Source organism: Dendronephthya gigantea, unplaced genomic scaffold (assembly GCF_004324835.1).
Source record: "Dendronephthya gigantea isolate DGI-Jeju-01 unplaced genomic scaffold, DenGig_1.0 000108F, whole genome shotgun sequence".
Lineage (NCBI taxonomy): Eukaryota > Metazoa > Cnidaria > Anthozoa > Malacalcyonacea > Nephtheidae > Dendronephthya > Dendronephthya gigantea.
Genome location: NW_021163118.1, coordinates 620,886 through 765,064, shown reverse-complemented (window position 1 = coordinate 765,064; position 144,179 = coordinate 620,886). Strand labels below are relative to the sequence as shown.

General features: G+C 36.4%; 8 protein-coding genes and 1 pseudogene across 10 annotated transcripts; 3 read left to right on the top strand and 6 right to left on the bottom strand.

Annotated features, from left to right (window-relative positions):
* Positions 1 to 23,442: 23,442 nt before the first annotated feature.
* LOC114534876 (lactadherin-like) lies at positions 23,443 to 24,363 on the bottom strand. The gene is made up of 2 exons (XM_028556351.1): positions 24,067 to 24,363; positions 23,443 to 23,583 (listed from the first exon to the last, which is right to left on the bottom strand). The coding sequence occupies exons 1-2, from the start codon at positions 24,361 to 24,363 to the stop codon at positions 23,443 to 23,445; spliced, it is 438 nt and encodes a 145-aa protein (XP_028412152.1).
* Positions 24,364 to 27,059: 2,696 nt separating this feature from the next.
* LOC114534874 (uncharacterized protein K02A2.6-like) lies at positions 27,060 to 29,099 on the top strand. Its single transcript, XM_028556350.1, has one exon. The coding sequence runs from the start codon at positions 27,060 to 27,062 to the stop codon at positions 29,097 to 29,099; it is 2,040 nt and encodes a 679-aa protein (XP_028412151.1).
* Positions 29,100 to 52,204: 23,105 nt separating this feature from the next.
* Positions 52,205 to 55,924, bottom strand: LOC114534848 (lactadherin-like). Its single transcript, XM_028556320.1, has 3 exons — positions 55,667 to 55,924; positions 54,387 to 54,712; positions 52,205 to 52,552 (listed from the first exon to the last, which is right to left on the bottom strand). Exons 1-3 carry the CDS (start codon positions 55,890 to 55,892, stop codon positions 52,412 to 52,414), a joined length of 693 nt encoding a protein of 230 aa, XP_028412121.1. The 5' UTR covers positions 55,893 to 55,924; the 3' UTR covers positions 52,205 to 52,411.
* A 3,213-nt stretch (positions 55,925 to 59,137) lies between these two features.
* LOC114534852 lies at positions 59,138 to 60,939 on the bottom strand. The gene is made up of 4 exons (XM_028556325.1): positions 60,150 to 60,939; positions 59,863 to 59,972; positions 59,541 to 59,710; positions 59,138 to 59,390 (listed from the first exon to the last, which is right to left on the bottom strand). Exons 1-4 carry the CDS (start codon positions 60,900 to 60,902, stop codon positions 59,200 to 59,202), a joined length of 1,224 nt encoding a protein of 407 aa, XP_028412126.1. The 5' UTR covers positions 60,903 to 60,939; the 3' UTR covers positions 59,138 to 59,199.
* Positions 60,940 to 70,781: 9,842 nt separating this feature from the next.
* LOC114534873 lies at positions 70,782 to 71,363 on the top strand (annotated as a pseudogene).
* Positions 71,364 to 77,964: 6,601 nt separating this feature from the next.
* Positions 77,965 to 83,674, bottom strand: LOC114534872 (serine/threonine-protein phosphatase 6 regulatory ankyrin repeat subunit B-like). The gene is made up of 3 exons (XM_028556349.1): positions 83,528 to 83,674; positions 80,183 to 83,422; positions 77,965 to 78,822 (listed from the first exon to the last, which is right to left on the bottom strand). The coding sequence occupies exons 1-3, from the start codon at positions 83,672 to 83,674 to the stop codon at positions 77,983 to 77,985; spliced, it is 4,227 nt and encodes a 1,408-aa protein (XP_028412150.1). The 3' UTR covers positions 77,965 to 77,982.
* Positions 83,675 to 104,647: 20,973 nt separating this feature from the next.
* LOC114534891 (serine/threonine-protein kinase/endoribonuclease IRE1-like) lies at positions 104,648 to 105,521 on the bottom strand. Its single transcript, XM_028556367.1, has one exon. It carries the CDS (start codon positions 105,480 to 105,482, stop codon positions 104,739 to 104,741), a length of 744 nt encoding a protein of 247 aa, XP_028412168.1. The 5' UTR covers positions 105,483 to 105,521; the 3' UTR covers positions 104,648 to 104,738.
* Positions 105,522 to 105,534: 13 nt separating this feature from the next.
* Positions 105,535 to 108,381, bottom strand: LOC114534871 (putative ankyrin repeat protein RF_0381). The gene is made up of 2 exons (XM_028556348.1): positions 106,407 to 108,381; positions 105,535 to 105,569 (listed from the first exon to the last, which is right to left on the bottom strand). The coding sequence occupies exons 1-2, from the start codon at positions 108,379 to 108,381 to the stop codon at positions 105,535 to 105,537; spliced, it is 2,010 nt and encodes a 669-aa protein (XP_028412149.1).
* Positions 108,382 to 113,308: 4,927 nt separating this feature from the next.
* Positions 113,309 to 124,746, top strand: LOC114534882 (probable ethanolamine kinase). 3 transcript variants are annotated; one of them, XM_028556359.1, is made up of 8 exons: positions 113,309 to 113,437; positions 113,566 to 114,113; positions 115,769 to 115,911; positions 121,806 to 121,889; positions 122,448 to 122,543; positions 123,608 to 123,675; positions 124,021 to 124,094; positions 124,479 to 124,746. In XM_028556359.1, exons 2-8 carry the CDS (start codon positions 113,590 to 113,592, stop codon positions 124,537 to 124,539), a joined length of 1,050 nt encoding a protein of 349 aa, XP_028412160.1. In that variant the 5' UTR covers positions 113,309 to 113,437; positions 113,566 to 113,589; the 3' UTR covers positions 124,540 to 124,746. The 3 variants fall into 3 exon arrangements, with proteins under 3 accessions (XP_028412160.1, XP_028412159.1, XP_028412161.1); XM_028556358.1 differs by having other exon boundaries at positions 113,309 to 114,113; positions 124,479 to 124,745; XM_028556360.1 differs by lacking the exons at positions 121,806 to 121,889; positions 122,448 to 122,543; positions 123,608 to 123,675; positions 124,021 to 124,094; positions 124,479 to 124,746 and adding an exon at positions 117,929 to 121,571 and having other exon boundaries at positions 113,309 to 114,113.
* Positions 124,747 to 144,179: the final 19,433 nt, after the last annotated feature.

Here is a 144,179-nt window from a genome sequence, read left to right as displayed (position 1 = left end):
AAAAGCAAAAACATGAATATTCAAATAAATAAAAAAATAAATTTAATGAAAAATATATAGTTTTATTTTAAAAAAAATTAAACTAAAACGATATTGGAGCCGCCATATCGCTTATGTAAATTAGTGTTAACAAATGCGAAGAAAATATTCGACGTCTAAACCGAGCACGTCCAACGTCGCATTTACGTCGCACAAAAGTGCTTTAAATGTGAGAGTTAAATTCGACTAAAATGCGACGTCTAATTTAGGACCTAAAATAGTAAGACAAATGAAACTAGCCGAGCGGAGCGTGATAAAATTATCTAATGTATAGCTATTTCATCTTTAGGAAATAGCGCTTTTAGAAAAATGGATAGGGAAGAGCTAAATACAAACTATATATAATTACGTTTACCTGACAATATATAATCGCGCCTGCCTTGTGCACGGCCTTTACAGCTGACTTTTGATCATGATAACGGTTAGCACAGAAATCAAGTGTCCCCATGCTATGTCACAGGAATGATTTCGATCAATACACGAGGTGTTTAACAACAAATACGAAATCAATATTCTACATGACAAGGTACAAACTTATGATGCAAGTGCGAGGAAACTATAGTAGCCTATTTTCAATGAAAAAAAATGATTTTTTAATAACATGAATGGTTAACAGGGTAGGCGTTAGAACTCTAAATCAGCAACCCATAACCCATTTAAATATAAGTATAAATAAATATATATATATATATATATATATATATATATATATATATATATATATATATATATTAATATATATATATATATATATATATATGAATATATATCCTATATATCTAGTCCCAATATCTCTCCGTCAAACTCGAAATAATTATTTTCCAAAATCATTTTAGCCATTTTACCCCATCCACATACCACTCACTAACATTAACCTTCTCCTTAAACTCCCTCAAGACTTTTCTCATACTATCCAAACCATCCTTGTGAGGTATATGTGGATAAAGTCCAACTACATCTATTGTACCAAAAATAGCTATCTCAGGTATAAACCCCAACCCATCCACCCTCCTTAGAAAATCCGAAGTATCACTTAAAACGGTTGGTAAAACTTTTACAATTGAATTAATATGATAATCCACAAATTCAGAAATTCTCTCCGTAGGTGTCCCACAGTTAGACACCACCGGCCTACCCGGTACTTCAACTAGACTTTTATGAATTTTGGGAAGCAAATAAAACCTTCCTAAATTTAAACTCTCCCCTTTTAGATACTTCAAATTTGCCTGGGTGATTTTGCCCTCCCTTTCATAATTCTGCAATTTCCCACCAATGAGAGCAATAACTTCCTTTATTGGATTACCCATAACTTTTTCATAAGCCTCCTCATCTTTTAATTGACGATACGCTTCCTTGCGATATTCTTCTAAACCCCAAACTACAACTGCTGAACCTTTATCGGCCTTTTTAATGACAATACCAGAACACTCCTTTAAATTTCTAAGCGCTTTCCGCTCCGTATAGCTTAAATTTGGGTATACAAATTAGATTCGTTTGTACCTCGGGGATTAAATGTAAGAGACTTTGAATAATATGTAGGGTAATTACTATAGGTATATAAAGGACATTAGGCCATTGACTTCTATATATTCATCCTTGAAGAAGGGGCATGCCCCGAAACGTTGGAGGTGAATAAATATTGATTTAGATACCAAAGTTTATTTTGTGATTTACTTACTTAGGTAGATTTACTTAGGTAGTTCAGCTTCTAATGCCTGCCAGTCCTGATAAAACAATTATTCTTTGCTCAATTATTGGAATAGGCTTGCTTTTCAAAACGAAGCTTTTTTGCAGGCCTTATATACACCCAAATAAACTAAATTGGAAAAAAACAGGGCCTGCATGTAGACTAATCACTCAATATTATCTACTAAGCGAACATGCAGGACAGTATGCCGTTTGCCCGTAGATTTCAAAACTTAAAGGGCCACTGTTATAATTGTGCTTGAAGTCGTCCAAAGTCAATCCTATGCTTGCATCCCGGCCGTCATCGGAATATATTTTAGAAATTTGTCGCAATTAGAGGGGTTATTTATTTCACTTCTCAGTTACTTCTTTAATTCTCAGGAACGAAAAAGATGCTAAAGAGTGCATTGCCTGAAATTGACAGATTTGGTACGGTACGTCATACGTGACTCAGCAATTTGAAGCGTAGCCTCGATAAGAGGCAATGAGGCCTTTCTTACCCTACTCTTTTAAGGGCTATCTTTAAAAAGGGGAACGGGGAATCAGGGAATGATGAATGGGGGGACGGGGAATGGAGGAATATCGGGGAATATTTGCATGTAATAGTGGAATACTTATGACTTTGCAGTCGAAGAGTGAATTACATTGGTCAACAAGATTATAATGTTACTCTACTGTAAAATGTAGTTGAAATTAAATGATAAAAATAGCGTCTCTATTATGGTTTATTCCAACTGATCAACTGTATTCGCAATTCACTAAGTGGTTTACTGCCTGATTTGTACGCATGCCCATGTTTAATTCCGGATGAGGCCGTTCGATGATCAATGGAGATTTGTTGTGTTATGTATGCATGATGATATGAATTATCGCATCACCGACAATGATATTTCGCAATAAGTAGAAACACATGCATGGAGCAACCCCCGCTATTTCAAACCAAGTACAAAATTCCCTGAGCTAACCTGTCCTGAATGACCTAAACTTATATTATGAAAAGACTCAAAAGTGTTTTATTATATCTTATCCAGTATATTATAGCTGATGTTTCTATTATTCGGCACGAAAATGATCGTAAAGCTAAAGTAAACATTGTCATTGGCCGTTCGTTTTTGCTGCATTATCCAATGGCAGCAGTTACAATTGTAAGTAATGGTATAAAATTAAAGCTTCAAACCTTTAAACAGAACAAAATTTTCAGATGCAAAGAAAAAGCCCGAAAAGTTATTTTGCTCTGTGACTGCAGTCAACCATAAAAGTTTAATAATGTGTAGTGATACTTGTCACATCAAAATTCAAATTACACTTTTAAAAACACTTTTTGAAGTTCGATAAAGAGAAAAGGTGTATTCGCCTTTCACAGTTGGTTTATACTAACCTGAAAATTATGGGACTGATAAACTGCATCCTTACCTCGAAACAAATACAGAATAACAAAAGTAACTCACACGTTCCTTTTAAAACACTTATAAGCTTGTTTTAAACACTTATAGATTATGAATAATTTTTCTTACACCGCTTTGTCTTGAACTGTATCCATGATCCTCTTAGATTTCTGTCATCCTCTATTTTGTTTCTTCCTGTTTTATTTTTCACCCAGTTTATAAAACGCTTTTAATTTACAAAAGAGTTTACCGAAATCAGGATTATTGCTGACGTTCTCATTGAAATACAAACTTTCAGCGTTAGCCAATCAGAACGCCGTTGATTACCAGTCGCTAGTCGGACATGCGCAAAACTGACAAAACGGTCGGATGCCATCCGTTCACAGTCAAAGACAGAACAACTTTGGATTCTTTACAGAATGGAATATGTATACACACATATATATATATATATATATATATATATATATATATATATATATATATATATATATATATATATATATATATATATATATATATATATATATATAAATATATATATATATAACATATATATACACATATATATATATATATATATATATATATATATATATATATATAATATATATATATAATATATATATATATATAATATATATATATATATATAATATATATATATATATATATATATATATATATATATATATATATGTATATACACCCATTTGCAAAAACGTTGGCCGCAGATAGATAGATAGATAGATAGATACTCGAAGTCTAATTAGAATTGCAAATGATTACATTTGCATGGCATTTCAATCATATAACACAACATATGCAATTCTAATTAGATTTCGGGTATCTATCTATCTATCTATCTGCGGTATGTATATGTAAGTATAATGTTTTAATGACTTATCTAGACTACGTTATTAGCATTAGCAAAAAAAAATGTTTTTTTAATTTTGTAGGGTAACCTGTGCCAAAACGTTATCAATATTTTCATTAGGAAGTGAGATCTTTGTTTGTTTATGTGCTTGGGATATAGTACATAAAAATATTTATTTGTTGAATAATTAGATAAGACAAATATGAGAATATTATAAGGTGTAAAAAAGGGCTTTCTATTTCTAATTATCGATATTCTCATATATATATGATTACCTGCAAACGATAATTCTTAATGCGCATTTATTTTTGCTTACCTTCAGTTACCTATATAATAAGAAAGAAAAAAAATCATGTAAATTCACAAATTGCTTCAACCTTTGTCTCTATAGAGCTATCGCATGTTTTAACCATTGTTATAGACAGCAAAAATGTCATTATGCGACAATGACAAAACAGTTTTATTTGGCAATGAGTGAGTTTTCCACGAACATTCTGTCTTAGGATAATGGACGCAAAATTCAATTCTAAGATAATAATTGAGGAGAAGTAAAAGTAGTTCTCGAAAAGAATTAGTAAAGAAGTGGGTTTTAATGATATGCTCATAATAAAATATTTTGCTCATAATAAAATGTTTCGCACATTTATGCTCATAATAGAATATTTTGTATATAAATATATAGGCTAAGATATATTAAATGCAATTTATAGAATGATCGAATTTTCTTGGTATTTCGGTTGCGTAATATATTTTCGGCATTTTGCGCTCCAAGCGAATGTGTTTTTGCCCACTGCAAGTCCTCCACATGCAATGTGAAAATTCTATGTACCCTTTTTTTGTTTGTACAATAAAAACTCTAACACGATGCAGTTGCATAATTGGGTTCTTACCAAAACATCTTCGTAAAAAATCCATGACCCATTCTTCATTTTTCTTTTGTTCATCTTCACCGTGCTGTTGCTCAACTGACAGTTTGCTGTATAAAGTTTGCTTGGTCTCACTCTGTAGTTGTAACCATAGCAATCGTCTTGACTAATACAGAGAATGTGGCACTCTCCCAAACAATGAATGGTATGATTTGATATAAGATCGGATGGACGGAGTGCTGGGTTTCCTGCGAGGAAAATGTACGGCATTGAAGTTAATAAATTCCCATTTTATATTAATTATTGATGTTTACTATAGGAGTCAACGACGTCGAAGGCGGTTTGAGTTATTGCAGCATTGATGGTTAGTATATAAACAAAAAATACAAAAATATATTTATGAAAATGTTTGAAAGCAAATATACTAAAATTGAAACTACCATGAATGTCTTACTCCATTTCTGGTCATTTATTTACGAGTTTAATTTTTCAAATGCATGCTGATATTGTAGCTTGCCTTGAAATACGTATGCAAAACAGAACTACGTATTACTAATTTACATTGAAGAAAATTTTACAGGAAACTCTAAAGATTAAACCAAATTAAAAGGACATTTTACTGCAACGAACGAATTTGGTAGTCTCAGACAATTGAGGCTATAAGTCCTTTTGCATGTGTAAGAAAAACTAATGAGCGTTGAAACAATCCGCATCAAAGTAATTCATCCATGGTCATATTGAGCGAGATGCCGTTAAATAAAGCTGATGAGCGGTTCCTTATCAATATCTAGGATTTCTTAGCTATAAAACCCACGAACAGCTGAACAGCTCACGAACAAATGTTTCAGGAACAAGATATAATATTTAAGAAAAAATATTTAACAAAAGACAAATGTTTAGGCCCCTACCTTCACTGATGCGCTTAAAACCTCATTTGCACATGGTTTGCCATCTTTTGCCGGTTGTGATTTCAGCGTTGGCAAGATTACCACAATCAATAAGACTAAATTTAACATTTTGTAGAAGAAATGTTAATCTGCGTGTTCCTTCTGTTCCAATGAGTCAACTGTACTGCAGACGTTAATTGCACCCGGCAGCTATATATATATAGACTGCATAACAGGTGCTTTTTGTCACTGCATTTATTACTAAAGTTAATTTCCAATGCTCGAATAGACGAATACCAGAAAAACGAGCAAAGCATAAATTTAGTCATCAGTATTAATATTTAAACAACCGTAAACATTAGACGATAATTTTTCCTTCACGCAACATTAGTAAAGGTCCAAAAAATCAGATGACCGAGACTTCTGTCAATTTCATCGTCTACTTTTTATCATTCTTGGTGTAATAATTTCAAACTGTTAACTCTTTGCAATGAAAATAGAAATATGACGTATTGTGTGTGATCGAGATATTTTTGACAAGCTTTACATTAATTTTAATTGTATTTACAACAATAGAGGAAACAATGTCTTTCTAATCATTCGTTTTTACTCTTATTTTTGCTGAAAGTTTATGATATATGTAGTGTTTTCTAAAAACACAGTCAAGAATTGCTTGTAACTTGCTTCCATAGTCAAAAGTGAAAAATGAAAACACTTCAATTTAATCATCCACCGTAGTTGCATGTAAATTCTTTATTCAAATGCATGTAACAGCTGCAGCGTTGGACGCATGGACATATGTTTGTGAATCATTTCAATAATTTTTCTATCAATTTCCATTTGATCGAAGTCTAAAAATCCGGGAAAAACTGTATTATCATTTCATAAAATGACTTGAGCCGCACGATAAATAAGTTTTATTGGGGCTCTTCATAGTGTCATCATGACAAATCTATAGAAAATTTGGGTCTCTCATGATAAGTTTGCAATTGAAACTCGGATAATGTTTGCTGAAACATTCGCCTACTCTTCTACTGCCGGTTTAATTTTTGAATTGCTGCATAGCTACTCGTGAAAGTGGCTCTTTCGTGACTTGACGAATACAAACAAAACGAGCAAAGCATAAATTTAGTCCTAATATTTAAAGAACAGTAAACATTTAACGATAATTTGCGTCACGCAACATCAGTAAAGGTCGAAAAATTTAGATAAAACCCGGCAAATATTGAAAGAAAACTAAACATCTCTGCAAGTATTTGGGCTAAATAACCGGCAATACCACCAAACGATAGAGCTTGAAAAGACGATAGCAACCATATACTTTAGAAATGCCGTATTTTCTCGTTTTTTTTTGACCGAATTTGACATTTTATTATTCTGTTATAATTTTGAGTAATTTTTTCGGTAAGATGTGCAAACGAGTCGGAGCAATAGCGTTTTATAAGGTCTAAGCGATAATAGTTGCTAAGCGCGTGCTTCCTGCGTGCTCGGAATGTCGTCATACATGTAGTTGGAAAATGTGACAAAACTTCATGGTGCACCCCACCTAGGATAAATTTGACCATTTCGATTCCTGAAGTAAAATTAGACAAAGGAGTCATTTTTTTGGCTTTTTGCCCGAATTTTTGTTTTGATATTTTATTATTGTGAAATAGTATTGCCGGTGATGCGATAATTCAAAAAATCATCTAAAGGCTTGATTTTGACGGTAAAGATATCAAAGTAGTCCTGAAAATGTAAAGTAAATTACTGTAACCAGTTTTAGTTTGCATTTGGGCAATATTTTATGGATTAGGCTGCTTTGACCGAAGTTTTATTTGACAAAGTGAACCCTAGTCAGGCATGGCGATAAGGATTAAAAACAGTTGAAAAACGTGTTTGATAAATTTAAATGAGCGGACATTTTAAGGTAAATTTGCACGCAGGCAAATTTGTGGCAAAAGTGTTGTCAATTTATAGTGTGATTAAAGATTAATACGTAATTGTTGCAAATTTTAAATACGTGAAATTTGCATCAAATTTGCATCTGGTACAAACTTTGTGCAAATCTTACTTTTCGTCCTATGTGTGGACATTGGAGAGTTTGCATTTTTATACAACAACAATCATTGACAATCACAATATCCATACTTTAAATTTGAGAGGTTTGACCTTGAGAATTTATATAACACCAAGGGTTATTTGAAATTAGTACGTTTCAGAGAGAGCGGTCTATTAAACTGCCTGCAACATTTTTTTTAAGGTTCTTTAATTTTAGCATCTTTCTTGAGTCAGGGCCCCATTCGGATGGGGGGGGGGAGGGGCAACCCCCCCCCCTTCGGCTGACCTGTGTACACAACTCAGAATCACTATCTTGAGAGTTGGGAACAGGCTTTCTTCTCTCCCGACGACCATCCAACTGTGCTAATGTCATCAACAATCATGTGTCTCCTTTGCCAAACTGTTTTGGTTTTATCGATGGGGGAGCTCCCAGAATTGCAAGGCCAAAGAGCAAGCAAAGGGACATATATAATGGGGACAAGCATGCTCATCCAATAAAGTTAATCAGTCATTATACCAAATCGGCTAATTGCAAATCTTTCTGTCCCTTCGAAGGAAAATGGCATGAGAGTATAGTAAAATGTTGCACCAGTCCGGGTTGCTGCAACAATTAAGGCAGCATGCAAATATCAATCTCAATCCACTATGCCTTTGCCTTGATCAAGCCTACCGTTCAGGCGTCCATATTGAAGGCCATTCAAGAACACCAGTTTACACCTGAAATGCAGCAATTCATAAAGGTCATAAGTGCAGTTCGTGTCTCAGTGGAAATGATGTTTTTGTGCAATTTGGTGATTTTAAGAAACAACGGAAAATGAGTTTCAGTTTTGTTGGAAAAATGTATATATGCTGCACTTGCATTATTAAAAAATGCACATAACTTGTTCGGTTAAAAACAATTCCTTTATTGTTGTTTGTTCTTTTATTAAAAGTTTTCCATTGAACAAAAAGTTCTTACTTATTAATCATTGTAAAATTACAAAATTACATATAGAAGTGTTATTTTTATTACATTTAGAATAATTATATTAAAGGTATATCAGTGTTTCAAAATTACTATCGAAGATTTTAAATAGTCCAAAAAACATTTTTGACCGTTTTTGCGGCTGTCCCATCATCTGTTCATTTTTTCTTTATAATAAATTGTTGGTTTTGCTGTTGTTGATACATTTGCTGCATCATTAAGGTATTTTGCCTTTTAGCTATATCTTATGCTCGTCTTTCATACTCCTTTTCTGCCATGTCCTTCTCTGCATTTATCGCCTTTACTCATGGATAGGCTGGTGATCTGGTTGACTTTCTTCTTTTATTCTCTCTGATTCCTTCCTCAGCCGCTCTCTTGGGTCTGTCATTGTCTGCATTGATCTTCTTCTGATTTCCATCGCTCTTGCCCTGTCATCATATTAATGCTGTTGATTTGCTGCATGTGTTCTCTTTTTCCAGTCGCATTTCGTTTTCATCACCGACATAAATTATTGATTCCATTATTCTTTCCGTTTCAGTTAAGTCCTCACCTCCCCCACCTGTTGCTCGCTCTTCCTTTGTCATTTTAACCTGTTTTTTATAAGTTATGAATCTATCCCGAACTGACCGAGAATTTCCAAAAAAGTTCTGGCATTGTGTTAAGATGACGCACCACTTTTTTCCACCCTGACCTCGAACCTCTGCTTTTCGGTTTCTGGTGCATAACACCCTCGCAGCAATCTGTTTTAGCGTGATGATGTATTAATGTCCCCCATTTATAAATATACGTGAAAAGCTTATTGTACGGCATATCAAATGTTATAATTTTGCTAAAATTCGTTCACCAGAATGGGAAAAAAGTTCGCAGAAATCGTTAGAGACAATTATATTAGTAATACTCATACAGTAATTATTTTAAAAACACAAAACATGATAGCGGATGATTATCACACTGTGAGTGAGATAGTTGAACAGCATGAGAGAAAAAGCAAACATGGTGGAGAAGCTTAGATTTGTTCTGAAACTGCTGACCAGGGGGATTCTGAACAGCCAAGCTGCAGGGTCAAAGAAAATCATAAGCAAACAATAGTGGAAGGGAAAAATTGAGCAATTTTGAAATTGGGATTTTGGGATTGCATTAAGGCAATGAGTTAAACAGAAAAAATATCCAGCAGCAGCCTGGGTCGGATTATTTTCTGATTATTTAATTGTAATACTTGACAATTTTAATCTCTGACATTGGAATCGTCATTTTCCGTAAATTTCGCAAATAGCTAAAAATGGGGCTTTTCATAGGTAAAATATAGAGATCTAATCTCTCCATTCCCTTCTTAGATGTTTAATTTAATGTGTTGCACATTAACAACATTAGGGGTTATTTCAAACCTTTCTATCTCCACATTTCCATACAGTTTGTTAAAAACCCCCACATTATCAAATAATTGTAATTTGGATTTTATATGTATACGTATATACCAGATAATTTTTACGGTTTCTCACATAATTCATCTTATATCAACCAACTAAACCCAACTCCTTTGAATGCATCTGATACATCATCGGACACTGGTTTATCATCAAATGTTGAGGACGTTTATTCCTGTTATACTCTGTGATTATTGATGATACTTAAAGGAATATCAAGTGGTTTCCACGCAGGTTTGCATGATCCATGCACAAGGGATATTTTTTTAGATTCTCTGAGCCACAGGCAAGTGTATCTTTTTTCTTTCTGAACGTCAAGCAACATCGCAAGTGCAGGATGTGCAATCGAATTGCATGTTTCACTGAAGTCATAATATAAAATGCATTGTTTAATGTTTATATTAATGTCTATTGTATGAAAGTGTACAGACAATGGTGGTACATCGCTGTTTTTCGACAGGTTACTTTTAGGAATAACATTTTACTTTAAGATTCTTACAAACTTATATGCAGCAACCTTACCTATTATTTACACGCATTGTTTCAATCGTCTTTAGAGACTGTCTTTTGTTTACATTGAGCCTCTTTATATAAATGCAGTTCCGCATTACCAATACTATATCTATAATTGCTGAGTTGTTGGGGTTTTATTTATTTTATGTTTGTGTTGTTGATCAAAATCGAGCTGGACAATATATAATAGCATTGCAACTTGTTCAATTTCCAAAGGGTTATTTCACTCTGTCTAACACCATCTATAGAGACATTTAACATATACAAAAGGGTAATATAATTTGGGCAATGAATATTGAGTTACTCTTTGTTTTTTAAATTTCAATGATACATAAATTGTATCCTGGCCCAAAAATGATCTCAACACCCAAATTAGTTGGCAATTGTACGATACTCTGCTGTTAAATATAAAGATTACAAAGTTATGGCGACCCTTCTCTGCATGTACAGATATAGGCGTGCGTAGGACTATTGTTTTTCACTTGATATCATTCTCTATTACATTCACAACAAAATCAAACGTCTGTTTTGTAACTCTAAAGTTTTCTTACCATTGTACATCGTTATAAAACTCGTCTCCTAAAAGAAAACAAGTATCTGTACGAGGATGCATGCATAATATTCCTTCTCTTGGTACGTTCAGAGCAAGACACAAAAGGGCAATTAATCGTACTTTCCTTTTCATACATTAGTTTTCAATCTTTGTAACTATATTTTTGCATTTTTTTAATTCTTAGCATTTTACTTATCTGTTCAAATTCTCTCTTCTTGCTGAATTTTCGAGTAAAACATAGAATTACATTCCTGTCAATTCGCGCTTCCATATATATTGCTTCTGACTGGCCATGCGGAGTCCAAGATTTGACGGTGCTTGGCACGGACAGAGATTTTTAACACGGCACAGAGAGATAAACGTGCCTTGCCATGCCAAAATTCAACACTCCTCTGCCCAAAAATTTGCAGTGCCGTGCCAAAAAAGTTGTAGTGTGAACGGAGCTCAACTCAAAGTCGCGTTGTGTTTGCTAAAGTCTATTACAGTTCACTCGACAGGCCTATATAGCTACTAGTAATAAGTATCATAATCGTATCAACATTGCCTTTCCCAACAGACAATTTCGCGAAATAATAATATGAATCATACTCCGAAAACAAAAGTTGCTAAGCAAAATGACACAAATTTCAGGTGAAATTAAATTTCATCTGATATCTCATAATTATATAGATTTGTGTCTTGTTTTTAACAAAGAAAGAAAGTACTTTGGCGAAACGATAAAGCTAATTATTTATTATTACACTTTATTTATTGTAATGAGAAGGTTGAACATGCAAGTCTACAAGTTAAACACAATGCTCATCACAATGCACATAATAATCTATTATGGTAAGGTATAGTCAGGGGCGGATTCAGCCTAACGAACAACCCCCATCAAAAAAATTTTGAAAGAACACCGAATTGTATTTAATTATTCGTTTATTAGACCGAAAATTTTATTCGCTGTTTCGCCCTATATCAGGGCTCATCAGCATGCCTAGGCTAAACAAATACAAGCACAGTGTGCATGCGTGTAGTCGTGTTTAGCCGACATGGACAGCCTCTAAAAGAAGCCTTTAAGGTGAATGTCTGGTTTTAAGGCGCCAGGTATACCCGCCATCACACCTGGACAATATGTCGGGAGTTTGGTTAGAATGGGAGACTATATGGAACATTTCATGGACATGAGATTGTTCAGTTCCTCATATCATTCCAGTCAGTTCTAACCCTTTACTCCCCTCCCCCGGGGCCCAAAAAACTTTATGATAAGAAATATGGTAAAATCGTAACTTAAATTTTAGTAATATCATTGTTTATCTTGGACGTGGCCTATAAAAATTTCAATCTCCGGTTATCTTCTGCAAATTTATTAATAATATCTGAAGTACTTGGAACAATTTCCTGATGAATTCTCATCATTGCCAAACCGTTTAAACGGTCAGAAACCATTGTACTCCTCTTGTAGTTTTTCAGTTCTCGCAAAACTGATATAGAGCGTTCGCACTCGCAAGATGTTATTGGGAGTGTGGCAAGAATACGAAGGATTACTTTGATGTTTTCGAACTTTAGGGCTTTCAAAGTTGAAGAAAGCGAGTCCGGTAGAGATCCCTCATAATCCTCCCAGTATGTTTGCCATAAAAGAATCTCAGAATCCAACGCTAAAGAATTAGGAAGGTCATCACGATAGAAGGTAGCCGCTATTTTAAACTTCTCTTTCCAATCAACACCATTATTAAGTAGTGAAATCATTTTAGATGGTACAATGCAAAGCCCATTATAACCATTCACACTCTGGGTATCGAAACGAGCTTGCAGTGCAGAGTTCAGGATGTCTATAAGTGGTATGGTATAAGTTCTCTTATAATACTTGGAAACAGTCTTGTAAGGAGTATTTGCACGAGTCGTTTGTTTACCAACTGTCCTAGGTTTCCGTTCATCTATATTTAACTGCTTTGCAAGAGACAAAGCTTCATCGTACCATTTATCGTGACCGTCACAGAATTTCTCATAGTAAGGACAAAATTTTTCAAAGAAGTTATAAGGTGGATACCGTTCATGATATCTATACTCTTTCCTTGAAGAAGCTGAGTAACATCAAGCGTCGAATCTAGAACATTTCTACAAATAACTAAGGCAACAACGAACTCGAACTTTTCCAAAAGATCGAGCATTTCTGAAGCATCAGAAGAAAGGCTAGTACTATACTTCCCATTTGAATTTTGCTTCAATTCTCTTAAGGTGTAAAACAGAGGGACAATAAGGAGTTGAAAAGTATCCAAGCCATCAATGCGCTGTACCCACCTCGTACGACAGACATCTACTAACTTCATATTACGACTACCAGATTCCGAACTATGTTGCTGAATGTTTTTCTCGAGTGGAAATTGACGTGTCCGCGAGGCGTTAAAAAAATCACAAACCTTTTTTACCCGCTTCAACATTGATTTCACGTCAATAATATCTATTGATTCACAAATCGCTAAATTTAAACGATGGCTATAACAATGGGTGAAAAGAGCCTTTGAATTCAACCTAAGTAAATGAGCAGAAAGACCATTGATATGTCCAGCAACAGCACCAGCACCATCGTATCCCTGACCTCTACAATCAGCTATAGGAACATCTAATTTATCCAAAGCATCAAGAATAGTCTTGGCGAGTTGTTTGCCTTTCAGACCCCATGAACAATGAAAAAAGCCAACAAATTCCTCTCTTATGTTCATTTCCTCGTCAACAAAGCGCAACACAAGAGACATCTGCTCCTTGTTAGAAATATCCCTGGCCTCATCAGCAATATAATGGCATAAAATTTACCCACCTTCAAGTCAGCAATAATCTTATTAGTGATTACCTCGCCACAGCAATTTATTAGCTTATTTTGAGATGTCTTTGATATGTAAGTCTCATTTTTTCCACAGGAAGTAAGGTGATCCTGTAAGACCTTGTCACCAGATCGCACTCTAAAATTGATTAACTCTACAAAATTCCCTACCCCACCAGAAGAATAGTTTCCAATTTCAGGATGATACTGTGAATCATCACGATGACCACGGAATGCTAAACCTAAACGACCGCAAGCATTAAAACAATACAATTAACTGCCTTGCACCACAATGAAGTTTAAATTGCAATGCAAGACATCAACAAAATTCTTACTTTTGTTTCTTCATTAGAAAGAGCGCCATTTGATTTTTTTGTATTTTCAAGATGTGACAGATCTGTTTCCTTTTTCTGTAAGTAAAATTTATAATACAATACAATACAATTCAATTCATAACATACATGATATAAATACAATATATATGCACTCAATGTTTCTGATGTTACTCGAAGTGTGTGTGTATCCACACTGATTCATCAGGTGAAGGTATCACATGCACATAAATTGGTTAATATTAATCAAACAACACGTACATCATTAGAAAGAACACCATTTGATTTTATTGTATTTTCAAGTTCTGTTTCCGGTTCCTGTAAGTAAAATTAATAATACAATACACTTCAATACATAGCATAGAGGGTATAATACAATATGCAGTATCTCAATCTTTCTGATGTTACCCTAGTGTCTATCCACGCCGCGCAAGCTTAATGGTGGGAATCATACTGTGGGAATCATACAGACCACGTGACTGTGAGAACATGTTCATTTGATATGCAAGACTTGATTCTAAATAATACTCTACATAGCTCAATCAGTTGATAGAGCATTGTGCTAGAATTGATGTTATATAACATCATACTAACACAGAAAAACATTTAACCCATTTACTGGCAGTACACTACGGCTGACAAATGAAATCGACTGGTGTTACATGGAGAGAATACTAAAGTAGGGCGCATTTGGGTGCATTGCCAGTTAATGGTTAGTACAGCATACCATACATTTTGAGATTTAAGTTACTAAATTCAATTTCAGCATGTAATCTAAGGGCATTTACTACCATGCATTGCACCCTCTTCAGCAGTATTTACAGGTAACTCATTGAGTTTTTTTATTTAAGAAAAATCATCTCCCTTCATAAATAATGACTGCAGTCGCCTACCGTTAGACTGACTATACCTTTCCGAAAATTTTGATTTTAGCAATCTAGTCTTTTATCTCATTTAAGGTTTAGTAGTGTTTCTAGGGAAGTTCTGGCTAAAAAAGTTCCATCAAAAGCATATGACTGCTATATGTTGTTATGTGATGCAGTACAGATGCTTTACAGCAAGCAACTTCAGGTTACTGGTTGGCAACTTGAACATATAGAAAGATTGGAGAAGCTACTTTGGGCCCATGCTATTAAAGCTGAGGAGTTTTATGGGCTTGGAATTTGCACCGAAAATTTAGAATATTCAGTGCATGCTGTTGAAGATATTAGGCGCCATCCAGCAATGGATAATTATTCATGTGAACTTTATGAACGAGCTATTTTGACACACAACGGACAATCACACAATGCAAAGGGCCTTGAAAAAACATTTTCCAACCGTGAAAATCTTAGGAATTTTCTTGACAATTATCAAGAAAAGAATGGACCATTGTCTCAATATGGTCTTCACGAGCCTAAGTACAAGTTTGATTTGGAAGGCGCAACACCACCGATTTATTTTCATGAATCTAGCTTTCTTGCAGCTGAAGCGCTGCTACATGACATACAAAATCTGGATAATCCCTCACTTGCCTTGCAGCATGCCGTTTCTTATGGCATACCAGTAGGACTTGTCAAGAAAAAGGTGTTTGAAGATCATGTGATTGCAGACCTCTACAGACACTTCCGTCGCAAAGGTATAGCAGCACGAGATATTCCTGATGTTCAAATGTCTCTAAAAGGTGTTGTCCTTAGAGATAAATGTGCTGTTGCTGAAAGATTTTGTTTAGGAACAACTTGTAAAGTCGCTTCTGCTAATGGTGACAAAGAATGGATTCTGGAGACATTTTCCAAGTTGGACCAGTGGGGAATAACTATTACATTTTTGTAAATGGAAAATACTACATCCCAACCTATGTTAATGGTAACATTGCCTACTACCAGTGGACACAAACGCAGCAAACTATTCCTCGCTATTATGTTCAGGACTGTATCCAACCGATGTGTCAAATAAAGAGAAAAGTTATTAAAGAGAAGAGTCAAATAAGTCTGGTTAAAACCAGAACTGGTGAAATATGTACATGTTCCAATCTATCCCAAACAAGATGAAACTGTTCGAGTGTTAGGTACAAGTAAAGAAGTATGGTTTGCCTTAGTCAGAGATGTTGACTACGCAGCTCAACAAGCAATGGTTCACTGGTATCGAGAAACCAGACGCCAAGGTATTTGGACTTTGACAAACCAGGAAGATTTTATTAAGTTTTGTTCAATTACCAAATTATGTACTGTAGACAAAGTTTTTGGAGGGTTAAATATTGTGTAACGAAGTATTGCAAGGAATGGTTAAATTAAGTATGCTTGTTTGCTTGCTTGCTTCCAGCACTATAACGATTATTATAAGTCACTATAATAGTCATTATAGTGCTGGACAAACTATAGATTCATAATGGGTCTATCAATGCTACACCATGGTGGAGGCATTAGTTGGTATTTTTGTGCGAAGTTTTTTGTCAAATACATTATTTGGCTTATAGTAGAGCAGATATGTGCTTAAAGTGTTAACGTGCTGTTAATACAATGTGATTAAAAAGATTAGATATAGCGCCATTTTAAAAATCAATGCTGACAGCCTAAACTCTAGTTTTTCTATCATTTCTCTATTAGATTCCTGTGTTGTTAAAAAGCTTGAAATTTCAGGATAATTTATACCAAAAATGACTGCCATCATTAGAAAGCTCATAAAAAAATTATATATAAGACATCTAAACGGCTACCTTAATTGTTCAAGTTTTTTCTTGAATTACGAGCTGTTGAAAACGTATTTTCAGACTAGTAAAATAGGTTGTAATTATTACGATTCATATATGCATGCAATGGTGCGCACAAATGTTCTACGAGTGGTCTGTCGGTTTTCCACGTTTTCATCCTTGCAATACTGTAGTGTACGTTTGTAGTGGAATAGTACCTGTAGCTAAAAAAATCTGAATTATATCACCTGTCTTCCTACGAGCTTGGTACACTGTTTACATTATGAAGAATATTTGCAAAAAAATAAAATCCATTTTGCATACTAGTCATTAACATACAGTACGATTTACAAATTATCTTCAGCCTATATATCTGGATACTATGTAAATATTCAAGGTGTGTAAAATGGTGCCTGTTGGATTGTTTTACAAGATTGTCGGCATATTTACATATTACGTACAAACTAGATCGTCTGCATTAATGATATTTAAAAAAAAATTACAGGCAATTTACATACTAGTCATTGACAAACGATTTACAAATTCTTTACATAGTACATAATTACATACTATGTAATTTTTTGCACACTATGTAAATATTTGAGCGTATGCAAACTGTCGGATAATTTGTCAAGCTATTTACAAGGTAAGATAGTTTGTAAATAGTTTACAGTTTATGTAAATTGGATCTTTCACACTATTAATTTACATAGTATGGAAGACACTATCTTTTTCAGAATCACACCCCTGATATATTCAATATAGTACAGGTGACAAAATGCTTAGATGTTTGTGGCTTTTAGGGTGTTTGGCACTGCTACTTTAAACGCAAGTCGAACGGGAATTTCTTTATTATATACCACTTATTAACCCTATTTATACCCAGGGGCGGATCTAGGGTAAGTCCAGTCAGTCGCGCGACTTACGTATTTTTGGCAGTAAAAATGATAATTAAATATTCAAATTTATCTTGAAATATGAATAAATAACCGCTTCAAGATTGTAATAAGAATTAAAATCATAGTCCAGTTAAAGGGTTCAGTTTCAAAAAAGCAATATTCTTTCATCCAGAGCAGCGGTAAAACGCAAAAAACTCGCAGAATCGGGTGGGTCAGCCGGCTCATTTGATTGGTCGATAAGCCATTTGGACTTATCTCGACTGATTTGTGGGGTGGCCGGACTGATTTGCACCTTAACGGGGCCAAATCAGCCCATTTCTTGCATTGCGATTGGTCAGTTTGAATTTACCGGACTTATCTCGACTGATATGCGGGGTGGCCGGACTGACTTGAACTTTAAACGGGGTTCGATCGCTCTGTCTTCAGAATGATAAAATTACAAAATTTATTATTAAACGAAGCCAGGCTCTCCACTTCCAATATTCTGCCATACGAACGATTACAACTTTATTGTTAGAAAATTATTTTAATACGCGGACATTCGAAGCAGGATTTTACTGACAAGATAACTGGCTCTTGATAAGCATTATCGTGGAGCAGCGATTTCATGCGAGCAACTGTGTTGATGTTAGACTTTAATAGACGAGGGAATTAATCACGATATCCCTGCTGAACATGCAAACTAAGACTGTGTTGGTAAGAGAACGTTTAACATGGATATAATATACAAATATAGCATATACCTAAAATATAATGATTTAGGAGTGTTCCATGCATGCGACAAGTTCGTTCACAGTTATTGATTTCATGCCGCTTTGTTGTGTAAACCTGATCAATTATCAATATATTTTATATATCATAATCTTCCTAGTAGTTCCTATGCTCATAATTTATGGTTATAAACGTATCCTGTCGTAAAATGCACTAGAATGGATAAGCCTACTTACTCAATACTCGCTAGAGTGTTTGATAATTTGCATTATACTGAAGTTTGCGATGCATATTATGTTTGTTATGATTAGCACGGTTTTGTAAAGTTCTTGTACGCCTAATGCATCTTACACGAAGCAATGGAATATTTCTCTTTATATTATTTGAGGATATTGTTTAATTTGTGTTAAATCAACTATTGCTATCATAAGGGGATAATATATGGGAAAGTTGTGTGTTTTGAAATATGACCCTCGCCAGCTCTGTTAATAAGCGGAATCTAGTATGTCTTTCCTGGGCATTGTGATGAACCCTAAAATGAGCCGAAATAATCAAAATTCCGATCCGCCGATTTGAAAAATTTTCTCAAAATTTTCCAATTTGGACTTATGTTTGAAAAATCCTAGATCCGCCCCTGTTTGTACCGGGGGTGCGCACCCCTATAAATATTTGTTCGTCATTCCTAAACAAGTGATTCCATTCGCTTGCCCTTTTATGACTTTCAATATTTTTCCTCTAACATCACAACTGTGAAAAATTTTTTTTGAAAGTTCAAAATTATCTGGGCGTTTGACGACATTTTTCAAACAAGGTGTCGAGCCGAAAATGGCGAAAATGGGGGTTGGTGATTTATGACAGTATTTTTTTGGCTGAATCAATTCCAAGGACATAAATAATATATTATCATTAGAGAACATATAAAGAAGGATTCTTACACATGACTTCCAAAGTAAAATATCCATAATATATTCTATAAAATGTAGTATAATATATAATATACTATAAAATACTTATATAATATAAAATGCTTGTTTTATTAGACTTTATATATAAAAATGTACATATTTTTTGTACCTCTAATGCATAAGATCTCTATGGTGACCGAAAAATTTTTCCAAAATGAAATTATCAAAATTAATCAAATTGAAACGAATTTCAAATAAAAGTAATTTAAAACAAAAGAAAATCAAATTAAATAGAATATTTTTTAACATTAAAATAAAGTTAAAATAATTTGAAAGTAAATTCAAATTTCCACACGGCCTAGAGCTGCCACAGTATACCACAATACCTTGCGGGCATTTTTTTGAACATGGCGTACTTTCGAAATATCAACTGGGTTGAAGACGAACAGCTAAAAGAACAAATGGCAAGGCACGTGAGGGAAGGTTATCAACGCAATGAGATGCTAGATTTCTTAAGAAGAGACTTTCCACAGTACGCGTGGAGCATCCGAACTTTGGATAGATGACTTAGTTATTTCGAGTTAAAACGCACAGATAGAGACGTGAGGGTTGATCAAGTTAAAGAGGCAGTTCAAAAAGAGTTAAACGGACCTGGTCAATTGCTTGGGTATCGAGCAATGCAAAAAAAAGTTAGACTGGAACACAACCTGAATGTACCAAGAGATCTGGTGCACGCAGTAATGGGTGAGCTTGATCCAGAAGGCTGGGAACAACGTGGTGGGGTTGGTCTCAAGAAGAACAAGAGAGGGAAGGGAAATTTCACGACAAAGGGCCCAAATTGGGTCCATTTATTAGACGGCTACGACAAGCTGATGGGATATCAAAACTCCACTTTTCCATTGGCAGTTTATGGTTTCATTGATTCTGCAAGCCGGAAACTTCTATGGCTTCGCATTTGGGTGAGCAACAGCGATCCGAAGGTAATAGGCACATGGTACTTAGATTATTTGTATGAAAGCATGGTTATTGCATCTATCATGCAGCTAGACAAGGCTACTGAGACCGGCAACATGGCAACCATGCATGCATTTTTACGCCGAAATAATGGGGATACGGAGTCGAGTGTATGATACAGTTGTACATACACTGGCGGTCAAAAAGAACTGCTCAAATGTTGCTATTGTCGTATGTAACAGGAATCGTAACAATCAATCTTTTATTGTACACTAGCGGTCAAAAAGAACTGTTTAGATACAAATTCATAAAGAAAAAGCGAATATAGGAGAGAGCTTCATAGGAATTTTGGATAATTCTCTTATTCCAAGCAATATTTCAATAATGTAATGCAACCTGCCACACTTCCAAGATATAGTCAAACAATGGTGTCAGGAAGAGAGAGTGACAAAAAATTGATTGGCCTGCACAGTCAAAAGGCCTTAACCATATTGAACATATGTGAGACAATGTGAAAGTGATAGTGCAAGAAAGGAATTAGTTCATAAAGCGTCCATGATTTATGCGTAGCTGTAAAGACTGTCCATAGGATGAATTTCTTTTGAGCATTAAGATTACCAACTTAACAGAAAGTACGCCGGTGTAAGGCCGTCATCAATTATAAGGCCGAAGGAGGGTCAACAAAATATTAATATTTCATATAGCTTAGCATGTAATCTAGTCTATATTTATACTCTTATATATTGTTAAAGGGACAGTTACGTTCATTTGAGAGCATTTTAACTTGTTTTGAGCAGTTCTTTTTGACCGCCAGTGTAATTATAGGCCTTCAACTTCAAATCAAGTAAGGGCAATCAATGTAATAAACTACATATTCTCTGCATCATAAGAGCTTTTTGCAGCAAGAGCTTTTACCATAAGAGCATCTTGGGTAATTAAGGGAGAGGTGAAAGAAATAATGGACCAGTGAAATATTGCTTCCCTACAGTAACTCCATTGGTCAAGTGTTTCTTTTAAATTCTGCCCTTATCATCCAAGAGGCTCTGTTTTGCTAAAAAGGGTTATTGGGGGTGGAATGTAGCTATAATTGTTTGTATGGTGAAGCTGAATAATCAACCAAAGCAGCACACAATTCATTTTCAATATTTTACTAGATTGAGCGTTGGTGGAGAGAATTACATGAACGTTTAGAGAAGTACTTCAAACACCACCTAATTAACTGGCTAAAGGGCAGTAATGAATATAGTCCATTCAACCCAAATGATAGGTAAGTCCACTGTTTTTTATTCTAGTAATTTGTCTAATTAACATATGATTTAACTCTGGCAATCTTGCAAAGTAATAGGGTTGAATATTTCTTTGTACTTGAATGTATATGTACCAGCTATACTAAAATGTGTTTCACTTCATGCAGGATGCTTCAGTCAAAAACATGAGGAAATCAATCATACTTTCGTAAATATTCGCCATCGGTGACATCAGATTTTTCAACACAGTTTCAGCCATTTTAAAAACATGAAAAACGCCTTTCGACCAATCAAAATATCCCTAAGCACCCCAAATGACTATAGTTTCCTATCCAGTGATTTTATTATCCATGGTTTTATTTTGCGCAAAGTTTACGAAACGCTTTTACAAAAAGGTTTAAGAATTGACGGTTAAATTGCAGACGTCTCATTGAAATACAAACCTTTGGTCTTAGCCAATCGAAACGTTTTATTGATTACCAGTCGTTACTCGCGCATGCGCATAACTTACAAAGCCATCCAACGTCGACCGTCCATGACATAGAATTTGGACAACTTTGGATTCCGCTATGTTTTCCCGGGTTCCGGGTGCAATTCCTAATCTCAGAACGGAATTAGTAACCTCGCAGGCGCTCCGCGCCCGCTAGGGCACAAAATTCGTCAACTTTGCATGGCTATATGGTGATCTTTGTCTCAGCATTATGCGTTTTGTACTGTTCGATTCACATCTGCCGAGCTCATTTCATTTCCAAGGTATGTATATACCTAATAGTCCAACGAATTTGAGAACTACATTTGTTTTCATCGCCCTGCAAATCTTTGCCAAAAATCGTATAAAACGGGCCGTGAGGACAACTAGCTGTGCTTAGCTCAAAATTTTGATAAACAACTTTGATCGCTCCGAAGAAGAATTCATATTTTGGCAGATGAATTCAACGTGTCAAAAAATTTGTGAGTATGTCAAAATATAAAATAAACACTGTTTGTAATCGACTCTCGAATCGACCAGATGTTTACGCTTTGCACCAGCAGAGGAAGCCATTTTACTTTGTAAATATGAATTTTGATTACATAAGCAGAGCCGCTGAGGGCGTGCGAGCGGGCGCATGTCCGCAATTTCTGGCCGTGTTCCGTAATTTACAACAATTCGCAGACAAAGTTAGCAGTTTCACTAATTTTACTTAGCTATTTTCCTTTTTATCTTCGAGGTAAGAAATTAGTCTAAAGCGGAAGTCGTCCATTGAAAGTCGCCGTGAGGGATGCTAATATACATCAGTTGATAATCGATGGCTTAGTTTTCATCGAAATACTGAGGTGGTACAAAATTTACCTAAATAATACGAACAAGCTTCATTTTCTAATTTTTAAGAGAATTGGAACCAATAATTAGAATTTGCACCAACCCCCGGAAAATATCTGCACACCCGTGTTTCCTAGGTTATATATAAACTGAGGTTAGTGTTAGTTAGCGTAGTAGAATTTTGACGAAACAATAAATGCCAATTTTAAGAATTTTTCAATTTCATTTATTGTATGATTTTAAGAGGAAACATGGTAGTCTACAAATCAGGTTAACCACAATGTGGTTACATCCACTAAACATTCAACTGTTGGGAAATTTACTCTAATGATTTAAAAATGATTTAACAGTATGTTTCATGGAATCAATTCATGCAAGAGAGCAAGTTCCACTCAGTGACAACCGTACAACTCGAGTCTCATTGTAGGATAGTTGCTCCATGATTTCGGCACCACACGAATGTATCGAGCTTTGATTCCAGTTTTAAATGTGTTGGTAACAATGGAGTTTTTATCTTTGTTGCCTAGGAAAACCTGCGAAAAACCACCTAGGATTAGTTTTATTAAAATTAATAAACTTCGATTAATTATATGTAACACTTTTCCATGCAACTATAGGGCCGCATTTGTCCGCCTGGTTGGGACAACCATGCGCAATAAGTTTAGCACTTAAGTCCGTGTGGAAATATTTGCTTTACTTTTTAAACACAAAAGTCATGCCCTCAATGCTGCCAAATTTCAACTTCACGTGCATGCACTCTATTGTAATTTTACGTTAACACAGAAACAGATTGCCCCTTTAAAATATTGTAACATTTTTTTATTAGTTTTTGTTTTGTTTTTGTTCCTTTTAAATCTAAAATGACTACAGAGATAATTAGATTTAATGACCACGCACAAAATTATTTTGGTAAGGCATAGATATACGAACCATTTTTTGTGACATTCGAATTTTCATAGGAAAGCACGTGAGAAGCTTGGGCTAATTGTAAATATACGTTTTGTTTATATGATTACCTTCACAGTCCCCGACTCTTTATAATCAGTCCAATTATTACCATTGTTGCTGTAAGCAATCGAGTAAGAGATCGCCCACTCTTGGCTGCCATAACATTCTCCTTGGGTTGCAAATCCTGTGACAGCTGTTTTTTGTCCAAGATCAACTTGTAACCACGAGCCAACTCTTCCTGCTGCAGTTGGTGCCCAACAACAAGCACCGCCACTCTTTTTCAATCTCGCGAAGTTAGGGTGGTATGAAGTACTATAAGTTGATGATGCTGTGATTGCTGAATCGGGTATTTTGCCGCTTTGCATTCCCAATGGCTTGGGGTCTATGCATGGAACTAAAAGAAAAAAGTTGTATTTTAAAATATGATCGCCCAACTAAATATCATATAAATCTATCTTATTGAACATAGGCGACTTTCATTTACGAAGTAACGATGTAAACAAATGCGAGAATATCACACAAAATAGTAAAATTAATGAAGATTTCTTTAATTATTTGACTATAAAGTACTGCGATAATGTATTTGCTGGTATACATGTTAAAAAGTTAAAATGGCGATATTGAAGTCGACAATAAGAGTTATAAATTGTTCAAATTGTTCGAGTTTAAGTACTATAGGCTTGGCTAATGTGGTCAGTTGGAATAAAATCTTTGACCGTCAAATACAAAAGTTTTCAACGGATGGAATCACTTTGAATATTTAAAGTGGGTTGACATTCTTTGATATAAAGCATTTCATATTTATAACAATAAAATTTGTTCGGGTATTTTCTTAAGACTTTAAATTTCCATGCTTGGATGTATTAAGTATGACCGCACTCCTATATGAGCGTCATAAAGGTGTCTACCAATCCTATAATTATTTGGGCTCAGAAATCCGTTGATAGAGATATCGTGCTGTGTAGCCGATATAATCTGCATCGCACAGACCACATTTAAATTTATACACGACGCATTGTGCATGCATGCTGCTCCAATTTTTTGCTCGTAAACACTGGTTGTATACAGACCCCAATTTTTCACCTCAGGTCATTCATGCTTGATACCAGCTTGGAATGGAAGAACCCCGCAAAGGCACGATATATAATCTTTATGGGCTAGTTATTATTTTAAACATGTAAGTATCTACATTTTTAATTCCATATTTGCTCTATTTATTTATTTATAAATATTATTTATTTATTTATTTGCTCTATTAGATGCCGTTTATTTATATGAGCAGCATAATTTATATCAGTTTGCAAAGGCATATAACCGATCACGAAAATAAAGCTATATTACACCATTGCTGAAAGTGTTCTTGAAAATATTAATGTGAGTTTTGATATCTAAAGGAATATAATGTTAAATCAAAGCTTTTAAAGTCGTCTGCAAATATTCGCTGCCTATATGTTAGAAAAATAACATTTGATGACCAGTTCCTGAAGATTTGGCAGTCTGTTTTGACGTTTTGAAGGTTGTAGTTTTAAACCTTTTAGGTGCTTACGTTAGTTAAGGATCTGAAAAATTGTGGCACAGACTGATAAGTTTCCTGCTCAAAGCGGTGGCGTAGCCGGCCTGACGATTTAGTCTTGCTATGCAAATTAATCGATATTTAGCTGCAAAACATATTAATTTATTACCCGTTCAGTTTCTTTGTAATTTTGTTCAGTAGAAGTTAGACATTCTTTCCGAAAATTTTTATGATGTGCTGAATGTGAAAATGTCTTGCACTTGGGCATTATGATTTCAATCTTAATCAAATATTTCGACGTCATTTTAGGAAACAAATTGTCACCAAAATGACATTAACATGTGAAAAACATTCATTCGCTCGTGAAGTAATTTACCCAGTGTATAATTCGATTTTTATTTCATCCTACTTTCATTGTGCATAGATCTACCCAAAAACATGCAAACAATATATTTTAATGTTCGAAGTTGAAAAGTCTTTATAATTATTACGTTTAAATAAAAAAAACATTCCTCCCCAGAAATCACGGACATTGAACAGGGGGATATTGGTTGTCTTGTCGTTGCTAATTATTCCCAAATATACCTTATTAACTAATGTTCGAATTCGAAAATGAAGCGTCGTCAAAAGATTGTTTTAGCAAATGATAAGGAATTTACGGTGGCCCATTGTTCTCATAAAAAATTCAACTTAAAGTAACATTTAAAATGACAAAATAATGAAAATGTTTAATAATATATTAAAAGAAACAAGAAATATATATATATTATATATATATTATATATATATATATTATATATATATATATATATATATATATATATAGAGAGAGAGAGAGAGAGAGAGAGAGAGAGAGAGAAAATATATATATATGTAAATAAAAAAAATAATTGTGAAATATATCATTTATTTTTTAAAAAAAAACTATAACGATATTGGAAAATTTTTTTATACATACGATTTTCTCTCTCATATTGAATTTCTACCATGTGGCCCACCGTTCTCATAGCTAGCATTCTGAGCGTTCAGCAGATGAAGAAGCGCATGCGCGGTAATGCTTCTTTTCAAAGCAGTGAAGCACATATTTCTATACACCAACAGCAAGCAATTCAGAACTAGCTTTTGAGTTTAGTTTAGTTGCTTTATTTTAGCTCTGGGCTATCATATGATGCTGCAAATGTTTAATGAGTCTGAAATAATTATATTGTGAAATATGACTAGAATTCGTAACTGTGAAAGGCAAAATGATGTCAAAATTTAAGGATGATGAAAAATATGTTTTAAAAATCTTAAAACGTGTGGAAATTGTTACAATATGTACTTGGGCCCCCTGTGGCACAATCAGTAATAAAAGCCCGGATGCACGGCCCATCCGCCATTATTGTTATGTTCCAACCACGTTGTCTTTTATATTGTTGTTCTAATACTTGTATGACATCTTGAAACTTGGTGGCAGCAGTGGGATCATATGATATTTGATCTGTTGATCTGTTTGTAAAAGAAACGGGTTGAAAGCGTGTGCTGCGTGTCTAACTTGGCTCGAGAATTATGGCCGACGAGGGTTCATCTACAACGCCTCAATCGTCATCTGAGCCTAATACTTCTACTTCATTGGGTGAGCAAGCTTCAAGATCGTCATTGCTACCTGGCTATGTTTTTAAACCGCCCGAGCCAGTTAAGTTAGCGAAGAATGGCGTAGAAAATTGGAAAATATGGAAACAGCTTTGGCAGCATTATTGTGTTGTGTCTAATGTTGAACAACACCCAGCGGCCTTTAGAAAGTCGCTTCTCATATCGACGATGGGAGTCGAAGCTTTGCAGATATATAATGGATGTGATCCACTCGATACGGATACTGCTGAAGATATTCTTAATAAATTGGACGCACACATTCTTGGGGAAACCAATGAAACTTTTGAAAGGTACAAGTTTAACACAAGAATTCAAAAGTCTGATGAAACTATCGATGATTACTTGGCCAGCCTCAAGACTCTAGCTAAAACTGGCAATCTCTGTGAATGTTTGAAGACGTCTCTTTTGAGAGATAGAATCGTCCTAGGTGTGAGAGATGATGTCACACGAAAGCGTTTATTGCAAGAAGGAAAGCTTACCTTACGTAAAGCCCTAGACATTTGTCGCACACACGAGAAAACCACCAGCCAGTTGAAAGTCATTGCTGGGAAAGAAGATGAAGTGCATCGAGTAAACATCAGTAAATACAACCGAAAGTATTCAGCAGCGGCGAGAAATGCTAAAGGATATCAAGCCGCGAGAAAGACTAATGAGGTGAGTAGCAAGTTAACTCACAAAGGGAAAATTAACAAATGCAAGTTTTGTGGTGCTGAACACATAATGAAGAAAGAAGCTTGTAAAGCATGGGGAAAGCAGTGCAATAAATGCAAAGGTTTAAACCACTTTGCCAGGTGCTGTTCTGCCCTGAAACCAACACATGTGGTGAGAGATGATTCTTCATCAGATTCTTCCACCGAATGGGTGTTTCCAGTAATAGCAGAATCAGTGAACTCTGTCTCTACTGCCGCTGTTTACGCAGAAATGTCTCTTGAGGATGGAGGAAAGGTGAAATTCCAAGTTGACTGTGGAGCGACAGTGAACGTTATACCAAAGAAATATGTTCATGAGGACATACAACTGGAAAAGTCACAGACTGTGCTTAATATGTATAACAAGTCAACACTGAAACCAGTTGGAAGATGCAGAATCATTACCAAGAACCCTACAACTGGAAAGAAATACAATGTGATGTTTGAGGTGGTTAAGCAAGATCTGACACCTCTACTCAGCCGAAGAGCAGCTGAACAAATGAAGCTCATCACCATTAATTATGGTAACTTTAAGCAAGTGCATGGAGTTGCTGATGGTGTGTCAACACTTGTCTCTGAATATAAGTCAGTTTTTGATAATAACACTGTTGGAAACTTTTCTGGTAAAGTATCCCTTAGAATTGATGGCAATGCCAAGCCTGTGCAATGTCCTCCACGACGTGTACCCATTGCTGTCAAATCTGCTGTTGAACAAGAGCTGTACAATCTGGTTCACCTTGGTGTTATCAAACCTGTAACAGAGCCAACTGAATGGTGTTCTCAGATTTCTGTACAGAAGAAGAAGGATGGTAAACTTAGAGTATGCATTGATCCGAAAGTGCTGAATGAAGCTCTCCAGAGAGAGCGGTACCCACTTCCTACCATCGATGATGTTCTGCCAGAGCTGGCAAAGGCAACATTCCTTAGTAAAGTTGACCTCGCTCATGGTTACTGGCATTGTGAGCTAGATGAAAAAAGCAGCTACCTGACTACATTCATTACTCCATTTAGGAGATTTCGTTGGTGTCGCCTACCATTTGGTCTAAAAGTGAGTGCCGAAATTTTCCAAAGAAAGCTTAATGAATGTTTGAATAACTTGCCAGGAACTGTGTGTGTAGCTGATGACATTTTAGTGTTCGGATGCTCTGAAGAAGATCATGACATAAGCTTCGAAACCTCTTTGATGTGTGTACGAAGAAAGGCATCAAGCTCAACTACAAGAAATGTGTTTTCAAGACAAGTGAAGTTGATTTCCTTGGTCACGTAGTCACCAGTAAGGGACTAAAACCTGACATGAAGAAAGTTGAAGCCATTTTGAAAATGGAAAAACCAACTAATGTTGATGGAGTGCGACGACTTCAAGGAATGATAACCTACTTAGCCAAATTTCTTCCTCGACTGTCTACAGTTATGGAGCCCATCCGACGACTCACCAGACAGGATGTGGAATGGGAATGGACAGAAGAGCAAGATAGGGCAATGAAAGAAATTAAGAATCTTGTGACAACTGCACCAGTACTCTCTTACTACGCCCCAGAGAAAGAGCTCGTGATCCAATGTGATGCTTCAAGTACAGGAATTGGAGCTGTTCTTCTTCAAGATGGAAAGCCTTTGGGATATGCAAGTCGAGCTTTAACAGCCACAGAATGTGAGTATGCTCAAATTGAGAAAGAGTGTCTTGCAATTGTGTTTTCGCTTGAACGATTCCACCAGTATACCTTTGGGCGAAAGACAGTGGTTTACAGTGACCACAAGCCTCTAGAGATGATTGTGAAGAAACCACTCTATAAAGTGCCCAAGCGACTTCAAGGCATGATGTTAAGGCTAATCCAGTATGACATAGAAGTAAAATACCAGAAAGGAGAAGAAATGTACATTGCAGATGCATTGTCTCGCGCCTACTTGCCTTGTGCTGGACAGGACAAGGAGCTATTGGTCAAGGTAGATGCTGTTAGTCACTTGAGAATCAGAGAAGAAAGGCTTAAGCAGTTAAAGAAAGCGACTGAAGAAGATGAGACATTGCAAGCTCTCAAAGCTGTCATTCTTAAAGGCTGGCCTGAAACTAAGCAGGAACTCTCAACCCTTGTTACTCCATTTTTCTCCTATAGAGATGAACTACTACTACATGATGGTCTGTTGTTCAAAGGAGAAAGAGTCATTGTTCCAGAGAGAGAAAGAAAGTCCATCAAGGAACAATTACATGTTTCGCATTTAGGAGGTGATAGTATGCTAAGACGTGCTCGAGAATGCGTGTTTTGGCCTGGGATGTCTGCAGAAGTCAAGCAGTTGGCCAGCGACTGTGATGCTTGTCAGAGTTATTCCAGGGCACAGCAGAAAGAAACACTGATGCCCGTTGAAGCTAAATTACCATGGGAGATTGTAGGTGCTGACTTGTTTACACTTGACAACAAGGATTACCTGGTGACGACTGATTATTTCAGTGGATTTTGGGAAATTGACCGAATGAAGAGTATCTCATCTGTTGCAGTAATCAAGAAGCTCAAGCAGCATTTCTCAAGGTATGGAGCCCCGTTTAAACTGATTAGCGATAATGGACCCCAATTTGCTTCACAAGAGTTTCACAACTTTGCTGTAACATGGGACTTTGAGCATTGCCCCTCAGCCCCTACCCACTCCAATGCCAATGGTAAGGCCGAAGCAGGAGTCAAGGCAGCAAAGCTCATGTTGAAGAAATGCATGAAAAGTGATACTGACCCAAATTTGGCACTTCTGGAGATCAGAAACACCCCTACTCAAGGAGCAGGCAGTAGTCCAGCCCAACGATTACTCAGCCGACGTACCAAATCATTGCTGCCTACTACGACCGAACATTTAGCACCCAGGGGAAGAGAGTTTCTGAAAACAGACCAACTTAGGCTGAAATCAGAACAACGGAGACAGTGTAGAAATTACAACAAATCTGCCAAGGACCTGGAAGTACTCGCAGAGGGTGACACTATTAGGCTAAAGCCATTTAGAATTGGCGCAAAAGAATGGGAGAAAGGGACTGTACGCAGGCGATTAGATGAGAGATCATATGAAATCGAGACCCCCTCTGGTACGTATAGAAGAAACCGGGTTGATTTGAGGAAGACGAGGGATCTCTCTTCATCAGAGGAGATGTCAATCCCTGAGACGCCAATGATGATCCAGTCTGTGGAACTACCTGCAGAGCAACCAAATTCACCACCCATCGAACAGACTCCCTCACCACCTAGCAACCACCATCCAGTTGATCCTCCTGTTGTAATACCCGTTGATCAGCCAGAAGTCCATCTACGAAGATCCACAAGGATCAGAAGGAAACCAACCCACCTCAATGACTTTGTCAAATGAGCTTAGTATGAACTTTGTCTATGAACCTTACTTACTTATGCTATCATGATTATTTGTATATTATTCAGATACAATAGTTCCATCTTTATGGAAGGAACATATTTAGTATTAATATTACTTGATTTTAGGTTTATTAATTATTTCATTTATCTATCATTATATTAAGGCAATGGACCAATTACATAATAGACCAACTTTTGATTTATGTGACAAAAAAGGAATTTCCGAAAAGTGCATACAAAACTTAGTAAGATTGCCAAGTTTGGCTGTGAAATATTGTAAAGTACCGAAGATATAGCCATGCGAAGTTGGTGAATTTTGTATACTTTTGTATTACGACCGAACGTGTGTAACTAAATTAGTTACACGCTTCCGGCCGTAGTAGAAATGTATACAAAATTGGCAACTTCGGATGGCTATATATTTCGTACTACTTGAGATTTTGCAACCAAACTTGGCAATTTAACTAATTTTGGTATACTCTTTTTAGCTGTGGTTATTTATTTCCTGCTTGTCACCTAGATCTGAAGTTAGTCTATTATGCAAGTGGTCCATTAGTTTCTTTACATTAGAGAAAGGATGTTACAATATGTACTTGGGCCCCCTGTGGCACAATCAGTAATAAAAGCCCGGATGCACGGCCCATCCGCCATTATTGTTATGTTCCAACCACGTTGTCTTTTATATTGTTGTTCTAATACTTGTATGACATCTTGAAACAGAAATCTCGATTTAGTACAACCTGATTACCCTAATGATGCATAGAGTCTTGGGACCTTAAGTCGGCGATTGAACTACTTTGAAATCACATATGTCAACCACAATAGGACAGTGGAAAATGTAAAAGCAGCAGTTAGGCAGGAATTACTCGATGGCCCTCGTCAATTGCTTTGGTACCGAGCTTTACACAAAGTTGTTCGCGAAAAGCACAAGCTTGCTGTTCCACGACAGCTTGTTTATGACTGATGTCATGACGGATGTTGACCTTGATGCATTCGAACGGAGAAAAATAGATAAACGCAAAAGACCAAGAGTTTGGAAAGGAACGTTTACATCAATGGTAGGTAAACAGAATTATACTATTTGATCTCGATATTGCTCTCATCCGTAGCGTACAAATTCATCAAGTTTACATCGAACCGTAACAAGCCCTTTCTGCAAAGCAAAGGATTTCGGGTCATCAGTAAAATCGGGTGCAGAGCAACCTACCCACCCCCTACCCACTCACAGGCAATAAGGCAAATTTCCACACACTGGGAGCATAAACTAATTAATAGTAGCTTTTATTGTATTCTTCAAAATTTAAATATTATTGGCTGAACTTGTCAGATCATGTAAGAATAAGGTGTCTATACAATATGAATGTATTATATCTTATGTCTTGTCTCAATTTAAAGGGGCATAATAACAAACACTCCGCAGATAGCCAAAATAATTTACTGGACTTTGTAAAAGATAGGTTTAATTTGGAAGTATATGGTTTGCAGGATGGGTTCAGAGCTCCCATATTATTCCTTAAAGTATGGACTTGCATTTCTGACCCTCGCCTCATATATGTAGTTAGATGGTACATGGACAATTCAGTGTATAAAACAAAAGTAAATTATCAGAATTTAATATCGATTTTACACAAGTAATTTAAGTAAAAAATATCCTTTGAAATTATGTTAAAATGGTAAGACAAATTTAATTCGGCGACGAGTTGCGGCATGCTTATATTTCTAGTCATATAAAAAGCTTACACTATACATAAATCTTCGGCTATATAGGTCGGTGCAGGCCTCTCTAAAATTTCTCGGAACCATAGATGTGGGTAAATATCCGGTAACGACATTAGTTGCTATAAAACACCAGTATGCACATACATACCCGAGAAAGACCACTAATTGTGTACAGTACCTGTATTGTTCACACAAATAGCTTCATACGCAGCAATATACTCTTCAACTCCTTTCGAAATATCCTTGCAACAGCCTGAAGGGAGATTGTTTCCTGCAGCGCACAGCACTTTTTCTGCTTCAATCTTCTCGTTCATTATCGACTTGATTTCTCCACAACAGATTGCTTCGCAACGGCTGGTAACGCAAAGAATACCAGCGAAAATAAAGAACAACGTGTTACCCATTTCTCCAGGTCTTAATAACTCGATTGCCTGATTAAATCTTAGTGAAGACAAACTAATTCGGCTTTTTATATATATTGCGCCTGTCGGTGGAGAAATGGAATTATGTGAAGTCGCTTGCGTGTTCTTAAACACGTTTGTGTGTTCGTGTTTATTTTTAAAAACAATTGTTTTTAAGTACATCCTTCCGTATAGCACTTATGCTATAATAACCCTATTTATTAAACAAATTAAAACTAGTCGACCAGAGCGTAAAAAAATTCCTTAATGTATATTTAATCTTAAATAGAAATAGCCCTTTTAGAAATATGGATAGGGCAGAGCTAAATACATACTATATAACTACAATCACCTCCCATTATATAATCACGCCAGCTTCGTGCATGGATAGCTTTTACAACTCATTCTTGATCATGATAACTGTTAGTACAGCAGTCAAATGTCCCGATGATATGTCACGGAATATACTGCGAATGATTTGAATCAATACACGATTTAATAGCAAAATACAAAATCAATATTACAAGGTACAAACATATGATGCAAGTACCAGGAAACTAGAAGTAGGCTATTTCTAATGAAAAATCGAAATTTGATTTTTTAATAATATGAATGGTCAACAGGGAAGGCTTTAGAACTCTAAATCAGAGGGCGGAAGTTTTTATGCGCAACCCATATATAATATATATGTATATGTGTATATGTATATATATATATATATATATATATACATACATACTGCATTTCAGCTTCTAATGCCGCTCTGATAAAAAAAATGATTGTTTGCCGAATGATTGGAATAAGCTTGCTTTTGAAAACGAAGCTTTAGCTATATGCATGCCTTATATAGCCTACACCGAAATAAACTAAATTGGAAAAGAAACAGGGCCTGTAGACTAATCACTCAATACCGATTCTGTACTAAACATTTGAAAATATGAAGTACATCTTCCAAACGAATAATTTATCTTTACATACGATACTACATTTTTTTTAATAATTTCAGTTATACGTTGGTGTAACTAGAACTTAGTAGGTACCACCAGTTTTCTGAAATTAGCAGTTTTGAACGGGAAAGAGTGTGAAAGGTAGAATGTTTCGAAGCTTTTGCATGCTTTATATACGCTGCAAAATATCAAGGTCTTCAAAGACAATGGCGACACTTTTTCTGCTGCCTCGTATCAAACAGCGCTTTAATTACTTTCAAAAGCTCGTTACAGATTATTCCTTAATATTTTGATGGAACAAAATAACTTTTACATATTTCCGTAGCTGTTATGTTATATTATAACTGTATTACAAAATCGTCGACAGGAGCGTTATAAAACTTAATCGATTGCAGGTATACTCTAAAAAATAGTTGTGCTGAATAACACACCAAGGTGTGCTTATATATAAAGCTACTGTATTTCGTGTGCAGAAAATTGCGCTTTTGCAATAATGGATCGGAAAGAACTGAATAAATGCTATGTATAAATACATTCACAAATAATCCCGCCCGTCACGTCCAATGCAACAGACTCTTGAAAATGGTAAATAAAGTGAAGTGTCTCGATAATAGCTCAACACGCAATAAACCGCAAATGATTTAGGCTAATATACGAGCTGTTTAATAATGAATACGAATACAGTATTCAACATCGTAGGGTCATGATATACAAGCAAGTAGGAGAAAAGGTGTAAACATGCTATTTTCACTAAATATCTAACTACGATTTTTGAATAAAATGAATGGCAATCAGGGTGAGCGTTAGACGTTTAAGTCAGAGTTTGGAAGTTTTCTTATGCTTCTCATATAAATAAAAGAATGGATGGTAAAGAGCTTAATATATACTATAGGCTACAAGTAAACACACATTTACCTATAATTGATCGCGCCCTTCACGCCTTACGCAACAGACTGTTGAAAATGATAAATAAAGTGAAGTGTCTCGATAATCGGTCACGGAATACACCTCGAATGCAATACTAATGCAATTACGTCTCGACGACTTTTTGCTCGATGATTGAATGATACGCTCGCTTTTTAAGGAATTGTGAGACAACACAACAACTAAATCGGAAAAGAAACAGGGACTGTCGACTAATCACTCAATATCACTGCGTTGTGCACCAAATATTTTCTAGTAAAATACCTTTACCAAACGGACAATACCTCTTCTAAAATAATACCTCTTCTAAACGAACAATTTATCTTTACATATGGTATATTACAGAGTTTTTTGAATAGTTTCAGTAATTTGTATTATTTTGATTGAAAGAAATAGCTTTTGAATAACATCCGTAGCTATTATGGCATATTATAACTATATTACAAATATAATAAAGACTCGTCCACAGGAGCGTTATAAAAAATATTCGATTATATAGGAAGGAATATATTTGTATATATATATATATATTTCGTGTATGCAACTTTGCACTTTTCGTACAATGGATGGTAAGGAACTTAATAATTATATACTAGGAAAATAGATTCAGCCATAATTTATCGCGCCCGTCACGCCCTATGCAACAGACTGTTGAAAATGATAAGTAAAGTGAAGTGTCTCGATAATAGCTCACGCAATACACCGCGAATGATTCGGGCTAATATACGAGCTGTTTAATTAATAATGAATGCGAAATCAGTATTCAACGTGGTAGGGTCATGAATTGTTTGGAAGTAGGAGGAAAGGTGTAAATATGCTATTTTCACTAAATATCGAACTACGATTTTTGATTAAAATGAATTGCGATCAGGGTGAGCGTTAGAAGTTTACGTCAGAGTGTGGAAGTCTTCAAAATTATTATGCTTCACGTATAAATATGCATTCCTAATACAATTACGTTTTGATGACTTTTTCCTCAATGATTGGAATACGCTCGTTTTTAAAAGGAAATCTGGGACCACAAAATATTTAAATTTCAAAAGAAGCATGCAGGGACTATCGACTAATCATCACTCAATACCACTGGGTTGTGTACCAAATATTTGCAAGTAAAATACCTCTTCCAAAAGAACAATTTATCTTCACATATGGTATTACAGAGTTTTTTGAATAACTTCAGTAATTTGTAATGATTATTTTGATGGAACGATATAACTTTTACATACTACCGTAGCTTTTGTGGCATATTATAACTAGCTAGCTATATTACAAAATTAAAAAAAACTCATCCACAGGAGCGTTATAAAAATAATGGATTGTATTGGATGGAATATATTTGTATAATTCGTGTGTGGAATTTGCACTTTTTTAAGAATGGATGGTAAAGAGCTTAATATATACTATACAAGTAAACACACATTCACCTATAATTGATCGCGCCCTTCACGCCTTACGCAACAGACTGTTTAAAATGGTAAATAAAGTGAAGTGTCTCGATAATCGCTCACGGAATACACCTCGAATGATTTGGTCTAATATACGAGCTGTTTAATAATGAATACGTGATTAGTATCCTACAATATAGGGCAATGACATACATGCAGTTTGGAGAAAAGGTGTAAATATGCTATTTTCACTAAATATCTAAATACGATTTTTGAATAAAATTAATGGCGCACAGGGTGAGCGTTAGAAGTTTAAGTCTGAGTGTGGAAGTTTTCATATGCTTCTCATATAAATATCCAATACTAATGCAATTACGTCTCGATGCATATGACTTTTTGCTCAATGATTGAATGATACGCTCGCTTTTTAAGGAATTGTAAGACAACACAACAACAAAATTGGAAAAGAAACAGGGACTGTCGACTAATCACTCAATATCACCGCGTTGTGTATAGCAAATAATTTCTACCAAACGAACAATTTAAACACTGTTGACTATTCATCACTCAACATCGCTGGGTTGTGTACGAAATATTTGCATATTATAACTATATTACAAAATTAATAAAAATTCGCCAACAGAAGCGTTATAAAAATAATCCATTGTATAGGAAGGAATTTATTTGTATCTATATTTCGTGTGTGGAAATTTGCACTTTTCGAAGAATGGATCGTAAAGAGATAATATACTATGTAAATACATTCACCTATAATTGATCGCGCCCTTCACGCCTTATGCACCAGACTGTTGGTAAGTAAAGTGAGTGTCTCGATAATAGCTCACCGAATACACCGCGAATTATTTGGACTAATATACGAGCTGTTTGATAATGAATACGAAATTAGTATCCTACATGATAGGGCAATGACATACATGCAAGTTGGAGGAAATGTGTAAATATGCTATTTTCACTAAATATCTAATTACGATTTTTCAATAAAATGAATGGCGACCTGGGTGGGCGTCAGAAGTTTAAGTCGGAGTGTGGATGTTTTCATATGCTTCTCATATTTATACATTCTTATGCATTAGGTTATATTTCCGTAGTAGCTGTTGTAGCATATTATAACTATATTACAAAATTAATGCAAACTCGTCCCATAGAAATAATCGATTGTATAGGAAGGAAAATACTTGGATATTTCGTGTGTGGAAATTTGAACTTTTGGAATAATGGATGGTAAGGAACTGAATAATTATATACTATGAGAATACATTCACTTAAAATTGATCGCGTCCGTCACGCCATATGCAACAGGCTCTTGAAAATGGTAAGTACACTCAAGTGTCTCGAAATAGCTCGATCACGAAATACACCGCGAATTATGGGCTAATATACGAGCTGTTTATTAATGAATACGAAATCAGTATTATGTATCGCAAGGTGATGTTATGAGATACATGCAGGTAGGAAGAAAGGTATATAATTATATGCTAATGTAATGACAGGTTTATTTCCGCATATTATATAGACATATTGTCAGTTATGAATTTTCGCAGCTCAGTTTTCTGAGCATCAATAATGACACTAGTGGATCCTTTTGGCTAGGAATAATGGTTCTCCTAGCCGGTTCATTCTTTTCAAACAAAACGATGTTTAGCCACTTCAGTACGAATGAATTTGCAATATTTATACTAAGAAATAAACAAAGTAGAAATAAGATTCAAGCGAGGTGATACTCGATGAATTGCATAATTATTTACAACAATGGTTGACAACATAACACGGTACAAGATATGCATAATAAGTCGAACAGCACGACAGAAGAAAATTATAACTGAGAAATGGTATTAAAATGCTGAATCTGTTTGTTAACGTCTGGTTTGTGTTTGCGCATGTATCGGGCGTCTTTGAATTTGAGAGAGAAGGAAGTGTTAGCAGTGTCTAGCACAGTGCAACATCAGCGGGTGTGTTTAGATCTACAGTCAGGGTTTTGTAGATTTTTGTAGAAATGCGAGTTTTTGTCAATGGAGGCGTGTTCTTTTATTCTTGTGGCGAGATGGCGGGTGGTTTCACCAATGTAATAGAAATTACATCCTGCCCAAGTAAATTTATATACCAAGAAGAATTTAATTCACTAGGGATTGTTTTCTTAAAGTGCCTACATCACTTGTGGAATCTTTATGGATTTGAATAGGGCTTGAAAAATTAGTTTATAAGTTCTACAATCTTTTTTGATATAATTAAATAGTTTCGAAAATACGTCGGTTCGGGGACTGGGACTCAGGAATGATTTGCAAACACGCCGTCATTTATAATGTAAACATGAAGAGTTTCACTGGCGATATAGTTTGCGCTTTTCAAGAAAAAAATGCAGAGACGGTTCGTTGTGTATGGCTGTAGCAACTGGGTGAGTTTTTCTCAAAATATTTTACGTTATTGGAAGATCGAAGTAAAATTACAATTGATTATATTATGTTTGACAAGAGCCCGGTTCCTGAGTCCCAGGCCCCCGAGCACGACGGAAATTTAGGCAAATCGTCATGTTTAGATGTAAATATTCCCCAAACTATTTAATTATATCAAAAAGGGTTGTAGAACTTATAAACTAATTTTTCAAGCTCTATTCAAATCCGTAAAGATCCCACAAGTGATATAGGCACTTTAAAGCTAAAAATGGATTTTATTTTGTAGAAATTAAACACTAGCTTTATGTTGATATCACTGCAAAATCGTTTCACAATGTTGAAGAGTTTCTGCTTGGTAATTTAAAAGTAATGTCCTATATGTATGGGAGTTTGAAGTAATGAACGTTGGGTTGTTGTTGAATAGGTATTTTGTAAATGCGATCTATAAGTGTTTTATTGTGACCCAATTTATAACGAATTGACGTGAAGCTAAAATAGTTAGTCAAAAGGCTGGTGTCAGTGTTCTTGTGATAAACACAGGTAAAACGTAGTGGTAGATTTCTTAATAAGTATATCAAGGAAAGAAATTTTGTTATTTTGTCCCATTCAAAAGGAAATCTAATAATTATACTTATGGCAAGAGTTTAGATAATCTAAAGGTAGTTAAGCGTCAATTTGATTTTCGAACATGCAAAACGTGTCATCAACATAACGCCAGTAGAAACGAGGCTTATTTCCGCTGTAAATATTACTAATCCAAATTCTTTCGTGGTGGCTCATGATAAACCTTATCATCGACAGAGCCTCGTTTCTTAGGTCTACGAAGTAAGCGTTGAAGTTTAGTTTCTCTGCAAAGTGTATATCATGGTCATCACTCATCCGATAATAATTTGAATAATTTCTTGTCGTTAATAATGTTTAGCTAGACAGGAGTTCTTATATATCTATCCATAATAACTACACCATTACAATAACTATAACTACAATAATAATAACTACATCAGTTGTAAGGACGATAATATTGTTGTTGTTTTTAATATTCTTCAGGATTTGGTAGTTTTTGAGGTCAGCCGGAGTGGGACAGTCAGATTACACGTAGCACTGTGCCACGTGTATAAATTCATTCCAAAGGTGATGGTAGCTTTCTTCGTTTTTGGCTTTCGCCTTCATGGAGAGGTGGATCTTTTCGAAGGTGCTACTTCGTTCAGTTCAAGCTCTACAAACCCTAACTGCAAATCTAAATACACCCGCTCTTGCTTCCCTGTCCTAGCCATTGCTAACACCAGTGGCGTATGGGAGACGATAATTGGGGCACATATATATTCATATATTCATGTTGTGCAAGATTAGTTTCTTTTCAAATCTCTGGTCTTTAAAGGTCTGTTAACATGAATTTATGAATATGTGTTCCCACAATTATCGTCTCCCGTACACCTCTGGCTAACACTTCCTTCTCTCTCTCAAACTCAAGGAGGCTCGATCTATACATACGCAAACACAAACCAGACATTAACAAACAAGCATTTTAATACTATTTTTCAGTTATAATTTTTGTTTGTCGTGCAGATCTACTAATCATTGTATCCATACTTTAAATTTGAGAGGTTTAACCTGGAGAATTTTTTTGGCACCAAGTTTTATAATTTATGAAGTTACGTTTCTGAAAGAGCGATCTTCTTAATCTATTAAACTGCCTGCAACCACCAGAAATAATTGCTTGCTGTCAAAGATTAATATGTAGTGGGATATAATACTTAAAAGGCTTGCATACCCTTGTCGCTACACTGACATGCCGTCTTTGTTTGGGTGAAACCTACCCGAACTCTCCCTGATTTTGAATAACCTTCTTCATTTCCTGTACACCCAGGGAGCCCCTATGACATAATGATTTTAAAGTACTTCAAAAGCGATGAGAAAAAGTTTAAGAAACAAACTTTTTTACAAACAATATCAATGTATCTTAGAAATTCAAATAACAATCAATGTTACTCGTATTTTCGACTAGTGCCTCTTGTCTTGGGCTGATAAGACAATGAGCCCAACATTTTTTTAAAGTTCTTAAATTTTAGGGGTCTTTTTAAGTCAGAGGCCCTCTCAGATGGGAGGCCCGGGGCAAAATTCCCCCATGCTGCCCCCCCTTTCGGCGGAACTGTGTAGATCTGTGGGATCGGAACAGGCTTTCGTCTCTCCCGACGACCATCCAGCTATGCTAATGTCATCAACAAACATGTGTCTCCTTTGCCAAACCGTTTTGGTTTTATCGATGGGAGAGTTCGCAGAAGTGCAAGGCCAAAGAGCAAACAAAGGGACATCGTACTCATCCAATAAAGTTAATAAGTGTCATTATACCAAATGGGCTAATTGGAAACCTTTCTGGTCCCTTCGAAGGAAAATGACATGACAGTATATTAAAATGTTGCACCAGTCCGGGTAAGGCAGCATGCAAATATCAATCGCAATCCACTTTGCTTTTGCGGTGATCAAGCCTATCATTTAGGGGTCCATATTGAGGGCTGCATAGGAATGCTGTTTTTTTAGCTTGATATCATTCTCTATTACGTTAACAACAAAGTCAAACCTCTGTTTTTTAACTCTAAAATTTTCATGCTATTGTACATCGGCATACGACGGTGTTACCAGTGCCCCAGTTCGCAATAGCACCAGTAGAATAAATTTGAACTCGTTTATTAAAAGATTACAGTGTTTAAAATACACAAATGTTTAAAACGAAACCATAAAGTTTGGCTCTCTCAAAACAACGTGTCTTCGCATGGTCACGTGACTACTCTTGCACGATAAAACTAACTAGGGGGAAGGGGTGCTTCCTGCAAATGTCTATACCCCTCAAACTCTCCCCCACTTAAAATGTGTCCACTCGCACGCTACATAACAAGACCATCGAAGATTATTTCGGGTGATCAAGCCTGGATAAATCTTACAGGTTATACCCGAACTAGCGCCGTCCCTCTCTCTTAACTTCGAATTACGTTATTTACATTAAAGAATCCGTCCTTTTTTTTTCATTTCATTACATGACGTATGCAGTAACGAGTCCTATTTTTTCCTTCTTAAGTTACATTTTAAAAGTATTTGGTAAACCAACTGCTATATGGATAACCATAATATACAGGCGGTTGCTGGTAAAAGGCAGGAATAGGAAAGTTGGGCGTAGAGTTTGGATAGGTTAGGTAATAATTGGCAAGAGGTGGATACGGGCTTATGGGTAAGGTCGGGTATAGTGGAACGGGAAGCCAACTCATTTCTTGTGCTGGGAAGAATCCGTTTGCCGTCTGAACACTCGATAGGCCCGGTGGAAACTCAGTTTGGTTACCCATCGCATCGTAATTTAGCATGTTAGGTGGTCGTCGCGTCCGAGAGGATCGTCCAAGCGCATCTCTCTCTGCTACATCTTCATTAGCCGTATTACTTGAAGTTACTGCCTCTTCTGTTGTTTCATCGATATATTTTCCGTGATTCTCACCCAGTTCTTCTGATATTTCCGAATCGGGTACTTCATGCGTCACCCCAGCTGTGGCCGGTTGTTCCCCCTATTGGTAACCGTGGAGGTCGCCAAAAAAGCAAAAGGAATGGCAAAAATCCCGTAGCGTTATTCACCGTACAGTTGTACGCATGCACTACTTTATTTACTGACAAATGCCATTTCCTTTTCTGATTTTCTGGTAATGTTCTCAACATGGCCAGTAACGTCCTATTAAATCTTTCTGCCTTATCGTTGGCCTGTGGGTGATAGGGTGTTGTTAGACGTTGTCTGATTCCGGTGAGCTTTTCTGACTGGCGAAATAGAATGGTTTCGAATTCTCTGCCTTGATCATGTAAAATATGTTACGGGAAACCAAAACGGAGAGTAAAGTCATTATACAGTCTTTCTGCATGCCGCAGTTGTACTGGATTTGTCAGCCCCTAAATGTCCCATGTCTACGTGTAGTTCCTTGTATACCGTAGTGTGGAATTTTATTGGAAAGACCATTTGTTTGTTTATACCACTTTCGCGACGTAATACTCCATCCTTTCCGATCTTGAGTTCATGCCGTTGCCGCAGGAGAGTTTTGGTATTTGTACATTCATTCTTTGCGTTTTGAACCGATGGACGATGCCCATCAATTTGAATTATCGTACCCTACCGAACAATGGGTCTTCGTTTTGTGCTTTTAAAATTGCTTCGCTATATCTCTAGCCCATCAGTCCAAGGGCACTCTGGATTCGGTTCAAATAACACAAGAACTCGCGTTTCCAAGTGCTTAACATCAACGTGGCAAGCTACTTTTATTGATTGTCCTGGTTAGATTAATAAGTCTCGTTTAGTTGTTTTGACATTACATTTTTTTTTAGCATCTGTACGAGGATGCAAGAATCATGTTCCCAAGACACAGAAGGGCAATTAATCGTACTTTCCTTTTCAAACATTTGCATTGTTTTCAATCTTTGAAGTGTAAACATGCAATGACGCGCCAAAATTCAACATTCCCGTACCCAAAAATTTGCGGTGCCGTGCTGAAAAAGTTGTAGTGTGAACGGGGCTCTAAAAGTCAAAGTCGCGTTTTGTTTGCCAAAGCTGTCTATTACAGTTCACTCGACAGGCCTATATATACCACTTATTAACCGAATTTGAGGTTCGTACTAGAAAAATATCAGACCGAGGTCTTGACAATACGGACCGAGCGATAGCGAGGTCCGTACATTGCAGACTGAGGTCTGATATTTTTCAAGTACGGACCAAACGTATTCGGTTAAAAAGGGATTTATTATATGGCATACAGTATTTAGTTTATTTATTTATACAATGCGCTGCAGCATTCTTGCCGGCTCTTTCGCCAGCCAGTCGCCAAGCAAGCACTGAAGTGGTTTCCAAAACTTTGTTTTTTACTTGTTAAATAAGAATGATACATTAATATAAACAAAAATCAAAGATGAATAAATATAATATTCACATGTACCAAATAATGCTCTTCTTCGTCCATTCTCCGTCGATATTTTTCGTGTCAATAATAAAAGTGCAAGTTTGTTTTTGTTCAGAAATATGAGAGTTGAACCGTTACTACGGCAACGGTCTAATATCGGGGATTCCAGACCGGCAAAGAACCAATCATGGAGCGCACGACATTTAAGTACATAACAGCGTACCATACATATAATAAATACTAGTAATAAGTATCATAAACGTATCAACATTAGCTTTCCAAGCAGACAATTTCGCGAAATAATAATATAACACATACTCCGAAAACAAAAGTTGTTAAGCAAAAAGACTACAAATTTCAGGTGAAATTAATTTTAATCTTATATATATAGATGTATGTCTGGTTTTTAACAAAGAAAGAAAGTATTTTGGCGAACTTCGGCGAAAAGATAAAGCTAATTAGTTATTATTGCACTTTATTTATTGTAATGATAAGGTTTTTTTAATATAAAAGTGAGCGATAAAATTACACGACGTTTCGATGTCATCATAACATCACTTTCCAGTGAGTAAAAACTAGAATAAACATGTCCTTATATGCTATGAGCTAAAAATTTGCATTTGTCCTGAGCAAGGGCTAATCGACCATGACAATGTACAATAAAAGTGGATTAATGAAATTCTGCAATACATCATCATCAGCAACTAGAGCGGCATTTGACCGCCCGGTTGGGGCAACCAAGCGCAGAAAATTTCGCACTAAGCCTGTTGGACAATATTTCCTTTGTGGTTTAAACACAAAATGCACAGTTTTTTGTAATCCCATGTTAACGCGAACCAAATTCAAAAGCGTGTGAATTTTGCGGCATTTGAGCGATTACCTACTGCCGCACAGAGGCAAATAGCCCCTTTAAAATATTGTAACCATTTTTTTTTATTTCTAGTTTTGTAGTTGTTCCCTTTCAAAGTAAAATTTTACTACTGAGATAATTAGATGTCATCACAATGCACATAATAATTTATTATGGTAAGGTATAGTTATACGAACCACTTTTTGCGACGTTTAAATTTCCTGAATTTTTATGGAAGAGCATGCATAGGAAGATACAGCCAATTGAAAATATATGTTTTGTGTATTTGATTACCATCGCAGTACCCGACTCTTTATAAACAGTCCAATTAAAACCATTGTTGCTGTATCCAATCGAATAAGAGGTCGGCCACACTCTGCTATAACATGATCCTTGAGTTGAAAAACCGCGGCCTGTGACAGTTGTCCTTTGTCCAAGATCAACTTGAAGCCACGAACCAACACTTCCTGCCGCCGTTGGTCCCCATGAACAAGAACTGCCAATCTTATTCAATCTCGCAAAGAAAGAGCTGTACTTACTGCTATATACCACTGATCACAGCGATTACCGAATCGGGTATTTTGCCGCTTTCATTCAGAAAGGTTTGGGATTTGTGCATGGAACTAGCAGAAAGTTGAATTTCAAAATACGATTGCCCAACTCAATACCATACATAGACAAGCGAAATATAATTGTGCGCCAGGTAACTCCCGCTTACGTACGAAGTAACAATGTAAAAAAATGCGAGAGAAAATATTTTCAAAAGACCGCAGCAAGCCTTAATTCGGGGTCAACTTGGACATATTAATTTACACCATTAAGAATGAAGATTCTTGGTCTGGTGTAAATTAAAACCTAACAACAGTAACTTTTCGGGTAAAATTGAGGGCAATTTTTATCCACGGATAGAGTGTAAGGATATACTTGTGAAGTGCAAAAATTCATACATGTATAAGCGTATAATGCAACACCAGTTGTAGGTTAATTCAAAACCCTACAATATCGTGTTAGTTTACCATGACTTGGTGTACGCCTTACACCACCTGTAGGTAAAATTACCCCATCAATTCGGGTTAATTTACATTAACTTGTTGTGCGTATAACACCAGTTGCAGGTAAATTACTCCAATATTCGTGTTAGTTTACCCTAACTTGGTGTAAGGATGGAGGCAGACATATTTACACCATTTTAGTGTTGGTTGATCACTCAGAAATTTAGGGTGATACGGATTTGGCAGTTCCGGAAATTATATTTTTAGTTTAAATCGGGGATGGGTTACTGCATGCTTGTATTTCTAATTAATATATAAACCCCGCAGGCCTCTTAAAAATTTCCCGCAACCAAATATGTGGGTAAATGTCTGATAACAAAATTAATATACAACACCACAATGCACATGCATACCCGAAAACGACATGCACTATATCTGTACAATACCTGCAGTGTCCACACAAACAGCTTCATACTCAGCAATATACTCTTCAACTGCCTTCAAAACACACTTGCAACAGCCTTGAGGGAGATTGTTGCCTAGTGCGCACAATATTTTTCCTGCTTTAATCTTCTCGTTCAGTATCGACTTGATTTCGTCACAACAGATTGCTTCGCCATACATCGTCATAGAAAGAATACCAGCGAAAAGAAAGATTATCGTGCTACCTATTTCTTCTGGTGGTGATAATAATTCGAACAGCTGATTAAGTTCTAGTCAAGTCAAGCTATATATATATATATATATATATATATATAATAATATATATATATATATAATATAATATAATAATTATATATAATAATATATATATATATATGCCTTTAAATTAAAAAGGCTGGAATCGCGAAGATAGACTAAAATGGAAAAGAAACAGGGACTGTAAAATTTTGACTCAATGCCACATTCTGGGGTAAGCATTAATTGACAGACATTTCTTATTTTTCCCCTTGCGGTCATCTGCGGTTGCTATATCCGTTCGGTTGCAACCGAACAGCAAACGAACCGAACCGCAACCGCATGCAGTGTTAGGTGATTTTTGTTTTATACCGTATATGCATGCCTTATGCATGCACTGAAATTTCTAGGCTTATAAGTGTGTGGAAGACAATGCCAATTTTTTTCATTGTCTTATTTCACAATGCTTAAATGATTATAATTTATTTAATCATGTCGCGAAACAAATTTTGCAGTGAATAAAATCATATGAAGTAAATCAAGTTTATTGTTTTTATCTTCGTGTTTCTAATATAAATAATGATTTCATATTTATATTATTAATTATAAAATATAATTTCCATATTTCTAATATGATTACACATACGCATACGAGAAACATTCGTGAACGTGTTAAAAATACTCTAATCGGTGTATTCGTGAACTATAATCGAGACACTCTAGTCGCATAGGCTTTGACGGGAGAAATTATCTATATCCTATGTTAATTTACATAACATATATATTCAGTGTCGATCCTCCTAATCCATTTTTCAGTAAAAACGTAATTTTCTAATACACGAAATTTAGAAATATATTCCTTCCCAGCATTGATTAATTTTATAACGCTCCGGTCTACGAGTTTTATTTGTAATGTTACAATATGTGACAATATTTCATAACCGCTACTGAAGATGAAGTCTCAAGAAAAGAACGGAAGAGGTCACAAAAAGTCTGTAACGAGATTTTGGAAGTAATTTAAGGCTTGTTTGAAATGAGAAAATATTGTTTTTGCCATTGTCTTCTATGCACTTATAGGCCTGCATAACTTCGAGTGCATAAGGCATGCATACAGCTTTACCACATTCAACCTTCCTCACTCTCTCCGGTACATGTAAGGAGATTACGTTTTGATTCTTTACTCAATGATTGAAATACGCTTGCTTTTTAAAAAAAATGCTGAGGCAACGCAGCAACTAAATTGAAAAAGGAACAGGGACTTGTCTACTAATCACTCAATTTCAAATTGAATTGTCATACCAATTATGTGAAGAAATTCTACCAAGCGAAGATTAAGCATGCACGTGCATGGTAGGGGTTTCCGACTAGAGTATTTTGTAAGCACGTCACACAGGCGCAGAGGCTCATGCGCATCAATAATAGATCCTTCTGTAGCACGTATGGCATTAGAGAGCTTTAGATTTGCTGCGGCTACGAAATTCGTCACTGTAGCGCGAAACAAACGTTGTATGCATACGCCACCTCGTGCTGGCATGAAAACCACTGCAAACACAATAATGAATGGGCATGGTAGAAAACACGGGTAACGGATAACCGGATAACCCGATAACCGGATAACTTGATGACCGGATAGCCAGATAACCGGATAACCGGACAACCGGATAACCGGATAACCGATACTCCAGTAACTGAACATTGATAGATATCAATGTTCGATATCGAAATAAAGATTATAGACAACATTTCTAGCCTGAACGGTAAATTACCTTGTATTCATTTAAAAGGCTCTGCGTGAACTTTATAAATATTCGTTTGGTTAAGTAAAAAACAAATTCCGAATACACAGGAAATCTTGAGGAACAAAATGTTAATAAAACAAGACACATGTTAATTAAGACTGTAAATTTTCGACTTTATTGCAAAGTCATCTTGAGACAGAATGAAATACAGTACTTTAAAACGCAAATATATACAACAGAGAGAAATTAAAAAGAGCAAAGAGAAAGTTGTAGAGTAGATGTAATAGAAAGGTTTGTTATGTTTGATTAGGAGTGCTTCAAAAAAGGCGAGAAAATAACACCGAATATCTCACTTCAATCATGCATGCCGGTCGTCTTATGCACAATGTTTGTGTGATACTTTTGTCAAAATATATTACTTTTTGTCCTTTTTACTTTTTGCCAAGTTTGAGGTCAAGCACAGTCTGCCTACCTTTGACTACGATCAGCTTCAACATTTGTTTAATGTAGTGGAGTCTTCTACAAACACTGAAAGACATCTTGATTCAAAAATTTAAATAGATATTCTAGTTACAGAAATTAAAGTTCCTGTTGCTCTAAATCTAATTTACCGTTTAGTGAAAAAATGTAAATATATATATACAGTCGTTATCAAAAAAGGTTGTCATATGAAAAAATATACAAATTCGTAAATATCGGTCACGTGATTTTACTACATACGTTAATTTAATGAGAAATCGTTGGAAATCTGTCGTGAAAATTTCTTAAATGTCATAGTAAGCTGAACAATATTGTAATAATAAAGAAACACGTGATAAGTGATCAAAATAAGCCATGTTTAATGGTCACGTGATTTGTATTTATATATTTCTATATATATTGATAGGGACAACCTTTTTGATAACATATATATATATATATATATATATATATATATATATATATATATATATATATATATATATATATATAATATATAAATTTGTGTGTCGGCGCAGGTATAGAGCTACATTAGCCATAGCATTGAAACCACATTAGTTTACTATACAGTCTGTGTAAAAAAAGATGCAACTTCTGCACGCTATTGTACTTGAACGACTCTATAAACGAAAATTCTTTACATTAGGAAAGATCTAGCTTTTAACGCTCGGATGAGATGCCAACTGTTGAAAAATTGAGCGCATAGAATGCTGATAAAAATGTTACTAGAAATCACATATTTTCACCTTTGAGCCTAATTGAGGAGTGCCTAACAAAGGAAAAAACCATTAATAACGAACATGTCAGAGCCTGTGCTGGTTTTACAACATATGTTTATTGCAAGAAGATAAAAAAATACGTCTTAGTAACTATAACTCTCCTGACGAAAGCCCTCAGGTAGAAACGTCGAGAAGGAAAGGAATTAAGTAATTAAATTAATTAAGTGATTTAAGTAATACAATTAAGTAAAGTATCCAAGATGAAAGAGTGCTGGATAATAAAACAATTCATGAAATAAAATCAATGAAATATTCTAAAACTTGGATATATAGTTCACTAAATTCTGTGTTTCACGTTTCTTCGGAAACGATCATCATATTAGTATAGCTAATAATTTTAGTTAAACATTAAAGTGAAGGTTAATTCATGTACTTCCGTATTTTAGCCGACACATGTTATTTGTTTGCAGTTATTTCCTATATTCTTTTAATTAGTCAGTAATATCTTGCGTCAATCATATCACGTATCAAGCCTTCATGCAGACTAATTCGTAAAAATCGTTCATAAATTTAAAGCGTTCGAACGTCAAACGTCAAAACAGATCGTTCTCTACCGGTTCGTTCGTTATCCGTTAGTTTTGCCGTTTCAAGATAATATCGTTAACCTATGTTTTCCCGTGCAAGGTCATTTTTATTGTTTTCCTAGTACTTGCATGCATGTCATTACCCTATCATTACCCTAGTTTTATTATCATAAGTGCCATGAAATGGATTAACGCATGCGGATATCAGTAACGACGGAGAACGTGCATGTCTGTCAGCATGTTTAAACTTACCCTAATGAAGGAAGGTAATTCGTTCCATAAAGCATGTCGCAAGAACCTATGAAAAATGTGTAACGAGCATGCACAATTTTACAGTGGAGTCTGTGGAGACCAGAAATAACCTAATACTGCGGCTACATGCAGTTCGGTTGCAAAAAGGAAAAAATATGCAAGTGAAAAAACATGATCGCGGTTGCCGTTCGCCTCCGAACGAAATGTTATGAATTTTAAGAAAGGTCTGCCAAACCGAGTTAGACGGAGGTTCAACATTGCTCTGACCTAGGTTAACCGCGGTTTTGTTCGGCATATTAAAACTTTCTCACTCTATGGCCGTACAAACTGTTGATTTCAGAAAACTATAAGTTATAGTATTAAACAATTAAAACCATTCCAAAATTAAAACACTGGTAATATCATATGTATGAGGAAATTAGTATTCTCTTGGAGATGTTTACGCAAGTATGTGGTATTGAGTGATAACTTGACAGTCCCTGTTTCTTATCATCCTTTAGAGATGCTGTTTGCGCCGTGTGCTACAGGTAGTAAAGATATTTTTAGGGTAAAGCATTCGAATAATGGCTAACAATAATAATACGGCGTTTATGGTTTAGCAACGTTTTCCGCTAAAGCGTGAATTTCAGTGCTTTAAACATAGGGGTTGTGTCCAATGAGCTGTAAGGTTAATAATGTCAGGTCGTGACAGTACTGTCTTGTACTCTCAGGAGTTGTGCTCATTTGATACGAATTCTAAAATCTAAAATCTTTGTGGTGTAAGAGTATGAATGTAAATCTCAAATGGCCATCTTTTTGAATTTTATTTAAAGTCCTATCAGCAAAGAAATCAGGTATCGATATCCGATGTTTTTATCACCAAAATCTTGCGAAGAAAGGAGGATGAACAAATTTTGTAAAAAGGCTCTATAAGAGTGTAAATTTCTTTTCAACAAAACAGAAATTATTTTTATTGCGCATGCCCCACCCCTTTAAGGTGGTCTTATCATTCTGGCTACGCCACTGCATGTCCACTACAAATAATTTTTTTTTAATTTTGAAAAATATAAAAATCTTTTCATGCCATGTTGCACGGCAAAATGCTCTAATTGAAAAAAGACTTGTAAGAGTCTTCAATCACTGTAGTTAACCATACCAGACAAACCCAATGGTGGAAAATTGACAATTTCTGTAAAAACGATAACAAACTAGCTAGGTTTTAACGAAAGAACGACAGGATTGGTTTTATTTAATTCTTGATATTTTTGCCTCGGAGATGAACCAGTATTAAACGTTTTACAAGCTATAAATATAAAACTTCTGCGATCTATCTCGAATAAACAGTCTGCAAGTACTTCAATGATTGTAATAATATTGAAGTTAGTATGAAATTTAAAAAGACAGGCAGGCACATTCTGTCGTGTAGACAAACTCCTACAAGCCCGTTATGTATCACATTATATAAATTAATGATTTATATTAGGTTGTGCAGGAAGCGAATTACAATATAAATATAAACAGTTTTGCATGCGCTATAGCAAAGAAAATTGTTTTACCCAACTCTATAAGCTACGTTTTGCTGACTGTTATTTAATTTAATCTCAACGAAGAAATCTTTAGTTCTCGCCCTTTGATAAATAGTGTATATGTTTGGCACAGCAATCAATTAGTGTGCACTGTGCAAATAAATTTCTCTCAGTTCGCAGACTCTTAACAAAAGGAAAACAAAACCCTCATTCTTATAGCTGATAACGTCATTCCTAAAAAAAAATACTTGGAGTAAAAATAAAGAAAATATGGAAAAGCACTATATATAGGTATATTATAAAGTACGAATAAATTCATATTTTTATCGCACTTCTATGAAATTTTGTGTCATACAGCAAATTTAATTAACGCCTTAATATAAACTTCATTTACGTGATACAAATCGATCAATCAAAACAAAAGATTACAAAAATGAAAATTGAAGTGGATATTAATGAGAATCTCTTCGTTTCTATGGGTTTCTTATATATACGTTATAAACTGAGGTTAGAGAACATCATTATATAGTTAAAGTAGTAGAACTGTGACAAAAAGTAAATCCCCCATTTTTTCTATTTTTTTCTACTTCTATTTATTGTATAATTATAGGATGTAACATGAAAGTCTACAAATGAAAGCTTAAGCATAGTGATTACCGCAGGCACTAAACATTTTAAACTATTCGGAAATTTACTATCAAAACAGTGCGTTTTATGCAACAGATGCAAGTTCCACTCAGTGACAACCGTACAACTCGAGTCTCATTGTAGGATAATTTCTCCATGATTTCGGCAGCACACGAATGTATCGAGCATTGATTTCAGTTTTAAATGTGTTGGTAACAATGGAGTCTCGATCTTTGTTGCCTTGGAAAACCTACCAAGTCAAATAACACAAGGATTAGTTTTATCATATTTAACAAGTACGATCGTACTTTAGTGGACCAGGAACTGCGTGACCGAGTTTTTGAACTGCATGCATTGTATTTACAACAATAGAAAGGATAATGTATTTCTAATCGTTTGCGTATTCTTATATATAGGCTGAATATTAATGATATATAGGCTGAATATTAATGATATGTATATTTTTGCTGCACATATAGTCAAGAATTGCTTGTAACTTGCTTTAACGGTCAAAAGTAAAAATTCGAACTCCGTCAATCGATGCGGAATATTGCTTAGAATAATAGTGCCAAGTTTCATTCCGATCAAACAAGTAATGATAGAGCCTTAGGGTTTTTTTAAAGAGCGTCGCCCCCTATCAAGAAGAAGAAGAAGAAGAAGATTAGCAGCGGTTAGGGACCAGTTCCTGGTCCAATAAACTTATACAGTTATACAGTTACAGTTAAAAATTATACAGTATTATTATGTTACACTTTTCCATGCATCTAGGGCAGCGTTTTCCCGCCTGGTTGGGGACAACCTTCGAAGAATATTTAACACTTCAGTCGCTAGGAAAATATTCGCTTCACGGTTTAAACACAAAACGTCATGCCAACAATGCTGCCATGCATATTTGAACTTCATATCCATGCACTTTATTGTAATTCCACGTTAACACATGCAGAAACAAAGAGCCCCTTTAAAATATTGTAACAATTTTTTATTAGTTTTAGTTTTAGATATAGTTGCTTGTTTTCAAATATAAAATTACTACTGAGATAACTAGATGTAATCATCATGCCCATAATTATTATGGTTTATAATAGTATAACGTTCATACTACACGCGTGCTGATTAGTCGAGAAATGTGTTTCTTTATTAAACTGCATGTATGAAAACTCGGGACGTATCGCGCCAGACAAGCCAATAATGAAATGAGAAATTGGATTTCAATAAAATCACAATACTGTATTTGTACAAATTCCTTCTATTGAGCTATATTATTTTGACAGAAATAGAATTTTTTTTCTATTTCTTAAAAGGTAGATTTACAGGAGCCTGCTCGCAGACTGAATTAGGGGGCCGGAACTGATTCAAGGGGAAAACTCAGTCGGCTTAATTGCGGGCTTTTTCATGTACGGCGACGTAATATAAACTGCATAATAATATGATAATTATTTGGGCGCACCCAATACTAAAATCATGGCCAGGAGCGCCGAACAGCAAACGGCCATGTATTACAGCGCCAAATTTGCCCAGCACATCCCAGACATTCACAAAGGCTACGAAATCCGTTACCAGTAAACGTGAACTGGTCAGTGCGCTGCTAGAATTGTTGGAAACACAAACTAAAATTTCACATTCAACCCCAGCTGTTTGCTCAACATATAACTCCTTTAAATGAATTGTAGATCACACAGTCCGCAAGGCTGTTCACGCAACGGTGAACATCTATATCGTAACTGTACTTTGACGACGCCATGTTTTCATTTCATACAGTGTTAAATCATCATATTTCTAAAAATAACTTATTCAAAATAATTAGCGACTAAACGAATCAAAACGCTTGATCTATCGTTGATATGTTTGAGCCAATCACGTTCAGTTACTTAAATCCTTGTAAGTGTTACGTCACCGTACACGATAAAGCCTGCAGTTCAGCAGACTGAATATTCCCCGTTTAATTTCCGGTCCCCTAAATCAGTTTGCGAGCAGGCCAGGTAGATAAACGACTCACTTTTTGCAACATTAGAAATTTCGTTGAATTTTTATGCAAGAGCATGTGGGAAGCCAGAGCCAATTGTAAATATGAGTTATTTGATTACCTTCGCAGTCCCTGACTCTTCATAATCAGTCCAATCAGCACCATTGTTGCTGTAAGCAATCGAGTAAGAAATCGCCCACTCTGCATGGTTATAACATGTTCCTCGAGTTGCAAATCCTGTGACAGCTGTTTTTTGTCCAAGATCAACTTGTAACCACGAGCCAGATCTTCCTGCTCGGGTTGGCGCCCAACTACAAGCACCGCCACTCTTATCCAATCTTGCGAAGTGAGGGTGGTATGAATTACTAAAAGTTGTTGATGCTGTGATTTCCGAATCGGGTATTTTGCCGCTTTGCATTCCCAATGGTTTGGGGTTTGGACATCGAACTACAAGAAAGAAGTTCTATATCAAAATATGATTACTCAATACCTCTATATACCATATAATTATAGTCAGCCGAAATATAAGCGTGCGCCATGAATGACCATCATCCCAATTGAAGATAGAAAACTCTCGCTTAATAAGTAACCATGTGAAGAAATGCAATAAATAAAATATTACCAAAAAGAATCGTTTCCTAGTTCATTTTACTTATCAGCAGCAAGCTTTTGGGCAAGCTACCAAATGTTGATGATACTGTAATGGTTTGGGATTTGTGTATGGAACTAGCAGAAAAAAGTTGAATTTCAAAATACGATTGCTCAACTAAATGCCATATAATATAGACAGGCGAAATATAAGTGCGCGTGCCAGGCAATTTCCGCTTACAAAATAACCATGTAAACAAATGCGCGAAATAAAATATTCTCAAAAGAGTGCAGCGAGCCTTTCGGGTTACCTCAGCGTAAAATGCCATGCCATTTGTAAGTTAATTTAAAACCCTACAACGTTGTGTTAGTTTACCATGACTTGGTGTACGCTTTACACCACCGGCAGGTAAAATTACCCCATCAGTTCGGGTTACTTGACATTAACTTGGTATGCGTATAGCACCAGTTGCAGGTAAATTACTCCAATATTCGTGTCAGTTTACTAATTTACTCTAACTTGATGTAAGGATCGAGGCAGACATTTACACCATTTTTAGTGTTGGTTGATCACTCAGAAATTTAGGGTGATACGGATTTGGCAGTTCTGAAATTATATTTTTATATTTTAGTCTAAATCGGCGAGGGGTTTGCGGCATGCTTGTATTTCTAATTATATAAACCCTGCAGGTCTCTTAAAAATTTCTCGCAACCAAATATGAGGGTAAATATCTGATAACGAAATCAATATAAAACACCACCATGCATACGCGTGCATACCCGACAAAGACATGCACTATATCTGTACTGTACCTGTATTGTCAGCACAAACAGCTTTATACGCAGCAATATGCTCATCAACTGATTTCCAAATATCTTTGCAACAGCCGGGAGGGAGATTGTTGCCTGGTGCGCACAGTATTTTTCCAGCTTTAATCTTCTCGTTCATTATCGACTTGATTTCTTCACAACAGATTGCTTCGCCATACATCGTCATAGAAAGAATACCAGCGAAAAGAAAGAACAACGTGCTACCCATTTCTTCTGGTGGTGATAATAACTCGAACAGCTGATTACGTTCTAGTCAAGTCAAACTAATTCATATGTATATATATATATATCGTGTGTGTGGGCGGGGGAATGAAATTGTGTCCAGGGGCTTCCAAGTAGAGTTTTTGTAACACGTTCACGGTAGCACTTATGACCTGCTATTAATATGCACCTATAATGCAATTAAGCTTCTTTAGCCCCGATAACAGAAATTTTTGTATTCCCATGGGACTAACCTTGCGTGCCTTTAAAAAAGGCTGGATACGCGTAGGCAGACTAAAATGGAAAAGAAACAGGGACTGTCAAGTTTTCACTCAATACCACATTCTAGGGTAAACAGTTGACAGACATTTCTTAAGATGTTTTCGATTTGATTATTGTGTTATCGTTCTGGGCAATTCATAATATTCCGTTTGGAAGCATTTTTTTTCCGGTTGCGGTCGTCTGCGGTTGCTATTCGTCGACCCCAACCGAACAGCAAACGAACCAGTGCTAGGTTATTTCTGCTCTATACTGTGTATGCATGCCTTATACATGCACCGAAAGTTATCTCGGCTTATAAGTGTGGAAGACAATGCCTGATTTTTTTCATGGTCTCATTTCACAATGCTTAAATTATTAGTTATATCGCGAAACAAATTTTTTAGTGAATAATATCATAGTGAAGTAAACCAAGTTTATTGTTTTCTATCTTCGTGTTTCCAATATAATTATGATATCTTTTTTACATTAAAAATTATAAAATATATAATTTCTGTATTTCTAATATAATTATAATATCATATAAGTGCTACGAAATGAATAACACATACGCACGATTGTCTCATGTTTAGAAAATACTCTAATCGGTGTAATACCGTGAACTAACATCGAGACACTCTGGTCGTAAGGCCGTGACAGGCGCAATTATTAAATAATTTATAATATGCTATGTAAATACGTATATGTATATGCATACATTCAGTTTTCCTCCCGATCCATTCTTCAATAAAAACGTAATTATCTGTACACGAAATATGCAAATATATTCCTTCCTTGAATTAATGAATTTTTTAACGCTCCGGTCGAGTTTTATTTGTACTAGAGTTATAATATGTCATAACAGCTACTGAAAATGAAGTCTCCAGAAAGGAACCGAAGAGGTCACGAAAAATCTCTAACGAGATTTTGCAAGTAATTTAAGCTAAGCCTTGTTTGAAATGAGACAATATTTTTTCTTACATATTCTCCTATACACTTATACTGGATGACTTCGAGTGCATAAGGCATGAATACAGCTTTCACTTTTAACCTTTCTCACTCTCTCCCACACATATAATGCGATAACTCTCTTAACAACGTAGCGACTAAATTGGAAAAGGAACGGGGACTGTCTATACTAATCACTCAATATCAAATTTAATTGTCTGCCAATTATGTGAAGTACCTCCTCGAAGCGAAAATTAAGCATGCACGTGCATGGTAGGGACTTCCGTGTACAGTATTTGTAAACACGTCTATGGTGGCCGAGAACTGCCATTCAATTTTTCCAAAATAAAATTATCAAAATTAATCAAATTGAAACGAATTTCAAATAAAAGTAATTTAAAACAAAAGAAAATCAAATTAAATAGAATATTTTTTAACACTAAAATAAAGTTAAAATAATTTGAAAGTAAATTCAAATTTCCACACGGCCTAGAGCTGCCACAGTATACCATAATACCTTGCGGGCATCTTATTTGAAACACGTGTAAAATGTAAATGTGTTTACTAAAACTGTTTCATCATGGCTGATCGAGCATGGCAAACATATAAGGAACAAATGAAGCAGAAACGCCTTAAACCATGCAACAAAAAGAAAGTTGATTCTGCAAATAAAACGGACGAGCTTGTCGTCCAACAATTATCAGCTGAGGTTGCTGGTAAAGCTCAGAAATATCTTCGTGTCGGCCCGAGAGAATTCGTACCGTTCAATTTTGATGAAGTCACAATTGCCAACATAAAGATAGCTTGCGAAAAGCACTTTGCTCACAGAATGGGAAAGAATATGTCCTGCGATGTACTCGCCGGGGAACAAGGTCCTTCTTGTAAGACCGTAAGTCAAATTCCGAGCACGAAACTGATTCATATTCGCTTTATTCCCGACGCAAATATTGACATCGACCTGTCAGCCGACTTAAAGAGTAGGCAGCTTCCTGCAACCAGTACTAGCAGCTTGGCATCTGAAATTTCTATCATAAGAAAGCGAAAGGTGGAGTCGACTTTTAGCGAAGCTGGTTCGAGCAGCCTGCCTAAAGCAAAGCGTCTCCCCACTGGTTCTAGTCCAAGCAAATGCTATCCGAAAAGCTTGTCAGTGCTTGACATGATTAAGCTGGGAAAAATTGTTGACAAACATAAAACAACTGTGATCCACTTGTTTTCATTTGACATTGACTCAATGAGCTGGTGTAAGGTCGCTAAAACTGTTGAATTTCTTCTGGATCCGGAACCTTTAGGTGAAGGAGGATTTAGAGCTGCCTATAAAGCTGCAAGTCAGCATGCCGATTTCAAAGGCAGATCTTGGGTCGTAAAGAAGTATTTGCCTACTGCTGTGTCCACCATTCAAGCTACCAATCTCACTGTGGTAGATCACAACAAGAGAGTGGTGCAAATGCACATGCTGGCCCGCAACTTTGCCCTACAGCTGAAAGAAGAAGTTACAAAATATCCATTGAAAGCTAGTGAATATGGTGAACAAATGAAGTACAGAAGTATTTTTTTGGGCAATACAGATGATGGTGAAAGCGTCACTGTGGAAGAATTTGTTGGTGGTTCCTTTGTGAAATACATCAACAACACTGGTTTATCATGTGTTTCTAAAGATGATCCTATTGGTCAAAAAGCCCAATGCCTTTCTCATTTTTCGTTTGAAAAATCTGGAAAGAAATTAATGGTTGTTGATATTCAAGGAAGTGGGTGCAACCTGTATGACCCAGAAGTTGCTACATACAACACAAGTGATGATGACGAAATCCTCTTCTGTGCGGGTAACCTTGCTGGTATTGCCATCAATAATTTCATTGCTCAGCATGAATGTAACAGGTTTTGCAATCTCATTGGACTGAGCCAGCTAATTTAAGTGTATCTTTTAAAGTGCCAGGACACTACATTTGACTTCACATTTTCTGTTGCTAATTTTGTTAAGTTGAAATGCTATCTGAACAAAATTTTTGAGAGGAGAGTAATTTTTTAGAAAAAATGCATGGTGCTTCTTTGAGATTAAACAACAAAATATTTATTTTTACAGTGTAAAATGTAGGTGTAAAACAGTTTTTTTACTGAAAATTGCATTTCTGTTTCAAGTACAAAAAGGTATCTTTGCATTCACTTGGTTCGACTCTATCAGGATAGGGCAACACTCTTTCACATTCAGCTCTGAATTCATTTTCAAGAAAATCTGTAGGAACTTCAAGTACACCAGAATGAATTGCCACAGCTTTAAGCTCTTCTTCAGTCACAGCCCACCCTACATTAGAAGAATTGTTAGCATTAGAAGCATTAGAAAAGAATACATTGTCAGTTAAGGTTAGGGTTAGGTTATGGGCAATTTTGACAAATCAAACAAAAAATCAATAGTGTTCATATTATGCAATTGATTCTACATTCTACAATTTACCTTTATCTTCAAATCCATATAATTCAGGGAAACTGTATATGTGGTTTGGTATTCCATCAGGTAAATTTGTATTCTTCTGGGCACGAATCCGATGAGTATTCCACACAGACTCTTTAAAAATATCCAACTCCTTTTGAAGAACTGGGATCATCAAAAAAGCAAGAAGCTTCCTACATGAAGTGAAACACATTATAGTATATACCTGGTACATATACATTCAAGTACAAAGAAATATTCAACCCTATTACCTTGCAAGATTGCCAGAGTTAAATCATATGTATAGTGTTACACAAATTACTAGAATAAAAAACAGTGGACTTACCTATCATTTGGGTTGAATGGATTATATTCATTACTGTCCTTTAGCCAGTTTAGGTGGTGTTTGAAGTACTTCTCTAAACGTTCATGTAATTCTCTCCACCAACGCTCAATCTAGTAAAATAATGAAAATTAATTGTGTGTTACTTTGGTTGATTATTCAGCTTCACCATACAAACAATTATACATTCCACCCCCAATAACCCTTTTAGCAAAACAGAGCCTCTTGAGTGATAAGGGCAGAATTGAAAGGTAACACTACATGTAGTTTATTATATTGATTGCCCTTACTTGATTTGAAGTTGAAGGCCCATATACAACTGTATCACTCGACTCCATATCCCCATGATTTCGGCGTAAAAATGCGTGCATGGTTGCCATGATGCCGGTCTCAGTACCCTTGTCTAGCCGCATTATAGATGCAATAACCATGTTTTCATACAAATAATCTAAGTACCATCTGCCTATTATCTTCGGATCGCTGTTGCTCACCCAAATGCGAAGCCATAGAAGTTTCCGACTTGCAGAATCAATGCAACCATAAACTGCCAATGGAAAAGTGGAATTTTGATATCCCATTAGCTTGTCGTGGCCGTCTAATGAATGGACCCAATTTGGGCCCTTTGTCGTGAAATTTCCCTTCCCTCTCTTGTTCTTCTTGAGACCAACCCCACCACGTTGTTCCAAGCCTTCTGGGTCAAGCTCACCCATTACTGCGTGCACCAAATCTCTTGGTACATTCAGGTTGTGCTCCTGTCTAACTTTTTTTTGCATTGCTCGATACCCAAGCAATTGACCAGGTCCGTTTAACTCTTTTTGAACTGCCTCTTTAACTTGATCAACCGTCACGTTTCTATCTGTGCGTTTTAACTCGAAATAACTAAGTCGTCTATCCAAAGTTCGGATGCTCCACGCATACTGTGGAAAATCTCTTCTTAAGAAATCTAGCATCTCATTGCGTTGATAACCTTCCCTCACGTGCCTTGCCATTTGTTCTTTTAGCTGTTCGTCTTCAACCCAGTTGTTATTTCGAAAGTACGCCATGTTCGAAAAAATGCCCGCAAGGTATTGTGGTATACTGTGGCAGCTCTAGGCCGTGTGGAAATTTGAATTTACTTTCAAATTATTTTAACTTTATTTTAGTGTTAAAAAATATTCTATTTAATTTGATTTTCTTTTGTTTTAAATTACTTTTATTTGAAATTCGTTTCAATTTGATTAATTTTGATAATTTTATTTTGGAAAAATTGAATGGCAGTTCTCGGCCACCATACACGTCACACATGTCCACATGCTAATGCGCATCCATAATAGATTCTTTCGTAGCACGTATGACATCAGAAAGCTTTAGATTTGACGGCCAGTGAACTGTATATTATACGGAGTGGTAACTTGGTTGCTAAAAGTACGCCTATGTTTATGTCTTTAATCACTCATGCATGGATTTTGCTTGTGGAGAATTTTACAAACCCTGTAACGTTAATTGTTGCAAATGAATCTATATATGCGCTGCATGTTTTGATGTTTAGTTTGCTGATGATGCATTGATTAGTTTGACATTATATAAACATATATTTAACTCAAGGCTTTCTAACGCTTAACCCGAATTGTGACGCAAACCGAAATGTATATATGTATATAATATTATAGCATAATATAATGTGAATAGCGGTATAGCTAATAATTTTAGTTAAACATTCAAATGAAGGTGTATTTATGTGCACAGTGCACACATACTTTCGCAAACACATTCAATCAATAAACATTCTCTCAGAAGCGTTCGAACGATTAAAGTTTATGAACGGTTTTAACGAATTAGCCTGAAGCCTTGAAGCGCGTGATATGATGTTATTGACTAATTAAAAGAAAAGGAAATATGTGTCAAGCAAGAAACATTTGTCGGCGAGGTACATTAGCCATACTATCCAAACCACATTTTTTTAATAATACAGTAGTGTGTTATTACTATTGTACTATCTTCTAATCTTGTAAATATTGTACTATGTTAGTATGCATTATTGTACTATCTTTATATTTTCTCTGTATTATTCACACGCCCCTCCTGGAAATCAACTATTATTAAAGTTGAGTGGGGCTACCGTGTTTTACATTAAGTGATGTATATATGTACTATGTATGTGTATGTGTATAAAAAAAGATCCAACTTCAGCACGCTATTGTACTTAAACTACTCAGTCTATGAACGACATTTCTTCACATTCGGAAAGATTTGGTTTTTAACTATTGCTTGATATCCTGTCGCGTTTCGCCGCGATATATCTCAATCAGCTTTCACAAACAGACTCAGGAAAAAAAATACCACCGTTTATTTACAAAACACAGCCTTATATACATTAACGCCCACACTATACTATACAATACATTTACAAACACAATACAAAACTGGGGTATCATGCGTTCAATCATGCGTTCGTTTAATCATGCGTTCATGTTCACAACATCGCCCCCACCCAAACCATCAAATTGTCCCAATGATGGTGCACTCTCTAACTGTCCGTTTCCGAATTCCAAAGTTCTGACTGATCACCACGATAGGCCCATAGACGATTCCGATGAACCACTTTAAGTTTTCCCTTCGGGTTTCGTTGAATTCTATAAACAAGATCATTCAACCGTGTGATAACAACGTATGGTCCCTCCCAAGGCCACATTAATTTAACGCTTCTTCCTCTCTTCTTGCGAGGATTGTACAACCAAACTTGATCACCCTCGTTAACTACATTTGTCGAACTGTCCACATCGTAACGTTTTCTCATCGACTCAAAGCTTTGTTCAAGATACTTTCTCGCGAACTCGTGTGTCACTTGCAAATTTTCTTGTAGTTCTTGAACGTAGGCAGAATAACTTTCAACAGTTTCCGGATCAGGTCGTCCACAAACTAAATCGACTGGAGTTCTAATTTCTCGTCCCATCATCAATCGTGCGGGGGTAAAATGGGTAGAAGCATGAGTTGCTGTTCGATACGCCATGAGCAGTAAGGAAACATACTTGTCCCAGTCTTTTTGGTGTTCAGCAACAAACAGGGAAAGTTGAGTTTTCAATGTTCTATTGTAACGTTCAACCATTCCATCGGACTCTGGGTGCAGAGGCGTAGTCCGAGTTTTTTTTATGCTGAGTAAGGAACACATTTCTTGAAACACGGTTGATTCAAAGTTTGTTCCCTGATCCGAGTGCAGTTCGAGCGGGACTCCAAATCGGCATACAAATTCATTTACTATCGCTGTGGCAACCGTTTTTGCTTCTTGATTTGGCAAAGGATATGCTTCCGGCCATTTCGAAAAATAATCCATAACTACCAGTAAGTAGCGATTGCCCTTTGTAGATCGAACCAGCGGACCCATTACATCGATGGCAACCCTCTCCAATGGCGCGCCAACAACATATTTTCCGAGACGAGCTTTCTTTCGTGTCACTGGACCCTTACGTGAAAAACATTCCGAACAAGTAGAGCACCACAGTGTCACATCTTCACGACAACGAGGCCAGTAGAATTTCTCCTTTACCTTTTCTAGCGTTTTTTTTTCTCCAAAATGCCCTCCGGTTGGGTGGTTGTGAAGATGAGTTAAAACTGCTCCTCGTAAAGCTTTCGGCAGCACCAGCTGGAGTCGTGTGGTAGTTCCGTCCGATGATTCCCACTTTCGACTTAAAATATTATTACGCAAACACAAACTGTCCCATTGTGCCCAGTAATTCTTCGTCGCTTCGCTAAGAGCCGAAACGGCGGACCACTGTGGTCTTCCATTACCATCTTTTATCCATTTAATTACATGCCCAACGTCTGAATCCATTTCCTGAGCCTTCATTATGTCTTGCGGGCCCACATTTTCAATGAAATTCTCACCTGCCAAATATTCACAATCTGCATCCTCAGCTGGTAACTGTCCCCTGATTCGGTTGGCCACCAACGTCGACCTGTGTTTTTCATTTTCACAGTAAACCTCATGTGTTGCTCGCTCTTTTGACTCAGCTCTTTCACAACTTTTGCAATGTTCCTTGAAACATGGTCGTCGCGACAATGCATCGGCGTTGAGATGATACTTTCCAGGTCGATGTTCAACCTGTAGATCATATTGTTGAATCTTTTGTAACCAGCGTGCGAGCTGACCTTCGGCGTTCTTAAAATTCATTAGCCACCGAAGCGAGGAATGATCTGTCCGGACAATAAATTTTCTTCCATAAAGGTAGGGATGGAAATGAGCTAATGATTTTACCACAGCTAGTAACTCTCTTCTTGTTGTACAGTACTGACGTTGTATACGATCAAGCGACCGACTAAAATACGCAATGACTCGCTCTTCATTTTTCTGTTTTTGTGTTAAAACAGCTCCAATTGCGACGCCACTTGCATCCGTGTCCAATATCAATGTTCCTTCGTCACTCAAAAAGGATAAGACCGGGGTACTTATCAACAAACATTTCAACCGTTGGAACGCGTTCTCCGTATCAGTGTCCCATACAAAGGGTACATCCTTTTGTGTTAGACGAGTGAGTGGATTTGCAATCTCAGCAAAATTCTGTATAAACTTTCGGTAGTAGGAACATAATCCCAAGAAACTTCTCATTTCAGCCAGGCAAGTTGGACGGGGCCAGTTCTTGACACTCTCCGTTTTCATGGGATCTGTTGCCACACCATTACAACTGATGATATGCCCCAAGTATCTAACTTCACGACGAAACAGATTGCATTTTTCCGGAGAAAGTTTCAGATTAGCTTTCCTCAAACACGTAAACACTTTCTGTAAATTTTCTAACTGCTCAGGAAATGTTTTGCCATGAACAATTATATCATCAAGGTATACTAGACAAACGTTCCAAGTTAACCCAGCAAGTACATGATCCATTAAGCGCTCGAATGTGGCGGGAGCGTTGCACAACCCAAAAGGCATTACCCGAAAATGCCATAAGCCCCCACCAATGCTAAATGCCGTCTTCTCTTTGTCTGCAGGATCCATAGCCACTTGCCAATAACCGGACTTTAAGTCCAGTGTGGAGAACCATTTCGAGCCACCTAACGCATCGAGGGTGTCATCTATCCTGGGCAAAGGATACGAATCTTTGATTGTCACATCGTTCAATTTCCGATAGTCTACACAGAATCGAAGACTACCATTCTTCTTTGCGACCAATACTACGGGTGATGACCACGGGCTCGTTGATGGTTCAATCACACCGTGCTTTAGCATATCGTCCACTGCTTGGCAAGCCGCATCCCTCTTTACACGGGGCAGTCGTCGGGGCGGCTGTTTGATTGGGATTGCTGAACCGGTTACTATTCGATGTTTTACGATATCAGTTCTTCCAAGATCTGAAGAATCAGTGGAGAACACAGTAGCATTTTCACGCAATAAGTTGAACACTTGCTTCCTTTGTTCCTCGTCGACCAAATCTTTTGTACAACTTTCGTAAAGTTTCTCGAGATTTTTTGGTATTTCTTTTGAGGCCACGGACTCTTTAAAACCATTTTCAAAGTCAGGACAAACAACAAAGTTCACCGTTTCACATTTTGCCAGGTCGGTTCCTGCTAAAACTTTACGCTTTTCCCCTGTCACGTTAACCATCCGTATTGGAACTACCGTGGTTTCATTCGTTAACTTCGTCAAAACTTTACCAATCAAGACTCCGGGAATAGATTCCTCATCAGCAGGTTCAATAATTCCCCACTCACTCTTACCAGAGTAATTCACCAACTTTGCAGGAACGACAGCCTCAGTACGAGGCTGTATACTAATATCTTCAAGCGCTATTACACGATAGCAAGGCATATCCAGATGGTCCGTCGGATAATACAAAAGAGGTACTTGAACATTTCCCATTGTCAGTAGTCCATCTGTAATGTTAACTTGACAACGTTGTTGCCGCAGAAAGTCCAAACCCAAAATAGACGATTCATTAATGGCCGCCACGTAAAATGACTGTAAAATTTCTCGGTTACCAATTTCAAGCTTAAGAGTTATAATCCCCAACAGATCCAACTTTTCACCTGTCACCGATTTCAAACAGTTTGGAACTGGTTGTATACACGACAAATCTTTCGTGATGTTCCGTAACAATTGTGGGGTGACAATCGAGATATTACTTCCAGTGTCCACGATCATGCTCACAGTTTTGCCTTCGAGCTTTCCTTCCACACAAAGTCCGTCTTTCCCCTGTGTCAATTTCCCACCATTTAACTGCCTGTGCAGGGTGTTTTTGTTCATCGTCGAGCCCCACCCCTTTGACTCGACGCTTGCTCGTTTCCCGACCCAGTATGCGGTTTTTCGGCGTTGTACAACGGACAATTTAGTTGGAGATGATCTTCTGAGCCGCATGTCCAACACTTTCTTTTTCCTCTCGGCGGCGATCCATCTTGATTCCTTTCCTTTCGATTCACGCTCCTAACTACTTCGCGAAGCTCCGACGTCATTTTCTTCAATTCCGCCAGAAACTCGGTATTCCTTTTCAACGTTTCTTCCAGCAGGCTGAGGTTTTCCGTCTTTTTGTTTGTCGGTGACTCCTGCACGGTTCGGACTGGTCTTGCTCTTCTTCGGGCTGCCAAGCTGAATGCCTCAATTTCCAATGCAATTCCAAGGGCAGCCCTAAGAGAAGTAGGTCTAGCCTGGGCTACTCTCAGACGTATTTCATCATCATTCAAAGCATCAACAAACTGATCTTTTGTCAAAGTCTCCAGAACTTCAACAGGTGCTTCAGGGTATGCAAGACGTGCAAGTCTCTCAATATCTTCTGCAAGCTCCGGTAAAGTCTCGTCGCGACGTCGAACTCGACTGCGCAGCTTCATTCGATGTAACTCAGATTGCCTTTTATTGCCGAATCGGCTTTCCAGCGCGGCTATCAAAGACGGGTAATGTATCCGACTTTCCGATGGCAAATTCGAAAGGACCGTGAGCGCTTGACCTCTTAAACTGGTGGCCAGGAAGGCGGCTTTATCTGGACCATCCCATTGATTAATTTCTGCCACGATTTCAAATTGGGTAACGTACGCCTCCCAAGAAGTACGGCCGTCAAAAATTGCGGGCTTTTGGACCGGGCGGCCAGCAGAATAATCAGTCGCACGAGTTGCTGTAACGTTATACTCTCCCCGTTTTTCCTCTTTGCCGACTGGTTTATATGCAGGTGTCGAAGTTGGTAAGATATTAACTTGAGGTGTATGAACTTGTTCCGTCTCATTAAACACAGTTCGTAAACCTTTATCTGCTTCTGCTTCTGATTTTGAATGCGTCCCCACGAGCGCATTGAACTCTTGTCGAAGCTCTTTTTTAATTATTTGATGCAACGAAGCAAAAACTCTGGCATTGACTTTCTCTGATCGCTCCTCACTAATTTTAATCTCAGTTTCAAGTGCCTCTACTCGACCACGCAATTCGATAACATCAGTTTCGAGTTGTCTGTTCCTATCACAAACACGAACGAAGTCGTCCGAAAGACGTTGCATCGTATCATTCAGAACGTTAACCATTTCGAAAACTCTACCATCCTGTCGGTCTCTATATTCTTTGAGAAGGTCTCGCTGTTCTTGTACTATATTTAACATTTCTATCTCGAACGCCGAGCGAACTTGCTCGTCATGGTTGGTCTCCTCTGCACCACCAATGTTGTCTGTATCACCAACGTTGTTACCTTCCTGCTCAGCTGCTTGAGCTCGTGTTAACGGCATCTTCAAGTTAACGAATAGTACTCCCACTGAATCCTGGCGGGGTCGCCAAATGTCGCGTTTCGCCGCGATATATCTCAATCAGCTTTCACAAACAGACTCAGGAAAAAAAATACCACCGTTTATTTACAAAACACAGCCTTATATACATTAACGCCCACACTATACTATACAATACATTTACAAACACAATACAAAACTGGGGTATCATGCGTTCAATCATGCGTTCGTTTAATCATGCGTTCATGTTCACAACAATCCCTTTAGTACCAAATGTTGAAAAAACGAGCATATATATATTGCAGATAAAAAATGTTAGTCAGAATCGAATAACTTCACCTTTGAGCCTAATTAAAGCAGTGGATAACAAAAAAAAATTAATCACGAACATGTCACAGCTTGAACTGGTTTTACAACATATACTTAAGTAACAAGAGTAAGTTAAGTAATGCAATTAAGTGAAGTATCCAAGGTGAAAGAGAGGAATTTATAAAATAGAATCAATAAAATATTACAAAATTTGGATACATTGCTAGACTCGAGTGTTTCACGTTCCTTCTGAAACGATCATCATAAGGGTACAGCTAATAATTTTAGTTAAACATTAAAGTAAAGGTAATTTATGTATCTCTATATTTGCGCCGACACATGTTACTTGTTTGCACTTATTTCGCATATATTCTTTTAATTAGTCGGTAATATCTTGCGTCAGTCATATCACGTATCAAGCCTTCATGCAGATTAATTCGTAAAAACCGTTCACAAACGTACTTAAATCGTTCGAACGTCAAACGTCTAAACAGATCGTTCTCTACCGTTCGTTATCCGTTCCTTTTGCCGTTTCAACAAAATATTGTTAACTTATGTTTTCCCGTGCAAGGTCATTTTTTTTTCCTCGTACTTGCATGCATGTCATTACCCTATTATATAGGACATGATATTAGTTTTTATTTATAACTTAGTTTTAATATCATAAGTGCTACGAAATGGATTAACGCAAGCGGATATGAGTAACAGCGGAGAACGTGCATGTCTGTCAGCATTTTTAAACTTACCCTAGTAAGAAGCCTCCAGAATTTGGGGCAAGTTAATTCGTTTCATAAAAAATATCACAAGAACCTATGAAAAATATCTAATAAGGCTATGAAAAATATGTAACGAGGATGCATAATTTTACAGTAGAGACCGGAAATAACCTATAACACTGCGGTTGCGGTTCGGTTGCGGACAGGAAAAAATATACAAGAGAAAAAATATGATCGCGGTTGCCGTTCGCTTCCGAACTACTGAGAACGAAAACACAACAGTCAAATAATCAATGTCTGCCAGACCGAGGTTCAACATCGGCCTGACTTAGGTTAACCGCGGTTTTGGTCATGTCATTTCTGGCACTTATAATTAGCTTCGGCATATTAAACCTTTCTCACTCTCTCCCATACATACTGTTAATTTCAGAAATGTGACGTAATTTCAGATTACTACGGTTGTAGATAAAAGGCGGGCGCGGACGCGGACCGGAGGATGCCGACTGACGGACGCGGACCGGCGGATGCGGACCAGCGGACGCGGATCGGCGGGCTGGCGGACGTGGACCGGCGGACGTGGACTTGCGGTCGCACACTGGCTGACCAAAAACGGTTATATTATTATATTATCATGTATTAATTATTAATTATTGTGTTATTAATGATTATAATATCACCTATTAATATAATTATATTTGTGAGCTATTTTATATTTTGTTATCTCCTCGAAATATGGCATTTTCGCTACGATTTTCAGAATCACATCCCTGATATATTAAATATAGTACAGGTGACAAAATGCTTAGATGTTTGTGGCTTTTAGGGTGTTTGGCACTCCTACTTTAAACGCAAGTCAAACGGGAATTTCTTTAATATATACCACTTATTAACCCTATTTGTACCGGGGGTGCGCACAATGAGCGCACCCCTATAAATATTTGTTCGTCATTCCTAAACAAGTGATTCCATTCGCTTGCCCTTTTATGACTTTTAAACATAAAATTTGCATCCTGTAGCTGAGACTCAACCAAGCTGATATGGTGACCGATGATATTGCCTATGACATTATTATCCAAGCCAGGCCAATTATGTCAATCTTCGTTTACATATATACCGTACGTCAATGTTTACGTCTTTAATCACTCATGGATAGATTTTGTCTGTGGAGAAATTTACTAAGCCTGTAACGTTAATTGTTACAAATGAATATGCGCTGCATGTTTTGATGTCTAGTTGCAGATGATGCATTGATAAGATTGACATTATGTGTATATACTTATATTTAACTCACGGCTTTTTTAACCTGAATCTTGACGCAAGATACAAATGTATATATGTATATATGGTATAAAATATGATTTATTTGTATAGCTAATAATTTTATTTTAACATTCAAACGAAAATTAAGGTATATTAATAAATGCATACATACTTGCGCCAATACATTTTACTTGTTTCACACTTATTTCCTATTCTTTTAATTAGTCAATAATATTTTGCGTCATTCATATCACGCGCATCAAGCCTTCAGACTAATTCGTTAAAAGCGTATTCGAACGCTTTTGATTCAACGTTTATTTATACGTTCGGATTCTCGACTTAAAACGTTCAGACTTTTAGCTGAATTTGTCCAAACGTTTTTTTAGATTCGTTGAAACGTTATGACAGATCATTATCTAGGATATGTTTCCCCGTGGAGGCCCACATGCATATACATTTGCGTCAAGATTCGGGTTAAGCGTGAAGGCTTTGATACGTGATACGATTGACGAAAAGTATTATTGACTAATTAAAAGAAAAAGAAGGGATAGTCTATTTGGCGCGGGTCGCGGGTCAACCAAAACTAGCGCAGGTCGAACAAAACTGGCGTTGGTCGAACAAAACTGGTGCGGGTCGAACAAAATTGGCGCGGGTGATTATTCCGGTTGGCGCGGGTAATTGTCCGGTTGGCACAGGTGTATTTCTCCGGTTGGCACGCGTATCTTTCTCCGGTATAAACAAATACTCGCTCGTTCTCTGTCTAACACTCGCTGTCGGCCCCTATATTTAAAAGAATTCACAAAATTAAATCCTTGATTACTGATATATTTCTGAGATCGGAATACTTCTTTATTTAAGGTATGTATTATTATTGGGATGGTTTGCGCAATGAATATGTGTTTTCATTTTAACCCCAGATGCTACCGTATAATTGTCATTGACCACGTGTGTATTAATTGCTTTTTATAGATGGTTCCTCGAAGAATGAGCTGTTTAATCAAAGCTAATAAAGCGGCTTTGTTCTACGATACGATCCTTCGGGATTAAGAAATCGTTGTTTTTACAGCTGTTTAGCGGTGCATTTAAAAATGAATGTCGATTATGTTAATAATATGTTGGAAAGCTTTATGATTGAGAACCAGTTTGTCTATGTGGAGAATGAAGTAAGTAAAATAGTAAAATACAAGATTTAAGTCTTTTGATTACAATATTAAGCTTTATATCAAGGGTGGGGAAGTACTTATCTATGTTATTGTATTGAGTATTGATATTGATATTGTGTGTGAAGTGCATGATGCCTGGTATTTTATACTAATTAGTCTAATATATAAATCATGTATATATTTATTTTCTTCTATATAGTTTGGTGACTTGGTGGAAACATATCTGCTAAATGTGGACTTTCCTCGTCTTGGAAATAAATGCCCATCCACTTGGCATAGTACCATAAAGGGAATGCGGAATGAGATGACAACCCATGCTGTTATTACTGCATCTGCCCTTTTGTTTGGTTTGGACATATTGATTATCGATTGGAATGGAGTAAGTTAGGGACTAATTGAATGCAATTGACTGCATTATCTATCAGCTAAAGTATAGAACTAAAGCACTGATTTTTTTATTGATTTAGAAATTATCGATATATATATATATATATATATATATATATATATATATATATGTATATATATATATAATATTTCTTCCTATGCTCTGTATATCATGGTGATCAAACTTGTACATTCGCTATCCCGTCATAAAATGCGCTAGAATGGATAAGCCTTCTTATTGAGCGATCGTTATAGTGTTTGATAATTGGCATAATATTGAAGTTTACGATGCATATTATAATATTTGCGTCTACCTATTTATTGCACATTAATTTTATTATGATTTGATAAATAGTATAATTTATTCACATTATTAGTACTAGGGAAATTTACAATAATCAATCATGCATTAAAACTAAGTATAATAGTTCTACAGACTATTTACAAAAACAACTTAACTAGACTACTCGCTAATGTTGAAATTCCTTTCCGACAACGTAATGTCATTAGTTCATGTGATGGACGCAGTCCTCCAACTTCGACTGCCACGAACACACACCACGCGAGCTCTAAGCAAAGCAAAGGCGATCTTTCGTCGTAACGAGCTAACCACCATAGATGGAGAATGATTCTTCTTGTCAGCCAGCTTCGCACCCAAGAAGGAGAGAAAATGTTGGGTCTCTCTTCCGCATCCGCCAAAGGTGCTGAAGACGACCGGTGTGAAGGAGCCATGCTCGACCTCAACAATCCGTTGGTTGTAATGTCGCTTCTTTCCAGTTCGTTGGCTGTAAACGAGCTGCTCAACGTCTGGCGTCGATGTGTAGAGGCGTATGGGTTAAACACTCTTACATCAAAAAATGCCTTTTCACATCTCTGCCAGAAACCTCTCGCAGCAATGTCCACTCTGGCGTCATCGGTTGAGTTAGCACTGGATGGAAGAACCTCGCCAGTCAAAGGAGCAAGAGCAGGTTCAATTGAAACATCGTAAGCAACGTCATCAATTGCAGCAGCAAGTAGATCACGGATCTCATTATGTCTTCGATGGATAAAACCTCCTTACAGGCACGACAGGGCATGATCTACCGTGAACGATTTTCCACAGGCGCAGAAAGATGCAAGGCGTTTCAAAGGCCATCGATAACGCATGTAGATTGCATCAAAGAGCTCACGCTTGGTCAAGATGTAGCCCTCATCAGCAAGTGGCACAGTTAGCTAAGCTGAGGATCCTTTCAACTGGGCGAGGTCATTTGCTCGAATCTGCTCTTCACTCATGCTCGATCTCAAGTTCTGTAGCAGTAACGAGCTCCTAGCTTGACGTTGTTTTGCAATCTCACGGCGAAGATCGTCGATGGAATCTCCATGTTCTTTTGATTGTGTACCATTCTGGTGGATTTTATTGTGATTAGCATGGTTTTGTAAAATTCTTGCCCGAGCTTAATGTATCTTACTCGATAGAATTAAAATATTCCTGTTTATTTTATTTCAGAATACTGTTTAGTTAAGGATTAATGCACTCTGTGAGTGCATTATCGGGTTTTATATGCACGAGTTCACGAACAAGGAACGAGAAATTCAGTACTGTATATTGAACTTCGAGTTCCTTGTTTGTGAACGATCAGTGTTTTCGAGTTCAGCGTTTGTAAACGAGTTCCTTGCTTGTGAACGTTCCTTGTTTGTGAACGAATAATGGGCGAGACGGCCAATCGCAACGTTGGTCTAAGCCGCGCGAGGCTTGGTAACGAATGCTCCTCGAATTGGCTGGAAATTAAAAAAATGGCAACGATAAATGTTTATACCATATGATTTCGGCAAATACGTGTGAACAAGTAAAAGTATGATGGATTCCCGATTTTTCCCTTGTTACAATGGGCGAAACGGGCCTATCACAACGTGTGGCTAAGCCGCGAGGCTTAGTAGCGAATACTCGTCGAATTAGCAAGAAATTAAAAAATGGCGGCGGTAAATGTTTACACAATATGATTTCGGCCAATACGTGTGAACAATTGCCGCTTTAACCTGTCATTTTAGATGCTATAAGTTGATACGCTGGTACGTATTTATGTAAAACTTTATTTAAAGACACTAGCCCCGACAACAATACGTTGGTTTCCACGGAGGGCGTCTACAAGATTAAAAATTACAAAAAGTGTTAAGAACGTAAAGCTATGTACCAGTTGGTGTGACCCCAGATATTATGGTTGTAATTTGTTACAATATGATTCTCAAGTATTCACTACGTTAGAAGTAAGTTTGAAGTGGCTTTTGAATATTGAATTGATTCAGCCAGTTTGGTGCATAATGAGTAACTTGATAATGATAAAATGAAGAAAAACTAATTCGAATGTTGGACTCCTTAGAAGGCTATTCCATAGCTTACCTCCACCATACCTAAAGCTCTTTTTCAGCATCAATCTTTTTGCAAATCGCCTGAATATGTTGATTCCAGGTAAGATTTCCGTCCATTTCGAGCTCAAGACATTTAAAAGAGTGAAGAAAAAGCTTGGACTTCCGATTTGCGCTTTTAAGAATATTTGCGGAGGTTATCGCAAACGTAGTCGGCAAATTCTCTCAAATTCTGTCAACCGACCAAGGAACTCATCGCAAGCCATCAATCCTCTTCCTCACGCGATGAACGGCGCAAAGAAGGCGCAGTTTTGTGCAATTAAGAGCCAGTCCTTCACTTGTCTAGCAAATCGATATCTGCGGTGAAAATTCCTGTGTGTCAATAGCCTTTCTGGTGAGAATGCAAATAGGAGTATCCATGCCTTTTGAGCGCCCTGCGAATGGTCCACAATGAAACCTCAGGACTTATACCTGCCCATGTACAAAGTCTGGAAGCACACTAATTTTCTTCACCATCCCTTGTTATTCTTGCACTTGTCATGTCGATCGTCATTGTCAGTTGGTAATTTTGCGTGCCAGTATATTTTTTCCTTACTGTAGTTTGGAAATGGTTGCAAAAGCTGTCTACCTCTAACTCCTCTCTTCTGATATAAGTATCTGATGCATACTGAGATTTTTGTTGACAATCGTCTTTTTGACTTAATAATTTATGGTAAATTCTACCTAAGCTGATGCTGCGAAATGAAATCCGACAGTTGTGCAATAATATGGCTTACCGCGCTAATTTACAAATGCTTATCTGCGAAATTCGATGCTCAAATTTACCGCTAAAAGAGAGACCAGATAATGACTTAATCATAAGTATATTATGACATCATAATTATTTATCTTTACTGTCCGAAAATACTTGGTCCTGGGCGATTAGGGGACCCATATATTATACAGAAACAGCATATACATATTCGCTCTTGATCCTGAGCTCATAATCATAATTTCTACCAGTGTACATCCAGAAAATGAGATGCAAAGATTAATGAGACAAATACAAAGATGACCCCTTCCCCCCTAAATCAATGCTGCGAGGAAGTACGGTACGCAAAATTTGCATATTTCTTTTAATATTTACTATGGGTGGGCATGGGGGCTGCGATGCACTTCAAATTTGATAGAAAATCTGAAAAGTCTCATAATTTTTGCACGTGATTGTGGGTGTAAATTCTAATTACTTGGTTTCAATTCCCTTGAAAAATACGAACATAAAACTTGTTCGTATTATATCGTATTATGTCCGAGGTATTTTATCAACTTAAAATGTATAATTATCACGAAACCAATTTTTTCTATTTCATAAAAAAGTAGTTTTTTATTAAAGAAAAAGTAGGAAGTATAGTTTACTAATATTCATTATTTATTTTTTATGAACGAGTTCGATTTGCACCGTTTTTGATATATTTTGGAAGGCAAAACTGCGTCAATTTAGGATCGCCAATTTATTTTGGCCGGCCAAACTAGTACCCCGTAAGACTGGGCATAGTGACGAATACGTATTTATACATGTACTCCATTGTTACATTTACGATTTGATTTACTCTTAGTTTAGATATAGAAATATCCTGACGCAATCTATGTAAATCAATGAAGGAAATTAATATAAGAGGGTGAAGTGAAACTGCGTGTAACGGCGCTATGTAAATTGTATAGTTCTATATGAACTCTCGAATGTCGAAATACCAAATGAAAATCAGAATTTTCGGGGCATTAGCATAACGCCAATAATAGCTAGGGCATTTGAGAAAATTGTATATGACACCCATGTTCGTGACGTTGTGGAGAAAAATCTAAGCTGCACCCAGTTTGCATATAGAGCCGGTGGAAACTGTACGTGCGCCCTTTTAGCTATGCAGCATAGGATAAACAGTTATATGGACGATCCAGACTGTAGAGCAGTCCGACTTTTCACCATGGACTTTAGTAAGGCCTTCGACTCAGTTAAACATAATCTACTTGCAAGTAAATTAAAAGCTTTCCCACTTAACCCGTACATCATTAACTGGTACCTCAGTTTCTTGAAGAACAGAAAACAGAGAATATGCTATAATGGATATGTAGGTGAATGGAAATGTTTCAATAAAGGTACCACTCAAGGGAGCGTCAGTGGGCCACATCTTTTCAACATTTTTTTGAACGATTTAAACTTAGAATTGGATGGTCATGATGTACTGTTCAAGTATTCGGACGACTCCAATATTGTAGCTCCAGTTTGGAAAGAGAGAGATTGTGCTGACGTTTTGGTGACACAGTTTTTGGACTGGATTTCTTGAAATAAGATGGTATGTAATCCAGGAAAGTGTAAAGAGATGACAATTTACAAGCAAGGTGACCATGACTACTTTTCACCGATTGCAATGATTCCAATGTCCAAAGCAGTGAAAGTGATGGGAGTTACATTTCAGTGTGATGGTAAATTTGGTGAACATGTTAAAAATAAATTAATCAAGGCAAAAAAGTGTCAATACATCCTGCGATCATTGCGAAAGGAAGGTTATTCACAACAAGAAATAGATCTACTGTTCGATACTCTGGTAGTACCAAATATTACATACGCATTACCTGTTTATGGTGCTTCCAAATCCGACCTAACTCCTATTGAAGCCTTTTTTAAACGTTGCTTTAAAAGGAAATATACGTCAAAGCCAGTTAGTGTGTATATGCTTTTAGAAAAACAAGATCGAACAATATTCAATAAAGTATCTAAACTCTGGCAGCATCCATTATTGTCATTAATGCCACACGCTAAAGAAACAAGCTATAATTTAAGGAAAAGAAGAAGCCATAGGCTGAAAGTTAGAACGGAACGTTTTAAAAACGTGTTTGCAAATCGTTTGGTATTCAATTATGACTTAGTTATTGATTAAAATAATATTCTCTACAGCAAGACATAGTTTAATAAGAACGAATGAGTAATGTAGGCTTCCTTTTAGTAAAGTGTAAATAAGGCGTATATGAACTGTAACTCAAGATATGTATTTTTATCTTTTGATTCATTAAAGACCAATAATAAATATAATAATAATAATAATAATAATAATAATAATAATAATAATAATATAATAATAATAATAATAATAATAATAATAATAATAATAATATAATAATAATAATAATAATAATAATAATATAATAATAAATAATAATAATAATAATAATAATAATAATAATAATAATAATAATAATAATATATAATAATAATAAATAATAATAATAATAATAATAATAATAATAATAATATAATAATAATAATAATAATAATAATAATAATAATAATAATAATAATAATAATATAATAATAATAATAAATAATAATAATAATAATAATAATAATATAATAATAATAATAATAATAATAATAATAATAATAATAAATAATAATAATAATAAAATATAATAATAATAATAATAATAATAATAATAATAATAATAATAATAATAATAATAAAACAAGCCGACAGAAGCTGAACAAATTAAAATTATTTTTCGGAGGGATGTTAAAGTGCATATCACCATTTTTTTAATCTCATAGATGAGAAACTTAGTTGAGTAATAAAAAGAATACGTTTCGTTTTAGGATGTTCGATATAGTTTCACGCTTTTTTTCAACCAAATACCAGCAAACTATTAATGTTCACCGTGAGCTGAAGGGTAAGTGGAAAATGACACTAGTTACGTGCGCGAGGAGCTCGTGTTAAGATATTGATATAATATAAATAAGGTATTTCAAAGACTTATATAACAAATTTTATCTGTCTAAATCGTTGTCCTAAGGGAATTTATGAAGACCGATGTTGCACGAAGGGTCAGGAAAGTAGGGCCTATTGATAACCACCATCAGACGTGTGGCTTTCTGAGAGAAGCGCTAGCTAATAACATAGTATTTATTGTTGACGTGCAGCGACTAAGAATAGGAAAAACTGGAAGCCGAAGGGTAACTAAAGGCTTATCAAACATAATTCATCTTTCACGCTTGTTCTTGCATGCTACCAACGTGATACCAACACCCTAACCAACAAACCCACTCTCCCCCCTTTAATCACAACCGGATTTTAACTTGGTCTATTAGACCACTTATATCTGGCGATAATCATTATTCTGGAATAAATTCTTTAAACATCAAAACATCTCACGTAAGAAGATTTTAGAAAATTTATATAAATTATAGCTGACTTAAATCGCCGTTTCATGTGCGCTTATATATAGGTAGATAAAAGTAAATAGTCTTGTTATTTCCTCAAATCTGGCATCAATTTAAAATCATTGTTATGCAAGAAAGGATCCTTTAAAGCTTCACTAGCATGTGGTCTATGATTAATCTTTTGTTCAATCAGCCAAGAGACAAACTTCCGAGCCTTGCGGTCACCAAGTTTCTTCAAGTTTACGGATTTTCCTTTCGCAATATTCCTCATTCTATCATACATAGGACCAAAAGGATGTTCGCCTTTAGTTAAAATGAAAAAGGCAATCATACCCGCCACATAGACATCCGATTTCCTTTTGAACCGACCTTTTTCTTCTCTTTCTCTCGCTTCAATTACTTCCGGCGGCACCCAGCCGATGGTACCATTAGCACCTGTTTCAACAGTTGTTTCGTCTTTCTTTAGAACCCGGCTCATTCCAAAGTCTGCCAGTTTCATGTGTCCCTCAATATCAAACAGAATGTTTGATGGTTTCAGGTCCCTATGCAAAATTCCTCTAGCATGTAGAAATTCAAGGCCGGATAGAATTTCTGTGATCATTTGTGGACCTCCCTGTTGTAGTTGTTCAATGCCGTAAAAATTAACAAGCTCTTCTAAATGTCCCTCACATAGATCAATAATAAGATGCAAAAAGTTACCATCGTTGTAAAAATCTCGATATCCAACTACAAATGGGGATTTGTCTGTATTTATGAGACTCAATATTTCCTTTTCATTTTCCGCTGCTCTTTCACACTTCTGTACTGGCATTCTCTTAACAGCAACTCCACTTCCATCATCCATAAGACCGACATAAACACATGAACCAAGGCAACCCTCGCCAATTTTAAATTCTTTCTTCGGGGCGAAAGCCTTCATGTGTACTTTCTACAAGAAAAATCATGATAAATATATACATTTTTTCAGTATTATTTTATAAGACCTTTTAGATTGTATCCCTTTAATTTTTGAAAACTGCATAATAGAAGCAAAATCATTCTGCTGTGGTTGACCCTTGATAAGCCTATAATTTAATCATAATGTTGGAAAATTTCTCTACATGCAAATATCATAAAGGTTAATTAAGGGGCTATAGAAATGAAATGAAGTCGTAGGGACTTGAAATCGACAGTGCATTTTCTCAAATTTGTGTTCATGTTTTGGATACTTGGATAATTTTTACATTATTCTAAATAATAATTTTGCAAGCTATAGCGGAAAGTGCCTGTATTAGCACCAATATACTGTACATTCAATATATACACAAGCGCTGCTGATATGTATTATATACGCAATCTGAGTAGCTCTCTTGGAAGAGGTTAAAACTGATATGGAGAATTAGCAAGGCAGAGGTTGGCGTTTATTCCAATTGCAGTTAAAAACTATGAAACAAAAGAATTAGTCGCCTGTGAACTTTATACAAGCGATTTACTGTTTGCATAAGGAGGTCCATTGCAGAAAAAAAAATTTCTTTAATATTGAAAAATGTAAAAATCTGTTCATCCCATATTGCAAGCCAAGTTACTCTGAAATAGAAAAGACTTGTAGGAATCTTCAATCAATATAGTCAAACAGACCAGACACACCCGATGATGGAAAATAGACGATTTTTGTAAACACGATAACAAACTAGGTTTTAACTTTTATTGAACGACGGAATTGGTTTTATTTAGTTCTAAATATTTTTGCCTCGCGCCTGAACTTAAATAAATAAACTTGTCCAGTATTAAACGTTTTACAGGCTATAAACATAAAACTTCTATGATCTATGTAAAATAACCAGTCGCTATTTTACTTAGACTGAGCGGACCTTTTTTTTCACCTCGCAGCCAAGTGTCTTTAAAGTCAACCATGAAAATTTTATCAAGTTAACTGTATTATTTTTTCAATTATCCTACACGAAAGAAAGAGGGATGAGAATTTCAGTTTGCTACGTAAAGCGCCGAAAAATGCTTTGCATTTATTCATGAATTATAGAGAACAATACAGTAAAACAAGCCAATCGACCCATTTTGTTTCCTCGTGTTAAACCCTAATTAATAAAGCTTTTTGTTTGATTCTCGGGTTCTTTGTATATTTTTTATAAAAAAAAATATTCAGGATCGCTTTTAAAATAGAATAAATCATGTTCTTTTGTAGTGGAGCACCTTAAATGAGAAGCCCCGCGAACTCTAGCCTTGGTAAACTAGGACTTTGAACTAATTAAATGATATCTAGAAACAACAATATTTCAGGACGTTTTTGTTACCTTCTCTAACTGGGAGCAATCCATTGCTTTTAATTTCAGTATTTTTCGGCGATGTTTTACTGACATATTCAGCATAGACGTGATCTCATCATGACAAAAATGGATACTCCATTCTAAAAGACTCATTGGCCATGGTGTTGCTCCAACGGAGAATGTATCAAAATTTCTAACATCGATGTCCCTTTCTAATAAAAGTTTGACCAAGTCAACAGAATTTTCACAAATGGCCATAGTCAGGATCTTCAGACCAAGATTACGAACGAGAAATAATTTACTTTCAACTGTAACATCAGCACCATGCTCGACTAAATTTTTTACAATATCAAGTTTACGTTCACCAACAGCTGTGTGCAGAACTGTTCGCCCGTAGGTGGTCTTGCTATTAACATCAGCACCATGTTCGACTAAGTATTTCACATTGCCAGGTTCGCCATGAATAACAGCAGAGTGCAGAACTGACAGCCCGACATTGTCGTTTCCATTTACATCAGCACCATGTTCGACTAAATACTTAACAATGTCAGGTTCACCTTTTTCAACAGCAGAGTGCAGAACTGTGAACCCAACATTATCGCTGCCATTCACATCAGCACCATGTTCGGATAAATATTTTACAACATCAAGTTTACGTTCTTTAACAGCTGTATGCAGAACTGTTCTCCCGTAAGATGTCACGCCGTTTACGTCAGCACCGTGTTCGACTAAATATTTTACGATATCACCTTTCTTAACAGCAGAGTGCAAAACTGTCCACCCGTCATTATCTTTGCTATTCACGTCGGCACCATGTTCGACTAAATATTTAACAATGTTATGTTCCCCATGAGCGATTGCAGAGTGAAGAACTGATAACCCGACATTATCCTTTTTATTCACATTAGCACCATGTTTGACTAAATACTTAAAAATGTCAGGTTCACCTTTCTTAAGCGCGGAGTGCAAAACTGGCCAACCGTCATTATCTTGGCTATTCACGTCGGCACCGTGTTCGACTAAATATTTAACAATGTCAAGTTCACCTTGAACAACTGCTGAGTGCAGAACTGACAACCCAACATTATCCTTCGTATTTAAATCAGCATCATGTTTAATTAAATATTTTATTGCGTCAGGTTTTCTATATTCAACGGCAAAGCGCAGAAGTGTCCACCCGTCATAATCTTCTGCATTAACATTAGCACCATGTTCGAGTAAATATTCAGAAATATCATTGTCACTGTTTCCAAGGGTATAATGCAGGACTGTAAACCCGTCATTATCCTTGCTATTCACATCAGCATCATGTTCAACTAAATATCTTACACTGTCGAGTTTTCCTTTTTCAACAGCAGAGTGCAAAACTGAGCACCCGGCATAATCCTTGCTGTTTACATCAGCGCCATGCTCAATTAAACATTTTACACTTTCGAGTTTTCCTCTCTCGACAGCAGTGTGAAGAACTGTTCGCCCGTCATTATCTTTGTCATTTACATCAGCGCCATGTTCGATTAAACATTTTACACTTTCAAGTTTTCCTCTCTCGACAGCAGCGTGAAGAACTGTTCGCCCGTCATTGTCTCTGTCATTTACACCAGCGCCATGTTCGCACAAAAATTTTACAGTAGCCGGTTTGCCACTTTTAATGGCAACACGCAGAACTGTCCACCCAAGAATAGTTTTGCTATTTACATCAGCACCACGTTGGACTAAATATTTAATAATGTCGGGCTCATCTTTCTCAACAGCATAGTGCAGAACCAGCCAGCCAATATTGTTCTTGCCATTTACATTAGCACCATGTTCGACTAAATATTTCACAATATCAAATTCACCTTTTTCAACAGCATAGTGGAGAACTGTCCGCCCATCATTATCCTTGCTATTCACATTAGCACCATGCTCAACTAAATATTTAACTATATTAGGTTTACCTTTTTCAACAGCAGAGCACAGAACCGTCCTTCCGTTAGCATTCTTCTCGTTTACGTCAGCACCATGTTTAACTAAACATTCCACAGCTTCAGATTCACCTTTTATAATTGCAGAACGCAGAACCGTTCGCCCTTCATTATCTTTACCATTCACATCAGCACCATGTTCGATTAAACACTTTACAATGCCAGCTGAACCTTTCTCAACAGCGGTGTGCAGAACCGTCCACCCGCTAGCAGTTTTTCTATTTAGATTAGCGCCATGTTGAACTAAATAATTAACAATGCCAGGCTCACCTCTTTCAATTGCAAAGTGCAAAATTGTCCGACCGCGAGTATTCCTGTTATTCACATTAGCGCCATGTTCAACTAAGTATTTTACAGCGTCGAATTTATGTTCTTCAATAGCATACCGCAAAGCGGTCCACCCATCGCTATCCTTGCCATTAACATCTGCACCATTTTCAACTAAACATTTTACAATGTTTAGTTCACCTATTTCAACAGCATAGTGCAGCACTGTTATTCCGCAAACAGCCTTGTCATTTACCTTCGCGCCATGTTCGATTAAATAGTTTATAATATCAGGTTTTCCTTTTTTAACAGCGAAGCGCAAAACATTCCACCCCAGAATAGTTTTGCTATTTACATCAGCGCCGTGTTCAACTAAATATCTTATAGTGTCAAATTCACTTCTTTCAACGGAGTAGTGGAGAACTGTCCACCCGCTTTTATTCTTGCTATTCACATCCGCACCATGTTCAACTAAATATTTAACAATATTAAGTTCACTCTTTTCAAAAGCATAGTGTAAAGCTGTCCGCCCATCATTATTCTTTCCATTCACATCAGCTCCATGCATGACTAAATAATCGATAATATGAGGTTCCCCTTTTTCAACAGCGCTGTACAGAATTGTCTTCCCACTAGCATTTTTGGCATTTACATCAGTACCATGTTCAACTAAAGATTTTACAATATCAATTTCACCTCCTTCAACAGCATAGTGCAAAATTGTGCACTCTTTATTATCCTCTCCACTTACATCAGCACCATGTTCGAGTAAATGTTTAACATTGCCAGGCACACCTTTTCTAACAGCATAGTGCAGAACTGTCCATCCGTCATTATCCTTGCAATTAACATCAGCACCATGTTCGATTAAATATTTAACAATCTCCGGTTCACGATGAGCGACTGCAGAGTGAAGAACTGGCCACCCGACGTTATCCTTGCTATTTGCATCTGCACCAAGTTCGACTAAACATTTTACGGTGTTAGTTTCACTATTTTCCACCGCGAAGTGTAGAGCTGTCCTCCCGTCATTATCCTTTCCATTTACATCAGCTCCATGCTCAACTAAATATTTAATAACATCAGTTTGCCCTTTTTTAACGGCACTGTAAAGTACTGTCCTCCGACTGGCATCCTTTACCTTTAATTCAGTACTTTGTTCAACTAAATCAGGTTCACCATAAACAGCTGCAGAGTGCAGAACCATCCACCTGTCTGTATCATTGTGGTTTACATGAGCACCGTTTTCAATAATACAATTGTAAGGAACTGTGTTCTGAACTGTCATTGCATTCCTGCTTTCGTTATTGGCAGACGCATCACGTTGAACCAATTTTTTGGCTTCTAGTTTCCCATCAATGCCTGTAAGAGATGATTTTACAGCTATAGCGTGGTTTGTTAAAATAACGCAGATAATTCCCAACGAACCGTGGACAGTTAAATGGCTCACTGTGTGCGTGGATCGATGCGTGATGCGCGCATGACGGATATGTATGCTCGCGGCGCGTGTTTGTCGGCAAAAGTTAATTGACCGTGGCTGCATTAATTCAACCATGTTTTTATGTAAACATTTAGCAACAGATTGACAACATGTAAACATTCAGCGAAAGATTGACAACATTTAAACATTCAGCGAAAGATTGACAACATGTAAACATTCAGCGAAAGATTGACAACATGTAAACATTCAGCGAAAGATTAACAACATGTAAACATTCAGCAACAGATTGACAACATGTAAACATTCAGCGAAAGATTGACAACATGTAAACATTCAGCAACAGATTGACAACATGTAAACATTCAGCAACAGATTGACAACATGTAAACATTCTGAGAAAGATTGACCGGGATAAATTCAATAGTCAGTCTAGTTACATTTTTAAACAATGTTTAATTCGCTCACGAAATAGCATTTAGCTATACAAAACAACTATACAACTGTATTGTAAAACAACTATACCTCTCGCTCTCGTCGTATAATATACCACTCGCTCTTGGTGGTACGCACCTCGCAAACTATTAGCTTCTCGGTATCGAAGAATGTCTTTCGAGCATTCTGATTGGCTCACTCATCAGTAACTACGAGGCATTAGTCGCTGTTTAGACGGCTCTATTGCTTTTTAATAGAAAATATTGCTGAAAATTAACCGGCGCCGACAGTCACCGACGTATAAAGTGCTTAATATTTTGGTTACATTTATGATTACATTTGCATGGGATTTCTATAATATTACACAACATATGCAATTATAATTAGATTTCGAGTATCTATCTATATATCTATCTGCGGCCAACGTTTTTGCAAATGGGTGTATATATATATATATATATATATATATATATATATATATATATATATATATATATATATATATATATATATATATATATATATATATATATATAATTATACAGATATACAAATATATAAGATTATACAAATATATGAATATCAATCACGTGAGCATTAAACATTGTTTATTTCGCTCATTTTTGTCTTGTTTCTTTATTATTATCAATATTGTTAACCTTACTGTTATATTGATGAAATTTTTAATAAAGATTTTGACGGATTTCCCATAAAATTAACGTGACCGATAAAATGATTTTGGCATCAACTGTTCCGGGCTTAAATTTGAAGTGCATGTGTGAAATTCCACTTGAAATAAGGACCCTTTGAACCTCTAGAATTTACTTTGATGACAACTAAATTCGAAAAATATCCAAAGGATGACATATAGCACGATTAAGTGCTTGCATAGGTGCTGTCCTATATAATTGTATTTGAATGCCTCGAAATTTGCTACTTCCAACGAAAACTCAATCTTACCCGCAAGTGTCTCGTTTTCAATGCTTTTTTCTCCAAGCTGATATTCGCTGGTGACATTTTGCTTATCTCTAGCAGTGTTAAGCAGCTCAGGGAAATTTTCCTCTTTTTCCGACGTCTTTAAACGATTATGCTCCGCATTGGTGGATAGCATGGCCGTATGCTTTGGTTTGGGTAAATTGACTACGACGTCTTCAATAAAGGTTCCAGTAATGTTTTCAGAATCTTGCATAGGTGTCGTCTCGAAGTAAACTGATATCGTTGAGAATATTTTTGGAACTTCCTTTTTTCTTGAATAGAAAGAACAAAATAATTAATCCATGAACGGCTGACATCAATCGCAAAGTCCCCGGTCCTCACCTCCGTCAAACGTAGTAATCGTAAAATCGATAAACGAGTCTCGTAATATGTGGGACACCCTTTTTTTTTATTTATAGAGTGGTAATTAAACTGTTATGCACTGCGGCCGCAGGAACGGCATCAGCGGATTCAGAATCTTTCTCTCTTATACCAAAATAATATCAAATAAATACACTAAACATGCACATTTTAGGAAAAATTTAGGAATGATGACCTATACTACGTTGGCAACGATGCTGACACAAGTTTGCTTTGTCTACTCAGTCTAATTAATATGATAAACTCGATCAATCCGAACCGCTTTACAAACCTTTCCGCCCGTGTTACCGGACTGTATTACCATTTGCAAAGTCTTTGTAAAATGGGTTAGATTTAATCAACTTGATCAATCCGAACCGCTGGCTTGTCCTCTCGCACAGCTGGACTACACTCTTACCATTTTACAAGGCTTTGCATAAATTACTAGAGTCGGTTTAATCAACATGATCAATCGAAACAATTATACAAGCATCATCCTTTGCGGCTGCAATCCATTTTATAATTTGAAAGGAATTGTTTTGATCAACTGGAATAATTTGATGGGCGCGGTTTTACCATTTAAAATCGTAGTTTTTAACGTCATTCGCGTTCTATTTATACGACAGCAAATTTCAGGTTTTTACGTCATGCGTAGAACGTCGATAGCAATTCCGTAATAACATTTGTCCGTCAACCGTCGATAACATTTGGCCTCATAGAATTGTTTACAAACATAAAACAATAAACTATAACTCTCCTGACGAAGGCCCTCTTGTCGAAACGTCGAGAAGTGTTTTGTCTATTCTAGGCAGTTGTTATAACACATTTGATGCTAGGTTAACTTATTTGAAAGAGCGCTTCTATCGCATCAGTTATTGAATACTGAGATTCTGCACGCCTCACGAGAGTGAAATATTGATAAGCGTTTCCAAGACTAGCCAAATGCTCACAAGGCTAATGCTATTTTTATAGTATACTATAATTATAGTTAAATGGACAACACAAATCACCAAATTTACGCCACGTTCGAATGCTTGTATGACAACAAGCATAAACAAGATGCCGTTGGAATTCTAACCATGCAGTTGGGCATACGTGCAACTTATAAAATTTATTTATTTATATAATTAGAGACAAAAATGGCAGTAAGCCAAACCTAAATCCGTTACGATTATTTGCTTGTTTCCTACCTTATTGCATTATATCGTGCCATACTCCATTGAGCAAAGAAACATTCTGATCCTCTTTCTCTATTTGAGTATAGGGTAGCCCAAATTATGGAACAAATAAGCCAAATAATGTTCCAGGCCGCCCTTTAATATCCTTGCATCAAGCAGTGAAACAATTGCAAAGTTACACAGTAAATTTTGAGGAGTTAATTCAACTCCAAAAATGGAGTTATATCAACGGTGACAGAATGACACCAAATTCGGAGTTGTTTTAACTCTTATATAATTGGAGTTATTTCAACTCCTCACAAGTAGGTGTTATTTTAACTACTCAATGGAGTAATTACAACTCCAAAAACTGAGTGACAGAATGACTCCAATTTCAGACTTATTTTAACTCCCACGAAATGGGAGTTGTTTTCACTCGTAACAAAGAATTATTCTATTTATATAATGGAGTTAATATGACTCCATTATATGGTTAAAATCGACTTTATGGAATTGCGACAACCTTTCCTAATCCAGAGTTATTTTGACTCATATATAGAGTCCAGTCTAGAGTTGTCTTTACTCCATATAATTAAGGAGTTATAAAAAGTTATGTTTACTATATGTGGGACTAGAAAAACGTCGTACATTACCAATTAATTGTGTATAGGTAAATTACTTCAATCGAAGGAAGTTTTTAGCTTGATTTCCTTTTCAATTGTGATTTATCAAGTAAATCTGCTTCGGTTTAATTTCACAATTGAAAAGAGAATTTAGCGAAATATTCCGTTCCATCGCAGATTTCCACCTCCACTTATATAATATAGTAAAAAACCGCCTTAATAATACCGAATCAAAAACAATGCCGCACAAATATCGTTATCATATTATTATAATATTGAATACATGAGATCAATTACGTTTCTTTTTGAGTACAGCATATCAACTATACGCAATAAAGGAATTGCTTCTGTAGTTGCTCTTTAATACTTTTTATTTAAATTTCAACACACATGCACATTTGCAAGAAAATTAGAAAATGTCTTTAAGTGGAGTAGCATGCATGTATGCATGAAATATAATTGTATAGTCATTAAGGCACTGGTTGTTCATTTCTACTAGAATTTTACTAAGATAAGACTCACTCTACCAAGATGATGACCTGGCTGTGAGCAATACTGATCAACATCCTGTTGTGCTAATTGCACGAAACGAGTCTTCATTCTACGAACAAATAGAAAAATTGCATAATATGAGTGTAAATTCGAGTAGTGTACATGCATATACCAGAGCACATTGTTCAACAGACCTTCAAAATCTATATGTTCTATGTGATCCAAAATGCACAAACATGTGAATATAAAGGAAGGAATAATTTCAAGTAACTTAGGCTTAGCTAATATAAAAAAAATTAGAAAAAAATTCCAGATACCTAGATTTGCTGCATCATTATAAGTTGCTTCGTCCATTAAAAATTGAACAGTTATCTTGGGGTTGTTTTCAACATCGTTTCGCTAGGTTAGGGCTTTCTTGAATTGAATTTTGTGTTTCAGTTTCCCATTGGCATTGCTTCTTCTACCCTCTACCGGGCATTGTGGACCTTTGTCTTCCTACTGCTTCTAAAGATACGAATGCGAATTGTTATAGACTATTAAATATCCCAGGAACTTTAAGGTAAATATCGGAGGCTTGCGATATCATGACTCATGTATTTATGCTGATCAGAAACACAAAAATACTTCGCCGTCAGTTTTGCGACTGAAAAACTATTTTCGCAACAGCCCCACAGAAAAAATAAATCGACCAGCATAAAAAATTATAGAAACAACTATTTGAAAAACATTTTAGAATGAAACTACAAGAATCTCACAATAAATTTGTCTGTTTTTGCAGGCCAAGTTAACATAATAAAAAGGCGGGAAAACTAAATGCAAGAATAACTTTGAATATTTACCTTGAAATAGCTCGCAGTAGTCGCCAAAACAGCTTTTTGAATCCACAATTACAATTCCTCTACTAATTTTACCATTTTCGAATGAAAAGAACCGAGAAAGAGAACTTTTAAGGAGCGAGCGAGGGCTTCGTGTGTACTTTGCAAATATTTCAACAAGAAAGACCCGGCCACTGAGCTATATAAAGACCTGAAGTCTTAGCATAGGTGTCCCTGGCAATTCAACCCACATCACGAGGTTTTCTTTTTCTTGATATGTTGACTCAGTTTGTCTTGATTTTAAAATCAACTGTCAAAATTTAAAATGAAAGTTAATGTTAAAATACTATCACTAATGTTTCGTTCTTTATTAATTTATGAACATACTCTGTGGTACCTAACAAACACTTATTTCTTCAGTTTAATTAATCTAAGATTTTATTTTGTTGGTGATTTTGCATAAATGTTATTGAGGTCAGCAAGTGGGACATTGGAAAAGACAAATAAATTAATTGTTTTTCATCTATGAAAATTTAACTTTCATGAGCCCTCAAGAATGTTAGTTAATTCAAAAGGTCAAATATTTTAAAATTGATTTCTGAATAAAATCTGCCTACCAATACATATTGTGTATAATTATGGCTCTAAATTATCTGCACTGTTCAATGCTTGATTCACATGATCTGCACTGTTCAATGCAAGGTTCTTTGACAAATGATATGAACACAAAATAGTTTTTTCAAAAAATTGTATGTACAGCCTTATGAAAATATAGCTTCATAATCATTATAGCATGTTTAAGGGTCAGTTTTGAGAGATATATTACTTAAAATTTTGTAGCATAAAAGACCACATTTAATATGTAAGACTGCAAATTACCAAGCTTTTAAGTGCCACCTAACTCTCACATATATTTAACTTATCTAAAGATGCAGCAAATTTTTATAGCACTTTTTGGTTGTGTAAATAGGTAATATGCATTTGAGCATTACATTCAAATATTGACCACCTTCCAGACAATTATTAAAAAGAACCAGGAATGGGTTTTACAATATTACAATGTCCCATATTACCTGGCTATTTTAAGGTGATCCTGGATATAAAAATATAAAAGATTCATTACAAAATAATTAACAAAAAACAGGAAAATCTTTAGTATTTGATTAATTATAAACTGAAATGAACAAGCATGGTTGGATTTCTTGCACATAAACAGGTTAAAAAATAGTTTTATTGAATAATTCATGAGTAAATCATGTTTTAAAGATCAAAAAATGTAAACTTGGGGAATTCACATTTTCATAAATATATCAAATGAGCTGTTTTATAAATATAGTTTGTTTGAAAATGTGATTTCGAAAAAAATTCAATTAGGGCCTTCCATGCTAGAACTACAAAACCGTGGAATATGATATTTTTATTGCGCTGAATACCTTATATAATAATACGCTATACGATATATAATGATCAGTAGTCAATGCTTTCTTCCAACCGATCGACCATGTATTTCGCTATTTAACGGTTGATTCTATGACATTTATCGTTATAAACTTACCAGAACTATCCGAGGCAATCTTTTCATCACGTATTCTGATGTAGTAAATGATTTCAATACAAGCTTTTGTTCAATTTCAATAAAAATGGTCATTAACGCGATGTGCATCACCAATCTTCACTCCTTGTTTCCAAATCTCCATTATGAATATATAATGAGAGGAATTTAACTCCTAAAATGGAGTTAAATCCTCTAACCCTCTAGATGGGATTATTTTTGTATACTAATCAACGTTCGAAGACCTAGCTCGTTACTCCACCGAGGAGTTAATATAACTCTAAAAGTGGTGTCAAAATAGCACCAAAATTTATCACCCCCGAAAATGAAATTTGGAGGTGTTAAACTAACATGTTATTCACGAGTCACAATAACTCTTTACATTAATGTGGGAGTTGTTTTTACTACGTTGAACGAGTTACATTCATTATTAAGGAAGGAGTGTTTTCAACTCGGCCATGCGAGTTGTTTTTACCCCCAATAAAGGCGTTGTTATAACTCTATGTAGTTAAAACTACTCCTCTGCAAGAGTACAATATAATCTATTCATTTCAACTCCATCTTCGGGAGTAGTTTAATTCCATAAGTGGTAAAATCTACTCCATTTTTGGAGTTACACTTACTCCTAAGAATTTAACTCCTATAGTCAGAGTAGTAGTGACTCTGTTTATAGAGTAATTTCAACTCCTTGAAATTTACTGTGTATGGTACTATATTAGGCTTAATTATTCAGATATTTGGTTTGTCAGCTGCAGATGTCGCTCGTGTATTGTTTTGCATCCCAGGTGTCTCCAAAAAGATCAATTTTTTATAATTAAATCAGTCATAATGGCGTGCCTAAAATGTTCTAACACAAATAGTTTTTATTAAAAACAAGACGCCTGTTCTGGCGTTTACTCTGGCGCACGTGCCAGTCTTTAATATAGAGCTTCTGAACATAAACAATACAGTTCATATTCGCATTTAGATGCCTTGCGAACCTAAATGTTTGATCGCGAAATTCAGAAGCACATCGTACTTTAAAAAGTATAGAAGCTCAATAGTTCAAAAATGTAAATAAACCGCATGATACATTCGCTTTGTCTTACACTTTGCCTTGGGAATTCGCATTATATAGTTATATTAAATTTTCAATGTACAAACTACGACGTGTCAACGCGCCCATACACGACCACATCATCTTGTTAAACGGCGAAATAGCAGCGATATTATTAAAATAGGACCAGAATCTACATGTATTAAATATAATCTAAACTTAATCGAACAGCATGAAAACAACGGTTTATTTGTTCCTCTTGGAGGAATTGCCGTATCATGCGAGCGAAATCGAATCGCGCATCGGAAAATTAGCCAAAGATGTGCACCACAACTCTTGGGAGATAAGACTGGGACGTAGATAAATACGGTCATAAACACATTTAAAATACTAGAATGTTTCGCGCCATTTCATACTTACGACGACGAAAACTAAAAACAAACCACAAAACAAAACCAGGGCGAATTTTTAACTCCGTCGCTGGCGCCGGAGTAAATAGGGCCTACCGAGTTTTCGTATTTCAAGTTGTCTGATCATAAAGGCACTTGTATGTATGTCGTGATGCGACGTAAATGATCCTCAATGAATTGATTTGTCATATTACTACAATGGATTATATCAATCATAAGATTTTTTAGCACTCCACACAATGTAGGATAGTTTCTAAAGGGCCGAAGGGTCTTAATTTCGGGTGGAATGTATAATTATGCGTGTCAAATTCAACCAAGAAACAATTGTACGGCTGTTGCAAAGTCCACGATGCTGCAGCTATCATGATAAAATGAGTATAGCATCGCTAAAGTGTAGGTCGATTCATGCCGTTTGCCGGGGGACCGATATATTTTTCTATATATACTTAATATATTAATATAATTAATATAATATTAATATATGAATATATAATATATAAGTATAATAAATTAAGTAACTTAATATACTAAATTTACTCAAATAAACAGAAAAAAAAGTATTTATAAACAAAAAGTAATCGAAGATCACGGGGAATGAAGTCTTTGATGCTAAAAATGTTTTCCATAGCCATCTTGTGTGAAGTAAGACTAGCCAGGGCTGTTCAGTGAGTTTGAAAATAGTCTCCTGTGTATACACACAGTTCTTCAGCTTATATAACTAAGTAACGCTTGGCAAAGGTTTCAATTGCAAAGCGCGCGGCGGTAATGTTTTGTAGGTTATTCAATTTTGTTTCAAATTTTAGGCAAGAATATTATGCTGTATTCTTCTTGAGTCATGTCGCGCGGCAAGAAAGAGTTTCCATATTTCCCCGACGAAAGCAGTCGAAAAGATTAATGAAAACAGCACAAAAACGCTTCATTGAAAAGCAAAACTGTCTAACTTGATAACCATATGATAGCAACGATGAAACAAAGGTACAAGATCACAATAATTCATTTCTATCTTTCCTGATCCCAATGTCAATTCCAAACTCAGAAAACTTAGTGATGTTTTCTACTACCTTGGCTGTCCATGCTCCAATTAGAGAAGTTAAGATTCGACAATTACTGCTAACGTTATAAAACAATTAAATCATCCACAGGGACCAGCTAAACCGTGGATACAAACAGACTCAAATGATGGAGGGCTGGATGGACTTTAAAACAGCCCAAAAATCAATCAAACCCATCTAAAAAGTCGCAGAGAAGGACTATACGTCCGCATTGTATATAGCAAACACACATTAAGATAAAGTGGATCACTTTGGAAAGTATACTATATATAATTCATAGCTGCATTCGGGGTAAAGACAAAACAATCCTAATATACAGCAAAAACCAGGAAGAGGTTGCCAACGATTTCAACTGATTTCTCCATGCAGTCAGTAGGGATAACAGCTGCCGAAAAAGCTACGCAGCTTGGCTTGGATAACAACATCAATTATTTATCTAGTAAACCGGCTTGTGAAACCAAGAGTCGACCATGTCCGACCGAAGAGTCATTTCACTTCATACCTGGTACTTGTGCGGAAATTGAACGCATAATAAACATAAAATCAATATGAGGACTATTATATCAAAGATTGCCTCCAAGTAATCTTAGGCCCAATTGACATGCAGATATATCATCAACAGTTCATTTACAAGCAATACGTTTCCAAAACCCTAGAAAATAGCAGAAATTATACTAGTATTAAAAGAAGGGGATCACAGAATAGCTTGCAACAACCGACCCCTTTCAATAGTCAATGTAATCTCCAAGATATGTGAGAAAGCGGCCTTAAAACAATTCATGCCCTTTTAAACCGGACAGGCCACCTTACGGCACTCCATTGCGGAAACAAAAAGTACCATTCTACTGAAACCCTCAATATACTAGTAAACGATTTTTTCATGCATGCATTGGAAAACAAAGAGCTATATCTGCCCTTATGCTGCTACCTCTCTTATTAGAAGCTACCTCTCTGACAGAAAGCAGTACGTTCGCATTGGCACTTCAGTATCCGAAACCCTATTAATCACTTACGGAGTCCCACAAGGGGCAATATTGTCGCCTCTGCTGCTCTGCATTTATACAGGGTGAGTAAAAAAAAACTGACACCTTTGAAATTCAAATTAGCCGCGAACTTTTGGCTGGAATTTGACAATTCCCATTGTGTACAATCAACAAGACGTGGTTAATTAATGCGAAAGTGTTTAAACCAATTGAACTAATTCTACGTTCTTCTTTATTACAGAGCTTAGAATGCATTTTAACTCCCAAAGGGAACAAACTTTATGTTCTACTTAATTAATGGGTTCACTTATTTGATATGCTTCGTATACCCATAAGATATTTTAGGCAACTTCTGTCTCATTACAGCCGATTTTAGACACATTGCAGCTAATTTGAATTTGAAAGGTGTCAGTTTTTTTTTACTCACCCTGTATAAACTACTTTCCATTAACAGCACTAAAAACAGCTAAGTTAGAATTATTTTTAGATCATTCCAAAGTATTCATATCATTTCCAATCACGAACATAATTGATGCCAAAAGCAACATAGAAGAGGATCTTAAGAGGGTTGCAGCATGGTGCTTCATAAACTAACTGCTACAGACACACTAATGACTTACAAATACATGAACGAACTTAATTGCTCCACCGTACTATGCGACCATTTTTTAAAACAGAATGAAGTTTACAACATGAACACCCGGAATAAAGACGAACTCATGCAACACTCCTCCCCCCCTGTAAAACAACATCAGTTTAAAGAAGTTTTTGCTATAGAGCTACAAAAATTTGGAATATGTTGGACAAAGATTTAAAAAAGCTTGTGGTGAATGTTCAGCCTCCGTTAGATAATCTACTAAAGATCACAATGAAAGTTTATTTTAATGTTTCCAACACGGATTACAGATGCTCACTCCCTCACAGTCTCACCCTCTCTCGCTATTTTAACTCTCTGTCTATTGACATGCGTCATAACTAAATTAATTATGATTGATCATACAGTATGCCGGGCCTGTCTCCAACAAGCTTTTAAAACATTTAAGAAGCACTTAAAGAAATATGCTAGCAAATAATGTTACCGGAAACTCAATTTTTTAATTAAAAGTATTAATTAAAATACCTTTGTATGTATTTGCTTCTATTTGTAAATATATTTCATATAAATATGGTAAAGCCAAAAACGTAATAGTATAGATAAAAATATATTTTTTATTATTTCTTAGTACATACTTAAAAGCCCTATCGGGAGTATGTTATATGTATAATTTATATTGTATTACGTTACGTTAAAAATTAATAACCATATTTGAGCCGAAAGTGTTTATTTTCACCGTGCGTAACACAAAATGATATATACAACTTTGCGAACTTTTCCGGACTGTAAACAAGCTTTGCAGTTTTACTCATTCTAAGTCTTTCTAGCTGTTGCGTCGGATTTCGTTTTCGTTCTTCCTGCTTAGATCAAAATTTAGTCAATAGCTGGAATCGTCCATTGCAAGGAACTCATGGAGGCTCTTAAGATAATAATGTTAGGACTGTTATAAAACTGTTTAATTCTTGTTAATTTTCTCTGTTTTATGCCGTATCCACTTTTTTACTACATTGTCGTGAGTGGAAAATGATTATGAGTAACCTCGCGCAACGGTAGTTTTACATGCAAATGGTTTGAAATTAGTTATGTTCAGTGGCATATGTTTGGTCAAAATAAAAAAACATAGAGTAAAAAAAGTATTTACTATTTCCCAGTAACCCTTAAATTGAGAGGCATTTGAGGCCATTTAGAGGCCTATATAATGGTTTCAAAATTTTCCTGGGAAGTCATGCCCCCGGACCCCTTAGCAAGCTCGCAACTATGCACCTCTCCAGAGCCCCAGCAATACGAGAAACGCTATGCATTCCCTGTAGTAATTTATTCTGCCTAACCTTGAATCCGCCACTGACTAACCACAAATTACTAACGAGTTCCTGTTCCTGTTTAATCTTCACTTTTTTGCCCGCCGATCAAATTACATAACAAATGAAGCGTTCGATTCTAACGCTTTTCTCGGCGTACATTTTGTGTTTGCCGATGAAAAATACATCATTCAAAAGCTCATAACGTTGGCTACCGAGTAGAGAAAATTATTTCCAATTTAAGAGCAATTCTGCAACGAAAAATTGCATAAATTTGCATAAATTTAGTAATAGTCTTTCAGAATTTAACTTTTTCCACATATTTCTGCAATCCACAGCCTGTTCATACTTAGAAGTTCGAAACTAACCAAAGCCCAACTTTGGCAAATCAATTCCTAGAGCACAAACCAATATATTACTGCCCACATTTTTATATTTAAGTGCATGGTATTTTTATGGTCTGCACATTGAAAGAAAAGTTTTTAAACTCCTTCAGGAGCTTCCAATCTTACAAACAGGCACTCATACCCACAGCACTAAGATTGTAGATGAAGCGAAGCATTCATAATTCAAATAATACACAGACTTTGTACACAGAGTAGAAAGACCTTTATTGAAAATAAAATGCATGTACTTATATCAAACAGAGCTCATCACAAATGAAAAAACATATGTTTGAAAGAAATGTATGTCATCTACTGCAATATTCTGGTAAGGTTGGTACAATAGATGGCATCTTTCCTTGAATGATCCAAGGAACTCATCAACCTTACGCAGTTTATCACCAGGGGTCTCATTACCAGGGTCTACCACATGCAGAAATGCCATAAGGGCTTTATAACAGTTACGTGTAAGTATTTTCCTAGCCCAAAGACCATGATAAAGGGACTTTTTGCTCCAATACTTTCCCACTGCAGAATCAACACGAACCAAACGAACATATATCAAAATTGCAATCAACTTATCGATTTACAGGTTTTATCATCTCAGAGGTAATGAAAAGTTGGAAAATTCCAAGGGAGTTGTCATGCCTCCTCTCAGGACAGGGCTTACAAAATTAATTCCTGAGGGCTGCCTTGGTTTGAAAGCAGGGGTGTTATTTTTAACATCTGCATGACTACATGATTTATAATCTGGTGCAATCTCAATCCTGCCACCCTTGGCCCTCCCTCGAGCCCTGGCCCTCCCTCTAGGTTCCCTGGCTCTCCTTCTGGGTTCCCTAGCTTTCCTTCTGGGTTCCCTAGCCCTTCCTTTAGGTTCCCTAGCGAAAGAACTTGTACTCTTTCTCTCTCCAACCCAACCACCTCTTCCCCTAATGGTAGATGCAACCATAGGGGGTCAGCTTTCGGCTGCCAAATAGGAGATCGGCTCCTCACACTAGCACCCTCTCTCAAATCACTACCCCCCCCCCCCCCCTTCTCTCCTCAACATCATCTTCTTAATTCAGTATCTTGATCTTCTTCACTCTGTTCACTACGAAATCACAATAAGAACGTCAGCATACATTCGCATAGTATTATTTTTACTGTAATTGAGACAAAAATGCAAAATTTAAATGCCTGGGCCATGTTGCTATTCCACGTGCAATGCGTCAGGCTGATACATTTTGAGATCGGTTCAAACATTTGATTTGTGTGGCAATATATCACCAAATTCTTGCAAAATTTACCATATTTTAGGAGTTATGTATATATTTGACATAGTTGTAATTAGATATCGATATTTCATTTTAGGCAGAATTCTCATGAGCAATAAAGGTCAACATTTGCAGTTGCGTCCTATGTAAATGTTCTCCTTCAACCATGACGCGACAACATCTATCCACTAAAAATATGTAAATACTTGCCTTTGATCACTTTCCGAGTCAGTTAAAAAATGGTTTAAGTCATCCTCTTCGTCACTAGACAGGCCTTTCTCGTTAGCATTCGGTTCTTCTTCAAATAAACGCTCAAAAACTTCGTCAATCGACAGTGTCATGTTCGCAATTGCAAATCAACAACAATAGCAGGGCGTCAGAGCTTGCGCGCGTTACTCATAACCACTGTGGGCTGAGATCTTGCTGTAAACCAATGAAATTCACGATTCTAGAGCATTATGTTATGTAAAATCGATTGCTGAGGCTCTAAAGTCTCTACGGATAAAGGAACTTGGAGATTTTAGCACGTAAAGTTTACCGGAGAATATCGATTGTGTCCCGAGGTCGATACCTTTCCGAATATGCCCATAAACGTTGTTTGTTTATAATACGACCTTGCGCTCGTTCATATATAGATGCATTTTTATACAACGATTCGAGTGGCGGTATTTCTGTGTCCATATGTTAAATTTGCGCAAAGATATAGTCATACAAACTCGCAGGGGTGATTGTTATGATCAACATCCGGTATGAAATTTCGAGAATGCCTATTTCCCTGTTTTAAAAGACAATAACTCAATATACCTCAAATGTAAACAAACGAAATTTGGTGTATTCATTATTTTAACATTTCTTGGCATAACAGACATGTTTTTGTCCACATAGAGCTATCACGGACAAATATATGGCCAATTAAACTCGTAGACTGTTTTCAGTCTACGCGCGCTCAAAAAGCCGGAAAGGAAATATCCTGAAAGGACGAATTCACAAATGCTAACCTATTTCATCGAATATTTTTTAAACCGAAGAGGTTGGCATGAGAACTGTAAATTCATATTGTAAATATGACTAAATGAAGTCGGCACTGATATGTAATTTTACTAATAATGTAAATTAGCCGTTTAGACTGATTATAGGAACCATCCAATATATAAGTCATTTATAATATGCATAGCCATGCATAGGTAATTGCATGATTTCCCAAGCTGGATCAGCAATCTTCAAAGCTTGAGTGAATTGATTCAACCTCAATTGTTCGTGAACCCGAAGTGTATAACCGAAAAAGAAATTCCTTAAATCCGCCTATAAGATGATTTGTTGCCTCATCGGCCATGTTGCCCGAGCTATTTTTATTTATTTTATCTATATTATCACCGTATAATGGATCATAGATTGACATCACCAGACAACGAGAATTATAATTATTTGAAACCATGTATTTTATGGAAAACACTGTATTATATTGAAGTATTATATTTGTGAGTTGAGTTATTATATATCAGCTAGAATATATGATATATATTGGAATGACTATTATATTTGTAACAAAACATAAACGAATTCCCTACATAATTAAGATGTGGTCTTTCAGATTATACTCTCACAATGCGACATGCATTTTGAAGTATTGAATATCGAAATCCCTATTTCTGACTGTACGGAAGGTAGAGACTGATCATGCAATGCTTTACAAGAGAAGACAAGGTTAGCTAAGGTCACTATTTTTATTTCCCAATCTATTATATGAAATAAAGTCTGTACGAAACAAAAAGCATACACTGTTCACGACAAAAGACTATACGACGACGCAGTACTAATTTCAAATTCATCGTTCTGATGTGGCAGAGCTTATGCCCACATGCACAAGCAGGCTGACTAAAACTACGACTACAAATACAAAATTACTGCACTATAATCATTACTTGATGTAATTTTCATCTATATCATACCTTTTTGCGCGTTGTATCTTGCTACATTCCGCTTTTAGACGACCTCAAAAAATCTCAGTACTACATTCTTAATGCCTATACTGCACCAGTCGTAATGCTTATATATACTACACCAGACTTGGATAAACATTGTTCCCGAGCCCATCTGGCAACTAATTCCGCCCGGAGATTACGAATTAGGCACAGGTTTGTGATTTTATGTCATGGACGCAATCTCGTTCCCTGAGCCCGCGATTCCTTTAGGATAATCGAAATTAGAAATTATTAACTCGCATTGCGCAATGCGCAAGCGAGTTCTTAAAATGGGAAGCGTTCTTAATATTTTTATGGTCGAGAATTCCACGACCCGCAAGGTGCGATAAGGTGGGCTGACCTGCAAGCCACGAGCTACGCAGGCGTGGTTGCTAAGCTAAAGTGCATGCTGCACTGCTGAGTGCATTCGTTCATGACCTGCATCGTTTTCTTGTAAACAAAAGACGATAAAAATTCAAGACATTTCGAAATGTGGCTTCCAAGTGCCATATTTATCTTAACGCTCACCTTACATACAACTGCACACGCCGAGCACAGTAGCCTACACTAAAAGATGCCGAGCGTTTTCGAAACGGGGTGTTCTGTTGCTCTCATGCTTTTCAACTTCATGTTGAACCAAAGTTGCTTCATATCGCTATGAATTCCCTGATCAAACTGAATACAATCTCAGATCAATCTCACGAATTCTCACTAGTTCTCACGAGTTTTCACGCCCGTTCCGTTGCATAGCTGAACAACTATGGCAAGCCCAAACACACGCCTGAGTACGCGTCTTTTTTGTCATAGCCCTAGCTCTCGACTCAAGCAATGCGAGTTTAATGCTTAGCGGGCATCATGTTCTGATTGGTCCTTCACGCCGTTTCAATTTGGAAATACAAAAAAACCGTTACAAACCGGAAGCCACGATTTCAGCCCCCGGTTTGGATTATCTCAGAGGCTTTGTTTTCTCGCCAGAGGAATTGCGGGCTCGAGGAACGAGGTTGTCATGAACGTTAATTGGATAATGGATAACGCGTTTTATTTTTGCCAAAATTCAAATATCATGAACATAAAAGTTTTCATTCGCAACATTATTATTAGCGACATCAGAATTAACGTTTGCGGAGCCGGATATTGATGTTGATAAAAGTTAAGAATTTGTGGTGTACATTAACTGTCATGCCTGGTGCTTTGGTTGTTAATTACTAAGATAAGAAATCAGATGGAATTTTAGCAGCGTAATCAATTTATGATCATCCTTTTTATCAAGCTTTTTGCGTCTCAAATCTCAATCAAGACTTTATTTTCTTGGTGTGTACTATCTAAGATAATCTTTTTTAGGGAGCTTACTTGCCTAAACGCCAATCACAACGGACTTAAACACAGTTTTTTTTCTTTCGCAGTAATTGCGAAAGGAAATAATTAATCTTTCTGCAGGTATTTTCAAAGATAAGCTTCTTCGTCGTGATGTCACTCGTCATTATAATTAATATTGATATAATTATTAAGACGAATTAAAACATGATCAATAAATTTTTATTAGTTTGCCTTTAACAACTTGAACGATCCTGGCCATCCTAATGATAATTATACCATTTTTATTTTATAAGATTTGAATAACATAGGACAATAACTATTTTTTCCAATTGAAAAACTTACACCTCATATATGCATAAGAATTCCCTGTTATTAAGATGTTATCAATATGACCCAAGGAGCTTTCTGTAAAGGTCGGCAACCTATGTGCGTTGGCAATCTGGGGCCAGTTGTTCAAAAGCCGCTTACGTTAACTCAAATTTTTACATCATTTTTTTATCATTTGCTTATGAAGTTGAACATGTTTTTTCATAAATATTGTGTGGGTGAATAGAAGAATTAAGACAAACAGCAGAAACATATAAACCAAAACAGTCGGGAAAAATCTAACCTAGGGTTAGCCCTAACCTAGCTAGCTTTGAACAACCGTGATATTTGTAAAAGAAATATTTTGTGATGAACGTACTGACATTTGTATGGGCTGTATATAAGCCTCGATCTTGTATTAATATCAGTTGTCTGAATATCTGTGAATCACCATATCACTGAATTTCTGTAAAAAGCTTTATCTACATGGTTAAAATAATTAGAAGTTATTTTCATATGGTGGTCCATTGAAATTGTTGCCATATAATTTTTAATCCGCTGAATATCAGGATACTGGTAATCAAGTCAGCGGATTAAAAATTGTGGAGCTCCAAATTTTTCTTCAATTTTGCTCCCTGAATATTCTTGTATGCTTGTACTGTAATTGCATTCCAGATATACTATTATTACTATTAGAATTGCATTCCAGAATATACTATTGCATTTCTGATAAACATTGAAATAATCGAATAAGTGGCAAAAGGCTGATAGTAAGAAAAATCTTCACTGCTTTCTGCCGAAGTCTGAAAATCTGATTCATCGATTGCAGTGAAAAAATGTTGAAGTCAGTAAGCAGCTTGCCCACAATAAGCATCTTCGAGATCTTAATGAGTCGAAGTGGTTTCACTCTGGAAAAATGTAAAGAAGAACTTGGGCGACGATACAGTAGAGTAAATTTATACAAGGTATAATTGCATACATACTGTTTTAGACAATTCTCAGTTATTTTGGGACCATTCCTGTTTCTTTCTTTCAAATTTAGTTGCAAATAATTTGGATGATGATGCTGAAATACTTGTGCGAGACAATGCTGTGGAAGCTAGCCCTGTTCAAGCAAACTCTTTTGAAACGGATCCTTTTCTAGCCAGTCAAGTCCAAAATCATCCTTTTCAAGCTAGTCTTTTCAACATTAATGTGGTTCAAGCTGAGCATGCCTTACCTAATTTAATAGAAGTAAGTCTTGAAGCTAACCCAAAGGGAGATGACTTCTTTCAGACTGATACATTCCCGATTAGGTTCGTCTAAATTGATCATGAACAGTCTGAAGGTGAAGTAAAAAAATTGTCATATGTATTTTTCTGATTTTTTCTTCTCTTTTTATTTACATAGGAGAATTGCATGATGATTGTGTTCCAGGTGTTACTGAAACCCTGTTAATGGAAACAGAACCAGAGGCAGAAGTTATTGTGCAATCAGCCCAAGTGCCTATGCCTGAAAACCGATTCGATGGGTAAGATCTAGTGATTAACCGCTCCACCTTACTAAAGGACATGATAACAGCGTCATTGGGATCCAACGATATTAGAAGTTTTAATATTTTTTCAAAGTTATTGATGCGCGCGGTGTTATACAGGAAGGTGAGGGAAGGGGTATCGCTCGGGAAGTTCTAACTGAGTTTTGGCACCTTTCTATCAGTTTCTGACCGTTGAAGTATCTACCAAGGTCCCAGTAGTCCGTCACGATTATTAAAAGCATCAGTAGAAAGCTATGGCCAAAATTTTATTGTATGGCTACTGTAAAGAAAGAGTATATCCTATTCCACTGTCTTCAGCGTTAGTTGGTGCACTATTTTAATTTGTGTGCTTGTCTTCAATTTGCATGCGTTTTTATTCGTGTTATTTTAACAGTACGCTAATTGAATTTGTTTGCATGTATATGAATTGCACGGTTTCGCACGGCTCTCTGCACCGGCTCAGCGAAAACGTACTTGAGCCGAGTGCGATATCAATGACCATAGAATCAAAAGTGGTTATTTATAGCGGAAATAAGGAACCTCGTTAATAGGATCTCTACATTTTTGTTTTGTAACAATTTACTATGAACTTTATTGACCATTGATTTTTTAATCGGACGTGGACGTAAAAAAGGTGTTGGTCATGAGGGTTTCGACTATGAAAATGGGGCTACCTAAAATTGTCGATTCAGATAAAGAGTCTAGAGTTTTAGTACATGAAATTTTACATGTTACGATTAATGCAATCATGCAAGGGACCGTAAAAAGCAACAAATTTGATATCCAAAAGGAGCATGAACACAAAATGCAGTGCTTTGCTATTAATTAACTATAGTTCTTACATTCTATTTTTGCCACCACTGTTCAAAACAGAGTGTATAGCATTCAGGAACTACGCTGAAATTGGATCCTATTATTTTTACATCAATGGCGCTGTAGGTGTATGTGTGTGTAGAGGGAGGTGTTATTATTTTTCTCGAATATCTAACAAGCGGGTGGTCATAGATTTTTCGGAGGGAACAGAACTCTTTATTTAGTTGTTGATGGAAATTTGCCAATCACCTCTTATCATATTAAATGGTCACATAAGACAATACGTGGAAGATAATTACTCGTTTTTGAAACTTTTTAGACTACTTCAAGTGAAACCTTCAACGCAGCGAAAACAGTAAGTCACAAGTTAAATTTGCGGAAAAACTATTTGGCCAAAGAAACTATTCTTCTCATGTTTGGAACGAAAGTACAAAATTACTGAAATTCCTCCAGTGCTCCACCCGCGAAAAAGATAATTGTTCCGGAAATTTATCGCGCAGAAACAAAACCGCAGAATGAAGAAAAATAGAAAGGTTCAGAATTAGAAACTATCCCGTGAAACCAAGTAGCTGGATAACATTCTTTAATTTCTTTTATCGGTCCCTTTCATTAGCTTCATATCTAAAAGGTACTTTGTCACGACGAGCTCTGTTTTCTGCGCTCTAGATCTCGTACAAAAAACCACTCACACAGAGTTGAAATAATTTTGGCAATGTGCGCAATTGTATAACGCACATGCCGATTTATTAATTTCTAATTAACAACAAATTAATCATTAATCAACAAACAATAAATTCAATTACTAAGCAGTTCGCATAGACAGGGTGGGACTAATTTAAACCCCCGACCGAATAAACTAGTATGCAATGACATTAAGCTCGCGTGAGAAAACGGGAAGGAGGGTGGGTCGACTTCGCGGGTCGAATTTGATCTGTAGTGACCTTGTCAAAGCGAAGAACAGAATGGATTAACAGCACATTCGGCTCTTGATATATGCAGACCCTCATCTCCGCTCTCCAGGGACATTACTCATGCGTCAAACTAAAATATTCAATCTACTTTAAGTCTCAAGTGCAGGAAGCAATAAATTCTTTATTGGTATATATGCCAATATTTCCTTTGTTGAGTACAGTAGCTTAATTGAGAAAGTTTGCGGAAGAATGATTTTCGCTATTAGTTTATATAGATATCAGACGTAGCGAACGAGTGAATAATATAAATTGTACCAACCAATCAACTATGAATTATTTTTACATAGATACAGCTATATAGCTATAGACATAAACTCTTTCGGGAGACGTAAAACGTATTCCCGAGCTAGAATAGTGAAGGCCAACGTTTTTTCGTTTTTACGGATAAAACCGAAATTTATTATTTTCGAGTCCGCTCAAAATTTAAATTAATCTGAAAAATTCTAATGGCGAATGACAGTCGTCGAATACAACGATAATGAATTAAAATCGTTTCTTGCTGTCGCATATATCGTCACCACGAACTCTATTTTACGCAAGATATTAAGAAAACGTTTTGACTAAGACGTAAATTTGGGCAACGTCATCGTCGTCATGAGTAATCGCATTACATTCTAGCTCATACCAGGCGAAAAAATCTCACTCAAATAAGGACCATTTAAAGCATCGGTGGCATAAGGTCTTTCATCAATCTTATGCTTGATTAGCCAGGAGACAAACTTCCGAGCCTTGCGCTCACTAAGTTTCTTTAAATTCACAGGTTTCTCCCTCGCAATATTTCTCATTCGATCATCTGTACCGCCAAAAGGATGTTGACCTTTAGTTAAGATGAAGAAGAAAATCATACCCGCTACATAGACATCCGACTGTTTTTTGAAGGGCCCTTTTCCTTCTCTTTTTCTCGCTTCAATCACTTCTGGAGGGACCCAGCCGATAGAACCATTAGCACCTGTTTCAACACCTGTTTCTTCCTCCTTTAAAACGCGGCTTATTCCAAAGTCCGCCAATTTCATGCATCCTTCGATATCAACCAAGATGTTTGATGGTTTAAGATCTCTATGCAGAATCCCTTTTGCATGGAGAAATTCAAGGCCGGATAGAATTTCCTTAATCATTCGTTGACCATGTTGTTGTAGATGTTCAATACTGGAAAAATCAACAAGCTTTTCCAAGCTTTCTTCACAGAGGTCAATAACGAGATACATGAAGTTTCCGTCGTTGTAAAAACCTCGATAGCTTACTACAAATGGAGATTTTTCTGTTTCAAGGAGACTCAGGATTTCCTTTTCGTTTTCAGCGGTTCTTTCGCACCTTTGCACTGGCATTCGCTTAACAGCGACTTCGCTTCCATCAGCCATAAGACCGACATAGACGCATGAACCACAGGAACCGTCGCCAATTTTAAATACCTTATCCGCAACAAAAGCCTGCATCGGTACTGCACTCTGAAAAACAATAGATGAATATAGTTATTATTTTGAGCAAAGAAAAGAAAGAAGTTCTCCACATAAAATACGCAATGATCTATGGACAATACAAACACAAAATGCGATTTTTCCAAAATTTTATGTTCGATAACTGAGTTTTTGTTGGTATGTGACTGGAAGTTTAATTTTTGAACCAGACCGGAATTAAAGTGTGTGAACCAGACCGGAATTTTGCGACTTTGTTGAGAGAGATGCTTTTGCCAGTTGTTTACGCCTTTTGTAACGATATAAGCGCTAAAATGGCAAAATATTCACCAAGGCAAAGAGATCGGGTATAAAACAAAACATATAGAGGAGAGAGAATATCTAAGGTAATAGCTCGTATGTTTGGCAAACAGTGGTGACGAATGGCGCCTGAAATGGAATTTAATGAGAGAACATGTTTTATATTACCCGGTTCGTACAAGGCAACAAAGTCATCTATCTGTTGCTTTTGATGAAAGCTAATTATAAATAGGTATTAATAGAATCACTGCTTATCGCTACTTACTGTTTCCAAATTGTTGCAATTCCTTGTTTTCAACGCCTGCAATTTTTCGTGATGTTTTACGGACATTTTCAGAAGTTTGGTCATTTCATTACGACCAAAAAGAATACTCCACTGTAAAAGACTAATTAGAGTTCCTTCAACAAGAAATGTTCTAAGATTCCTCACAGGGATTTTCTTTTTTAATAAAATTTCAACTAAGTTGACTGAATTGTTAGCCATTTCCAAGGTTACGTCACTCAGCTTTTTTTTAGAGAATAAATTTTGAACTGTTACGTGTAAACGCTTTAGAGTAACAAGTACGCTACTTGCAATAGCAATATGCAAAACTGTCTGCCCATGAATATTTCTAGCGTCTACATCAGCACCATGTTCGAGTAAATATTTTACAAGTTCAAGTTCACCTTTTTCAACAGCGATATGTAAAGCTGCCTTTTTATCACACGTATTGCTGTTGACATCAGCACCACGTTCGATTAAGTGTTTCACAATGTCAAGTGCGCCTCCATCAACAGCAGAGTGCAGAACTGACCACCCGTTAGTAGTTCGGTCATTTACACCAGCCCCCTTTTCGACCAAATAGTTTACGATGTCCAGCTTACCTCTTTCACTACCAGAGTGCAGGGCTGTCCACCCGTCATTATCTTTGCCATTCACATCAGCACCATGTTCAACTAAATATTTCACCATGTCAAGTTCACCTTTTTCAGCAGCAAAACGCAGAACTGTCTGTCCTTCAGGGTTTTTTTTACTTACATCAGCACCATGTTCGACTAGGTATTTCACGATGATTAGTTCGCCTCTTCTAGCAGCTGAATGCAGAATTGTCGTCCCATCAATACTCGTGCGATTAACATCAGCCCCGTGTTCTACCAAATATTTCACAGCCTCAAGTGTACCTACTTCCGCAGCAGAGTGCAGCACTGTCCTCTTGTCAGTAGCCATGCCATTCACATCAGCACCATTTTGTACTAAATATTTTACAATTTTAGTTTCACGCCTTGCAACAGCAAAGTGCAAAACTGTCCTTCCTAAAGTAGTTATGCCATTCACATTAGCACCATGTTCGACTAAATATTTTAGAATTTCAGGTTCACCCGTTTCAAAAGCATAGTAAAGAACTGTTTTACCGCGAGCAGACACGCCATTCACATTAGCACCATGTTCAACTAAATATTTTACAATGTCAGGTTCAGCTCCATCAACAGCAGAGTGAAGAACTGTCCAACCCTCAGACGTCGTAGCATTCACATCAGCTCCGTGTTCCACGAAATATTTTAAAATGCCAATTTTACCTTTCTTTGCAGCAGTGTGCAAAACGGTCCAACCCTCACTAGTCTTGCTTTTTACATCAGAACCATGGTCAATTAAATACTTTACAATGTCAAGATCGCCTTTCTTAACAACTGCGTTCAGAACAGTCCGTCCATCAATAGTCTTGCGATTAACATCAGCACCATGTTCTACTAAATATCTTATATTCTCAAATGTACCTTTTTTAACAGCAACAACTAGAACTGTCATCCCGTCACCATCCACACTAATTACATCTGCTCCACGTTCGACCAAAAATTTTACAATCTTAGGTTCATCTTTTTCAGCAGCAAAGTGCAAAGCAGTCGTCCCCTCAGAACTCTCCTCATGTACATTTGCAGGACGTGCGATTAAATATTTCACAACATCAGGATCACCATTCAAGTTAACAGACGAGTGCAGAACTGTCCACCCAAAAGTACTCCGGCCTCTCACGTTTGCACCTTGTTCAACTAAACGTTTTATAATGTCAAGTCCACAACTGCTAGCAGCAAAGTGGAGAGCCGACCACCCTTTTCGAGTCACTGTATTTACCGCAGCACCACGTTGCACTAAATATCTTACAGTCTCAGGTTCACCTACTTCAGCAGCAGAGTGCAGAACTGTCTTGCCGTCTATTGTCTTGCCATTTACATCAGCACCATGTTGCACCAAATATATTACAATTTCAAGTTTACATCCTTCAACAGCAGAGTGCAGAACTGTTTTACCATCAATAGTCATGCCATTCACATCAGCACCATGTTCGACAAGGTATTTTACAATGTTAAGTTCACTTCCTTCGGCAGCAGAGTGAAGAATTGTCCGTTTCCCAGCAGTCCTGCTATTTACGTCAGCGCCATTTTCCACTAGAGATTTTACAGTGTCAAGTTCACCTCGTTTCACAGCAGAATTCAAAACTGTCCACCTTTCAGTGACTTCAGGAGTTTTGCTTTCAGCATTAGCAACAATTGGTACCAGATCTGCCATCCTGTGATATTTCTTGGTGTTTGCAACAACCCAATCTTGAACTTGATTTTCTTAGCTACTTCTTTGTTTGTATCAAGACCTGTAAAATTAAGCATATTACTGATACATAAAGTGGTGACCAAAAGTCTGAGTCCAGTCGACAATTTTTCTTATATTACGATAATTTACAATGAACGATATCCTGTGAGTTGATATGAACTTGCGCATTTTATAATAGTAATGCATCCTATATAGATTTCTCGTTAATTCTCGTGGTATTTTAGTTGAATAAGAAATGCGGACCAAAGATAGCAAAGAGAGGGCCAACAATGTTGGGATGTCTCGAAATATTGCGGGAATAATAAACCAACTTACGATCTAGGCAACAAGAAGGAAATAAATCACCACTGCTAAAAAGAGCATACCAAAATTAATTTAATCGCCGCGTTTGGCCGCAAAATATCAGGTATTACGGAAAATATTTATAGCCATGCGAATTTGTCAATTTTGTATACTTTTTTACTACTGCCGCAAGGGTTTAACTAATTTAGTTACACACTTCAGGCTGTAGTAAAAAATATACAAAATTGCCAACTTCGCATGGTTATATTTTCCCCCTTTACAATATTGTGCATCCAAACTTGGTAATTTTACTAAAATTAGAATGCACTAGTACTTTTCAGAAATTTCCTTCTTGTTGCCTAAAACAAAAGTTGGTCTATTATGCAAAAGGTCCATTGAGATGAGGTTATATGTGTCGAACGAAAAGTTGGAAACGTTTTGTGAATCAGGTTTGTATTTAATTTAATGAAAATTTGCAAGACCAAGAGCTACTCCTACAAAGGAAAACGGAAAGAAAGCAAAAGTAAAAATAGGTATGCAATGCATACATGTGCGTAGCCTCCAAAGCATTGGCAAAGATTTTCAAGTTTTGTTCAATGTCAAATGACAGGCCGCAATAATGGCGGGGAAATCAACTGCATGATGCTTAGTTTTACGTTCTAATCCCATGCGCAAAGATGGGCTAGTTTGCTAGTTGGATACAGTTATAACAAAGTAGACATAAAAACAATCAATGAAATACCAATGAAATACCATTTCTGCGATTAATTTATCTGAAAGTTTAGGCCAGTTCACACCGATCAGGCTGACAAAATTTCGGCTCTGCCCAGTCTCTTTCGTAGATAAACAAACTCGGCGGACAAACATGCATCATCCCTCATCGTTTTTTGCGTGTAGCATAGTGGTTAGCCCGCGAACGGGCTACCCACAATAACCAGTGGACCGTGCTTAATCAATGGTTTGAATCAGTAATGTTAACAAAACTGGTTCACTCTATCCAACAAAAGTGTAATCTGTTTTGAAGCGCAGAAGAGGTCATACAAAAGATCAGAAAAGTGTCAATTTGTGTTATGTCCTACTGGTTCAACTCTATTCCACCATTGATTAAGGACGGTCCACTGGTTTTTACTTCTACTTTCTTTCCATTTTCCTTTGCAGGAGTAGCCCTTGGTCATGCAGATTTTAATTTAATTGAATACAAACTGGATTCAAAAAACGTTTCCAACTTTTCGTTCGACATATAAAACCTCATCTCATTTTCTCTCAATTTTTTGAAAAATCCAATCATTGTTGGCCCTCTCTATGCCATCTTTGGCCCACAAAAAGAATAATACGCATTTCGTATTCAATTAAGCAGCATTTTAATTCTTAAACGATTGTTAATCAAATTACCTAGAAGCCCAAGTGAAGTCTCAGGTATGGGTAAAGGCGGAAATCACGAAAAATAATAAAAATTAGTTTTTGTATATATAATTTAATTTAAGGAGCGTAACAGCTTCGCAGGGTAAATTACAATAGGCTAAAACAGCTTGAGGATTATTGGACACTCGCAAACAATGTGCATTGTGCGCATGCATGGAACAAGCAAAACCTAAATAAAATATTTTTTTGCGCGGGAATATAATTATTCTACAAAAAATATGTAATTAATTTAATTAACTGTGTTTATTGCTGGTCATGTTCGATTATTAACGGGCGCAAAGTCAAAAAGAGCAAATAATGCACAGCAATAATGAACTCCGTACGCAGATCACACATAAACAATAACTTTAATACCAGTTAAATGATACAATGCTCTGATGCAATGGCTGATTCTCGATAGGGATTGAGGTTCGGTAAATAGATTGTTGTGTGTTTTTATGTGCCATTTTATAGTCGTAACATGGTATGGTTGGGGGTATATGCGATATCAATTAGCTAATGGGTTATGAGTTACGGGTTCGAAGTACACAATTTAGAAAGGGATCACACAGATTATAGAATGCGCGCAAATTACATAATCATGAATTCATACATGCATGAATAACACCTGATCTTGCAATACAGCAGAATAAATTTGGTTAGCGCACACCAACTTGAATAGAATAGAATTTAGTAAAGTTTGTTTAGCGTCCTCGCTCTGTTCGATCTAACAATTTACTGACACCTGAAGGCTTATTTAAATACTGCTATCCATATTTGTAAATATTAGTAAAAAAAATCATTTTCGGGTAGAAACAAATTTTGCGGTCGTTGCATGCATCCATAAAAATGCTCATGTCAAAAATTTACACAGTCATGCACTTTTGAGTCCCAGCATGGTGCTTAGGCATTGAAACTCTAACCATATGCATTACATCTTTGTGGATGATTTCAATAGTTTGAGAGTTTTTGGGACAACTTGTAGTGATTGATGGTAATTTTGTTTATTAATTTAATTTAACCACTTCGTGTCGACAAGCAACCGAAAATCGTGATCCGTTCAAAGATCTGTCATTGCCTAGCTTCAAAGTTCTTTGTTAAACTGACTTGAGAATTGAGAATGCCCTTAAAATATTTATTCAAATGCTCTCTGAAACAAAGTAAATCGACAAGGTAAAGCTAAGAAATACCGAGGATATTATTATAATGTAGATGATGAATAATACGACACAGCACTGATTCAGATTTCGTTATATGTAACTTTATGAAAATCTAGCAATTTGATATCAAGCTGTTATAGTACATATATCAGTAAATACTGAAATTGCCCGCTCTATAGATAATCAACTCCTCGATAGTTCTGTATCTGTCTTGAAGTATATACCGCTGTCAAAACGGAAGAAACATTGACAAAACCATACACTATGTTGTTTCTACGTATAGCACGATGCAATTTGCTGAAGACAATAAAACATATTTATCTATTAATCTGAATCACAAATCCGTAACAATCATTAGTTGGTTCCTAGCCATTACCTTATATAAAATATGTCCTATACTGGCTTATACTATGTCTATGGCCGCTGTGCTTCAACATTTGACAGATTAATTCTTATTCTGGCTTTGAAAGGCTGACGTTTAAACCATTAACTTTCAAATACTATTTCTTTTATGCTTTTGTAAACTGTGGAGGAAGTTATACAAGTAGAACTGTAATGCATATTGTAAACATGACTAAATGTCATGTCTCACTAAAGTCGAGAAATACTCATATATATAGTGAAATGTACCAGCCGCTTATAATTATAGCAACAATTCTAGATAAGTCGTTTAAAAGTTTCACTCAGTTTAATTGAATGAATCTGTCGCCATCATGCAAAAATATGGTCATATACTTTTACAACTGAGGTCACATCAAATATGGAATATCGAAATTCCAATTATATTCGAAAGGAAGAACACTGATCGAGGTTTTAATAGCCTATAGTCAGGGCTCACTACTTTCATTTTCTAATCATGTACGAAATAAGGCGAGGTAGATGAAACAGAGAATATATATAGCGTTCGATCACGATAATATATGGAGCTATATACGACCATAAACTATATACGCAGTCGCTATTGAATTAATTTCAAATCGCCCCTTCCGCTGTGGCAATTGTGAAACGTATGGGAGTTATATACAAGGATGACAAATACTTCACCACTGAAGTACCGCATTATCTATCTTTACGGCATGTAACTAATATTTATCTATATATATATCATACCTTTTGCCTTATATCTTGCTATGTTCCACTCCAGCTTTTAGACACCCTTTAAAAAAGCCCTAACCATAACACTATATCGCATCCATTACGTATCAGAGAGTAATCTGAGACGGCGAGGGTACCAATTATTCCGCCCGGAGATTAGGAATTACACCCGGCATTGGCAATTGTGAGCTCAGGAAATCATATATGCTTGGTTCATAATATAGCGCCGGAGGGAAGCTTCGATTATTGAAAATGGTTAAGCAGACGTTTACCAAGAAATTCAAGCCATTTTGAACATTCCAGGCACTTGCCGTGCATGCGCATTGCTCAATTTTCGCTCACGCGCACAAACAATAGCGGGTACAAAAACCCCGCCAATATGTCATTACTATATGCCACCTAGTTTCAGCGGCTGTAATTTTTACTTACTATACCAAGGCGTTCATTTTCACGCCCATTTTTATTTATCTATACCGGCGGTTGTGCACTGCTTTGATCAATGCGATGCTTCTAGATATCCCGGTTTTTGTGTATAGGGGTAGCCTCTTGAGGTGAGCATGATTTGTATCATGAAACGTGCAAACTGACAAGAAATTGAATCCAATGAACAATTATGGCGTATCCCCGCACCCGTATATCGAAACCGGGGTATCTTTAACCTCTCTAATATTTTCAGTGGTGTACGGGAGACGATAATTGGGGGGGGGGGCACCTTCCACGCACCCAAAACGGACTGAAAAAGCAAAGGAATGAATATAATTATTTCAGTAATAATATAAAACCCAGAAAGGATTAAAATGATTAATAAGGGTAGAGGAGCCGTTTCCTGAATAGTTTTCAACATTTTGCGCCAAAATATAATACTGAAATAACCCAGGTTAACCTTGGCTGATATCAGCCTAGCATGCAGGCTATTTTCAGCCCGGCAAACCGCAAACAGTCATCTTAAATTCTTCATCATTAACTGTGATGTAATTCGATCTTTCATGACATAGTATACCTTCCGACAGGTAGCAAGCAATGGAAACGAGAGGCCCGGAGAAATATGTATCGTCTTACAGCAGGTCTGATGTTGCACGGTAAATACAATTGGATTATTAATTTGATTTTCGTTACAAGTGCTGACACCTATAGTGACAGAACAACCAAGTAATTTGATACATTTAACAAGATTATAACAATATTGATACAGTATCAATGATTCCAGTGAAATTTTATCGCCATTACAACAATGTGTAAAAGAAGACACTTTGAATTTGCAATTCCATTTGAAAACAGCGAACCAAGGATCCTCAGAATACTATATGAAATAAAGCCAGAATGGTCTGGAAAGAAACTAAAGTTTACGAAATTTACCGAAGGCATTAGCAACAAATTATTTGGCTGCATGTTGCAAAATGGTTCAGAGAGCGATCTTATAATGTTCAGACTATATGGAAATCAAACTGAATTATTCATCGATAGAAAGCAAGAGCTAATAAATGTGGAGTTTCTACACTCGCAGGGATATGCTCCTAAATTGTATGGCACCTTTGAGAACGGATATTGCTGTGGCTTCATTCCTGGTCGAACACTGGAAACAGAGGAAATGTCGGACAAGCATTTCAGTGAACTGATTGCCAAGAAATTAGCCCACGTTCACGCGATAGAGTTGCCAAGCGATTTTGAAACTAGCGAACCTTGTGTTTTTAAAATGATTGGGAAGTTTCTTAGTGTTCTGCCTGAGAGATTCGAAGATGATTTGAAACAGGAAAGGTGAGCTTAATTGTATAATAATCGCATACATGTATATATATGCATATTAAATGTGGTATAACAACTGCCTAAAATAGATAAAACATTCTCGACGTTTCGACCTGAGGGCCTTCATCAAGAGATTTGGACAATATTGACGATTTGATGTATAAATTTTACTGTAGTGGTACTCTTACTGGACCTTTTTTAGTAAAAAGTAAAATAATGTATATATTAATAATGTCATGCATTAATATTAATTTGCCATTAATTGCAGGACTTAATTGATTCTATTACTGATTAATTATACGCCTTCTGTAATCAACTTGTGTTAAGGGAAAGTATACTAAAACACAATTTAAGCTCATGAAATTGTGCCACACGCCCCTTAACCAATGAATTTCAGTATTTGCACAGAAGGTATATAATTGTATAATAATACACTATAACAATACACAAGGTTTAATTACATTGCCTGTGTATGATGAGTGCTGAACACTTTTCACACACATCTCTTTAGTTACTTTTCCTGCACTAGCACCATGTTCAAGCATTTTGTAACATTTTGCATTGGGGTTATGGCCATGAAATACCAGAGTTGTACGACAAAGATTTTGTTAATTGCTGTTACTCCATCATAAGTTCCACTGTTCCACTATGTTGAAAAACTTTTTGAAACACTTCTGAAGTTAATGTTAACACACAAATTTAGACTGCATGCCTATACATAAATATCAGCAACTATCTGCTACAGCAGCTCAACTACTTTCCCAATACACTCTCACTTAAAAGCTAACTTAAGCCATTATGCAAATCAGTATATATTTCCATATAGTCTTTATTTTATCCATTCAAAGGCCTTGATTTAATAAAACTTTTAGGAATAACGGTATATCCGAACAATTCTTTCTTCCGATCATTAATGCAAAGACAATTTACTATTATCTGCTTTAAGTATTATATTGATGTGAATAAATATTTATCAGCTATATTGAATAAATTAAGAGTTATTTAAATCTATTTTGGCTGGTTAAATTAATTGTCCTCATATTTATCAATCTTGTGCCTATTTTACCCAAATGAAGTGGGGATCTTGCAGCTAGTTGGTCATCAGAATTATCTGCTACTGACTGGAATATCTAAAATCATTTGACGGATGCATACGCCTGCAAGGCTAATTGGTATAATTCAGCCTATAAATATACTCTAGTATTGAACACAATATTATATTTTACATGCATAGTTCAACAACTAGATGATCAACTAAAGTTTAGTCATCATCTGGAATGTTTTTTGTAACCATAGCAGGCTATTTAATAACAATATTGAGCAAAATGATTACTATATTCATAATATAGGTTAGTAATTTGTAAATATTGCATTCTTTGATTATCATACTAATATAATACTTTATTGTACAAAGTAACAATCTACATATGTATGGAAAATCACAATACTATATAATAAGAACCAGCCTGCTATATCAAAAAACATACCTGGTGGTGTCCATGGTGATTGACTACATTGCATTCAAATGCTAGAAATAAATCTGAAATTTGAAAATATATTTTTGGATTTATACTGTTGTTTTTTATATGTATTTTACTGAATACCTAGTGGCTCTGATTCAAACATATTCTACATGAATGACAAAAATAAAATACCTTTTATTGCAGGTATGAAAAGGAAATTCTCAATAAGATAAATGTGGTGGATGAACTGAAACTTCTCAAAGACCTGCTTAGTGAAGCTGATGTGCCACTTAGTTACAGTCATAATGATTTACTAGTCAAGAATATCATATACAACAAGGATGAAGGTACAGTGTTATTTATATACAATTATATACAATATTATTATACACAATACAATTATATGTAAATGTGAACTACAATAGTGTAAAGTAGTAATGAGTCATTTTTGTTTATTTTATTTTCGCGCTCTTTTTGGGATCGGGTTGCGGCGCGCCAAGGTTGGGCGAACCGATAAATGAGGTTATTCAATAACCAAAGTTAATAGCGAAGAAACCACGCGTGATTCGATCGGAAGTTAGGTGTTCCTGTCGAGGTGCGCTGCGTCATCCCACATGTTATATTGCGTGCCCCCTACTCTCTCTTCTCTCCATGCCACTAACATGTCGATATGACTCCCCACCTCGGTCCTGAGAAAGCCTTTAGCTTGGGCCCCGGCTGTGCGCCAATTCCTCCGAAGCTGGTCACAAAAATTCTTCAGAACAAATTCGTCGAAATGGGCGATCTTCTCCCGGAGAACCTCGCCAGGCTTCGCTCTGCCCCTTACATTTTTACCAGTTTGGCGGACTTGTTTGAGTGGATTCTTATTACTAATTACCTGGTTCGCGATCTTTTGCATTACCTGGACGATTATTTTACATTATGCCCCTCGGCGTCACCCATCTGTGCTAACTCGTTACAAGCTATTCAACGGGCATCCCCCTGGCCCCAGACAAGATCGAGGGTCCTACGACGTGTTTGGTCTTCTTAGGAATCGAACTCGATTCCCTGCGAATGACAGCGCGCTTACCTCCGGACAAGCTGTCTGATCTGCTCACGCTTATTCGGCAGTGGGCAGAAATAACGTATTGCAAGCGCAAAGAGCTATAATCTCTGATCGGCAAACTCAATCATGCCTGCTACGTTGTCCCGGCGGGCCGAACATTTTTGCGCCGCCTCATCAACCTACTTCGAGACTCCAAACGTTATTGGAGGTCTATTCGCATACCCCGAGATTGCCAACTAGACTTAAAATGGTGGTCGGAATTCCTACCATCCTGCTGGAATGGCATTTATTTTTTTGACCTCCCTGATTGGGCTCCCCTGCCCGATTTTGAACTGTCCAGCGACGCGTCGGGAAAGCAGAGCTTTGGGGTATTCAATAATGGTGCTTGGTTTTGCCAACACTAGCTACCCGCTCAACAACCGTTGGGCATGGCGTACAAAGAGCTCGTTGCATGTCACATATGGGGGCCAGCATGGGCCAATACGCGCATAAAATTCTGGTGTGATAACCAGAGCGTGGTGCACATACTATAGTTAGGCACGTCTAAAGATAACAACATCATGCACTTGGTTCGTGCCCTTTTTCTGGTCTCCGCAAAATTTAAAATGCCTATATTTCTGGTTTAAATTTACAAATACAAAAATATTTCTGCATGAGATGAACTATTCTGTATTGTATTAAAAGTATAAATACAGTATATACAATAGATCAATTTAGCCATATTAAAGTGCCTATATCACTTGTGGGATCTTTACGGATTCGAACAGGGCTTGAAAAATTTGTTTATAAGTTCTACAACCTTTTTGATAGAATTAAATAGTTTTGAAAATATGTCGGTTGGGGGGACTGGGACCAGGAATGATTTGCAAACACGCCGTCTTTTATAATGTAAACATGAAGAGTTTCACTGGCGATATAGTTCGCGCTTTTCAAGAAAAAAATGCGGGAACGGTGCGTTGTGTATGGCTGTAGCAACTGGGCGAGTTTTTCTCAAAAATTTTATGTTATATTGGAAGATCGAAGTAAAATTACAAATATTATTGATTATATTATGTTTGACAAGAACTCGGTTCCTGAGTCCCAGGCCCCCGAGCACGACGGAAATTTAGGCAAATCGTCATGTTTAGATGTAAATCTTTCCGAAACTATTTAACTATATCAAAAAGGGTTGTAGAACTTATAAACTAATTTTTCAAGCTCTATTCAAATCCGTAAAAACCCAAAAGTGATATAGGCACTTTAACTTTCGGGTTTGTGCAGCGCATGTGCCGGGCAAGACCAATGCGATTGCTGATTCTCTCTCCCGTTTTAACTTGCAGGAGTTCTTTCGCCTTGCGCCCGGCGCTCATTCCACCCCAGTGGAGGTACCAGTGAGTTTGCGAGCACAGCTGACCTGCTATATTTAACGGATTACACCAACTCTTTGCTATTTCACAGCCTCGCCAAATTTACTGACGGACATATTCAGCATCGCAACGCAGATTTTTGGAGTTTTGCTATTGGTCGAGCCTTATTCACGACGGCGGTTCACCTCTACCAGCCAGCGAACACACGCTTATGTTGTTCGCCGCGCACTTATCTCGTTCTCTTAAAGCCAGTTCCATTAAAGTATATCTCTCTGGAGTTCGGTCTTTGCACATTGAACACGGTTTCAGAAACCCCCTAGAGAACTGCTTTCGTCTGGAACGAGTGCTGCGGGGCATAAAGAGATTACAAGGGACTGGGACTCAAAAACGTTTACCTATTACGATTTCGGTTTTACGAAAACTGTATCAGCTAATCGACCAGACAAAGTATATGGACGCGTTATTTTGGGCCGCTTGTTTGACAGGCTTTTTTGGCTTTCTGCGGTACGGCGAGTTCACAACACACTCATCGCGCTTTGATACTAATCTCAATTTGTCCTTGAACGACATATCCAAGTTGATAAGCGCATTAACCCTACGGTGGTATTAATCAATATTAAAGTGTCCAGAACGGATCAGTTTTTAAGGGTCACGTTGTGCGTATTGGTGCATCCCGGGCGAAAATTTGCGCCGTGCAAGCCCTGATGAGTTATCTTCATCTTCGAGGCAATAGTCCAGGACCTTTATTCGCCCTTCCAAACGGACAACCTTTATCGCGTGACAAGTTTTGTACTTGGCTCAAAGATGCGATGTTACGTATCGGTGAAACCGGACATTATTCCGGACATAGTTTTCGAATTGGCGCCACAACCACAGCCGCCGCAGTTGGTATTCCTGACCATTTGATTAAAACACTTGGCCGCTGGATTTGTGATGCATATCAATTGTATATGTGCACCTGCGGCAACCCTAGAGGGCGTAGCTTCCCGTTTGGCAGTTTAACACGCACCTTGTCAACACCTTTTGACATAAACACGAAGTTTTATACATGCACTGCACTAGTTGTTGTTAATGTATTCTTTGGGTTGTAAATAGTAATAATTGTGGTATTAAAAATGAAAAAAAAATATTGAACGAAATTCTGTCTAATCGATCGTCTTTTCCGTTAGTATGCGTCGGTCGTTGTCGTGCCCGACGTTTTCTTTTGCCGCCAGCGCCTCACACCTCACACCATTTTGCGCCTATATCGTGTGCGTTTGTCGTTCCTGTGGTCGTTCGTTTCCAACGACAGCGCATTATTTTTGCAAATCTATCTTAGGTTTCCGCAGATAGTACAGTTTGTCGTTTGTATCCAACGAAAGCGCATTATTTTAGCAAATCTATCTTGCGTTCCCGCAGGTAGTACGGTTTGCCGTTTGTATCCAACGACAGCGCATTATTTTAGCAAATCTATCTTGCGTTCCCACAGATAGTACGGTTTGTCGTTTGTATCCAACGAAAGCGCATTATTTCAGCAAATCTATCTTGCGTTCCCGCAGGTAGTACGGTTTGTCGTTTATATCCAACGACAGCGCATTATTTTAGCAAATCTATCTTGCGATCCCGCAGATAGTACGGTATGTCGTTTGTATCCAACAACAGCGCGTTATTCTGGCCAATCTGTTTGTGTCATCTTCTGGCCAGCGTCCATAGCCCGCGCTTCGCTAGCTCGGTACTTGGATGGGTGATGCTTGCAGCATCTTTTGGTTGGCATGGATCTTTCCTTAATCCAAGTACCAGTGCTAGTTTCAAGGCCACCTGCGACCTTGCCTCGTTCTCGGGCCACCTCGGACTACAGCTTCCACCTAACCTTCCAAATTGGTAAGTAAGCAGCGGGGACTAGGGTTAACCTAGATATTAAAACATGGGACGCTAAACGCCATCTTTGAAGCCAAATTTGAAGGGGCGGTTTTCTGAGTTTTTGAACGTTTGAGACAGACTTAGAGAGTAATTATCTTGGAATATCTAGAACTATGCAGAGGAATTACAATAATTTGCTAATTTTTGTAAATTAAAGTTACAACGAGAAACAGTCAAAAATTTGTTTTTGATACAAACTCAGTGTCTCTTTTTAACAAATGCAGAATATTGATACTACGTTTACACTACTCCGGATCGGTCCGAAAACGGTGCAAAAAACTATCAAAGCGGGATTCCATTTACACCGCACCGGAGCGGATTTGTTCGAAACCATCACCTTTGCCGCAGCGCCACGACCACACTTTCTAAACGTGGTTGAACGAAAACGGAGCGCTACATGGCGTTGTGTAAACACTGCACCGTTAATATTTCGCTGCACTTTATTACCAGTCCCTTACGATGGGTCAGTGATAATATCATTTAGAATTCTCATCTGATCACACTGTTCCTTGTCTGATTTTTTTATTTCCGTATATATTTCTCTTTTCAAAGCCATGTCCTCTTTAGCCACATCGAGTAATGCTTTTTCCATAGGTACTTTTTCAATAATTTTGAATTTCGTTCGTTTACAATAGTCAATACGATCAACCACAATTTCTTCTTTTCAAACGATTTGTGGCAGTCGCTTCTTTATCAGTTTCCCCTTCGCCATAATCTTCACCATGCTCTTCTTCTCTCTTCAAGTAGCGTTCATCTATATTATCATGTACTGGATCCTGCGACAAGATGTCCGATGTTTCTATACAATTGTCTATCATTTCCGCAGCAGGGCTCCCTCCCCAAATATTCTAGCAAGAATCGTAAAATGTCGCTACCACGCGACCTCCTCCGCTTTTTTTTTCCAGACTCGACTGCTTTTCTATATACTTCAACCGAATAGCTTTTACTTTTGTCTGAATCCTCGATTTGATAAAATCTTTTTCAGGATTTGCCTTGGGAAAACTTTGGCTACATTCATTTGGATAGCCTTTTACTAACAACGCATTGATGCTTTCGTATTTAGTTTTTACAGACCCCCAATCGTATCCCTCTGCTTCTCTATCTGCCTTAAAATGTAAAATAACTCCTAAAAGTAACTCAATCTCGTCTTCAGTCAATACAAAATTTACATTTTTCTCGCTTCCCGTGGCTACAGATATGAAAAATACACTGGTAAAATAGCAACGTGAACAACGCAGTGGAACAACGTGTCGACAAGAGTCAAGAAATGGCGCAATTTTTCGCGAAAACGTTAACTCACGAATGTTGACAGTGAATGACGATTATGTGTAAACAAACGCCCACGAAACCGCACCGGAATTCAAAGGGATAAGTGTAAACGCAGTCAAATTCTGCCGTCAAATTTTCGCTCCGGAGTAGTGTAAACGTAGTCTGAGAAGTAACCTTTCCTGAGAGACGACAATACACACGAAATATTTAATAAAATCTATCGTTTAAATTTTATATAATCGTTGGATTGCACTTCCACAACTTGATTAATAAAGAGAAGGCAACGTTTTCTACATAAAAGCGATGTTAATTTTTACCACCACTTCCTCTGTTGTCAAATCATGGTTTCAGCAACAACATTTTGAATTATCTCATCATTAATATCTGCAATTTTAGCTCGTACCAGTCGGCAAAGACGATCGTCTGACATTGGTGATACGCGTGGTCTCGATTGACTGTATATAAAAAATACTACGTGCATGATAGTGACAAAAAGTTGGAAGATCTGAGCGAAAATATGAACCGATTGGCGATAACTCTCTACTATACATCTGTAATATTGCCAGGTGGCAATCATACATGCATGACTTACTGAATTGATGCAAAATTGAAAACTTTATGATGGATATCAGATTAATGCAGCAGTCTCACCTGCCGTAATACTAATTTTCTCTTGTTTTAGATAAAATTTCTTTTATTGACTACGAGTATGGTGCGTATAATTTCAGTGCGTTTGACATTGGAAACCACTTTAATGAATTTGGAGGTAAGATATAGGAGCGATATAGGATTCTGTTGAAATAAGTTGCTGCTCGTGAATTACTCAGGAATGCAAAAATGGAAACAAGCGTCATTTTTCATGACATGGAAAAATGAAGACGCAAATTTTCGCCTCGGCGCCAGTATAAAAAAAAAATATTTTAATAAAGATTGCAAGAACTATTTATACAGCTTTAATTTATACGCATGATTTTTAAACGTATTTACGCGCAATTAATAAAAGGCTACATTGCTTCAACGAGAAATGTTTTCCCCCGAACTTAGGTGTTCTTTTGTTACTTGAATCGTCTTCCATTTTTTACATTGATTATACCGATACATTTCATGCTCGTAGTTGTTGTGACGATGAAATATAAAAAAATCATGCTGCGCATTGTTGTTAGATTACCTTTGATATAGACACACTCTATATATATATACTTTACAAATTACTGTCTATACAGTTTGTGCTGAATGAATTCATGCATGCAGGATTGTAGTAAATTGTACGCTAAAAGACCAACTTTTACACCACATATGCAAAATGTTTTCGTAATCATTTCAGGTGTTGTCATTGATCCAGATTATAGTTTATATCCTGGTAAAGAATTTCAGATGAGATGGTTGAGAATATATTTGGAGGAGAAAGCAAAAGTTCAAGGTAAAAAGACGCCACAATTACCAAATTTTAGATTCAATATAATTATTTCATTTGAGAATTGACTTCTATGTGCCCAATAGATTGAGTATGTAGCAATCTCTTCATACTAAGATGAATGAAATGCATGTTCTTGGGTTTTCGTGCAGAAGAACGCAGGGAGAATCGTATAGTATATTATACTGAATTATGTTAGTACTCAAGCATTAGTTATTTTTTTGTTTTGATTTTTTTTATAGCGAACCCAATCTATTATAGTTTTTTGTTTATTAACAATCGCGAAAATCTTTACATAACCTTAATTTACAAGAACAAAAAATGTATAGTAAAAAGTTCTTGGGCCGGTTGTATCAAGCCCCTTTAGCTGAAACGGTGGGTAAGTCAAAATTAAATAACACACATTACATCTCTCTTGAATGAGTCAACTTTAATATTATGTACTGAATATGTAGTTGTAACCAGTATTCTCTATTAAAGTTAAAAAAATTTAGTTAGCTTGTTGAATAAAACGATAGAGTTGCTTTCAATTTTGAACTTATTACCACCGTTTAAGCTAAATGGGCTTGATACAACCGGCCCCTGAAAGATGAAAATATAGACAGTTTTGTGGCATTATTATAAAAAATTATATGTAGCCTATCCATAGTTATAAAAGTCAATACGATTCTCAGTGAGACGCTCGTCTTTTTGCCAATGCTCGGTCAATTTTTTTAAACGAGCAGAACGGAAGGGAGGATTTAGGAGAGAACAACTATAGCTCCCTTTAAACCCGTAACTGTCAAAAACTAAATCTGCATCTCATGCATCCATCATAGGGTTTACGATTGTTATCAGCAATCATGAATATGCCATATTCCCGTACATAATTGTACTGCAATATTACAGTGGTATCCATACCATGGTCCCGCTGTTCAAAAAAAGAGGACTTCTCTGATTATTTGTTCATGATACGTCCTTTTTCTGTCGAGCTCAATTTTGCGATAGGACTGCGAAACAACTTATCTCCTTAAATAATTAGGCATTATTCTGTTAATAAGCCTGACATAGCGACGTTTATTGTTAATTAGGTACAGGAAATGTGGTCACTGAAGAACAAATTCAAAAGTTATATGTTTATGTTAACCAATTTGCGCTGGTAAGTTCCTCCCTGCTGTATTAACCCAGCACAGTGAAATTATATAGGATTAATAATATAGGGTAAGTTGAAACTATATTTACAATTACTCTGACTTATCTCGTCTACACTTGTGATTTTTGCTACCTCAAATTACCGGACGATTTTCTTTTCTTGGATAGATATGAACGAGCGGATAGGTAACAGCTGTGCAAATAATAAAACTTATACATTGCATGGTGTTCAAAAACGTCTGCTCGTTCACATCTATAATCTAAAAAGAAATCGCAGGCATGCAAAATTACAGTGTATGTATATATAAACGATTTATTTTGTGAGAATGATTTGTTTTTCACATATACTTAGGTATCGCATTTGTTTTGGGGAACCCACGCATTGCTTCAGGCAAATTTTTCTATGATTGATTTCGACTTTCTTGAGTAAGTGTTTAGATTATTATATTTTATATATATTTGGAAACTATCGGCTCGAGGGTCCTAATTCCGCTCGGAGATAAGCAATTACACCGGGGTATTGTGACAGAACAAAGCGAAATCCAAAGTTGTCCAAATTCTGTATCATGGACCGTGGAGGTTGGACGTTCAATTAATGTTCATGGCACTTGAGCTAATATCAAACCAAGCTGGAGATCTACGCACCCTTATGGGTCGTGTATTTACGATGACTGCATGCAGGCTCCGTTGTTACTGGTCGTTCTTCAATCTCATCTTCTTCGTTGGAGTTTTCCGGAAACCGAAAATTAGGCGTTTATGCATGAGCCTATACAGTAACATGCATTTTTCTCTCCTCTTATTTCTCTTTAGATACGGCAGAAATCGCTTTTACGAGTACCTTCGTAGGAAAGATGAGTTTCTAAATTTATAAATTAGGTCGATATAAAATCATTACATATTTACAATAATTTCATATGTAGCATCGTTCACATGGGACGCGGGATATTATAATTGTTTAAATTATTAACTACTTCTTAACCGAGCTCGTGGTCTTTACCGAGAAATATCGAGGTCTTTTAACCCACCAAGCTCGAAGAGCGACGGGTTCGTACAAAAAGATCGAGGCCCGATATTTCTCGGTAAAGTGACCGAAAAAGCGACGTTCATAAAAAGTTTATTATATATATATATATATATATATATATATATATATATATATATATATATATATATATATATATATATATGTATGGCTTAAGGCATGCATGTGCACTTGAAACAAACAGGAAATGCGCGGATTCGTATTAGTAGCCTGGTACGCATTTGATAAAAATGAATAATATGTATTCCGCAGTACGATTACATCGCTAACTGCAAACTAAATTGTCAAAGTAAACTTGTTGGCATGTTCACACGAGCAAGAAAAACTTGTCAAAGAAAAAAAATTGTAATAGAAAATTTTGTTGTACATACACACTGCAATTGCCAATTAAAACTTGTGGTATAAAAAATTGTCATATAAAACTAGCTCGTCTGTAAGGAACTTAATGCAAAATAAGGTATATACTTGATTTTAAACAAGTGTACTTAAGCTTGTCATAGAAAAATCGCTCGTCTGTATGAGACAACAACGAGAACTTGTGAAAGTAATGCATGCCAGCACTTTTATGAGTTTGACCAGCGGACTATTATTTGCAGTGGCCGCTAGCGATAGCGTTGTACGTTTGACTGATTTGGCGATAAAAAACTGCTCAAGTCAAATTAAAGAGAGTTTATGGGAATATTAATTCGGAATCATAATAATTATAGAGATAGAAACAAGAAAAGCACTGAATTACGGTATTATACATTATACAAACCTTATGTTTTTTATCTCGCGAAAACCGAATCTAATAATCCAAAAGTGATCAAATATGAGTGAGTTCAAGCCGGCCAAAAACACATTTACGCATAATATATATTAATATAACCAGGGAGCAGCGTGGCAGCGTCTTCAAACAACTTGCATCAAATGTGGTATAACAACTGCCAAAATAGACAAAACACTTCTCGACGTTTCGACCTGAGGGCCTTCGTCAGGAGAGTTAGTATGTTATAACTACTTGTCGAGCATTCGGATAATGAAATATTTTGTTCTGTTAAAAGCGCCGATAAAGTCATAAAGGCACATTGCTCCACCTCTAGAAAGAACGCTAAACAGTTCATTGCCTTTATGTATATATATCGGCAACAATAAAAAAGCCATACCACAACCAGGGCCGTAACTAGAACGATAATTGGAGGGGTGTTTATTCATATATTCAGTTCTGCCCGACGGATTTCCACTGTGAGCTTTTGCACTTACAAAAGAAATCCGCAGGGCAGAACTGAATATATGAATAAACCCCCCCCCCCCCAATTATCGCTCTAGTTTCGGCCCTGACCACAACCGATATTTTCTGCAAAGTTTCTTCTGTAAAATACCAACTGTATCAATCACATGCGTGCGCACAACAAATAATTCCACTGACACCCCCCCCCTCAAATATTGCACCAGAATGGAAACATCATATAAGCAGACGCAAGATTGATATGTCGACAATACGTAGGTCGCGAAAAAAAACTGGGTCGAGCGAACACTGGAGAAACCCGAAGCACACGTGAAGAATAGTGTGCTGCCTCGCTACTTTGAAGGCCAATTTTTGTATAAAAACTAAATTATGCAACGGGTAAACACTTTATAGTCATTCTTCTGGGGCCGCTGTTGTGGTGACCCTGCCATTTTATTTACTAGGGTAATTTAGTAGTTATTTGTATAAATTATGTAATGTACGTCTTTCTCAGTGGCAAATTTAATAAAAAATCAAAAATTCTGATTGGCTTAGATCAGTAGCAGATTTATTATCCCCGAGCGGGCGCGGAGCGCCTGCGAGGGTACTAATTCCGCTCGGAGATTAGGAATTACACCCGGAACCCGGTAGAACATAGGCGAATCCAAAGTTGTCCAAATTCTTTGTCATGGACGGTCGACGTTGGGTGGTTTTGTAAGTTATGCGCATGCGCGAGTAACGTCTCGTAATCAACGAACGTTCTGATTGGCTAAGACAGAAAGTTTGTATTTCAATGAGAACGTCAGCAATTTATATTAACTGTCATTTCGTAAACATTTTTGTAAAACTAAAAGCGTTTCATAAACTTTGTGCAAAGAAAGTAAAACGAGAAGAAACAAGATATATGAAGCATGACAGTTAGCAAAGATGAACGTGGATACGGTCAAGACAAAGCCGTGTAAGAGGAATAATTCATAATCTGCAAACTTATAAATCTTTTCAAAGACAAAGGGTACGTGTTTACTTTGTTTATTTCGTATTTGTTTTGCGATAAGAATGAGCAGTATTTGTATACTTTTCAGCTTTGTATGCCGTATATTTGTTAAATTTTCAGCTTTTTATGCAAACGCATAAACCTGTGAAAGGCTATTACACCTTTGCTTTAACTTCAAAAAGTGTTTTTTAAAGTGTAACTTGAATTTTGGTATCAAAAATACACACTATATTTATAAAGTATAAAACTTTTAGCCGCCGGCATCGACTGCATTTACAGAATAAAATAACATTTGAAGTTTTTTCTTTGTCTGTGAAGATTTAAAATTTGTACTGTTTTAATCGTTTGAAACTTCGATTTTAAACCGTTACTTAATTGCTGGCATGGTATAATGCAGCAAAATTGAACGGGCAATGTTTACACTAGCTTTATGATTATTTTTGTATTGAATGATGGAAATATTAGCTATAATATACTCGGTGAAATATAATAAGACTGATTTGAGTTTTGTGTCATTTCATAATATAAGTTTAGGTCAGGTTAACTCAGGAAATTGTGTACTTGGTTTGAAATAGCGAGGGGTTGCTGCATGCATGTATTTCTAGTTTTAGCTCGTAAAATATACCGCGGCAATGCCCGCCAAAGTTAATTTAATATTCATCAGACTAGGAGTTCTTATCAGAAGGAGAAATTGTTGCTGGGAATCTTAAGCAAAGATCTTCATTTTTGCAAGTTTAATAATTGCTAAAATGTCTGAATGAATTTCATTGAAGACAAGTTGTTTTTGCAAATTTTTTTAAGATAGTTGACGTAGATGAATACCGAGCAGATAGCTCGCGTATTGCAACAAAACTCTTCTACAAGTAAAAAAATTTTCGGCGTATTTCCAAGTGACAAATTACCTGAAAAAATTTTAAAATATCCTTGCGGTTTTGTTGCAAACACAGATCCATGAACCTGGAACACATTGGGTGGCCTTTTACTTTCTATCAGAACATAACGGAGAACTTTTTGACAGTTATTGGCAGCCGCCGGAATTCTGCTCATTTGGGGACATTTTCAAGGGGTATTCTTATGAATTTAACAATCGCAAACTGCAAAGCAACTGGTCGGATGTTTGTGGTCAATTATATTATTGCATATTCTATGTCATAAAGCACGTGGACATAGCATGAAAAAGATTGTTCAGTTATTTAGTAAAAATACATTGTACAAATACAAGTGTTTCATTTTGTTAAAAATATTTTTAGAGTAATGTTGAAAGAATCAAATGCTGTTGAACATGTGAACTGAAAGTGGCTTACGACCAAGAGATTTCTGAAGCCGAGGTTGACCTGTTGAGAAGCGATTCCGATGATGAAAACAATAGTCACACTGACGATCTGTCTATTACCGCGCCCGCTGCGAAAAAACAAAAACTTCACAGTTCAGAGACCGAGGGGGGTATCGTGGATTCCCTTATACTCGAAGTTACGGAAAACGAACAAACTGGAGCTGCATTGCCAGGGAAAATCGAGTCGGTACTAAACAGCATTCTTGCTCATGGCTTAAATGAAACGACTGCCACCTCTAGAAAGGAAAAAATTCACCGACCGGAAAATTGCAAATTGTTAAAAGTAACGAAAGTCAACCAGGAAATCTGGGACATTAGCCAAAAATCAACCAGAGCCATGGATGCTCGCTTGCAAAAAATGCAAGAGATGTTGATTAAAGGCTTAACCCCTGTAGCAACACTTGCAGGTGCTGTAGGTGAAGCAGTTGAGGGCTCGTCTGACATGCCTGACAAAGCCACACTATGGGAGGGATTATCAAACGCGATGGTGCTTATGGCAGGAGCCAACCTGTTCAAGGCTGACCTTGACAAAGACTATAAAACTCTCTGCAACAATAAGCACCCTAATTATAATAACTTGTAGGTACACCACGTAAGTATTAAATACTGCAAAGCTTTCGGTCCGTTAACCCGGACCTTCATCAGTGCAATTACTTGAATACACGTTTGTGCGTCACTTAAATATCATGTTAGTCGTGATTAGTTTGCTCGCGCTATTAATTAAACGGTTTCATTTAATTAAGTTCTAATTAATGCGCGCGCCCTAGACAAGTATTTGACTAAGAGACACCGAAAAGAGCACGCCACGTACTATTAAGTGGCTTTCCCTCTTGGACGATAGCTTTGGAGTGGCTTTCTCTCTTGGACGATGGCTTTCTTGGACCGAAAGCTTTGCAGTATTTAATACTTACGTGGTGTACCTACAAGTTATTATAATTACTAAAGTCGCCATGCAATCATACAAGAAAATTAATAAGCACCCTGTCGAGGGTAAACTCTTTGGTAAAGCATAATTGAACGCCTCAAAACAGTTAAGGAGAGCAACAAGGCTTCCAAACAAATCAAACATTCAACCACAGCAAAAGGGTTTGACAGGGAAAAAACTGTACCACGTGGGCATTTTTTATCCCAACGCCGGGGGAAGAACCATTGGCAGCAATGGGACCGCCCTCGGTTTACAGACAAGACTGCAGCTTCCAAACAAAGATACAACAGTCAGTCAATGGGGAACAAGAAAGGAAAACAAAAGTAGATACTACTTCCTCCAGTGTAAGTAGTGACTATGATAGGGATATAAGCATTCCCTTGTTATATGATGAATTAAGGTGATTCTGTTGAATACAGCACCTTCATAACCGGCAATGTTAAGAATTACATAGATGCCTGGTATAGACTAACTTCTGATAGTACTATCTTGACAGCTATATCTGCTCACATTGATTTCATAAAAAATAGCTACCAGATCAGAAGAATTTAAAACCGCGAATTGGTATGTGGACTTGCGTTGCACAAGTAAATAATTGATATGACGAGTTTACGTTTTCATAATTAATACCGACGTTATTCTTTTGGAGCTCGTCTAAATCACCTCCATTATTAGCAGCGCGAAATCACAAAATTGATGATGCCTTCTTTCTTCACCTTTCGCAATGTACACGATAGCCCATGATGACAGGACGGTTTCGCTGTTGGCTTCACATCACGCTACGTCCAAAAGGAACATGGATCCTTCTTGTCAGAGCATACGAAAAACGGTCTCCCAAAACTTCTTTTCATTCACGCATTTTTGTAGGTTTTTATGTGTGTCACATTGCGGCGGTGATTGATTCGTAACTCTCAAAGCAGCAATGGCTTTCTCAAATAGATAACCATCATCTTCCGTGGAAAAGAATTTACAACTAGGATTTTGACCACAGAACTAAAACGAACCGTTCTTCGCTGTCGCAGTAGAAGCAGGCTTTCCGCGTGTAAACACTTCATCGCTTATTCTTGACTTAGAATAATTTATATCAAACCAGCTCTTCCATGTGAAACTCGCAAACAATGATGATAACCGGCGTTCATACCCCACATATTATACTCTAAGATAACACTGAAAACCAATACGATCATCCGATGATAAGCTTAGCTGCCTCCTCAGACGTCTGGCCTTGAATATACTATTTAACTAAACTCAATCCTAATCATTTCACCATATACAATCCAGTCTGTGGCATTATGACAGCCATCATCATAATTATTCTCATGGAAGGACGAACTTGTACAGCGTATCGACATGACTTTTTTGTGTCTCACCAGTCTTGAAAATAAAATTCTAGAAGAACTGAAGGAAAAGGCAAAACAAAAATGGATACCTATCCTGAATTCAAACATTTACATACAAACGGTTTATTCGAATGATTTGGCGCGCGTGCATTAGTCATGGATATATTGATAAACGTATCGAAATCTTGCATGGGTGTTCTCGTCGCTAACATGAAAATTGATGTATGGAAATGATTCGTGTGTCAACGGCATAATTATTATTGACATGATATGAGGACAATTAAATCAAGGTTAACGTATGAACTGAACTGTATATCACAAAGCATACATAGAAAACAAACCTTTAAAAAGAACATTAGTCTAATGGTACTAAATATTGACATACAAATGTGTAACCCTAGTAAAAAAAAATACTTTCTTCGCAAATTCTTACTGTGTGATAAGTAAACCGGCATTTAAGTAAGTTGTTGTCAAACAAACATTTCCTGCGTAACCAGGGGCCGGTTGTATCAAGCCCGTTTAGCTTAAACGGTGGATAAGTTCAAAATAGAAAGCAAGTCTATCGTTTTATTCAAGAAGCAAACTAAATGTTTTTTACCTTAATACAATGATACTGTTTACAACTGCAAATTCAGGGCATAATATTCAAGTTGACTCATTCAAGAGAGACTGATGTAAGAGTATTATTTAATATTGACTTATCCACCGTTTAAGCTAAACGGGCTTGATACAACCGGTCCCTGTGGTTAGAACGGCAAAAACACGCTTCCCGACGAGTAAATCTTTCAAGCTATCTCTTGCTTGCGTTTGAGAATCAGTGCGCGTTTCAACTTTCGAAAATTATATAGTTTTAGAAAAGCGGAGCAAACGCAATCGTCAATAAATTCCGCCAAGACCAGACGCCTACAAATTTGAACATTACAAAATAAAAATATTTACTCTTGATTGACAGCGGATTAAATTCACAGCCAATCATCAATGGGTGACTTGCGCTAAAGCAAAGCATCACGGTAGTTTAGTTACACATTAGCATTTTCGAATATGGCGATCGTGATGTGCGTTGTTGTGTTAATCGTGAATAACTCAACAATCCACGATTACTTTTTTTATCTAGTTTAAGTAAAAAGCTTTTATAAATTAATTGCACCGGATAGTGATTTTTTCTACTGTTCTAAAAATGCTCAAAAAGCGCAAGAAATTTAATCTTTGGAACCGACAAGAGGACCTCGATTTACGAATACCAATCGATTTAAAGTTATAGCGAAGATTTTAAAGCGATTGAAAAAAATCACTATCCGGTGGATTGCGCTATCCGGCTTTCATGACAACCGCCCCAGTTGTTAAATTATATAATGGCAGTTACGTTTCTGAGATCAACAGTTTTGTACAGCATAGAGTCAGAAATGTTTAATATGCCTCAAGCTACAGTACTCTCCAGAGGTAACCTAACACTGCGGTTGCGGTCGACCAATAGAAACCGCAGACGACCGCAAAGGAAAAGAATAGGATTCAAACGGAATGTTATGAACTGCTTAGATACAAAACACAATAATCAACATCTTTAGAAATGTCTGGCAGACCGAATTCGACCTAGGTTCAGCATTGGGCTTATCGCGGTTAACTTAAGTCGAATCGGGATTTCTGTTAGGTTATTTCTGGACAGTAATATATATGCATGCTTTATACGCCGAAAGCTGTCCAAGCATGTAAGTGCATTCATATAGAACACAATGGCAATTTTTATTGTCTCATTTCAAACAACGATTACTTCCAAAATCTTGTTACTTATTTTTCAGAGCCTTTTCGGTTCTTGTGATATTTCAGTCTTTGTGGAACGTGGAAATAACTTGCATGCAACAAAATCCTCGAGGCTTCTAAGTAGGTTAAGATTAAATATGACGACAATTACGTTTCCTGGGTGTTGCTGATGCGTGCGACCATTCCATTTGCGTGGCATTCTTGATAGTTATTATAACTGTATTGTTTGCCCCAGATAGTGGCATTGATTGAGTACTTGACAGTATAATGGAATATTTATTCGCCTGCGCGGTTCAAATATTTTTTTAAGAGCATGAAAGCTTATTTATTAACTTGCGAGAAAACAATTTTGCTGTCGGAACGGCCGCTAAAAGCTTAGTTTCATTACGGGAGCACATTCATACAAGCAGGTAATACGTAATGCGTATTATGGATGTTTTACAGTTGTGCATGCGAACATGTATGACCTGTTTACAAATACTCGGCCGCTATACTCGGAAGCCCCTACCATGCGCGTGCATGCTTATAATCTTTGCTTGCAAGGGTACTTTACTTGCAAATGTTTGGCTCACTATTTGATTTTGAGTGATTAGTCGAAAGTCCATGTTTCGTTTCCAAATTAGTTGCTGCGTTGTTTGAGCATTTTTTAAAATAAGCGTATTTCAATCATTGATTTGGTAAATGATCGATATGTAACAGGGTTGCCAGACCACTAAAGAAAGAAGCCAAACACTGAAGTGGTCGGCCATTTGATATCTTTGTTTGAACATGACAAAGAAAACAGCGATAATGGTAATAATATTTGGCCCATTCAGGAATGCAAACTTATTATATATGAGATTCATATGAAAACCCCCGCACCCTCTATGAATTGAACTTCAATCTATATTTAACGCCCTTGCGATCAGATCGCCAGCTCTTCACGATCCATATTATCAAAAGCGCAATTTCTCACACACGAAATAATTATTATATACAATTTAATATTCCTTGAATGAGAATGAGAATGGTTTATTAAATTCCAATTTGCAGTTAAAAACTGGATACTAATTACACATGAAGGAAGATCGATGTTAGAGAAATATAAGTATAGAAAGATATGATTCGTGAATTGTGGGAAGAATATATTTTTACACTTTCGAAGAAGTATAATATATCAGCCATTTAATTACTAAATAATACGAAATCAATATACTATACTGAGGAGTACATGAGTATAGCTGTTATCACAGATTATAACTGTGTTACAAAGTAGGGCTGACCTCTATAATGTTTGGCTTTTTCTTCAGTAATCTGGCAACCCTGTTACGTTTCGATTATTTATTACTTCAATGATTGAAATGTGTTTGATTTAAAAAGTTCTCAGGCAACGCAGCAACTAAATTGGAAACGAAACAGGGCCTGTCCACTAATCACTCAATATCAAATTGTGAGTCAAACATTTGCATGCAAAGTACACTTCCAAGCAAAGATTAAGCATGCACGCGCATGGTAGGGGCTTCCGAGTAGATCGAGTATTTGTAAACAAGTCACACATGTTCACATGCTCATGCACAACCGTAATAAATCCATAATACGCACTACGTATTACGAGCTTATTTGAATGTGCACCCATAATGAAATTAAGCTTTTAGCGCCCATCCCGACAAGAAAAAAAGGTTTTCTTGCTTGTTAATAACCTTGCATGCTTTTTAAAAATGTTTGAACCGCGTAGGCAAACAAATATGCCATATATGGAAAAGAAACAGGGCCGCAGTCAAGCACCCAAGCAATGTCACTCTCTGGGGCAAACATATTCAAAAAGAATACCGCTTCGAAGAGATGATTTATTTTGAACATCCAGTATATTACGTAGCTTTCTGAAAAATTTCAAGGCCTGATTGTACGAAGGCCTTAACGCGGTATCCACCGGATGGTGATTTTTTCTACCGTTTTGTACACCAGAGAGTGAGAAATGTTTAATATGCCGAAGCTACAGTACTGTTCAGAAGTAACCTGACACGGCTGTATATAATCTGTACACGGCCCTCATGAAAAGCAGGCATATTATTATTAATAGTTAGATTTATCATGATGTAAATATTTCATGTTGTTCTATCTTTGTAATTCATAACTTCGTTTCGTCCATTAGTTGTATGTAAATCCTAATGAGAATAACGTGTGAAAAATAAAATTTTAATAATAATATGATAACAATAATAAATAATGATATAATTGCGGTCGACCGATAGAAACGCAGACGACCGCAAGGGAAAAATACAATCGCGGTTGCGCCTTGCTTCCAAACGGAATCGAAAACATCTTTAGAAATGTCTGCCAGATCGAATTCGACCTAGGTTCAAAAATCGGGCTTACCGCGGTTAACCTACGTCGAACCGATTTTTTTTAGGTTATTTCTGGACAGTAATGTATATGCATGCTTTATACACTGAAAGCTATCCAAGCATGTAAGTGCTTGCATACATGGAAGACAATGGCAATCTTTTATTGTCTCATTGCAAACAACGTTTACTTTCAAAATCTCTTTACTTTTTTTTTAGAGCCTTTTCGGTTCTTGTGATATGACTTTATGGAACGCGGAAATAACTTGCACCAAAATCCTCGAGACTTCATGAGTATAGGTTAAGAACTAGGTTACCTAAAGGTAGTAATGCTGCCTATACTCTTATAGAAATAGCATGCGCAAAATGCTTGCTTGTTAAAAATTCATACCATGGTTACGCAAATTATAGTCAAACGTTATACGACACTTCAAATTACAATAGATCAAAGGTCAAATTCCAAATGCGCGAGGTATTTGTGAAACTAAAACCCTGAGGCTTTAGCCCCTTAAATAAAACAATCAAAGAACTAACTTAAAAGTTAAATACTTATACATGCTTTAGTTACGCCACACAGGTTTACCCCAATGATAAAAGTAAAAGAAAATATTTTCAAACCTTTTAAAAAAATCGAAATGACAAAGCTATAAAACAAGTGACAGTCAAATGTTATACGACGCCTTAAAATCACAATAGATTAAAGTTCAAATTCCAAACGCGCAAGTATTTGTAAAAGACCAAAAGCACAAGACTCCAATTGCCAAGTAACGGTATGGTTCACCACGTCGCTTTTGGTGTCCGTTTATACAACAGTGATGCGTCATGCGAGCACAATCTCACGGCTAACTCAGTGTCTGCCTTCCAAAAACACTTTGAATTTGAAACACTGACCGTATAAAGCATGGAGTCGTTTTATAGTATACCGACCGCATTGCATTGTGGTAGGAGATCTTTTACCACAATGCAGTGCGCTATTTCGTAAATTTGCTTCCCCTGCTACACAAATTAGGGACTGCTGCCTTGCTCGGTCGCTCAGGCGACCTCGCTGCGGCAGCAATAAATAGGACGACAATTACGTTTCCTGGGTGTTGCCGATGCATTCGAGATTTGCGTGGCATTTATGATATCATAACTCTATTATAAGTAATAATCAACTCGTTGTGAGGAGCGTAATGAAATTCGTGAATTGTGGGATGGGATATACGTTTATATTTTGGAAGAATGAATCGGGAAAAACTAACTATATGCTAGCGTATGTTTTGCCAGCACAGCAGTCAAGGGACTCAATAATAGGTAACAGAACACACCATGGACGATTTGGTATAATATATCAGCCGTTTAATTAATAAAGAATACAAAATCAATATCCTATATGAGGAGTACATCAGTATTTCCGTAGCCGTTATAACATATTATTACATATTATAACATTCTCATTCTAATTCAAGAAATATTAATTAAATTTGTATACATATGTTTTGTGTGTGGGAAATTGTTCTTTTGGAAGAGTGGATCTTAAAGAGCTAGCGACTAGAAGGGTCGTTACTTATAGAGGTTTAATGCATGCATACAGAGTGCGGAAGTTTTCATACGAATCTCATATAAATGTGCACTCCTAATTCGATTACGTTAGTAAGTTTCGATTGTTATTTTACTTCATTCAATGATTGAAATACGCTTGCTTTAAAAAATACTTAGACGCAGCAACTAAATTGAAAACGAAATGAGGGACCGTTGACTATAATCATGTACTCAATAATTACCAAATTGTGGACCAAACATTTTATAGTAAAAAAAACAGGGCCGGTAAAGTAAAATCCTTCAATATTATATTCTGGGGCAAACATTTGCCTGAAAAATACGTCTTTGAAGCGAAGATTTGTTTTGCGCCTGAAATATATTACCTGGTTTTACGAAGACTTGATATATAGCTGTATCCACCGGTATATGTGCAACTGACCCCTTGAAAATGGTCATTACAGTAGAGTGTCTCGATGATAGTTCACGAAATGCGCCCATTAAAGTATTTTTTAACCATGTCGAAGGACACGTCCACCGCCGTTTCTCGCGTGCGTATGCGTTAATCCTTTCACTAGCATGATACTAAAATGATATTACAACTATTTGACTTGCACCGAAGGACGCATGCGACGTTATGTAAATGTAGCTACAAACATATATTACAAGTTCTCCATTGTGGTTACAAACGTGTTAATTTCAGAATCGTAGCTGTTACTATAAGTTAATAAGACAACTGAAATTATCAGTTAAAAAAAAAACAGTCATATAGATATGAAGAGTTCCTTTATCGAAGACGTACTTTAATTGCAAATGTTTGCCCATGCAAAATGGGATAGTAATTTGATAAATACTTGACAGTCTCTGTTTCTTTTCCAAGCTTAATTTCATTATTATTCTTTCGATAAATATAAATAAATCTAATCAAGGTCATACGTGCTACGGAAGGTCGTGTTATGGATGGGCATGAGCAGCAGTGGTGAACGTGTTTACAAATACTCTTCTTGGAATGTGCTAGACATAATTTCATTGTTCCACCCACACACAGGCTCTGATATATAAGGCTGAATTAGTTTGACCATGCTAGGGCTTAATCAGCTTCACGAGTTATTAACAAGATCACTGAGAAGAGATTTCGAAAATGTTGTTCCTTCTTTTCGCTAGTATTTTTTGTATGATCAGTCACGGCGAAGCAATCTGTTGTGAAGAAATTAAGTCGATATTGGACAAGAAGATTGAAGCAGAAAATATACTATGCGCTCCAGTAAACAATCTCCCTCCAGGCTGTTGCAAGAATATTTTCAAAGCAGTTGAAGAGTATATTGCTGCGTATGAAGCTATTTGTGTGAACAATACAGGTATTGGGCAAATATAGTGCATGTCTTTCTAGGGTATATGTGTGTGCAAAGTGGTGTTTGATATTAATTTCGTTATGGTATAAAACCTCAAACTTTGGTTGCGGGAAAACTTTGGTTTTTTGAGGCCTGCAGTGACCTGTAGCGAAGGTTTATGTATAGTGTTATTATAGGGTAAGCTTTTTATATACTAACTAGAAATACAAGCATGCTGCATATAGACATGTCAACTTCGATCTGGGCAGCTCGTGGCCACTTTGTTTTTTAGTTATCACAAAATTAATGATGTCGTACCATGTATCTACAACTGAACAATCGAAGGTTCAATGTTATCTATTGATTAAATATTATACACTGAATGCATGCTCCAGAAGGAAATATAATAGTAAGTTTTTGTTTTCTCTAGAGTCTGAATGTTTAAGACTCGAAGGAAACATTGAGACTCGAGGGAAACATTGAGACTCGAGGGAAAAAAAACTGACTAAACGCAATAATATGACATAAAAATTTTGTTATCAGTGAAAAAGTTATTCTCAGTCAGTAAAAATATTTATTGTGAAACACTGAAAATCAAACTCCTATTTAAGTAGAAATATTGTTGTTAAAACATTATGAGAAGATTGAGTTCTCTTACCAACGAGTTTAAGTGCGAGTGAGCTTTTACTTGTATACATGCATGTAGGTATATTAGCGTAAAATGTATATCATATATATCTTAACCAAGCTAAGTGCTTTATAGTCAAATGTTTAAAAAAATCTTTATTTATTTAATTTTACTATATTTTTTTTATCTTCTTGCATTTGTTTATACATGGTTACTTCGTTAGCAAAAGTCGCCTATCTTCAATTAGGATGTTGTCGTCAATGACCCACGGTTTTTTTCGGCCACCAATATGTTATATAATATTTTTTCCTTATTATAATTCCTCATTATATAATTAAGCCAGCTCTCATTTAGTTAATCCAAGATTAATCTGTTCTAATCTGTGCAATAAATCTATTAGGTGGGTTAGTTCAAGGTTGGTGAGATTGTTGTTGTTTTTAAGGATCTGTAATATGTTCATCATAATGAAAAACATCTTTATACATCTTTTCTTATAGAAAGATTAGTTTATACCATTATTATTTTGTAGTTATGAAAAAAAATAGGCATGAGAGATTGAAAAGATAATTAGGAATTACATTCGGAACACGGGAAAACAAAGCGAAATCTAAAGTTGTCCAAATTCTATGTCATGGACGGTCGTCGTTGCGTGGTTTAGTAAGTTATGCGCATGCGCGAGTAACGACTGGTCATCAACAAACATCTGATTGGCTGAAGCAGAAAGTTTCTATTTCAATGAGAAAGTCAGCAATTTAAACGGTGATTTAACTGTCATTTCGTAAACCTTTTTGTCAAAGCGTTTCATAAACCTTGTGCAAAAAAAAAACGAGAAGAAACAAGATATATGAAGCATGACAGATAGCAAAAATGAGGATGGATACAGTCAAGACAAAACCTGTATGAGAAATAATTCAAAATCATATATTGTACTTATTGTAACGTATAACTAAAAATTTAAAGATATCTATAAGTAAGTAATTTATACTTTTGACAAAAATATGTGGTGAAATTGAGAGAATTATATGAATATAGTGAAAGTAGGGAATTTATCTACAGTCGAACCTCCATTAAGCCGCCCTCCATTAAGCGGCTACCTCTATCAAACGGCCACATATCGAAGTCCCGAAAGTTTTGTAATACAAATACTATTAACTATCCCCCTATTAAGCAGTCCACCTAAAGAGCAGTCCGAAATTTTGTTTTATATCAATTTTTACCTTTATTAAGCATCCAGCCTGCAGGATTGAGTCTGGTATAATTGTCGAGAGTCGAGAGCTAAGAGTCGAGCTAATTTGCTTTCTTTGTAATATGATACTTAAAACTTATGTCATAACACATGCCACTTAACACCTCAAAGCATTGTTTGGCGGCGTAGAAATGCAAAATATCATTTCCTACTATTATTTCGCGTCAAATCCTTCCTTTTAAAGCTTTTTCTTTAGCAAATTGATCGAAAATTCATCTCCTGTAAAATGAAATTCGCATGGAATTTCCAACCCAAAGCCTCCACCTCCAATTATACTTTCTGAAAATTCTTTATTACCTACTGGCTGATATTTCTAAAATCTATTCACTATTGTATTCCGTGATTTATAATTAAAAATAGACTTTTTTCTACGTTCAGAGTCGATTATTTGCGTACCTCTATTTAGCGGCCACCTCTATTTAGCGGTCATGGTGCCAATCCCTTAGGGTGACCGCTTTATAGAGGTTCGACTGTAGTTTCCATATATAATATATTCATATATTAATGATATAAAAAAATATTACACGATTTAGTGTAAATTGGGATAAAATTTTATTCTTTGTTATTATACATAAATGAAATTACATTTACTTTATGATATATAATAGGTACTGAAATTGATATGTTTATACCCTTTATTAAGCAGGAGTCAGGCAATTTTCGCGTATTTTATCAACCGACGTATACAAATAAAGTTCTGTCCGTGGTAAGCGAACACATGTTACCCGATGACATGTAAATGGAATTTGCAGTTCCGTTCTCGTTTTATCTACAATCACTAAACATTCGGAAACGAAAAAAGTGTCAGTTCGGGAACGACTACAAAGACAATTGCTGGATCAAATAATCTAATAACATAATTATTAGTCTTAGTTTTCGTATAAATTATTAAATTTGTTGCTTCGCCGCAGTTTTTGTTACTCTTCGATGACTCACTCCGTTGGCGTATATATATTGATTATGGTATTTATTATCATATTCAGAAATAAATCTTTTTTCTTCTAGTTTCATGCACAGACGCGAAGCCATTGGGAATGCAAAGCGGCAAAATACCTAATTCGGCAATCACAGCATCTGTGGTATATAATAGTCAATTCAGATCTTTCTTCGCGAGACTGAATAAGACTGGCAGTTCTTGTTCTTGGGGACCAACGGCAGCAGGAAGTGTTGATTCGTGGCTCCAAGTTGATCTTGGACAAAAGACAATTGTCACAGGTTTTGCAACTCAAGGATCATGTTATAGCAGAGCGTGGGCGACCACTTACTCGATTGGATACAGCAATAATGGTACTAATTGGACTGTTTATGAAGAGTTGGGGGCTGCGAAGGTAATTAAAATACACAAAACATATATTCTCAATTGCCTGTATCTTCCCATGCATGCTCTTTCATAAAAAAATCACGAAATTCAAAATGTCGCAAAAAGTGGTCGTATATACCTACCGATACCATAATAAATTATTATGTGTATGGTGATGAAATCTAATTATCTGATTAGTAAATTTTCCTTTCATACGGAACAACAATGAAAATTGTTACAATATTTTAAAGGGGCTATTTGTTTCTGTGCGGCGGTGGGTAATCGCCTAATTGCCGCAAAATTTGCCCGCTTTTGAATTTGGTTCGTGTTAACGTGGAATTAGTTGCATAAATATGTGTTACATGTAATTCATCGAATTATAATAATTTTAATCAAACTAATCCTGGTGTTTTTTGACTTGCTAGGTTTTTCAAGGCAATAGCGATCGAGACACCATTGTTACCCACACATTTAAAACTCAAATCAACGCTCGGTACATTCGTGTGTTGCCAAAATCATGGGAAAGATATCCTACAATGAGGCTTGAGTTGTACGGTTGTTATTGAGTAGAACTTGCATGAAACGTGCTGTTTTGAATTCTTACAGCAGATTGTCCAATAGTTTAAATGGTTAGTGCCGGCAATCACAGACTGTTAGATTTAACTTGTAACTTGCATGTTCAACTTTATCATTACAATAAATCAAGTGCGAAAATAATAAAGTAGCTTTATTGTTTCGCGAAAGTACTTTCTTTTTTTTGAAAACAAGACACACATCTGTTAACAGTAGCGTAGCCAGCCTGTCGATTTGTCCCACTATGGCTCATATTTTAGTGTTCACTGACTGTGAAAACAATATATTTCTAAAGATATGAATAATTATAATAACTCGAAATTTATATAGCGGGCCAAAATAAAATTATAAAAACTTACTCCACTATTTCAATTATACAAAGCTCTTATATACATGCTCTTATATAATAATTACATTTATATATATTCAGACTATATACCTAGTCAGCCAACACCTTCCTCTTTCTAAAAAAATAAATACACAATCCAGATAATAATTTTTTCCCTACAATAAAAGTAAATATAAAGTGTTAAATCTTTAAAGAGTTAGATTGTCACTATATACACTGTCACTGTAACTAAACTCGATAGTCATTAAACCTTTCCGATATTCTTCGGTTTTTTGCCGAACGACGAAAATCGAACTTCTGGTTCTTTCCTCGACTCAACACAAGGTGACCCCAAGGTTGCTTCTTCTTGCACAGTCGGAACTTTAGATTCGATTCTTCTATGCGCAATTTTGTCATTTGATTGTTCAACATGCATCTCGTCATTCAACGTCACTTCATATCGATTGCCATATTGATCAGTAGTTTCCATGGTTGCCCTTCTGACCTGTCTGTGGTCTCGTCGAACAAGAATAACCCTCTTGGTTTTCACAATACACGATCGAGGGGCTGGGTTTGAAATCATTACACCGAACATCTAAGGTTTATTCTTGTTTACTGGACTAGAAATATATGCATGCAGCAACCCCTCGCCATTTTAAGCGAAGAAAAATATTTCGTGCGCTACCCAGACCTAACTTTCTACGCTAATATTATAAAATAACTCGTGCAAATTTTTCGGAAACAAAGACAGTCGTAAAGGTGAACAGAAATCACCTGTTTGCCTGCTGCATTACGATGCAGTTTAAGTGAGTGTAAAACTTTTCAATAGCTAAACCTTCAAAACATCAAAACGGCACAAATAATTATAATAACCATACAAGCACTAAACGTCGAATGTTGTTTTTCGATTATTTATTCTTTTCAATGATTTTAGCGACTATATAAGCTGCAAAGAAATATTTGTTTTATGAAAACTCTGCAGTACACTTTTGAGAACTCTTTTTAAAGTTTAAGCGATGATGTAAAGACTTAAACGGTCGGTTAGCTCCTTGTACGTAAAACAACATACCAAGCTCGTACTTGTCAAAATAACAATGCATTCTTACAGCAAACACTGAATAAGCAAAATATAGACACCTACCACTTCAAAGATTATAAACTACGAGTCGTTCCTATTTCACCTACTGTTTCTGTGCTGTGATGATCTTTAAATCTTTTATTATTTTTTTAATATTTGACTCCATGATTTCATTTTATATTTTTAAAAAATTCTTTTTTCGTTTAAATTTTGCGCAGGCGCATAACTACCATTACCATTGAACGTCCATCAGACATTTGGGGAACCTTGGATTCGCCTATGCTCTGTCAGAATACCCGGGTGTAATTCCTAATCTCCGGGCGGGATTAGTACCCTCGCACGGCGCTTCACGCTGAATCAAGGATTAGGCTTGACAAAACATTTTTCTGCTGGGGTGAACCCTTTAGTGGCCCTGAAACTTTCCGATCGTAGTATGACTTGGAAAAAAATCGTCGATCTTCTTGCTATATCGTCCAGCACCCATATTGTGCACCTGTTTTGGCTGTAGCTCTTTAGTTAATACTGGAATAATATCACGCAACTTCCTTGACATAATTAAGTCTTTCCGCTGGAGAAAACGTATAATTCCGTTGTGGGGTATTCCTATATGCCAGTAAAGCCAAATAGGGATCTTGACGGCGAGATTTTTTAAAAATGTTTTTGGTGAACTTCGCAGCTGCTTCTGCTTTTCCATTTCCTTGACTATGGTATGGTGATGACTTTATCATCCTTAACCTAAACCTAAACCTAAACCTAAACCTAAACCTAAACCTAAACCTAAACCTAAACCTAAACCTAAATCTAAACCTAAACCTAAACCTAAACCTAAACCTAAACCTAAACCTAAACCTAAACCTAAACCTAAACCTAAACCTAAACCTAACCTAAACCTAAACCTAAACCTAAACCTAAACCTAAACCTAAACCTAAACCTAAACCTAAACCTAAACCTAAACCTAAACCTAAACCTAAACCTAAACCTAAACCTAAACCTAAACCTAAACCTAAACCTAAACCTAAACCTAAACCTAAACCTAAACCTAAACCTAAACCTAAACCTAAACCTAAACCTAAACCTAAACCTAAACCTAAACCTAAACCTAAACCTAAACCTAAACCTAAACCTAAGCCTAAACCTAAACGTAAACCTAAACCTAAACCTAAACCTAAACCTAAACCTAAACCTAAACCTAAACCTAAACCTAAAACATTTTTTCCTGCATGGCAAATTGAGTATACTCGTGGCTGTCAAACTGCGGTCCGTTATCACGCACACATTTTTGTGGGATGCCAAATCTTGCAAAGTTCTTTTTCATAGATCTAATCACTATTCCTGTACACGTGTTCGTTAACGAATCTCACTCAAAGAAATCACTATAATTATCAATCGTGACAATATATTTCTTTCCATCAAGATGAAAATGATCAACACTGACCTTCTGCCATGATAGTACATGATTCTCATGTGACCTCATTGGCTCTGCATGTCTCTGAGCCAAATACTGGGCACAGGATCGACATGCTTGACATGTATCCAGAATGGCTACTTGCATCACTGGCCAAAACATAGCCTTTCTTGCTCTTCGAAT

Coding starts and splice junctions, on each gene's coding strand:
- LOC114534882 (XM_028556359.1), top strand. CDS start 113,590: ATGTGTAAAAGAAGACACTTTGAATTTGCAATTCCATTTGAAAACAGC. Junction 115,912..121,805: donor CATATACAACAAGGATGAAG/GTACAGTGTTAT, acceptor CTCTTGTTTTAG/ATAAAATTTCTTTTATTGAC. Junction 122,544..123,607: donor GGAGAAAGCAAAAGTTCAAG/GTAAAAAGACGC, acceptor ATTGTTAATTAG/GTACAGGAAATGTGGTCACT.
- LOC114534852 (XM_028556325.1), bottom strand. CDS start 60,902: ATGGCGTACTTTCGAAATAACAACTGGGTTGAAGACGAACAGCTAAAA. Junction 59,711..59,862: donor CCATTCAACCCAAATGATAG/GTAAGTCCACTG, acceptor CACTTCATGTAG/GAAGCTTCTTGCTTTTTTGA. Junction 59,391..59,540: donor ATATGGATTTGAAGATAAAG/GTAAATTGTAGA, acceptor CTTCTAATGTAG/GGTGGGCTGTGACTGAAGAA.
- LOC114534872 (XM_028556349.1), bottom strand. CDS start 83,674: ATGACAGTTCAGAACACAGTTCCTTACAATTGTATTATTGAAAACGGT. Junction 83,423..83,527: donor AACAAAGTACTGAATTAAAG/GTAAAGGATGCC, acceptor GTAAATGGAAAG/GATAATGACGGGAGGACAGC. Junction 78,823..80,182: donor ATTGCTCCCAGTTAGAGAAG/GTAACAAAAACG, acceptor TTTTTCTTGTAG/AAAGTACACATGAAGGCTTT.
- LOC114534891 (XM_028556367.1), bottom strand. CDS start 105,482: ATGGCTGATGGAAGCGAAGTCGCTGTTAAGCGAATGCCAGTGCAAAGG.
- LOC114534874 (XM_028556350.1), top strand. CDS start 27,060: ATGGCCGACGAGGGTTCATCTACAACGCCTCAATCGTCATCTGAGCCT.
- LOC114534848 (XM_028556320.1), bottom strand. CDS start 55,892: ATGGGTAGCACGTTGTTCTTTCTTTTCGCTGGTATTCTTTCTATGACG. Junction 54,713..55,666: donor TGTTTGTGCTGACAATACAG/GTACAGTACAGA, acceptor TCTTTCTTGTAG/TTCGATGTCCAAACCCCAAA. Junction 52,553..54,386: donor AAGAGTCAGGGACTGCGAAG/GTAATCAAATAA, acceptor TTGACTTGGTAG/GTTTTCCAAGGCAACAAAGA.
- LOC114534871 (XM_028556348.1), bottom strand. CDS start 108,381: ATGGCAGATCTGGTACCAATTGTTGCTAATGCTGAAAGCAAAACTCCT. Junction 105,570..106,406: donor TTTGCATATTGCTATTGCAA/GTAGCGTACTTG, acceptor ATTGTTTTTCAG/AGTGCAGTACCGATGCAGGC.
- LOC114534876 (XM_028556351.1), bottom strand. CDS start 24,363: ATGCAAAGCGGCAAAATACCCGATTCAGCAATCACAGCATCATCAACT. Junction 23,584..24,066: donor AAGAGTCGGGGACTGTGAAG/GTAATCATATAA, acceptor GGTTTTTCGCAG/GTTTTCCTAGGCAACAAAGA.